This window comes from Oncorhynchus tshawytscha, linkage group LG33 (genome assembly GCF_018296145.1).
Source record: "Oncorhynchus tshawytscha isolate Ot180627B linkage group LG33, Otsh_v2.0, whole genome shotgun sequence".
Classification (NCBI taxonomy): domain Eukaryota; kingdom Metazoa; phylum Chordata; class Actinopteri; order Salmoniformes; family Salmonidae; genus Oncorhynchus; species Oncorhynchus tshawytscha.
Genome location: NC_056461.1, coordinates 6,110,641 through 6,254,819, shown reverse-complemented (window position 1 = coordinate 6,254,819; position 144,179 = coordinate 6,110,641). Strand labels below are relative to the sequence as shown.

The window sequence follows — 144,179 nt, the reverse complement described above, 5'->3', positions numbered from 1 at the left end:
TCTTATTTAGAATGACGGCCTACCTCGGCCAAACCCTAACCCGGCGGCGCTGGGCCAATTGTGCGCCACTTATGATCATAAGAAATGATAACGGATACATTTCGTGCAAAAGAAAGTTAAGATAAATGCCCAAAAAGTCACAAATATACAAAAGTTAGGTCGGAGCTCACAAGACGGCAGCCATACGGTAGCGTTTCCAAACGCTAATGCCCTGAAGGCAAAGAATGAATAACACAGTCACATTCAAGTGTGATCCCTATTGAAATGTCCAGTTTCTTGACTATTGGCCATTGTTATGGATTCCCTTTTGATGCCTTGTAGCTGACAGGCAGAATCCAAGCTTACCCAAAGCACGGAGACAACATGGGGTTTTCCTCTGAGGAATCTTTTAGCTTTGGGCTCTGAACAAGACAAAGGATGGGTATTGTCCCCTTGAAAGTGTTGGACCGCTCCATCCACGTGGTTATATCCCACTAATTCCCCCAAGACAGGAAACTGTCAGCATGATCATAAGAAGAATGTGTCAACATGGTTGTCTTGTGGTACGCTTTCAAGACTATTTGTTTTTAAATCGATGCACGGGACCATAATCCATCAATTGGGTGTCGATGACATTCATGTCCACTTGAATCTTACTATGACTTTATCTTTAATCTTTGTGGTATTCTCTGCCACAATGCAGTTCCCCACATTTAATAGCATCAGCAGTGTCTTTGTGGGTGACCTCACTGTATCCACATCTGCTTGTAAGAAGACGCATCTGGAATGAATGGTACAACACTGATATGGTACATTGCGGAACAGTGGTACAATGACTAAATTTGAATGAACTTAAAACAAAACATACTGTATTGATCCATGGAGGCCGGAACATGCATTCATCAGCTATTTTATTGTATATTCTGCATTGACTAACATCTGATCTACACATGAACCCATGCTGTGATGTCGGGTTTAAAGAAAATTACGATTCGGATTTATCCATTAACAATGCGAATTTAAAACTCCATTCAGCTTTTGAAGTATGGAAATGGTGAAGTTATTTGTAATGATAGTATTTTCTGATATATACTACCGGTCAAAAGTTTTAAAACACCTACTCATTCAAGGTTATTTTGTGTTTAAAAAAAACTGTTTTCTACATTGTAGAATAATAATGAAGACATGGAAACTATGAAATAACACATATGGAATCATATAGTAACCAAAAAAGTGTTAAACAAATAAAAATATATTTTATATTTGTGATCGTCACCCTTTGCATTGATGACAGCTGTGCACGCTGTTGGCATTCTCTCATCCAGCTCCACCTGGAATGCTTTTCCAACAGTCTTGAATGAGTTCCCACATATACTGAGCACTTTTAGATGGAGGTCTGAATTATGGTGGTTTACAGCAGTGCTTCCCAAACAGTGGGTCGGGACCAGGTCTTGCCATATTATTTTGGCCAGGAGACTTTAAAACCAATATAAATTCTGTCCTGAAACTTTGATTGTTTGTTTTGTAACAACCAATTCAAGAAGCTTCAGGGTGGGTTGCGGCACCATACAGTTTGGTTGTAACCACAAGTCTATGCAGCTCTCTAGTGTTCTCTGTTGTATAGGCAGGCCTCTCTGTATTCCATCCCAGGTTGCTCCAGGCCTGCTTAGTTAATACCATCCATCTGACATTTCCCTACACTGAGAGATGGCCGGCCTTCAGAGAAGGCTCCACAACATGGCTGTGGTTAGCAGCTACTCAGCACTTTTACGCTCGCAGCTGCAGAAACACTACTCGGAGACCTGGACATATGGATGGAAAATGTGTGGGAGTGAAAGATGGGACCTTCTCACTGAAGTGAGGTCTTTTACAAGGAGTTCCCAATCTTGCAGAGTACTGTACCACAGCAGCTAGGAGAAACTGTGGAGGTCTGCTGGAACGTTATGAAACACTGTCAGAAGTCTAATTGCACAAGACTCATGCATACTGTATGTGGAGAATTATGGTACACAGAGTTAGGCCTATCCTCGTGCCCCAAGTCGAGGACATTTGTCTAACTTCTTAAATTTAAGATCACAATGGAAGGAAGAGGAATATTATTACTGCACCACGAACCCCCAGAGAAGCATATGTTAGAACATACTGTAGAGGTTGTGAAAGGGCTAAACTCTGTGAAACAGGTCTTTTCATGTTATGGTAACAGGGTTATTTAGGTAGCATGAAAGATTGATTTGGGTGAATTTAATGGCGTTTAAGATGTAATACAATCGGGGAGAGGGTAAACATACTGTACACAAAGCGTGGGTAAAGGTTTTGCGCTTGTGTCGTTGGGAAAGGCCACTGGTAAATCATTTTATTCCAAACAATATTGTGTTAGCTGATTTGTATATGGCAAAGCTCCCTTGAATGCAAAATATGTAAATAGGACATATATCAAGTTAAGATAAACACAGAGTGCAGATGTATTTCTAGCTGTCAAAAGATGGCGAGGGAACATTGTTTCCGTAGACAGCAGGATAGACTTATAGTAGACTCCTGGGAATCATCATCATCTCGTCTGGGTCTATGATGTTCAACACAAGAAGGTGTGCATGATTGTACAGCACAGCGAACAATAAAAAGAGGAGATGAACACTTGAACACTTAATATACTTCACTTATACTTAAAAGTCTTTGTTCACCAGGGTGCTTAATTAGCAAATTCAGAGAGAAGTACATGTGGTAAACATTAAGTGGTAGGAAACAGCACAGCTTGTGTGCTAGTAGGGGACCGAGGGAGGCATCACTCAACACAATCTATCACCTTCAAGATGTCCAACACCCGCAATTGCATGCAAAAAAAATCCTAGAAAAAGGAAGCATTCTATGGCCAGATTTCTTTCTCTTGTTAATGGTGTCCCACACACAAATGTGATGCACTGTAACCATGACTACAGCCAACTACTTCTGCTCATACCTTAAAAAGCACATTGTCACAGCGACGCCACGCCACATGTCACTGCAGCAGACAATCCAATTATATCAGTTTGTCACACATGACAACTGAGACAGTTCTTTACTTTGCCCCAAGTAAGTCTCTGCCCTCTGGCCATGTCTTAACACACTATCATATAACTAGGGTTATAGAACTCGTCCATGTATTTCTGCACATCGGTCAAATTAAATCCAACTTATAACAGTTTCCTCACAGAACATTGCTTCTCAAACAACAAAGATAATTTAGATAAGCAGTGAATACAGCTAAAATTGTTACATTTCTTCAGTTATACCCTCTCTGATTATGGCAATAAAATACGGTTGCAGAGTTTTATAGTATTGGGTTGGTACTTGTGATGAGATGTCACCAAGCCAATGGATGGCGCTGCTGTTGTGGCACTCTCTGTATCAATGAGCCAACTTAGGCATTACCTACTATGCACTTAAGGGAGCTGTATGCATGCTAACCAATGATGCTGAAGTAAATACATTCTTATGAACATTACCTTGCTCTGTATTGAATAATCATTCCATAAAACATGTCAGAAGTCAGAACCAAATAGGTATGTCCTTGAATCAAAAGAATACACAGAGAAGAGCACTCTCTAGGAACAGACTTGCCCACTAGCTAGCCAGCTACGACGAAAGCAAAAAATATGACTTACCTGCTAATTCCCGTACCGGAGCCTACCCACTGGGCTAAAACTGTTTGAATGCAATGACTTTCAATGAAAGTGAAAAAACGGATTGGATTTGCAAAAAGTCATCAACGTAAGGGAATTTCATATCTTTTTCGTCCAACTTTTTAACCTAAATCCAATGACATGGTGACATTTTTGGTTGATTTCATGTGGAATTCACATTTGGTTGACAACTCAACCAAATGCATATGTCACGAACCGGCTCGAAGTCCGTAACAAAAGGGAGACAACGTGGAGATAAGGAATAACAAAAATATATGTATTAACTGAATTAGCCTAAATACAATTAACAATGGTGTGTGTAGTCAGTAATTAGTAGTATAAGTGAGTGGTTGCATGCATAGATGTGATAATGAGGTGTGTTGAAAGGTGCCAAAGCAAGCAAGCAAACAAACAAACAAACAAAATCTAACAGTGTGTCTGCATGGAGAGAGCCTCCTCAATGAATGGGGAAGAGCCCAGGTGTGTCCTGAGCCCAGGTGTGTCCCATTTCGCTGACAACCCTCCCGGCTCATTCCACCGACATCCTATTAAGCAAAACAAGAGTAAAGAGAGAGAATTCGGCAGACAGAGTGGGAGGGTCGTCACACATATCAAAACTAGATGTTGATCTGATGTCTGTGCCCAGAGGGTATGGACATGAAAGGTGACACATACAGTAACAACTGGAAAACAATTTAAGCACAAGGAGAAAACTATGAGATCAGTACCGGTCTCGACAACAAGGAGGCAGTAGTCCGCTTAGCAACTCTGCTAACAGTGATTGGAAAGGAATGCCACCTGTTAATGAGCATGCTCAGAGAACCGAACCTCACTCTGAAATAAGCCATAGACATGTTGTTCAAGTGAACAACCACAAATGCAAATCAAGAAAATTGGTGGAGGTGAACCAGAGACTGTACATTTTAACTACCGTGAGCAACTTTCAGAATCAAAAAGCCAAACATATGGTTGTAAACAGACAGAGTTTACAGGGGATACTAATACAAATAGAATGCCAAAAAAACCTACCCCATCATTTCTGTGGTTCAGTACATGCCAAAGCCAAATTCACAGTATCACCTATAAAACATGTGGCAAACAAAACCATTTTGCCAGAGTTTGTAAACAAGCACAGCACAAACCTCAACTCAATCTAGTCAAGGAAGACAATGAGTCAGATAACTAAACCACAGAGGCAATGTGGTATTTGAGTAGGATCCCCATTAGCTGTTGCAAAAGCAGCAGCTACTCTTCCTGGGATCCACACAAAACATGAAACATAATACAAAATGGCATAATACAGAACATCAATAGACGAGAACAGCTCAAGGACAGAACTACATACATTTTTTGTAAAGGCATTTGTAGCCTACATATCAATGCATACACACAAACTATCTAGGTCAAATAGGGGAGAGGTGTTGTGCCATGAGATTGCTTTATCTGTTTTTTTAAATCAAGTTTGCTGTTTATTTGAGCAATATGAGATGGAAGAAAGTTCCATGCAATAAGGGCTGTATATAATACTGTACGCTTTCTTGAATTTGTTTTGGATTTGGGGACTGTGAAAAGACCCCTGGTGGCATGTCTGGTGGGATAAGTGTGTGTGTCAGAGCTGTGTGTAAGTTGACTATGCAAACAATTTGGAATTTCCTTGCAGCACTGGACCACGCCTGGATAATAATCAAGATTAGACAAAACTAGAGCCTGCAGAACTTGCTTTTTGGGGTGGCAAACCTCTCCCCATCTTTACAATGTTTTGATCATGACAGTTTACAATCTAAGGTAACGCCAAGTAATTTAGTCTTGTCAACTTGGTCAACAGCCACACCATTCATTACCAGATTCAGCTGAGGTCTAGCAGTTAAGGAATGATTTGTACCAAATACAATGCTCTTAGTTTTAGAGATGTTCAAGACCAGTTTATTACTGGCCACCCATTCCAAAACAGACTGCAACTCTTTGTTAAGGTTTCAATGACTGCATTAGTAGTGGTTGCTGATGCTTATATGGTTGAATCATCAGCATACATGGACACACATACTTTATTTAATGCCAGTGGCAGGTCATTGGTAAAAATAGAAAAGAGTAGAGGGCCGAGAGAGTTTCCCTGCGGTACACCACACTTTACATGTTTGACATTAGAGAGGCTTCCATTTAAGAAAACCCTTTGAGTTCTATTAGATAGATAGCTCTGAATTCAGATTATGGCAGAGGTTGAAAAGCCATAGCACATACGTTTTTCAACAACAGGTTATGGTCAATAATATCAAAGGATGCACTGAAATTTAAAAGGGCAGCTCCCACAATCTTTCAACCAATCATCAGTAATTTGTGTCAGTGCAGTACATGTTGAGTGCCCTTCTCCATAAGCATGCTGAAAGTCAGTTGTTAATATGTTTACAGAGAAATAGCATTGTATTTGGTCAAACACAATTTTTTCCAACAGTTTGCTTAGAGCTGGCAGCAAGCTTATAGGTATGCTGTTAGAACCAGTAAAGACCGCTTTACCACTCTTGGGTAGCAGAATTACTTTAGCTTCCCTCCAGGCCTGAGGACAAAGACTTTTCTCTAGGCTCAGATTTAAAAATATGACAGATAGGAGTGGCTATTGAGTCAGCTACCATCCTCTGTAGCTTTCCATCTAAGTTGTCCAGGACAGGTTTGTCGTTGTTGATCGATAACAATTATTTTTCCACCTCTCCCACACTAACTTTACAAAATTCAACTTGCAATGCTTTCCTTTCATACTTTTTTAAATGCATGAATACAATTGCTCACTGTTCGTTGTTGGCATTTCCTGCCTAAGTTTGCCCACTTTGCCAATTAAATAATAATTAAAATAATTGGCAACATCAAATGGTTTTGTGATGTATAAGCCATCTGATTCGATGAAAGATGGAGTTGAATTTGACTTTCTGCCCATAATTCATTTAAAGTACTCCAAAGTTTTTTCCCATCATTCTTTGTATTATTGATCTTGGCTTCATAGTAACGTTTCTTCTTGTTGTTGTTGAATTTAGTCACATAATTTCTCAATCTGCAGTAAGTCAGCCAATCAGATGTGCAGTAAGTCAGCCAATCAGATCGTAACGTTTCTTCTTCTTTTTGTTGAGTTTAGTCACATCATTTCTCAATCTGCTGTAAATCAGCCAATCAGATGTGCTGTAAGTCAGCCAATCAGATGTGGAGCCGGAGTTATTAGCCACTCCTTTTGCCCCATCTCTTTCAACCATGCAGTTTTTCAATTCCTCATCAATCCATTGTGCCTTAACAGTTCTAACAGTCAGTTTCTTAACAGGTGCATGTTTATCAATAATTGGAAGAAGCAATTTCATAAATTCATCAAGTGCAGCGTCTGGATGATCCTCGTTAATCACATCAGACCAACAAATATTTTTTAACAACATCCACATAAGAGTCACAACAAAATATTTTGCATGATCTCTATACACTATTTTAGGCCCAGCTGTTGGAACTTTGGCTTTCCTGGATATAGCCACTATATTGTGATCACTGCATCCATTGGGTACGGATACAGCTTAGAACAAAGTTCTACAGCATTAGTAAAAATAGGGGTTGATATATGTGGATGTCCTTGTTCCTGTAGTGTTTGTAAACACCCTGGTAGGTTGATTAATAATCTGAACCAGATTACTGGCACTGGTTACAGTAGGAAGCTTCATCTTGAGTGGGCAGCTTGATGAAAACCAGTCAATACCCCAAGAAGGTAGACCTCTCTGTTTACATCACATACACTATCAAGCATTTCACACATATCATTTTATGTGGCGCATCTCAAATGTTAATTCTATGGAAGACAAGTAAAACGAATGGTTCATTAACCTTAAGCAAGCTCCACACAGTGATGAGCCATTGACATATCGCCCCTGCCATACAACTAAATGTCAACTAGACAGGATCAACAGTGTCATAAGCTATGGAGACCTACAGTGTGTCATGTAAGACGACAATCCAGCTCTCCTATGGATCAAAGCTATACTCAAGCTATATGATGGCAAATTGATAAAGCCAACAGGAGAATGCAATCTCAAAGCAGATCATGATGGAAAAAAATGTAATCTCAAGTTTTAGGTCATGGAGACATCCCATATTCCTCTGTTGTCAGTTGACACGTGTAAGAGACCCAGCCTACTACACGTAAACTACAGCCACAGCTATCTCCAAGTACAGTGACAGGTTAGACAGGCTTGGCTACCTTCCTGGAGAGCTACACCTAGAAGTAGACACCGCAGCCCGGCCTGTGCAGTAGCCACCAAGACTGACACCTATTCCACTGAAGAAAAGGATCACAAAGGCCATACATTCGATGGACAACGCAGACATCATCACAAAAGTCCCAGAGCCAACCCTGTGGATCAGCAACATGGTCGTCATTGAGTATGCATGGACCCCAGCGCACTCAACAAAGACTTACTGAGATCGCACTTCCAGATTCCCACCTTAGAAGAGATTCTACCAGAGATATCCAACTGAAAGGGATTCTCTGTACTCAACGCTAAAGATAGATATTGGCAAGTCAAACTTGATGAAGCGAGTAGCTATCTAACTTTCAGCACACCTGTGGGCAAGTATAGATGGCTGTGAATGCCATTTGGAATCAAGCAAGCAGCTGAAGAATACCAGCACAGACAGTGTGAAGCACTAAAGGTACAAATTGGAGTGAGTGTGATCGCAGATGACATTCTATGTGGCGACACAAACAAAGAGGCGATGGCAGATCATGACAAAAACCTTACAGCCCTCCTGCAGAGTGCAAGAGATATCAAACCTGAAGCTGAACAAAAAGAAACTCAGGATAAAGCTATCTAGCGTGACGTACATGGGTCCTCTTCTCACCACACGAACCAAAGACGATAACAGCCGTTCAGAAAGTGGGGACACCGACCGACATCAAGTCACTACAGCGGATGTTGGGGTTTGTGAACTATCTTGCAAGACTCATGCCCCGCCTATCTGATGTGTGCGAGCCAATAACAAGGCTGACAGACAAAGACATTGAATGTATTTGTATGGACATGGCTACCACAGCATAAAGCAGAAGTTGAGACTATAAAACAGTTAGTCACAGAACAACCAGTGCTCAAATATTACGACCTGAATGATGAACTCACACTGCAATGTGACGCCAGTGAGGCAGATCTGGACACAGCCCTTCTACAGAAAGGACAACCTGTGGCATTTGCCTCCAAAACATTGACTCAGACAGAACAGGGGGCCACACTTTATTTGGATGGTTCGGATTTTTCATCTGTAGATGCTTTACAGATGGTCATACTATCAACAAACTATCTGTTGATAAGCAACTGCTTGCCAAGGTTAGGGTTAGGTTTAGAATAAGGGTTTAGTATCAGGGTTAAGGTTATGGTTAGTAGATAGTTGACATTTTTAGGATAGTCTGTAGAGCATCTACAGAAGGAATATCCAATTAAAGTGTTCCCGAACAGAGATATGCACAAATCACCATTGTTTTTGCATATGACAAGTTTGACCAGTATCTGCACAGCAACCACAAACCGCTCGAGACAATATTCAAGAAATCCTTACTCACAACACCCAAGCGACTGCAGAGAATGTTGCTAAGGCTACAAAGATACCAACTCCATCTGCAATACAAACAAGGCAAATAACTAAATGTAGCTGACTTCCTGTCCAGAACTGCACAATCAACCGCAGAGCACAAACAAATGCAAACACCAGCCACAGTGTATGCAAACACAGGCCTGGCCACAACTGTCCTGGAACAGGTGGATCCCACCAGTGATGTCAACATCTCAACAAAGCACACAAAAGCACACAACCCAGGACATTTCAGATGTTCATTTTTTATTCATTTGTAAAAATGTCTAAAAACAATTTTACTTTGTGTAAGCCAGTAACCCAAAATCTCAATTTAATCAAATTCAGGCTGTATGTCAACGAATTTGAATAAAGGCTGTAAGTCAACAAAGTGTGGAAAAAGTCAAGGGGTATGAATACTTGCAGTGCATTCAGAAAGTATTCAGGCCCCTTGATTTTTTCCACATTTTGTTACGTTACAGCCTGATTCTAAAATGTATGAAATACATTTCTTTCCTCATTGAAATACCCCAAAGCGAAAACAGGTTTTTAGAATTTGTTCTAAATAAATAAACACCTTATTTACATAAGTATTCACACCCTTTGCTACGAGACTTGAAATTGAGCTCAGGTGCATCCTGTTTCCATTGATCATCCTTGAGATGTTTCTACAACTTGATTGAAGTCCACCTGTGATAAATTACATTTATCTGTATAAGGTCCCACAGTTGACAGTGCATGTCAGAAGAAAAACCAAGCCTTGTTGTTGAAGGAATTGTCCATAGAAATAAAGTGCTGCAGCATTGAAGGTCCCCAAGAACACAGTGGCCTCTATCATTCTTAAATGGAAGAAGTTTGGAACCACCAAGCTACTTCCTAGAGCTGGCCAAACTGAGCAATCGGGAGAGAAGGGCCTTGGTCAGGGAGGTGACCAAGAATCTGATGGTCACTCTGACAGAGCTCCAGAGTTCCTCTGTGGAGATGGGAAAACATTCCAGAAGGACACGCATATCTGCAGCACTCCAACAATAAGGTCTTTATGGTAAAATGGCTAGATGGAAGCCAAAGGCACGACAGTAAAAGGCACGACAGCCTGCTTGGAGTTTGCTAAAAGGCCCCTAAAGGACTTTCAGACAATGAGAAGCTAGATTTTTTGGTTTGATGAAATCAAGATTGAACTCATTGACCTGAATGTCAACCATCACGTCTGGAGGAAACCTGGCACCATCCCTATGGTGAAGCATGGTGGTGGAAGCATCATGATGTTTGGATGTTTTTCAGCAGAAGGGACTGGGAGACTAGTCAGGATTGAAGGAAAGATGAAGGGAGCAATGTGCAGAGAGATCCTTGATAAAAACCATCTCCAACGCGCTCAGGACCTCAGACTGGGGCGAAGGTTCACCTTCCAACAGGACAACAACCCTAAGCTCACAGCCAAGACAACACAGGAGTGGCTTCAGAACAAGTCTCTGAATGTCCTTGAGTGGCTCAGCCTGAGCCCGGACTTGAACCCGATTGAAAGACCTAAAAATAGCTATGCAGCAACACTCCCCATTCAACCTGATCTGGGAGAAACTCCCCAAATACAGGTGTGCCAAGCTTGTAGTGTCATACCCAGGAAGGCATTCAGGCTATAATAGTAGGCCATAATCGCTGTCAAAGGTACAAAGTACTAAGTAAAGGGTCTGAATAATTATGTAAATGTGATATTTCAGTATTTATTTTTAATACAATTGCTAATATCCCTGTTTTGCATTGTCATTATGGGGTATATTGTGTATAATGATGAGGAGAAAACCCAATTTAATCAATTTTAGAACAAGGATGTGACGTAACAAAATGTAGAAAAAGAAAAGGGGTCTGAATACTTTCTGAATGCACGTACATACCTGAAACACCTTTGACAGCGATTACAGCTGTGAGTCTTCTTGGTTTAATCTCAAAGAACTTTGCACACCTGGATTGTACAGTATTTTACCATTTTTCTTTTCAAAATTCTTCAAGCTCTGTCAAAGTATTGTGGGTCATGGCTCGATAGCAATTTTCAAGTCTTGCCATACATTTTCAAGCAGATTTAAGTCAAAACTGTAACTTGGCCAATAAGGAACATTCACTGTATGTCCAGTGCAGATTTGGCCTTGTGTTGTAGGTTATTGTACTGCTGAAAGGTGAATTCCTCTCCCAGTGTCTAGTGTAAAGCAGACTGAATCATGTTTTCGCTAGGATTTTGCGTGTGCTTAGCTTCAATCCCATTGATTTTATCCTGAAAAACAACCCAGTCTTTGCTGATGACAAGCATACCCATAACATGATGCAGCCACCACCAAGCTTAAAAATAAGGAAGCAGTTACTCAGTGATGTGTTCTGTTGTATTTGCCCCAAACAGAAGGCTTAAGTGTATTCCTTCGCCACGTGTTTTTTTTGTTGCAGTATATTGTTGCATACAGGACGGATGTTTTGGAATATTAGTATTCTTTATATTTGTATATTTATTTTCACTCTGTCATTTAGGTCATTGTTGTGGAGTAACTACAATGTTGTTGATCTGTCCTCAGTTTTCTCCTATCACAGCTGTTAAAACGCCGTAGAGTCTATTGACGGTGCCCAGACCACAGGTGCGTCAATCTAAGTAATATAATAAAACCATCCTGCAAACCAACATGACCACCATTTTTTCTATATATTATTTTGATACCTGAAGGGGTCCTAAAATTCCAAATCAAATAGCTTAAAACAATTATATATGTCAGCTTTTAAACTGTAGCTATTTTAAAATCACAAATGGCCTCAAGGTCACATCCCTGAGCAGTTTCCATCCTGTCCTGCAGCTCAGTTCAGAAGCTGTGTCTTTGTTGTGTCTTGATGGTTTAATCCACAGCATAATTATTAACTTTACTTAAAGAGATAATCAATGTCAGATTGTTTTTATTGTTACCCATCTACCAATCACTGCCATTCTTTATGGGGCTTTTCGAAAAGTTCCCTGGTCTTTGTAGTTGATTCTGTGCTTGAAATTCAATACATGGCTGAGAGACCTTACAGATGTTGTATGTATGGGGGAGAAGGGCTAGTCATTAAAACTTCTTGTAACTAGGGGGCAGTATTTTCATTTTTGGAAAAATAACGTTCCCAGAGTTAATGGGCTATTTTGTCAGGACAAGATGCTAGAATATGCATATAATTGACAGCTTAGGATAGAAAACACTCTAAAGTTTCCAAAACTGTAAAAAATATTGTCTGTGAGTATAACAGAACTGATATTGCAGTTTCGTGACCAAGTTGCCTACTGCTAGCTGGACATAATGCTATGCTAGGCTATCGATAAACTTACACAAATGCTTGTCTTGCTTTGGCTGTAAAGCATATTTTCAAAATCTGAGATGACAGGGTGATTAACAAAAGGCTAAGCTGGGTTTCAACATATTTCACTTGTGATTTCATGAATAGGAATATTTTCTAGTAATATTTATGTCCGTTGCGTTATGCTAATTAGTGTCAGATGATGACAACGATCCCGGACACGGGATGGGGAGTTACAACAGGTTTTAAAAAATCATGTCAATTCCTATCATTTCACACAGAGAGTCCATGTAACTTATTATGTGATTTGTTAAGCCACATTTTACTCCTAAACAAATTTAGGCTTGCCCAAAGAAAGGGGTGAATTCTTATGCAACAGCTATATTTTAGTTATTTAATTTGTATTCATTTGTAAACATTTGGGGAGTTATATTCATTTTGACATTATGGAGAATTTTGTGTAGATCAATGACAAAAAAAATCCCAATTAAATCCATTTCAATCCAACTTTGTAAAACAACAAAATGTTTTTAAAAATCCAAGGGGTTAAATACTTATGATACTCACTGTATATCATGAGTTAGAAGATTATGCGTATATTATTAAAAGTTATTATTTAAGAGCATTGAAGATAAATCACAATCAGTAAAAAATCCCCTTTTTTCATTTTTTGCACATGCCCCTTGAAAGGTCTGTGCACAGCCCTGGTGTTATGTTACTGGTGACCAATGACAGAGACGTCGAGAGATGACGTCCAAACCTTCTATTTGGGACTGTGGGAAGATGTTGAAAATGTACAGTAATTACTATGGAAAAATCGAAGTGTTTATTTACAGGAAAGACCAGGCCATCCAAAGTACAGAGGAACAGATGTGAGGTGGCGTTCAGACAATTTCATTGCCAAACTGATGTGGTTTTTAAGGAAAGACTTGGTAGAGAGTTTGCTTTGTAATATTCATAGAACTAATGAAGAGTAGTCTTGGAAGGAGCTGTGATCAAGCAGATCTCACTTTAGGAATACAATGACCTTAGTTGACATACAGTTCAGTTGGAGTCATTAAAACTCGTTTTTCAACCACTCCACAAATTTCTTGTTAACAAACTATAGTTTTGGCAAGTTGGTTAGGACATCTACTCTGAGCATGACACAAGTCATTTTTCCAACAATTGTTTACAGACAGATTATTTCACTTGTTTCACTGTATCACAATTCCAGTGGGTCAGACGTTGAAATACACTAAGTTGACTGTGCCTTTAAACAGCCATACTACCGCTCAGGAAGAAGATGCGTTCTGTCTCCTAGAAATGAATGTACTTTGGTGCGAAAAGTGAGAATCAATCCCAGAATAATAACGAAGGACCTTGTGAAGATGCTGGAGGAAACAGGTGCAAAAGTATATATATCCACTGTAAAACGAGTCCTATATCGACATAACCTGAAAGACCTCTGCAAGGAAGAAGCCACTGCTCCAAAACAGCCATAAAAAGCCAAGACTACGATTTGCAACTGCACATGGGGACAAAGATCGTACTTTCTGGAGAAATGTCCTCTGGTCTGATGAAACAAAAATAGAACTGTTTGGCCATAATGACCATTGTTATGTTTGGAGGAAAAAGGGGAGGCTTGCAAGCTGAAGAACACCATCCCAACCGTGAAGCACGGGGGTGGCAGCATCGTGTTGTGGGGGTGCTTTGTTGCAGGAGGAACTGGTGCACTTCACAAAATAGATGGCATCATGAGGGAGTAAAATTATGTGGATATATTGAAGCAACATCTCAAGACATCAGTCAGGAAGTTAAAGCTTAGTCGGAAATGGGTCTTTCAAATGGACAATGACTCCAAGCATACTTCCAAAGTTGTGGCAAAATGGCTTAAGGACAACAAATTCAAGGTATTGGAGTGGCCATCACAAAGCACTGACCTCAGTCCTATAAAAAATGTGTGGGCAGACCTGAAAAAGCATGTGCGACCAAGGAGGCCTACAAACCTGACTCAGTTATGCCAGCTCTATCAGGAGGAATGGGCCAAAATTCACCCAACTTATTGTGGGAAGCTTGTGGAAGGCTACATGAAATGTTTGACCCAAGTTAAACAATTTAAATTCAATGCTACCAAATACTAATTGAGTGTATGTAAACATCTGACCCACAGGGAATGTGATGAAAGAAATAAAAGCTGAAATAAGTCATTCTCTCTACTATTATTCTGACATTTCACATTCTTAAAAGAATGTAGTGATCCTAACTGACCTAACAGGGAATTTTTACGAGGATTCAATGTCAGGAATTGTGATAAACTGAGTTTAAATGCATTTGGCATGGTGTATGTAAACTTCCGACCTCAACTGTAAAATGTATCATCATGCCAAGCTCAGAGGAACTTTTGTGCCCATTTCAAACTCATTGTTTTTGTTTTGGATGGTGGTTAGACAGCATGCCAGTCTTGGGTACCAGAGGACATTGGTGGAAATGGGAAGTAAACATGCTGGCACGTTTACAGGTCTGGGTGTGACCTGGGAGGGAGGGAGACTGGTGGCTTCAGACCCATATTTGTTCATGTTTATGCAGGTTCTGTCACCACTGCTCTGCTCAGCATCTGCAGATGAGTCAGTGTGTTTGACTGTTGTAGTTGAATCCTCATAATGCAAGAATGCCTCGTCTCTCCTTTTGTGTATCTTTCGCTCTCACTCAATTCAGCTTTCGCTCTCTATCATTGTCGTTCTCTCTCCTTTACGTTAACTTTCTATTTCCCTTACACCCACTTCCTCCATATTTATACATACATCATACACACATGGGCTCCCGAGTGGCACAGCGGTCTAAGGCACTGCATCTCAGTGCATGTGGTGTCACTACATTCCCTGGTTTGAATCCCGGCTGTATCACATCTGGTGCACAATTGGCCCAGCATCGTCCGGGTTTGGCTGGAGTAGGTAGGCAGTCATTGTAAATAAAAATGTATTCTTAACTGCCTTGCCTAGTTAAATTAAAAATATATAATTTAAGGAGTTCTTGGTTTCATCAGACCAGAGAACCTTGTTTCTGAGAGTCTTTAGGTGCCTTTTGGAAAACTCTAAGCGGGCTGTGATGTGCCTTTTACAGAGGGTGAGTTCCGTCTGGCCACTCTACCATAAAGGCATGATTGGTGGAGCACTGCAGATATGGTTGTCCTTCTGGAAGGTTCTCCCATCTCCACAGAGGAACTCTGGAGCTCTGTCGGAGGGACCATCAGGGCCTAGATTCACAAAACACTACGCAAAAACATAAGAAGCTGCTTAAGAAAAAGAATAAGTGCAATTCCTCAACAATATCTTAAGATGTAATATTTTTCTTACGAACTCCTCAAATATGTTCTTACGTATGTTTGTTGCTAGGCAACCAATTTAGCTAGCTATCTAGCTGGCAATTGGCAATCATGTTAGCAAATTTCCAACTGAGATTACTGTTCTAAAAGATGTTCTTGGGTTTAAAAAAGTCAATACTGAAATGTTCAGATGAAGTTTGTGTGTGAATTAAACATGTTCAATTGCTTTCATGAGCTTTTTTCTCTCACTGCCCTGAGTGTAATTAAGAAGGTTTTGTGAATCTTGGCCCAGGTTCTTGGTCACCTCCCTGACCAAGGCCCTTCTCCCCTGATTGCCAGCTCTTGGAGCAATCTTGGTGGTTCCAAACTTATTTTATTTAAGAATGATGGAGGCCACTGTGTTCTTGGGGAACTTCAATGCTGCAGAAATGTTTTGGTACCATTCCTCAGATCTGTGCCTTGACACAATCCTGTCTCGGAGCTCTATGGACAATTCCTTCAACCTCATGGCTTGGTTTTTGCTCTGACATGCACTGTTAACTGTGGGACTTTTTATAGACTGGTGCCTTTCCAAATCATGCCCAATCAATTGAATTTACCACACGTGGATTCCAATCAAGTTGTAGAAACATCTCAAGGATGATCAATTGACACAGGATGCACCTGAGCTCAATTTTGAGACTCATAGCAAAGTGTCTGAGTACTTATGTATATAAGGAATTTATGTTTTTCTTTTAATACATTTGCTAAAATTTCTAAAAAGCTGTTTTCACTTCCTCATTACAGGGTATTGTGTGTAGATTGATGCGGGAAAACATGTATTTTATCCATTTTAGAATAAGACTGTAACGTAAAAAATATGTGGAAAAAGTCAAGGGGTCTGAATACTTTCCGAATGCACTTTATAGTGTATTACCCCTTCCAGGAAGGCACTTTTGTTAGTTTTTCACACGTTGAAGCTCCCCTTGCTCGTTCTTTTTCCCTCTGCTCTTTCCTGCTACAGTTTTATGACCCACAGTAAATTTTGATAATGAGATTTATGTGTTGTGTTCTCGATATGATGTCATAACAGGTTTCTGGGAATGTGTGTCATATTTCTTTGTCTTTAAAATGAAAGTGACACACTGAGGATTTTGGACCTCACCCAATTGTAATCTCAACATTTCAACAATTTGTCTTAGTTATGACGTTCTAAATCAAGATTTTAAAGAACTTTCTAAAATCCATCATGTCACACATCCAATACAGATACCAAGTTTGAGATTTGTCTCTTTCTCTACATGTTCCTTATATTGTTGTATGACTTGCTTCTTGGCAAGGTGATTTCTCTCTGACTCCCTGTGTCACATTGTTCATGAATAACTGGTTATTTTTTGGTCATTTACAGTTAGTCCCCCTTCTGGACAGAGTCATTGGCCAAGAGTCTGGCAAAGCTCTGTGTTTCAAGAGTCAACTGTTTTCACAGATAATCTATGTTGGTTCTGTTAATAAATCCTTCTTGATGCACTGTTTTACCACAAGTCGTACAGGTGTTCAGTATCTCCTCATTCGACCAATGACAGGAGTGAAACACCCTGTACGACCAATGCTGCTTGATAATGACAACTTGGTCCTGAGGTTGTGTCAGATGCCTTTTGTTTCCACTGTTCTAATTGCAGTGTGTTGGTGATGAAAGACTGGAGCTGGAACTCCATTGGCCAAAGTATTAGTTTTCGCACTCTATACTTAAAACGTCTGGTCTCTGTCAACGTAGCCTTCTGACCATGTCCTCGAAGTCAATGAGAGATGTATCTGAGCGAATGCTACTTCAATTGCATGTGTTTCTGCTGAACATTAAGTGGCTAGAGCAATTTATCTGCCTGCTACTGTAGACAAACATTTGTATTTGTTTATGAGAGTTGAAACTATATATTTCCAAATGAGTAGTGCTGTTGTTATGGTGTAAATCCATGTAACAACACTAAGACGTTAAAATCCCTTAATAGTTAGTTTTACAGCCTGATCTTTTTCACCTGTCTTTGTGATTGTCTCCACCCCCTCTATGTGTCGCCCATCTTCCCGATTTTCCCATGTGTATTTTACCTGTGTTCTCTGTTTTTCTGTTGCCAGTATGTTTTCCTTCGTCAAGCATGCCAGCGGATTCCCTCTGTTCCTGTCTCTCGATTGTTCCTGTCTTCTAGTTTTCCCGGTTTTGACCTTTTCTGCCTGCCTTGACCCTGAGCCTGACTGCTGTGCTGCACCTTTGCACAACCTACAGTTGAAGTCGGAAGTTTACATACACCTTAGCCAAATACATTTAAACTCAGTTTTTCACAATTCCTGACATTTAATCCCAGTAAAAATTCCCTGTTGGCCCATTCCTCCTGGCAGAGCTGGTGTAACTGAGTCAGGTTTGTAGGCCTCCTTGATCGCACACACTTTTTCAGTTCTGCCCACAACTTTTCGATAGGACTGAGGTCAGGGCTTTGTGATGGCCACTCCAATACCTTGACTTTGTTGTCCTTAAGCCATTTTGCCACAACTTTGGAAGTATGAACATGATGCTGCCACCCCCGTGCTTCACGGTTGGGATGGTGTTCTTCAGCTTGCAAGCCACCCCCTTTTTCCTCCAAACATAACGATGGTCATTATGGCCAAACAGTTCTATTTTTGTTTCATCAGACCAGAGGACATTTCTCCAGAAAGTGCAATCTTTGTCCCCATGTGCAGTTAGAAACCGTAGTTTGGCTGTTTTAGAGCAGTGGCTTCTTCCTTGCTGATCCGCCTTTCAGGTTATGTCGATATAGGACTCGTTTTACTGTGGATATATATACTTTTGTACCTGTTTCCTCCAGCATCTTCACAAGGTCCTTTGCTGTTGTTCTGGGATTGATTTGCACTTTTCGCACAAAAGTACATTCATCTCTAGGAGACAGAACGCGTCTCCTTCCTGAGCGGTATGACGGCTGCGTGGTCCCATGGTGTTTATACTTGCGTACTATTGTTTGTACAGATGAGCGTGGTACCTTCAGGTTTTTGGAAATTGCTCCCATATGTAAACTTCTCACCCACTGGAATTGTGATACAGTGAATTATAAGTGAAATAATCTGTCTGCAAAAAATAGTTGGAAAAATTACTTGTGACATGCACAAAGTAGTAGTCCTAACTGATTGGCCAAAACTATAGTTTGTTACAAGAAATTTGTGGAGTGGTTGAAAAACAAGTTTTAATGACTCCAACCTAAGTGTATGTAAACTTCTGACAGCAACTGTATCTGGATTACTGACCTCTGCCTACCCTGAGCCTGCCTGCCGTCCACTTATCTGTCTGTTTTTTGCCTGACCCTTTTGGATTATTAAACTGTTGTTAATTCTACGTTGATTGCATCTGGGTCCTAGCCTAAATGTGATAGTACAAACTGGCCATGACTGACCCAATAGACCCGGGCCAGCTGAGCAACGCCATCTACTCCCAGGAAGCCACCATCGGTATGCACGAGGAATTGCTTCGTGGCCTTATAACGTTGGCTGAACCCCATGCCTGGGCGTTGGACATTTTGCTGGAGCAGTTCTGCGGGTTGTCTGTGAGGCAGCCTACTACGGTGGTAACCCCCCAGGCCCCACAGTAACTCAGCAGTTAGCAGCGCCACCTCACCGGTCCCTCCACCTTCTCGGGAACCCAGCTTACCTCCCCCGGAACGCTTCAATGGAGAGCTGAGCACCTGTCAGGCTTTTCTATCTCAGTGTGCCCTCGTCTTCGAGCTTCAGTAATCCTCCTTCCCTACTCAGATCGCTCCAAGATAGCCTACATCATCACGCGGACGGTGGGCTACTGTTGTATGGGAATAACAGCTGAAGAGAATGATGCCCCATTCTCTGGGAGAGAAGCTGCCCGGAAGCTAATCCAGCTTCGGCAGGACTCCCACAGCGTGGCAGATGATGCAGTGGATTTCCGCACGTTGGCAGCGAGAAGTGCTGTTCAATACGTTCCTGAATGGCGTCTCGGATGAGAACAAGGACGAGGTTGCTGCTCGGGAGTTACCTACGGATCTCGATGCCCTCATCGCGTTGATGGGCGGTTACGGGAACGACGGAGGGAGAGCAAGTTCGATTTCACTCGCACGTCCAGGGATTCCACCTTTGCCTCCAAGTCATCCCGGAAGTCCCTGATGGGCCCGTTGGCGAGAGAACCCAAGATTTCCTGACCATCCCCTTAAAGTCGCCGAAGATAGCCGAGTCACCACCTCCCGAGCCTATGCAACTAGGCAGAGCTGGGCTGTCGCCAGCGGAACGGCAATACAGGGTCAACACGAAGAGTTGTCTGTATTGCGGGACTCTTGGTCATTTTGTGTCCTTTAAAAAAATCAGGCTAACCGGTAGGAGTGAGTACTCTGGTGGGCCACATGGAAAACATTTTTGCTTCACTTGCTTGCACCTCTTTTATCTAAATCTCTCCGAGTCCTCATTGACTCTGGGGCCGATGAGAGCTTTTTGGACGCTACCCTGGCTTCCGAGCTGAACATCTCCACTCAACCCCTCTCCATTCCTATGGATGTTACAGTGCTGGACGGTCACTCATAATACCACTCCCATCAACTTACGTGTGTCACGGAATCACAGCGAGACTATTACATTTCTGCTCATCAAGTCTCCTCAAATTCCCATGGTTTTGGGATTATCCTGGCTCCAGCGACATAATCCCCTCATCAACTGGTCCACGGGTGCCATCATGGGCTGGAGTTTGTTCTGCCACGCCCATTGTCTGAAGTCAGCGCAACCTGCCCCGAGACGTCTTCCTGGGGGCTCAGAAGGTGCACCGGACCTCTCCGCCATCCCTGCGAAGTACCAGGACCTCTGGAAGGTGTTCAGCAAGGCCAATGCCACTTCGCTTCACCACACCGACCCTATGACTGCGGGATTAACCTTTGTCTTTGTCTCTTTGTCTTCTTCCAAGCTGGATCTATGGAACGTCACCCACATGGTGCGGGGGACGAGTGGAAGACCGCCTTCAACATGGCCAGCGGCCACTATGGTCATAGCTTTTGGCCTCACCAACGCCCCTGCTGTGTTCCAGGATCTGGAAAATGATGTTCTCTGCGACATGTTGAACCGGTTCGTCTTCGTCTACATTGATGACATTGTCTACATTGATGACATCCTCATCTTCTCCTGCTCCCCCCAAGAACACATGTGCCACGTCCAGCAGGTTCTTCAATGCCTTCTGGAGAATCAGCTGTTTGTGAAGGAGAAGTGCGAGTTCCATTGCTCCACCATCCCCTTTCTGGGTTACATCATCTCTGCTGGGAGTGTCAAGAGTTTTGAAGACGGTGCCGAAGATCATGGCTGACGTTTTACATTCTCCCAACCAATTGTGCTATTTTGGTAGTTTTTTAGCCTTTTGTGGAACTTATTTTTGACTTATTGTGTACATAATGCTGCTACTACCGTCTCTTATGACAGAAAATATCTTCTGGACATGAGAACACCGATTACTCACTGTGGACTGAAATAATATTTTTCCTTTAATGAGTCTGATGAGAAGGATATCCTGCTTTCACTGGAACAGGCCCAGAGCCACGCCTTCTGCGTGAAGAAAAGACGCAGGAAAAGGGGACACTGATGGGCAGCCTTCTGAGAATCCATAGGCGAGCGAGTAAACTCCCACTTCCATGTGTTCTTCTTGCTAACGTGCAATCATTGGGGGGAAAAATGGATGACCTACGATTAAGATTATCCTACCAACGGGACATCAACAATTGTAACATCTTATGTTTCACGAGACGTGGCTGAACGATGATACAGACAATATAGAGCTAGCGGGATTTTCCATGCACCGGCAGAACAGAGATGCTACCTCTGGTAAGACGAGGGGTGTCAATAACAGCTGGTGTGGAATGTCTAATATAAAGAAGTCTCGAGGTATTGCTTGCCTGAGGTAGAGTACCTTATGATAAGCTGTAGACCACACTATCTACCAAGAGAGTTCTCATCTATATTATTCGTTGCCGTCTATTTATCAACACAGAATGAAGCTGGCACTAAGACCGCTCTCAACTAACTATATAAGGCAATAAGCAAAGAAGAGAATGCTAACCCAGAAGTGGTGCTCCTCGTGGCCGGGGACATTAATGCAGGCAGACTTAAATCCATTTTACCACATTTTTACCAGCATGTCACATGTGCAACCAGAGAAAAAATCCTAGACCACACACAGAGATGAAAATACAAAGCTCTTCCCCGCCCTCCATTTGGCAAATCTGACCATAATTATATCCTCCTGATTCCTGCTTACAAGCACAAATTAAAGCGGGAAATACCAGTGACTCGCTCAATAAGGAAGTGGTCAGATAACGCAGATGGTACACTACAGGCCTTTTTTGCTAGCACAGACTGGAATATGTTCCAGAATTCATCCAATGGCATTGAGGAGTACACCACCTCAGTCATCGGCTTCATCAATAAGTGCATCGACGACGTCGTCCTCACAGTGACAGTACGTACATATTCCAACCAGAAGCCATGGATTACAGGAAACATCCGCATTGAGCTAAAGGGTAGAGCTGCCGCTTTCAAGGAGCAGGAGACTAATCCGGACGCTTAGCATCAATACAGGACTAAGATTGAATCCTACTACACCAGCTGTGACACTCGTTGGATGTGGCAGGGCTTGAAAACTATTACGGATTACAAAGGGAAACCCAGACGCGAGCTGCCCAGTGACGTGAGCCTACCAGACAAGCTAAATGCCTTCAAGGCTCGCTTCAAGGAAAGCAACACTGAGGCATTCATGAGAGCACCAGCTGTTCTGGATGACTGTGTGATAACGCTCTCGGTAGCTGATGTGAACAAAACCTTTAAACAGGTCAACATTCACAAAGCCGCTGGGCCAGACGGATTACCAGGACATGAACTCAAAGCATGCTCTGTCAAGTGTCTTCATTGACATTTTCAACCACTCCCTGACCGAGTCTGTAATATAGAGGTCGACCGAATATGATTTTTCAACGCCGATACCGATACCGATACCGATTATTGGAGGACCAAAAAAAGCCGATACCGATTAATCGTACGATTTGTATTTATTTATTTGTAATGATAACTATTACAACAATACTGAATGAACACTTATTTTAACTTAATATAATACATCAATAAAAATCTATTTAGCCTCAAATAAATAATGAAACATGTTCAATTTGGTTTAAATAGTGCAAAAACAAAGTGTTAGAGAAGTAAAAGTGCAATATGTGCCATGTAAAAAAGCTAACTTTGAGTTTCTTGCTCAGAACATGAGAACAAATGAAAGTTGGTGGTTCCTTTTAACATGAGACTTCAATATTCCAAGGTAAGAGGTTTTAGGTTGTAGTTAATATAGTAGGACAATTTATCTCTATACCATTTGTATTTCATATACCTTTGACTATTGGATGTTCTTATAGGCACTATAGTATTGCCAGTGTAACAGTATAGCTTCCGTCTCTCTCCTCACCCCTACCTGAGCACGAACCAGGAACACATCGACAACAGCCACACTCGAAGCAGCGTTACCCATCGCTCCACAAAAGCCGCGGCCCTTGCAGAGCAAGGGGAATAACTACTCCAAGTCTCAGAGCGAGTGACGTTTGAAACGCAATTAGCGCGCACCCCGCTAACTCGCTAGCCATTTCACATCGGTTACACCAGCCATTAGGCTGATAGGCTTGAAGTCATAAACAGCGCTGTGCTTGCGAAGAGCTGCTTGCAAAACGCACGAAAGTGCTGTTTGAATGAATACTTATGAGCCTGCTGCTGTCTACCATCGCTCAGTCAGACTGCTCTGTCAAATTATAGACTTAATTATAACATAACACACAGAAATACGAGCCTTTGGTCATTAATATGGTCGAATCCGGAAACTATCATTTCAAAAACAAAACGTTTATTATTTCAGTGAAATACGGAACCGTTTGGTATTTTATCTAACGGCATGCAATGAACGCAAGAGAAGTGACACAATTTCACCTGGTTAATATTGCCTGCTAACCAGGATTTATTTTAGCTAAATATAAAGGTTTAAAAACATATACTTCTGTGTATTGATTTTAAGAAAGGCATTGGTGTTTATGGTTAGGTACAGTCGTCCAACGATTGTGCTTTTTTCGCAAATGCGCTTTTGTTAAATCATCCCCCAGCGTTGCATCGAAAATATGCAAAGCAGGACACGCTAGATAAACGAGTAATATCATCAACCATGTGTAGTTATAACTAGTGATTATGATTGATTGATTGTTTTTTTATAAGATAAGTTTAATGCTAGCAACTTACCTTGGATTCTACTGCTTCACGTAACAGGCAGCCTCCACAACGAGAGGCAGGTGGTAATAGCGTTGGACTAGTTAAATGTAAGGTTGCAGGATTGTATCCACCGAGCTGACAAGGTGAAAATCTGTCGTTCTGCTCCTGAACAAGGCAGTTAACCCACCGTTCCTAGGCCGTCATTGAAAATAAGAATGCATTCTTAACTGACTTGCCTAGTTAAATAAAGGTATTAAAAAAAATTATAATAATAAATCCCCAAAAAATCGGCAAAATCGGCGTCCAAAAATACCGATATCCGATTGTTATGAAAACTTGAAATCGGCCATTCCGATTAATCGGTCGACCTCTACTGTAATACCTACATGTTTCAAGCAGACCACCATGGTCCCTGTGCCCAAGGAAGCGAAGGTAACCTGCCTAAAGGATTACCGCCCTGTAGCACTCACGTCGGTAGCCATGAACTGCTTCGAAAGGCTGATCATGGCTCACATCAACAGCATCCTCCCGGACATCCTAGACCCACTCCAATTCGCATACCGCCCCAACAGATCCACAGATGACGCAATCTCAATCGCACTCCACACTGCCCTTTCTCACCTGGACGAAAGGAACACCTATGTGAGAATGCTGTTCATTGACTACAACTCAGCGTTCAACACCATAGTGCCCACAAAGCTCATCACTAATTTAAGGACTCTGGGACCAAACACCTCCCTCTGCAACGGGACTGGACTTTCTGACGGGCCGCCCCCAGGTGGTAAGAGTAGGCAATAACACGTCTGCCACGCTGATCCTTAACACTGGGGTGTGTACTTAGTCCCCTCCTGTATTCCCTGTTCACCCACGACGGCGTAGCCAAAACACGACTCCAACACCATCATTAAGTTTGCTGACGACACAACAGTGGTAGGCCTGATCACCGACAACGATGAGACGGGCTATAAAGAGGAGGTCAGAGACCAGGTCAACATCCTCTCCCTCAATGTGAGCAAGATAAAGGAGCTGATGGTGGACTACAGGAAAAGGCGAGCCGAACAGGCCCCCATTAACATCGATGGGGCTGTAGTGGAACGGGTCGAGCGTTTCAAGTTCCTTGGTGTCCACATCACCAACGAACAATCATGGTCCAAACATACCAAGACTGTCGTGAAGAGGGCACGACAACACCTTTTCCCCCTCAGGAGACTGAAAAGATTTGGCATGGGTCCCCAGATCCTCAAAAGGTTCTACAGCTGCAGCATCGAGAGCATCCTGACGGGTTGCATCACCGTCTAGTATGGCAAATGCTCGGCATCTGACCATAAGGCACTACAGAGGGTAGTGCGAATGGCCCAGTACATCACTGGGGCTAGGCTTTCTGCCATCCAGGACCTATACAATAGGCGGTGTCAGAGGGAAGCCCTTAAAATTGTCAGACACTCCAGTCACCCAAGTTAACTCTGCTACTGCATGGAAAGCGGTACCAGAATGCCTAGTCTAGGACCAAAAGTCTCCTCTACATCTTCAACACCCAAGCCATAAGACTGCTGAACCATTAATAAAATCGCCACCGGAAAATGTACATTGATCCCCCTCCCTTTTGTACACTGCTGCTACTCACTGTTTATTATCTATACATAGTCACTTCACCCCTACCTACATGTACAAATGACCTCAACTAACCTGTACCCCTGCACACTGACTCAGTACCGGTGCCCCCTGTATATAGCCTCGTTATTTTTTATTCTTATTGTGTTACTTTTTATTTTTACTTTTTATTTTAGTCTACTTGGTAAATACATTTTCTTAACTCTTCTTGAACTGCACTGTTGGTTAAGGGCTTGTAAGTAAGCATTTCACGGTAAAGTCTACACTTGTTGTATTCGGCGCATGTGACAAATAAAGTTTGATTTAATTTGAAGATGGACCCTGGGAAGGTGAGAGAGGTGGTGGATTTGCCTCAGCCTACATCCAGGGTGCAGCTGCAATGTTTTCTGGGGTTTGCCAACTTTTATTTTCTCTTTATCTGGTGTTACAGCACCCTGGCTTCCCCTGGTCTGCATTCACCTCTACCAAGGTTCCGTTCACATGGTCCTCTGCCGCTGACCGGGCATTCCGGGCCAAGGTTCCGTTCACATGGTCCTCTGCCGCTGACCGGGCGTTCCGGGACCTCAAACACCGTTTCACCACTGCTCCCATCTTGGTTCTTCCTGACCTTTCCCGTCAGTTTGTGGTGGATTCCGATGCTTCGGATGTCAGAGTGGGGGCTGTCCTGTCCCAACGTTCTGACCTGGACCTTAATCTGCATCCCTGCGCCTTCTTCTCCCATCGCCTCAATGCTACGGAGAGGAACTATGATGTGGGGAATCGAGAGCTTCTCACGGTGAAGATGGCATTGGAGGAATGGAGGCAATGGCTGGTAGGGGTGGAACATCCATTCATTGTATGGGCCGACCACAAAAACCTGGAGTATCTCCGCACTGCCAACCGCCTCAACTCCAGGCAAGTGAGATGGGTCCTGCTGTTTACCCGGTTCAACTTTTCTCTGCAACGGTCCCATCCGAACCCTGGGGGGGCCCCAGATAACCAGATGTTTGTGCCTGACGCTGTCCACTCCACGTTCTGGAGAGGGCATATTCCTCCAGGCTTGCCTGCCACCCAGGCTCCCGTCAGACCCTAGCCTTTGGCCTAGTATGGTTCCGGATGTCGCCACGTTTGTTGACGCCTGCACGTTCTGTGCTCAGAACAAGACTCATCGGGAATCTCCGGCTGGTCTTCTTCAACCACTGCCTGTCCCTCACCGTCCCTGGTCCCACATATCCCTGGAATTCATCACGGGTCTCCCCCCCATCTGAGGGCAACACTGCCACCCTGACTGTGGTCGACCGGTTTTCCAGAGAGACACCTACAGATGTCAAGCTGATTCGTTGTTGAGAAAAAGCCTAAATGCAATGAAAATCAGAATTTGTGGAATTTTAAATTTTGGATACTTTAAAAATTAAGGCCAGACACCACACCCTAACAGGGTATCTATCCCCCTTAATCATATCATAATGACCTTTTACCAGTTGAACATTGACACAAATATCAAACACTTTCGTATTACAATTTCTGAAATATCATAGGTGATATCATTAACTATACGCAGATTTGCAAATCACACAAAAAAAATTAAGTGCAAACCAGACAGGATGGCATATCACTGCAGAATGCTGTGGTAGCCATGCTGATTAAGTATGCCTTGAATTCTAAAATAAATCACAGACAGTGTCACCAGTAAAGCACCCCCACACCATCACACCTCCTCTTCCATGCTCCAACATGGGAACCACACATGCGGAGATCCTCCGTACACCTACATTACTATGCGTCTCACAAAGACACGGCGGCTGGAACCAAAAATCTCCAATTTGGACTCATCAGGCCAAAGGACAGATTTCCACCTGTCCAATGTCCATTGCTCGTGTTTCTTGGCCCAAGCAAATCTCTTCTTATTATTTGTATACTTTAGAAGTGGTTTCTTTGCAGAAATTTGACCATGAAGGCCTGATTCACGCTGTCTCCTCTGAACAGTTGATGTGTTTGTTACTTGAATTTCTGAGGCTGGTAGCTCTAATGAACTTACTCTCTGCAGCAGAGTTAACTCTAGGTCTTCCTTTCCTGTGGTGGTCCTCATGAGAGCCAGTTTCATCATAACGCTTGATGGTTTTTGTGACTGCACTTGAAGAAACTTTCAAAGTTCTTGAAATGTTCTGGATTGGCTGACCTTTATGACAAAGTAATGTAGGGCTGTCATTTCTCTTTGCTTATTTGAGCAGTTCTTGCCATAATGTGGACTTGGTATTTTACCAAATAGGGCTATCTTCTGTATACCACCCCTACCGTGTCACAACACAACTGATGGCTTTAACACATTAAGAATGAAAGAAAGTCCACAAACTTTTAACAAGACACACCTGTTAATTGAAATGTATTCCAGGTGACTACCTCATGAAGCTGGTTGAGAGAATGCTAATAATGTACAAAGCTGTCATCAAGGCAAAGGGTGGCTATTTTGAAGAATCTCAAATCTATTTCGATTTGTTTAACACTTTTTTGGTTACTATATAATTCCATATGTGTTATTTCACAATGAAGAAAATAGTTTAAAAAAAAAAAAAAACCTGGAATGAGTAGTTGTGTCCAAACTTTTGAAAGGTACTGTATATATAATTGTACAGTATAATAATTTGTTTTAGTAATGATTGTTTAATGCAAACAATACCAGCAGTTTATGTTTTAAAAATAATAAATATAGTGGCAATCTCTTTTGAAACAATCAAACTGAATGTTAGTAGTTTTCTATCACGCCTCAATGGAATTAGGGGAAAAAAAACAACCTTTTTGTTTTAACCCAGCACTCACGCATCTGATTCAACTAATCAAGCGGTGATGAGCTTAATCAAGTCAGTTAGTGCTGGGCTAAAACAAAAATGTGTGGGAACAAATGTGTGCACACCGATGAATGCCAAACCTTGGATAGCAACCAACATTCAATGACATCAGTTATTGTATTGGTATGAGGGTTTGTTTCATGGTCACCTTGAAAATACATACAACAAGGGTCTTGACTGTTGTGATGTCAATGGAGCCTTCACCTCTGTTCAGTAAAAGAGGCCACGGCGTAACCCCCTAACCTCATCACCAAATAAACTTCCCATGTCCACAGGGACCGTCCCCCTCTCTAGGTCTCTCCAACAGACTGTATCCCCATTGTGCTGAGGCAGCCAAGGGGGACATAATTTATGTGACACTGTTTGTTTATTACATGTAAATATTTATTATGGCCCAATGTCAAACTCTTTTGCAATACTATACTGAAGTTTACAGTAATTCCAGACAAATCCTGAACATACACAAAATAAAAGCACATCCAGAGCCCAATGTCCACGTGTTTTTCTTTATTTGGAATCGAGCAAAACTACTATAAGATTACATATGTCAGCGTCCTCTGCGGTCTTGGGTTAAAGCTTCTGTTTCCAATGTTGTGTTTGCGTTTGTGATACACGCATCTAATGCTTCCACTTACAGAAAAGAGGGTAGTTGGGTGCAGAGACAAGTAATGCGTCTAATTGAAGTTTGTTTGAGTTTACGTAGTGACAGTGCATTAATAGAAGCTCCATTAAATACTGAGGAAAAGGTCATCCCCAAAGAGTTGAGAGTCTTGTATCTATGAGGGAGAAGGTTGAGTAAAATGCAGTGACAGATCTCCACTTACGGCGACTTACTGAACCCTGTGAGGAGCGACAGCAGCTAATTGTGCAAATAAATAGGCTGCGTTTACACCGTCCGCCCAATTTTGATTTCCTTTTTTACCAATCACATCAGATCTTTTCACATCAGGGCCCGTATCCACAAAGAGTCTCAGAGTAGGAGTGTGGTCTAGGAATTTTCTATATAATCTTATTAATTATGATCAAAAAGGCAATAATTAGTGAAAATAATATCTGAATTAGGCTGCCCATGTAAATGCAGCCATAGTGGTGCATTTGGGATCTTTTAAGTGGTACTTAAATCACAAGCCGTCAATTCATGTCTAGTTGACCAGGTTTTCTTTGCAATGCTTCATTTTTAAATGAAACTCTATATACAAGTTCACTGAGACCTTGTGCTTTGAATGGAGGACTGCATGTGGCATCATTTCAATGACTATATAGATCTCTCTGTCCATACCGCTCAACCAGACATGGTTGTGGAAAATGGGTTAATGCCATGGGCACCCAGCTGTGAATGACTCGGTTTTATTTGATGAGGAACCGGACAGAGGTTTGTATCTAGAGTGGATGGAAACGTCTGTCTGAGTCTATGGAAACAATGTCAACCTGTCTTCATATATGAACGTCTTATCCAAATAAAGATGTCAAGTTTATGACAATGGCTATTCGAGACCTATGACAGTCAGTCAGTTCTCATTAGCAGGTTGACGTGCCAGGTCTTTTTTTCATGATATGTCACAATCAATTGCTACAGCGTTTACGTTCAAAAGGGTGCCATTGATTAGATAACCATCACAATGCTTTTGGATAATACAATTATCAGAGGGAAAAAATAAATCCTCAGGGATGTGTTCTGCTACCGACTTTGTTATGTTAATTACGGAGAATAAATGTACAATATAATGCGAAATGTGGAATTTGGCTCCCTTTTGGAGATCATCATTGGGGCATTCGCTGTTTCCCTTAGCTTGGCTTACACGCAGAAGTCCTCTGTTAACAAGCGTGTCAATTTGAGACAGCTTTTTTTTTACCATATCAAAAACGTGAAGCTTTACTGTACAAGAGCAGCACACTGCCATAATAATTATTATACAGTATATACCTATAGGAGTGGATTATGATGAGATGTGTCCACCCAATGCACAAGTAAAAGTTATCACATTTCATTCTCCTTTTGCCTAATGCCTCCCTCCTAAATATACTGTAGAAATAAATAAACTACAGTATAAATGAACTACAGTGACCCCCCTAAGACTTAGCCTACAGTTACAATACTATATACTGTCCTAATGGCATGTGACCTATCCAGCATTTACATGTCAACTAACTGTGTCCATCGGATGTGGACTTATACAGTATATGGGGGTTGGCTGGGTTGCATTTTACAGCCCAAATCACCGACACCAAACACCAGTCATATTCCCATAAACTCAGCTTTTACCCCATTCCCCAATGCTTCGACACAACAGCTAGAAATGTGTCTGTTTCCTGCCTTCTTCAGTCACACAGCATCTGTTAAATTAATGAAAGTCTAACTCTGTCAGACAGAAAACACCTCAGTCAGGACCAGAGATGACGAGGGAAGAAAATCACCTATAATTTTATCCTGATTTTGTCCTGATAGATTTTAGTTGTTTTACAAGGGGCAGCTACACACCAAGGAGGGAGAAGATGAGCAGTGGGCGTATCAGAGGGAGAACCAACCTTGGCTGCCACCTGGTGTGTCTGTCGGTCGGTCGGTTTGTCTGTCTGTCTGTTTTTGTGTTTGAGGAATTGCCTGGCGACCTGTGGTCAGTGGGAATGGACACTAGTTGCCACGGTGCCATTGAAAGCCTTGCTTTGTCACAGGTCAAGAGGCAGTTGGTGTGTCATGGGTAGGATTTTCAACATAATGATTGGAGGACAATCATGCATTCATAGATGTGTTGCTTTGTGTCTTAGATATTAATCAGACACGTAAGTGAGAGCTGATTCTTTTAATAACCCCTTTGTGTTTGTTACCAGATTGAATTTTGACTAACTTTGCCTATACAGTGGTACTGCTCTACGTCTTTACTGTGACCCCTCAAAATAATGACTTCCTCCCTCCTTCCCTCATTCCCCTGTCTTGCTCCGTCTAATTTTCTCTTCCACACAGTCACTCTCTCCCTCTTTTTCACTCTTTGTATGGCGTTGCCAGTAGGAACAACGGCATCCCACTTCAAGGCAGCAGTCCAGCTACATCCAACAGTAAGAAAGAGGGAGGGAGGGAGGGAGGGAGGGAGGGAGGGAGGGAGGGAGGGAGGGAGGGAGGGAGGGAGGGAGGGAGGGAGGGAGGGAGGGAGGGAGGGAGGGAGGGAAAGTGTCTGCTATTTAAGGGCTGTAGTTGAGGAATGGGGGTTTGAACAGAAGGCTCCTCTCTCAGTTTAAAAGGCATTTTCTCCTCCTCTCCTCTTTCTTTCCCACTCTCTCTCTCTTTAGCTCTGACTCGGTGCTCAGACTTGGTGACAAGAGCAGTAGGCTGAGCTGTCAGGGCAGAAGAAACAGTGAGAAAATTGATTTTTTTTGGAATAGAAGTGTCATCTGGTTAGAAAACAAGGAGAGAGGTGGCGGAACTGCCTTCAAGGTGGACATCCTTTCATCCCCCTTTGCTGAAAGTGTTGGGTTCCAATGAGGCAATTCGTGTGAGCTGCCAAAGGCTGTGGTGTAGTAGCTCTGAACTGTCTGGTCTGCTAAAGGTAAGAATGAGAGATTGATTGATTTATCTGCATGAAACTGATCTTGGATCTTTGAATGAGTTGCTGCTATTATTTGGATAGTTTGTGACTAATGATTACTGTGTCCTTATTTTGAAATTGCAAATGAGATCTTTTCTATCTTCTTGACAGTTGTGGTTATTGATGACGTGCTCAAACCATGTGAGACTTAAATGTAATGTGTTTAATTGTTCCTGGAGATTAGATTACATTATTTGTTGATTTTTTGGGGGGTTATTAAGGTCAAACCCTTCATATCATACTCAATTAAATAGTCTAATTCATTTTGACGTCTTTAAAGGTAATTGAATAACGTCAAAAAGTACAAGTGTGTGGTGTGAAATGGAAATGTTTAATTTTTTTTGCATATCCTACTCCCCCGAGACACTTTCAGAGAGGGGGGTCATGGCCAGGGATTAGCAGTGGTGTAAAATACCTAAGTAAAAATACTTGAAAGTACTACTTAAGTTTACTATTTATATTTTTGACTAGTTTTACTTTTACTTCACAACATTCCTTTTACTTCACAACATTCCTAAAGAAATTCATGTACTTTTTACTCCATAAATTTTCCATGGTACCCAAAAGTACTCGTTACATTTTAAATGCGTAGCAGGACAGGAAAATGGTCTAATTCACAAGCTTATTAAGATAACATCCCTGGTCATCGCTACTGCCTCTGATCTGCCTCTAAATAACGGAAAAATAAAAAATATAAATAAAAAAATCTGTCGGACTCACTAAACACATGCTTTGTTTGTAAACGATCACTGAGTGTTGGAACATGCCCCTGGCTATCCGTAAATTTAAAAAACAAGAAAATGGTGCCGTCTGGTTTGCTCTTAAGAATCTGACCCTTTTTTTCCATTTTCGCCTAAAATAACATACCCAAATCTAACTGCCTGTAGCTCAGGACCTGAAGCAAGGATATGCATATTCTTGATACCATTTAAAAGAAATACTTAGAAGTTTGTGGAAATGTGAAATTAATGTAGGAGAATATAACACATTAGATAATACAAAGAAAAAAACATGTGTTTTTTGACCATCATCTTTGAAATGCAAGAGAAAGGTCATAATGTATTATTCCAGCCCAGGCGTAATTTTGATTTTGGCCACTAGATGGCAGCAGTGTACTTGCAAAGTTTTAGACTGATCCAATGAACCATTGCATATCTGTTCAAAATGTTGTGTCAAGACTGCCCAAATGTGCCTAATTTATTTATTAATATAAGGAATTTGAAATTATTTATATGTTGATACTTAAGTATATTCCATCAATTACATTTACATTTGGTACTTAACTATATTTAAAACCAAATACTTTTGACTTTTGACTCAAGTAGGATTTTACTGGGTGACTTTTACTTTTACTTGAGTCATTTTCTATTAAGGTAATTTAACTTTTTCTCAAGTATGACAGTTGGGTACTTATTCCAGCACTGGCGATTAGCCATTATTAATGGCAACCCTGCAGCAATTAGGGTTAGGTGCCTTGCTCAAGGGCAGATTGACAGATTTTTTACTTAGTTGCTTCTGGGATTCAAACTACCAACCTTTAGGCCACTGGTCCAATGCTCCAATTGATAGGCTACCTGCACGTTGTGTATGAAATATGAATAAACAGATGTGGAATAATGAGTTTATCATACAACATTTACTAATTCATTCTATGAAGCCAATGTACTTTGGCAATAAATGGGCAAGAAGCAGAATGAACTCAATAAGTATTCAGTCCTGTGATAATATTTATCCAAATACTGCAGCTTCATTGTTTTCCTTCTGCCGGGCTCTGTTCTTTATTTAGCGAAAGACGGCTCTCATTGCTCGCTAAAGGGCACCGATTATGGTTTATAGGGAATGATATTAACATTCTTTATGCATGCTGCAACTTCTGGGTTTACCAGTTTTTAACCAAGGCTGGGTCTGTGTGATAGAGATGGAGGATTGGAAGACAGACAGAATGAGGAGAGCATTAGCCTCGTTGACTGACTGATGAGTGATAGAACATGCACACCTTTGATCACCTGGGGATTCATTTAGCAACCGTGCAACATTTCTCACTAAATTCTGGCGTAAGTGGAGATTCTAAGATTTGAGTGTACAACATATTAATGGGATTGATCAAACAGTTGCACACAACATTTAGTATACACATGTTTTCATTGATAAATCAAAGCCCTACTATATTTGTGCGCTCGTGAACATGCATTTACAACCCCGCCTGGAAAGCGCCCTCCATTCACCTTTTGTGGTAACAAAAACGTCCTTATTTGCTGTATGATTTGGAGATGTTGGAACAGGGCCGTGACAGTTTTTAAACAAAAGCGATCACAATTTTAGAGGTGTGGGCAGAATGTTTTCATCTTTGCAGTGAATTTTTCAAACAGGAAATGCATGAACCCGCCTGTAAAGAGTCCCAAACACTGGCCACTCACTCTGCAAGATTGATTGTCTCCTTGAACTATTTAAAAGTAGATGAAAGGCTACAGCAGTCCACACCTCAATGCCCCCCACTTCTCCTTCACCCAAATCCAAAAAGCTGATGTCCTGAAAGAGCTGCAGAATCTGGATCCCTCCAAATCAGCTGAGCTAGACAATCTGGACCAACTCTTCCTAAAATTATCCGCCGCCATTGTCGCAACTCTTATTAATAGTCTGTTCAACCTCTCTTTTGTATCGTCTGAGATTCCCAAAGATTGGAAAGCGGCGCGGTCATCCCCCTCTTCAAAGGGGGAGACACTCTAGACCCAAACTGTTACAGACCTACATCCACCCTGCCCTGCCTTTCTAAAGTCTTCGAAAGTCAAGTCAACAAACAGATCACCGACCATCTCAAATCCCACCATACCTTCTCCGCTATGCAATCAGGTTTCCGAGCTGGTCACAGGTGCACCTCAGCCACGCTCAAGGTCCTAAACGATATCATAACCACCATCAATAAAAAACAATACTGTGCAGCCGTCGACCTGGCCAAGGCTTTCGACTCTGTCAATCACCGCCTTCTTATCGGCAGACTCAACAGCCTTGGTTTCTCAAATGACTGCCTCGCCTGGTTCACCAACTACTCCTCACATAGAGTTCAGTGTGTCAAATCGGAGGGCCTGTTGTCCGGACCTCTGGCAGTCTCTATGGGGGTGCCACAGGGTTCAATTCTCGGGCCGACTCTTTTCTCTGTATATATCAATGATGTCGCTCTTGCTGCGGGTGATACTTTGATCCACCTCTACGCAGACGACTCCATTCTGTATACATCTGGCCCTTCTTTGGACACTGTGTTAACAAACCTCTAAATGAGTTGCAATGCCATGCAACACTCCTTCCGTGGCCTCCAACTGCTCTTAAATGCTAGTAAAACTAAATGCATGCTCTTCCAATGATTGCAGCCCGCACCCGCCCAACTAGCATCCCTATTCTGGACGGTTCTGACTTAGAATATGTGGACAACTATAAATACCTAGGTGTCTGGCAAGACTGTAAACTCTCCTTCCAGACTCATATTAAGCATCTCCAATCCAAAATTAAATCTAGAATCGGCTTCCTATTTCACAACAAAGCCTCCTTCCCTTATGCTGTCAAACATACCCTTGTAAAACTGACTATCCTGCGGATCCTCGACCTTGGCGAAGTCATTTATTAAATAGCCTCCAACACTCTACTCAGCAAATTGGGCGCAGTCTATCACAGTGCATTCCGTTTTGTCACCAAAGCCCTATCTACTACCCACCATTGCAACCTGTATGCTCTCGTTGGCTGGTCCTCGCTACATATTCGTCGCCAAACCCACTGACTCCAGGTCATCTATAAGTCTTTGCTAGGTAAAGCTCCGCCTTATCTCAGCTCACTGGTCACCATAGCAACACCCACCCGTAGCACGCACTCCAGCAGGCATATTTCACTGGTCATCCCCAAAGCCATCACCTTCTTTGGCCGCCTTTCCTTCCAGTTCCCTGCTGCCAATGGCTGGAACAAATTGCAAAAATCACTGAATCTGGATATTTATCTCCATCACTAACTTCAAGCATCGGCTGTCAGAGCATCTTACCGATCGCTGCAGCTGTACACAGCCCATCTGTAAATAGCCCATCCAACCAACTATCTGCCTCATCCCCATATTTGTTTTTTTGCTTTTTCTGCTCTTTTGCACACCAGTATTTCTACTTGCACATCCTCATCTGCACATCTATCACTCCAGTGTTAATTGCTAAATTGTAATTACTTCGCCACTATGGCCTATTTATTGCCTTACCTCCTTACTTCATTTGTGCACACTGTATACAGATGTTCTATTATGTTATTGACTGTACGTTTGTTTATTCCATGTGTAACTCTGTGTTGTTGTTTACTCCATGTGTAACTCTGTGTTGTTGTTTACTCCATGTGTAACTCTGTGTTGTTGTTTACTCCATGTGTAACTCTGTGTTGTTGTTTACTCCATGTGTAACTCTGTTGTTGTTTACTCCATGTGTAACTGTGTTGTTGTTTACTCCATGTGTAACTCTGTGTTGTTGTTTACTCCATGTGTAACTCTGTGTTGTTGTTTACTCCATGTGTAACTCTGTGTTGTTGTTTACTCCATGTGTAACTCTGTGTTGTTGTTTACTCCATGTGTAACTCTGTGTTGTTGTTTACTCCATGTGTAACTCTGTGTTGTTGTTTACTCCATGTGTAACTCTGTGTTGTTGTTTTTGTCGCACTGCTTTGTCGCACTGCTTCCTGGTCGCAGTTGTAAATGAGAACTTGTTCTCAACTGGCCTACGTGGTTAAATAAAGGTGAAATAAAAAATATAAAAAATAAGATCTGAGAATAAATATGGTATGATGTCGCGCTCCTATCGCACAGCAATTCTGTAGCCTACCCATACTGTCACATGTTTTAAATAGGCTACCAGTCTGTTTACTTTTGAGCATGCTTGTCTATTGAATGAGCGATGGATAAATGGTAGCCTAATAGTTGTTGAGTAGCGCGAATAAACCAGTAATGTCAGAAAAGGAGAGACATAGCTAAAGGCCTGAATAATACAAGTTAAAGAAACATATTAGGCTACATGCTGCTATGGGAACTCCTTACCAATGGCAAATGCATCGGTTTTATCATTAGGCCTATGTTTGAATGTTTTTCTTAGCCTACCATTATTATAATTCCCATGCATTAAAAAAAACATAAATTTCCCCAAAATAACAATACAATTGAAGACAATCTTTGCTGTCTTGTGAATAATTGTCCATCCGTGGGCGACGCAATGATGGTCTAATTTTATATTCGTTTTCCTTTAAGGAGATTACGCAGCATGAGCAGCAGCCTTTGATGCTCTCTTTTCCAGTGTGAGTTGTGAGATAAAAACAGGCACACCGCTTGTCCATTTATTTCCAAATCCATTTGCTCCGCTTAATTGAAATCCCTCCATGCTGTGTGAGTGGTTGATTTTCATGAACTACAGCTCCTCTCAGGTTTACACTCTGTGGTCCTGATGGACACATTAAGGCTGTGTGTACATAATAACTGTTCTCAGCAGTGTTCTAAATAATCTACTAATCACTCCACTAGTTATTAACAAAAAACTTTAAATAATAGCCCAGGCGTTTATTTACTAAATCACTGAACACAACAGGCGCTTATTAAAGACAGGCTTCTATTTGAGGTAGGCGTCTATTTTCTTGGCTTAATGCACACAGCTTTTGCTCATTTGCATAGTTAATTGTCTAATTCCAGCATTCACTTCCAGCATTTTAATCCATTTCTTCATTTCCTGCACTAATTTGTCATCGTTTACACACTTTGTCACATTTATTTTGTCTTAGTATGCTTCTATTTAAAAATAATAATAATCCTTGACAGAATAATTATTATTTTTGACTGTGCATTTTTGGCAGTTCTTACTTTAGCCATTAGAGCAATCATACTCTTTCTGGGGGTCTGTACTTCTGAAGTTGACTGTTTATGTGCTTGACAGTTAGCTAGCAGTTCTCCTCTGTTAGCAGCCAATAGCTAGCAGTTTCTTGATGAAAACAGATGATTGCCATCTTTTTTTTGTCAATACTGAATTATTTAATGTAATAAATCAAACATTATATCTTGTAAACAATGCATGGTAATTAATGGTAATCTCATAAACAATTCCTTTAGACTTTAGACTTTAGACATTTATTTGAAATAGGCATTTATTTGCTTAAATGTGTGCCATCACCTGGCTATTAAAGGGGACAGACTGCGTTTAATTTACGTGTTTAATTTAAGTTTTACAGTAGTCAAATAACATAGCTGTTTAGTACATTTCAAAATCCTTGCTGTCAACCTATAACAGAGAGAATGGGGAAATTCCTCTGTTGGGCGAGATGGGTGATGGGGATGGACAGACCTCTGCAAGGGAGACAGCTGGTTTAGTGACCGGCCCCTTGCCTCAGGGTCCGTCCTGCCTTTGGAGAAGGTATTACCCTCTCAGTTTGAACTCCACTCAGTACAGAAGAGAGAATAGATACAGTATAACTTGACACCTCAAATATGCAGTTTTTGTCTCTGGTTACCATTACTGATCAGCTAGCAGTGTAAATCTGTAACATGAGCTAAACATTTTTGGTGAGCGGTGCTTTAGATTTTTTATACATATGCAGTCATGTCTAGCCTGCTGTATGCTCTCTTTCAAACTATTGTTCAACATGTAGTTTCAGGCGAACACAATTCAGGTGAAAATCGGTATTTTGAATTCATCTGATCCTTCTCTACTGTTTATCTGCCTTAGATTTACCAGAGAACGAAACCAAAACCTTTGATTTACCAGAGACCTTTGATTCACCAGTGACGTGCGGTGATGTTGGTGGCTGAATTGCAAAGTCAGATTTACACACAAATAAACCTTGATGAAACCCAAGTTCACCATAGAACAGATAGCTCCAACAACCAGAATGACACACACACAATAATATTATGTGAAATATTCTTACACACACACACACACACATAATAAATAACGTTCTAAGGAAATGTCCATATCAACAATCAAAAGGTGTCTCATTCAAACTATTAGCTTGATAAATGAAATGCATCAAAGGGCTGTTGTCTATTCTCATGTTCATTCAACAGTAGCCTAACCCGCAAATTGCAAAGGAAAATGTATTTAGGTAAATGAAGTCCATTCGTCTGTCCTTCAGGGTGAACCTCTTGCTGACAGCAATGTAGAAGTCATAGCAGAACCATGTCCGTTATTTGATTCTGCATGGACACGGCAGGCCCACGGTCGTGTGAGAGACGCATTCCCAAGGCCTCCTTTGGTTTCATTTTCACAAAAAGTCATACAAACAGTAGCTGGTAGCAGAGTTCTCCCATGCAAAATACAGGCAGCTCCATCCATTAGGGCATTCAGCCGGTCGGAGAGCAGAATCCTCCCGCACGAGTACACCCTCATGCAGTCACACACTTAGAGAATCGTTGTTGTTAGTCGCAGCCATCTTATAGAAGCCAAGGCTTGGGCCCACATTGAGTGGCGGGAGAAGCCCCATTACCGTTACGTAAATAAAGCAAAAGTAAATGTCCAAGATGTGCAAAAGTCCTGGTAAAAAGTACTAATTGGTAAAGACGTTTAAGTACTCACTGTTCGCCTGCCCGACAGCTAGCAGTGAGGGAGATGGTGGTTGCCTGTCATGAATAAAGTTGAATCTTGTAGATTCGCTGCCTCTGTCTGGTCTTAACTGTCATTATAGTTGACGTTCCAATCTTCGAACCCTCCAAACAGCGTTTTACAAAATTCCAACTTGGAAAATTGTTTGAGATGCAGTATAGTGTCCATTTGTCTGGTTGTTTTGAGTTCAAGGGATGCAAGTGCAAAATTATGAAAATATGAAATCGACACAATGCAACAAATGAATCTACTTCAAGACACGCAAAGCAGCCTGTGCTGACTCTGTCCATTAACAATGACTGGAGTCAGCAACAGACTCATGCGTCAAAGATAAGAATGGAGGGAAATGAAGGCATTAATTCCCTGGTGCCTGTCCTGAGGTTTTGATGCTGTTTCAGCACATTTTGGGATTTTGAGCATAAAAACCACCAGAATCATTGAGAATTTTTTTATTTTTTTATTATACAGAGTACCATTCAAGGGTTTTTCTTTATTTTTACTATTTTCTTCATTGTAGAATAATAGTGAAGACATCAAAACTATGAAATAACACATATGAAATCTGTTTAGAAGCCTCTTGGACCTAGACTCAGATCCTCAAAAGGTTCTACAGCTGCACCATCGAGAGCATCCTGACTGGTTTGGCAACTGCTCAGCCTCCGACCGCAAGGCACTACAGAGGGCAGTGCGAACGGCCCAGTACAAGCTTCCTGCCATCCAGGACCTCTGTACCAGGCAGTGTCAGAGGAAGGCCATAAAAATGGTCAAAGACTCCAGCCACCCTAGTCATAGACTGTTCTCTCTGCTACCACACTGCAAGCAGTACTGGAGTGCCAAGTCTACATCCAAGAGGCTTCTAAACAGCTTCTACCCCCAAGGCATAAGACTCCTGAACATCGAATCAAATGGCTACCCAGACTTTTTGCATTGCCCCCCCCCCTCTTTTACACCACTGCTATTCTCTGTTAAAGTCACTTTAATAACTCAACCTACATATTACCTCGACTAACCGGTGCCCCCACACACAGACTCTGTACCAGTAGGTCCTGTATATAGTCTCACAATTGTTATTTTACTGCTGCTCTAAGAATTAATTAAGTAATAATTACTTGTTCCTTTTATTTCTTATTCTTATTTTATAAACTGCATTGTTGGTTAGGGGCTTGTAAGTAAGCATTTCACTCTAAGGTCTACACCTGTTGTATTCAGCACATGTGCATGTGACCTTACCTTTATTTAACTAGGCAAGTCAGTTAAGAACAAATTCTTATTTTTCAATGACGGCCTAGGAACAGTGGGCTAACTGCCTGTTCAGGGGCAGAACGACAGATTTGTACCTTGTCAGCTCAAGGATTTGAACTTGCAACCTTCCAGTTACTAGTCCAACGCTCTAACCACTAGGCTACCCTGCCACCCTGATTTGATTTGAATCATTTAGTAACCAAGAAAGTGTTAAACAAATCAAACTATATTTTATATTTGAGATTCTTCAAAGTAGCCACCCTTTGCCTTGATGACGGCTTTGCACACTCTTCTCTCAACCAGCTTCACCTGGAATGCTTTTCCATCAGTGTTGAAGGAGTTTCCACATATGCCAAGCCCTTTTGGCTGATTTTCCTTCACTCATCCCAAACCATCTCAATTGGGTTGTGGTCGGGTGACTGTGGAGGCCAGGTCACCTGATGCAGCACTCCATCAGTCTCCTTCTCAGTCAAATAGCCCTTACACAGCCTGGAGGTGTGTTGGGTCATTGACCTGTTGAAAAATAAGTGATAGTCCCACTAAACGCAAACCAGATGGGATGGTGTATCACTGCAGAATGCTGTGGTAGCCATGCTGGTTAAGTGTGCCTTGAATTCTAAATAAATCAGTGATTTATTTAGAATTGACCAGAAAAGCACCCCCACACATTACAGCACCCCCACACATTACACCTCCTCCATGCGTCTTATTGGAGTCCTTTAGTAGTGGTTTCTTTGCAGCAATTTGACCATGAAGGTCTGATTCACGTGGTCTTCTCTGAACAGTTGATGTTGAGATGTGTCTGTTACTTGAAATCTGTGAAGCATTTATTTGGGCTGTAGTCTGAGGTGCAGTTAACGCTAATGAACTTATCCTCTGCAGCAGAGGTAGCTCTTTCAGAGGCTGGTAACGCTAATGAACAACACTTCCTTTCCTGTGGCGGTCTTCATGAGAGCCAATTTCATCATGGCACTTGATGGTTTTTGCGATTGCATTTGAAGAAATGTTAAAAGTTCTGGAAATTTTCCAGATTGACTGACCTTTATGTCTTAATGTAATGATGGACTGTTCTTGCCATAATATGAACTTGGTCTTTTACCAAATAGGGCTATCTTCTGTATACCAGCCCTACCTTGTCACAAAACAACAAGAAGGAAAGAAATTCCACAAATTAACTTTTAAGAAGGCACACCTGTTAAATGAAACGCATTCCAGGTGACTTAAAACTCGTTTTTCAACCACTCCACAAGTGTCTTATTAACAAACTATAGTTTTGAAAGGCGGTTAGGACATCTACTTTGTGCATGACACAAGTCATTTTTCCAACAATTGTTTACAGACAGATTATTTCACTTATAATTCACTGTTTCACAAATCCAGTGGGTCAGAAGTTTACATCCACTAAGTTGACTGTGCCTTTTTAAACACTTCTTAGGGACAGCCCCCTTTTTTTCAAATGTCCTCTGGTCTGATGAAACAAAAATTGAACTGTTTGGCCATAATGACCATCGTTATGTTTGGAGGAAAAAGGGGGATGCTTACAAGCCGAAGAACACCATCCCATCCATGAAGCACGGGGGTGGCAGCATCATGTTGTGGGGGTGCTTTGCTGCAGGAAGGACTGGTGCACTTCACAAAATAGATGGCATCATGAGGGGGGGAAATTATGTGCATATATTGAAACAACATCTCAAGACATCAGTCAGGAAGTTAAAGCTTGGTTGCAAATGGGTCTTCCAAATGGACACTAACCCCAAGCATACTTCCAAAGTTGTGGCAAAATGGTTTACAGACAACAAAGTCAAGGTATTGGAGTGGCCATCACAAAGCCCTGACCTCAGTCCTATAAAAAATGTGTGGGCAGAACTGAAAAAGTGTGTGCGAGCAAGGAGGCCTACAAACATGACTCAGTTACTCCATCTCAGTCAGGAGGACTGCAAAGTACCCCCACAACATGATGCTGCCACCCCTGTGCTTCACGGTTGGGATGGTGTGCTTACAAGCCTCCCCCTTTTTCTATTTTTTTTTTTCACTTTTAATTTTTCAATTTTCACTATTTTTGTTTCATCAGACCAGAGGACATTTCTCCAAAAAGTATGATCTTTGTCCCCATGTGCAGTTGCAAATCGTAATCTTGGCTTTTTATGGTGGTTTTGGAGCAGTGGCTTCTTCCTTTCTGAGCGGCCTTTCAGGTTATGTCGGTCCTTTGCTGATGTTCTGGGATTGATTTGTACTTTTCACACCAAAGTACATTCATCTCTAGGAGACAGAACGCGTCTCCTTCCTGAGCGGTATGACGGCTGTGTCGTCCCATGTTTATACTTGCGTACTATTGTTTGTACAGATGAACTTGGTACCTTCAGGCATTTGGAAATTGCTCCCAAGGATGAACCAGACTAGTGGAGGTCTACAATTTTTTTTTCTGAAATCTTGGCTGATTTCTTTTTATTTTCCCATGATGTCAAGCAAAGAGGCACCGAGTTTGAAGGTATGCCTTGAAATACATCCACAGGTACACCTCCAATTTAATCAAATGATGTCAATTAGCCTATAAGAAGCTTCTAAAGCCATGACATAATTTTCTGGAATTTTCCAAGCTGTTTAAAGGCACAGTCAACTTAGAGTATGTAAACTTCTGACCCACTGGAATTGTGATATAGTGAATTAGAAGTTCAATAATCTGTCTGTAAACAATTGTTGGAAAAATTACTTGTGTCATGCACAAAGTAGATGTCTTAACCGACTTCACAAAACTATAGTTTGTTAACAAGAGATTTGTGGAGTGGTTGTAAAACGAGTTTTCATGACTCGTGACCTAAGTGTATGTAAACTTCTGACTTCAACTGTATGTTTATGACCTGAACATGTGTGTATTGTAATTTTTCCCTTTCAATGTTAATTGATCATTGTGTTATGTATTCTTCCCATTGGTCAGAGGCATGATGGGTAGACTATTTAAACATTGCTTTCCCAATTTTTGGGAGACAGAGATAAGGTTTGTATGTTGCCGGTTTAAAAGCGATTACCGAAGGTGTTTCTTTTGATTGTTCTAGTTGATTAAGTTTGTCCTTATGTTCATCACGCTGTTTGTCTTTTTTTAAATATATATATATATTATCACCAGCTATTATCTCCAGCCTCACCCTGGACAAGAAAATCAGCTCTGCATTATTGCCTCTTCACAGACCAATCCACCGCTAGGGCGGTCCCCCTTACAGCCACAAATGAAAACATATCACTGATTCGCACATCGATTTATGTTTCAGCTTTGTCTCAACGAAGAGTTCAGCATTCGACTAGACACGTGCAAAATGAACGTGCAGTTGTAAGCCTAGGTCGAGCAGACTTGAGTAAGCGGCAGGTGCACAATCAATATATCCACCTTGGTAATATGGATGTATCCTGAGCTGGAATGTAAAGCTAACTGAAGCTAGCTAATTTCAGAAAATCATGTGTCCATCTAGCTATATTCATAGTATACCCCCTCTGGACCTGCAGAGAAAGTTCCTCTTACGCTTAAAGGCTGCCCCAGTCTGGCCATTTGGCTCATCCATCAATGCCTTGGGCTTGGGCTAGACAAAACAGATGTCCTGAATCTAGCGCCAAGATTCCTCGTCCCCGTTTTCCATGTGGGAAAGTTCCCTGACCATGCCAGGACGGGGGAAGAGTAATAAAGCTAAAGTAATTCTGGAATATAGTTGAAAGAAACACAGATTTTTTTTCTCATTTCTTTTTTCTCAACAAATGTCTCCCAAAGTCCCATTGTGAAACGAGATGTCCTTGATCAACCCCATTCTGAAGTGAATTATGCGTCCTTTATCACGGCTAGGTGTCCCATGTCCAAATGATAAAACTCTTATATTATAGTTTGTTCAAGTTTTTTTTAGTGGCTGTGAATATCAGTAACATTTCTGACCAACTCTTGAAGTTGACTTCAAGCCTTCCACTGAGATTCTTTCCTAGAAGGTCGAAATGGAATCCATTACATTTTTCCATTACATTTTTCCATTACATTTTTATATCTGCAAACACTTTCAAACCCAAAACACACATGCGCACACATACCGACATACACTCACACATGACATACATGACATACACTCACACTCACACACACACACACACACACACACACACACAAACACACACACACACACACACACACACACACACACACACACACACACACACACACACACACACACACACACACACACATACCGACATACACTCACACATGACATACATGACATACACTCACACTCACACACGACTCACACACACACACACACACACACACACACACACACACACACACACACACACACACACACACACACACACACAACACACACACACACACTGATGCACACACACTTTAATATTTACTGCTTTGAACATCCTCCCATCCTCCCATAATCTCCAAGAGATTAGGACCAAGGACAAGGAAAACCTCTCCGCTGCTCTCAAACACACCGAAACCCCACTAATGAATCAAATCCTATAATATGAAACCCATGGTTTAATTCTGATGAGACATGCTGTCAGAAACCAAATAGAAAATATATCTTTGGTTGATTAAAAACCAGCTACTACTTCTTTTATCCTATGACTAGAGACGTGCTGACTCACTCTTCTCCGTAAAGTCTATTGGAGAAACGTCAGAAACAGGTTGCAAGCCTATTTCTCCCAAGCCCTTTACGACCCAAACCCTGACCCACCTTTATCTAGCCTCCCACCAGATGTGAGACAGAAAATGAAACCCAAGCTGGATTTCATACCTGTGCTTCAAAAGCAAAGGGGAGGCAGACTGAGGACGTCAATGGGAGGGACAGGATGAGGGAGAGAGAAAGAGAGATGTTAGATGTTATGGATCCTCCAGTCCTTTGGGAGTTGCAGAAGGCACGATGGTAAAATTGAGGTCATCCCTCATGAACGAGGGAGGAAAAGAAGGAGAGAAATGTCCCCCAGGGAGTAAATGAGTACCTGATGGAAAGCAAGCAGCTAATGGGGACTTCCCCATTTCATTATTACTACCCTTTCCACCATTATCACCCTCACCAGGGAAGAGGTCATCCAACACAGGCTCCTAACCCTTTCTAGAAAAGCAACCAAGATAGGTAACACTCCAGCTGTCAGTTGCTAAGCTCTGAGATTTCTGGGTATTTAGGACGTACAAACTAGGAAACTATATATATATATATATATATATATATATGTGGGCCACTCAACATCCACCAAGGCTATTCATCACAAGTCTCAGATGAAAGAATATCCCTGTCTCCAGGGAATAATAGGGGCCATTGTAATCACACGCCCATAATAGATAAACTGCATGTTGGAGTTGGGAACTGACCAACACAGACTCCATATTGAAGCAGAGGTCATTGGTTTCACAATCTCTGGGTAAACTAAAGGAGTGAAGGATTTACCTAAAAATGTGGTAAATGAGACGAGCAAACTATGGGGTCAATTTGTGATGTGTGTATACTGACCGTTATTCTAAAATAGTATACAGGACATCCACTACTAACAGCACCCAAAATACAATGAGTCCTCCAATGAGTTGGAGTGCGGAGAAATGGCCACTGTAGCTCATGACATTGCAAGACAGTGAGATGAAAGAACTGGAGATGCAGGTAAGGTAGGAATGGAAAAGGAGATATGGAATAGCCATTACACGTGGACTGCTGACTGGACCATGGGCCTGCTATAACTTTATTTCCACTGAAACCAGAGAGTAGCAAAAGAGATGCTCTGGAATGGTCTTTCTCAAAAGAGATGCTCTGGAATGGTCTTTCTCAAAAGAGATGCTCTGGAATGGTCTTTCTCAAAAGAGATGCTCTGGAATGGTCTTTCTCAAAAGAGATGCTCTGGAATGGTCTTTCTCAAAAGAGATGCTCTGGAATGGTCTTTCTCAAAAGAGATGCTCTGGAATGGTCTTTCTCAAAAGAGATGCTCTGGAATGGTCTTTCTCAAAAGAGATGCTCTGGAATGGTCTTTCTCAAAAGAGATGCTCTGGAATGGTCTTTCTCCACAGAGCTGTAAGAGGGAGTGTATAGTAAGCTTACATTGGTTGGCCACTCTGTGTGAACCTTCGTTCCCTTGCCATTTGATTACTGTGCTGTGTATCACTGATGGGATATGCAGTTGCAATGGATGTTTTCTCTTCAATTCTTTTCAAACCTGTAGGGATTTGATAGCCACTATACTATTGATTGATTAGTCAGGCCCCTTCTGCTTCATCTGAGGGCTTTTTATAGTACATAAAAAATTAACCTGTCTTAGATCAGGAATGCTGTGAAAGCATGTGGGCTGTAACTTAACCTGTTGTTGCCAAGTACGGTTTATAATGTTAAAGTGGAAATCAGTGGGCGAGAGTGTAACTCTCCATGTCACCTGCAGAATTTGCAGTCTATTGTGAATTAGGAGATAGGGCTGGGCATTATTAATCCTACCGGATCTGTGGTTTCACATACATTCAATGGATCAACCAGAGTCTTGCTACATTTGTGTCTCCTCTCACACCCACCCATCAAACCATTGGAAACCCCAAACTCAGAGTCATCCCTGACTTCTTTCCCACGTTGTGTTCCAATCAGTCTCCCACAAATTACAGGGCTCTTGCATGAAGTCATCAGAGTGATCTGAATTGGCCAGTGGAAATGTTGAGTTTTGGCTGAATCCTAACATGGGATATGTGTACAAGTAACAAACTGTTGCTTATAGCTCCCAATGCACCACTCATTCACTCATACCCATCACGGCAGCTGGTGGATAGGCCAGCAACAAAGGATCTCCACTTCTGGCAGTCTTTGGCTATCTTCCCAATGCATGATTAATGCAAATTCGGTTACACATGCATTTCTCAAGTTATGTGTGGGTTGTGTGTGGGTATGCATTGTTCATGAGTTATCGATTTAATGCATGAAACAGCTGGTTAGGCTTCAACATGTAATGTACAGTGTGGAGGGAAATGTTTCATCCAAACCTGTTATCGACACTCTAGAATTATCTTGGTGTCAGAGGAACAGGAGTAACGCAGGGAGCATCTTTGAGTGCCGTGTCAGACAAAAACGTCAGTTATGTCCTGTCTTGTCTGATGTCAAATAATGACGAGTGAGAAAGTTACAGACTCACAAATATCATACCCCCCCAAAAAATGTTAACCTCCACTGTTATTGTAATGGTGAGAGGTTAGCATGTCTTGGGGTATGATATTTGTCTGTAACTTTCTCACTCATAATTCTTCATGATTCATTAAGGGTTATTCATAATCACGGTAACATCCACATTAATGCAGAAGTGTTTAGAAACATATTCTATTATTTGTTATTCTCCAGCTAAAGTGAATCCAAAATGTCACAATACATGATTTACTATTCATTTCTATTGGCAAAAAAATCATCTGAAACACAAAACAAATAGCAAATCCTTCCAACAAGTTTGTCACAAGTTTGATGTAGTCATTGCGTGCTATGAATATTGGACTAAATACTTCACTTTTTACTACTTTAATAAACATATACAGTGCATTCATAATGTATTCAGACCCCTTGACCTTTTACACATTTTTTTGCATTATAGACTTATTCTAAAATATATTAACTTGTTTTTTTCTCCCTCATCAATCTACACACAAAACCCAATAATGACAAAGAAAAAAATAGTTTTTTGAAATGTTTGCAAATGTATCAAAAATGTCAAACAGAAATATCACATTTACATCAGTATTCAGATCCTTTACTCAGTACTTTGCTGAAGCACCTTTAGCAGAGATTACAGCCCTGAGTCTTCTTGGGTATGACACTACAAACTTTGTACACCTGTATTTGGGAGTTTCTCCCATTCTTCTCTGCAGATCCTCTCAAGCTGTCAGGTTGGATAGGGAGAGTTGCTGCACAACTGTTTTCAAAACTAACGGGTTCAAGTACTGGCTCTGGCTGGGCCACTCAAGGACATTCAGAGACTTGTCCTGAAGCCACTCCTGCATTGTCTTGGCTGTGTGCTTCCAGTTGGAAGGTGAACCTTTGCCTCAGTTTGAGGTCCTGAGTGGTCTGGAGCAAGTTTTCATCAAGGATCTCTCTGTACTTTGCTCCGCTCATCTTTGCCTCAATCCTGACTAGTCTCACAGTCCCCGCCGCTAAAAAACACCTGCACATCATCCTGCTGCCACCACCATGCTTCACCGTAGGGACGGTGCCAGGTTTCATCCCGACGTGACGCTTGGCATTCAGGTCAAAGTGTTCAATCTTGGTTTCATCAGACCAGAATATCTTGTTCCTCATGGTCTGAGACTCTTTCGGTGCCTTTTGGCAAACTCCAAGCGAGCTGTCATGTGCCTTTTACTGAGGAGTGGCTTCCATCTGGCCAATCTACCATAAAGGCCTGATTGGTGGAGTGCTGCAGAGATGGTTGTCCTTCAGAGTAATTCTGGAACTCTGTCAGCGTGACCATCGGGTTCTTGGTCACCTCCCTGACCAAGGCCCTTTTCCCCAGATTGTTCAGTTTGGCCCGGCGGCCAGCTCTAGGAAGAGTCTTGGTGGATCAAAACTTCTTCCATTTAAGAATGATGGAGGCCACTGTGTTCTTGGGGAACTTCAATGCTGCAGACATTTTTTTTGTACCCTTCCCCAGATTTGTGCCTCAACACAATCCTGTCTCGGAGCTCTATGGACAATTCCTTCAACCTCCTGGCTTGGTTTTTGCTCTGACATACACTGTCAACTGTGGGATCTCATATAGACAGGTGTGTGCCTTTACAAATCATGTCCAATCAATTGAATGTACCACAGGTGGACTTCAATCAAGTGCGAACGGTGCACCCGATATGAATAAAAATACCCTGTACTTTAACCTCGTAGTCATTGTATAATTCCAAATCCAAAGTACTTCAGTACAGAGCCAAAACTACGGAAAACGTGTCACTGTTCCAATAATTTTGGAGCTCACTGTATATTTAGCTATTTGCTGTGAAAATACCTGCTACATATTCATTTTTGATGGGTACAGAGGTGCAACACAAAACTAGAAACGGTCAGGGTCTTTGGCTCAGCAGGTCGGGGAAGTTATTTTAGGGCTCAGGTAGGGTGATGTCATTCTTTGAGGCCATACTAGTAATAACATTATATATATCTGCATATGTTAAACATATAATCTTTTCTTGAACTGTTTTGTGGGAAAAAGCAGGTTCTAAAAAGCAGGTTCTAATCTCTGTGGGGCAGTGTGGCCATAACGGACTGCACACAAAATATATTGCACAGGAACACACGTAGCAGGGGTTCAGAGTGCCAAAAACATAGGCCAAGTGTATATATATATTGAAGTATATATATAATTGTTGATGCAAGGAAATGGTGCTTTGTAGGACACTCTTTCAAGGGCTAATGGCTACATGGAGCTCAGTTTGTGCTGTGATGTCAATTACCAGAGTGCTATGGGTAGGTTAATCACAATGGTTTAACATCCAGCTGACACTCCATTTTTCATAAAGTCTCCAAAGACAAAAGCAACCTTCAGTATGTTGGGGTTTAGGTACAAATTCACTGACTTTCAATTGCTTACTGTGGCTCACAGTGTGTGGTCACATTTCTGGGCGGGAAAATATACTGAGGGTTAGGCGTTAGTCTGAACGCTTGAAGTTATAAAGTTTTGTTGACTATGTTTGCTGACCCATTTTGCCATCTTGTAATTCACAGGTTATTGTCTGCCTTTGCAAATTTTACAGGCATGGACGTCTCCCCAGAGTGACTGTGTGAAAATGTACTTTCCACCATAATTTGCAAATAAATTCATAAAAAATCCTACAATGTGATTTTCAGGAATTTTTTTTCTCAATTTGTCTGTCATAGTTGAAGTGTACCTATGATGAAAATTACAGGCCACTCTCATCTTTTTAAGTGGGAGAACTTGCACAATTGGTGGCTGACTAAATACTTTTTTGCCCCACTGTATCAACGTGCATTACTGGGGCTGTCTTTTTGCCCCACTGTATCAACGTGCATTACTGGGGCTGTCTTTTTGCCCCACTGTATCAACGTGCATTACTGGGGCTGTCTTTTTGCCCCACTGTATCAACGTGCATTACTGGGGCTGTCTTTTTGCCCCACTGTATCAACGTGCATTACTGGGGCTGTCTTTTTGCCCCACTGTATCAACGTGCATTACTGGGGCTGTCTTTGACTCAATGTCTTTTTTTCTTTCTTCCAGGGCCCCTACACTTATTCAGATTTGGCCAGACTTCCAAGCTTTGTCCGAGGAGTCCAGTTGAGAAAGACAAAAATGGGAACTAAAAGCATTTTAGGGTGTGTCTTCCTGACTCTCCTTCTCAACCTCTGCCAAGCTGGGCTGGTGAGAAAATTACTTAGGGATAAACGGGCGACCTTGACAACCCCTGGCGGAAACAATGTGACCCTGACCAGCGCTGAGCAACCAGTGGTCTTCAACCACGTCTACAACATCAATGTCCCTTCCGGCTCACTATGCTCAGTGGACCTGGATGCCCTAGGAAGCACCAGCCTCGAGCCCCAGGACGCAGGTCCGCCTTCAAGCCTCCGCACCACCGAACATACCCTGGATGGCCAGAACCAGATAGTTTTCACTCACCGCATTAACATTCCTCAGCAGGAGTGTGCATGCACTGATGGGCTCCCGGATCTGAAGGACCTCCTGAGCAGATTGGAGATGCTGGAGGGAGAGGTGTCCACGCTGAGAGACCAATGCGCTAGTGGAGACGCTGGCGGCTGCAGCGTTCAGCCAGTCACAGGTACTGTATACATGTCAACCTAACCACACCCAGCTTCTGATTGGCTCATTCATCCCCTCTCCTAGTATAGCATACTTAGTATGAATGTCAGCTATAGAGAATGATAGAAGACTCAAAACTAAGGACAACTACGGAATCTGTCCCATTATGGCATCTGTGAGCACAAGAGCAGTGCCATTGATGCCATCTCCATTTTGAAGTAGTACATGTTCTTCTTCTACTACTTCTATGAGTTGGTAAACAAACTGAAAGGGTGCATACTGCCACCTGGAGTAGGTTTAAACAGTTATAAAGCCAGTGTTATTGATTTACTGCTACCTGCAGTTATGGAATGTTTGCTCACAAGTATAATTAATTGGCTGATCCCTCCTGATGACCTGGATGGAATTATGTGGTCCTTCCTTAACCCATAGGAAGTCCCACCCAGTTGACTACTTCAAAATGGTGAATGTCTTGAATGGCACAGCCCATGCTACAATGGATTTTTTGGCACTAGAGTCATCTGTCGTTCTCTACACATCACCTCTCCTTCCTTCAGAGGCACATCTATTTTACTCAACCTCTAGGAAGCATCAATGGAATTGAATGTGGGATTGGGTTTAACAGTACTTTCTCTTTTACACCACATGGAAAGGGAATGAACATAGAGGCACAGACATATTCTGTACGGATTAGTACTGTAGGGTGTTATTCAGAACATAAGTGGGTGTCCTGACTATGATTACAGTCCTGTCTTGATTACAATATTTTAAAATGAAATGTCTTAGTGAAAAGGAGGAAGACAGGGATTATGATTCAGAGGGTTATAATCTCTAAACTCTGCTCTTTTAGGTGAGGTGGGGACCAAGCCTTATTGCAATGGCCATGGCAACTACAGTGCTGACACCTGTGGTTGCATTTGCGAGCCTGGCTGGAAGGGACCCAACTGCACCAAGTCTGAATGCCCCAACAACTGCCAGGACCAAGGTCGCTGTGTGGATGGGAAGTGCGTCTGCTTTGAGGGCTTTGGCAGGGATGACTGTTCACTCAAGGTTTGCAAAGTGGACTGTGGTGGGAACGGACAATGTATTGGTGGGGTCTGTGTCTGTGCCAAGGGTTACACTGGAGAGGACTGTTCTCAGACAGACTGCCTGAACAACTGTCTAAGCCGTGGAAAGTGTGTGGACGGGGAGTGTGTGTGTGAAGAGCCCTGGACGGGCTACGACTGCTCCGAACTCATCTGCCCCAACGACTGCTACGACCGCGGCCGCTGCGTCAATGGAACCTGCTACTGCGAAGAAGGATTCACCGGGGAGGACTGTGGGGAGAAAACCTGCCCAAGTGACTGCCTGGGAAATGGTTTCTGTGTGGACGGCCAGTGTGTCTGCAGCGCTGGCTACACTGGAGAGGACTGCTCCAAGCTCACCTGCCCCAGTGACTGCAACGATAGAGGTGTCTGCTTCAACGGCATGTGTATCTGTAATGCTGGCTACCAAGGAGAGGATTGTAGCCAGCTGGCTTGTCCCAACAACTGCCACAACAGGGGACAGTGTGTCAACAGACAATGCGTCTGCAATGTAGGCTACCAGGGAGAGGACTGCTCTGAGCTCTCCTGCCCCAACAACTGCCAGGACCAAGGTCGCTGTGTCGATGGGAAGTGCGTCTGCTTTGAGGGCTTTGGCAGGGATGACTGTTCACTCAAGGTTTGCAAAGTGGACTGTGGTGGGAACGGACAATGTATTGGTGGGGTCTGTGTCTGTGCCAAGGGTTACACTGGAGAGGACTGTTCTCAGACAGACTGCCTGAACAACTGCCTAAGCCGTGGAAAGTGTGTGGACGGGGAGTGTGTGTGTGAAGAGCCCTGGACGGGCTATGACTGCTCCGAACTCATCTGCCCCAACGACTGCTACGACCGCGGCCGCTGCATCAATGGAACCTGCTACTGCGAAGAAGGATTCACCGGGGAGGACTGTGGGGAGAAAACCTGCCCAAGTGACTGCCTGGGAAATGGTTTCTGTGTGGACGGCCAGTGTGTCTGCAGCGCTGGCTACACTGGAGAGGACTGCTCCAAGCTCACCTGCCCCAGTGACTGCAACGATAGAGGTGTCTGCTTCAACGGCATGTGTATCTGTAATGCTGGCTACCAAGGAGAGGATTGTAGCCAGCTGGCTTGTCCCAACAACTGCCATAACAGGGGACAGTGTGTCAACGGGCAGTGCGTCTGCAATGTAGGCTACCAGGGAGAGGACTGCTCTGAGCTCTCCTGCCCCAACAACTGTCTCAACCGGGGCCGCTGTGTCAACGGACAGTGTGTGTGCGATGAAGGGTTCGGTGGTGAGGACTGCAGCATCAAGATCTGCCCCTCAGACTGCTATGGCAGTGGAGATTGTGTGGATGGCCGGTGTGTCTGCTATGCTGGCTTCACCGGTGAGGACTGCAGCGAGCTGAGCTGCCCCAACAACTGCCTGAACCGGGGACGCTGCGTTGACGGGCAGTGCGTCTGCGACGAGGGCTTCACAGGGGAAGACTGCACTGAGAAGCACTGTCCCAATGACTGCCTGGACAGGGGATACTGCGTGGATGGCAAATGTGTCTGCCTGGAGGGCTATGCGGGTGTCGACTGCTCTGAACTCACCTGCCCTGATAATTGCAACAACAGGGGGCACTGTGTTAATGGGAAGTGCATGTGTGAGGAGCGATACATGGGAGACAACTGTGGAGAGCTGAGCTGCCTCAACAACTGCCAGGACATGGGCCGCTGTGTGAATGGACAATGTCTCTGTGATGAGGGATACATCGGAGAAGACTGCTCAGAAGGTAAGAACGGTTTCTATCAACTGAGAAAAATAAACTATGTATGGATAATTGAGTTCAGTTCATTTCACTAATTGTTCTGTTTGATATTCCCAGTGCTTGCTGAATGACACATTAAATCCAAAACTTAATCAAATCTCAAAATAATGAGAAACTATTTTCATTATTTTGAAAGAGATTGAGAAAAGGATTAAAAGGTCCATTATGATTTCCTCTGATTCCAAAAGCTGTGCATTTCAGTCTCTATCTCTGTCTTAAAGATCTTTGGCAGTCCAGACCACTGCCAGATGTAAGTCTGGGGAATGCATTTTCTTTGTGTAGAGGACTGTTAGTGGATGAGGGCATGGGAAACCAAGTGTCTGAGACAATAGAAAGGTCAGACTATTTCCTGTCTCTCTCTTTTTCTTTCTTTCTCGCTCTCTCTAGTTTCACCTCCAAAGGACCTGACTGTAACAGAGGTCACCACCGAGACAGTGGATCTGACCTGGAACAATGAGATGCTGGTGACAGAGTATCTGATTGCATATGTGCCCACTAGTCCTGGGGGTCTGTACCAGGAGTTCAGAGTGCCCGGAGACAAGACTGCTGCCACAGTCAGCGAGCTGGAGCCCGGCATCGAGTACCTGATCAACGTCTACGCCATCCTCAGCAACAAGAAGAGCATCCCAATCAGTGCCAGGGTGGCCACAAGTAGGTCATACCTTCTTAATGGAGCTCAGATCTGAAGACTTCGCTGAGCAGCCTGCGTTCATGGGAATGCGGTCCTCTTTAGACTGTCAGGAAAAGACCATTTGCACATATTAAACATAATCAAAATGCTATCCGGTACAGTGGAGAAACTTTCACAGCACAATGTTAACACAAGGCTTTCCTTTTAGAATAGGTGATAAAATAAATAAAATAAAAACTACATTTCATTGATGCTTCACAACGTTTAAAACCCCACACTGTCTCGACATACAATATTTTGGGATCAGGCATAATATATTCCTTTGTCTCACTGTCAGATCTACCGGAGCCAGACGGCTTGAAGTTCAAATCGGTGAGGGACACCTCAGTAGAAGTGTTGTGGGATCAGCTGGACATTCCCTTTGATGCCTGGGAGCTCTATGTCCGTAACACGGTCAGTCTGTCCTTCTCTCTCTGGCAATTTATCCATCTCTATGCAAGCGATCCCTGCTAGGTCTTGCCTAGGATTTTCCAAACCTCAGGGACAAGACAACAGATATGCACAAGCTGCTCTTTTAGTGAGATCTTGGCATGCTTGGCTAGTTATCGTGTCCAGCAAAGTAGCAATAGCTATCAGGGTCGAGGTCAGTTCAGTTTTCAATTCAGCAAACTCAGAATAACAAAGTCAAAAAATGTAACACACACAACAAACCACAAATTGCCATCACACCACCAAACTTTACACATTACACAATGATGTTGATGTGAACCGGTACATGGAAAATAACAAATCACAAATCTGTTTAGCTGCAATATGGCAAAGGTCTGTGCAACCATAAAGCCCTTCTTATTGTCCATGAGTACATTTTTACGAATGGCTGTGTAACCTCATTTTAACACTCCTCGTGGAGGTCTCGGGACGCCAGGACATTCTCAGTGGTGTTTATTCCTTTCCCTGTCCTTAACCCATCCTCCTGTGCACTTTGGCTTTATTGCCCCATACATCAAATGGAAGGACCTGTAATCGATGGTCAGCACTTAATCACTATCACCATGGGCCAAATGGGCTTTGTTTGCAGCATTCTTATGTGAAGCAATCAAAGACTTACTAAATAGTGTAATAATTGGTCATGTTTAAGTCAACATTAACTGTGTGAAAGATTTATTTCCTTGATCCGAAGGAAAAATTGATGTGGCTTACCTCAGACTGTTGAGTATGTAAGTAGGCTATGTATGATTCCAGAAGTAGTGTTGCTTTAAAACCGTCTTTGACCTTTGACCTTTCAGAAAGAGGAGAATGGGAAGATCCTGACAACCCTTCCATCCTCCCAGACTATGTATGAGCAGTCAGGGCTTGGTCCCGGTCAGGAGTACGAGGTCTCAGTGGGCGTCATCAAGAACAATACCAGAGGACCTCAGTCTACTAAAATCATTACCACCAGTAAGCTTACACCACATTTTAATGTGTGTGATGTGCTTTTTCCCAGCCCGGTGTAGATCTGCATGTCCCAGCTGAGAACTTAACACGTCTGACATTGTCATGCCTTACATGAATGAATCTGGACCAGGCTACTCCCATTCACCCTGGCGACTACACATATCCCATGGGTTAGATAAGGAAAATCCTTCCACCTCACAAAACACACAAGCAGACAAAGGAACAACTGAATAGATTCATTTAACTTTCCGTCATAATATTAGGTCTATATGGAAAAAGTGGCTAAACTCCCATTGTCGTTTTACACAGTTAAATGCTGAATTTCAGGCCAACCAACATTTTGCAATAGAGTCTTTGTATTTTTCAAGGAGCCCTGCCATAAACTCTTAATGGGGGGGTTACCGTAGCAGTTCCTGCACACTGTTACTCCATACATTACGGTCAAATTCTCCTCTTAACTTATGGAAAATGTATTTCTTTCTAGCATGAACTACCAACTTGTGCATGGAAAATTAATTTCATTTACAATTCTTCAATGATGGATGGACCCTGTAAATATCTTCTCCTTTTGACTCCTGCATAACGTATTTTGCAGGATTAAGATCAGCACCGTTTTCAGGAATAATGAATAATAGAGTTGGTGATTTAGGCTATATGAACCTATATGGCCTATGTCACACACTGATGTCACCACAGCACAGAATTTCGCAATTTCTACTGTGAAAATAAGTACAGGAACTTACCAAAGGTCCGATCAGAACACAGAACAGTGACATCACAACCAAACAGTCAGAGGAACCAAACTTAATGATATTTGTTATGCCATAATTATAACATGTTGTGACGGTCTTTAAATGTATTTAAAATATGTGTCCTTGTGTCTTTTGCCCTAAGTGATCACTTAAAAATGAATGGGATCATTGTCCATAACAAAGAGAACATAACAGCCTATACACAGATCGGTCATCCTCCTTGTGTCTCTTCCCCAGGGATTGATGGCCCCAGACAGGTAGAGGTGCGTGATGTGACAGACTGCTCAGGCTTGGTCACCTGGTTCCAGCCCGTGGCCCAGGTGGACGGTGTCACCGTGTCCTACGGCCCCAGCTCCCACCCCACAGAGAGGACCAGCGTGGACCTGTCCACCTCAGACAAACAGTACAGCATCGACAGACTCAGCCCAGACACTGAGTACCAGGTGTCCCTGATCTCCAGGAGGGGAGACTACACCAGTGAGCCAGTCTCTGAGATATTCACCACAGGTAGGGGCATGATTATATCCAATCCTGATAAGTGCACTCCTGATAAGTGTAAACTGTGTTTGATTAAACAACATTTTTACAGTCCCAATTCCACTTCCAAGTCCCTTTTTTAAAGTGTTCCTGATAACAGCATGCTCTGGTTTAGTGCACGCTTGGATTTGTCAGGGGTTGACTGTAAACAGTCCCTTATATACTCCTTTCTTCTTCTTGAATTGTTACAGACCTGGACGCCCCCAAAGACCTGAAGCCCTTGGGCCAGACAGACGACAGTGTCACACTGGAGTGGATAAACAGCCGGGCAGATGTTGACAGCTACAGGGTGAAGTACAGCCCCATCTCTGGGGGTTCCCATGGCGAGGAGGTGTTCTCCCGTGGGTCAGGAGACAGCACTCAGGCCACCATCACTGGTGAGGGTTAAGCATGACCAAATCCTAACATGCAATTATGTCAGTAGACTGTTTAAGGGTTTTCGCACGTTAGGATTTGCTATGACAATCACAACACTGTTATTCTTAATGTCAATCAAATCAGGTACTGAAATCCATCTATGTTCTTCTCGATTACTGGACTGAAACTAATCATGTAGTCAAATCCATCTTTGTTCTCCCCAATTATAGGAATGAAACCAGGTACAGAATACGGGATTGGTGTGACTGCCGTGAAGAACGAGAGGGAGAGCCACCCTGCCACTACAAACGCAGCCACTGGTGAGAGCATACGTCAACACATTCTCATTGGATACTGTTCAACAGCTGTCCAAGGACCCACCACCACAGTGGCCACACACACTCTGCAGCTGTAGATTCAACTTTCAATGCAAACACATCATGATCAAATCAAATCCAATTATATTACTCACATGCGTCGAATGCAACAGGTGTATGATTACTTACGAGCCCCTAACCAACAATGTAGTTTACAAAATATGAATAAGAATAAGAAATAAAAGTAACAAGTAGTTAAAGAGCAGCACTAAAATAACAATAGAGAGACTATACACAGGGTGTACCGGTACAGAGTCAATGTGCGGGGGCACCGGTTAGTTGAGGTAATTGAGGTAATATGTACATGTAGGTAGAGTTAAAGTGACTCTGCATAGATAATAACAGAGAGTAGCAGTGGTGTAAAAGAGGGGGGTGCAATGCAAATAGTCTGGGTAGACATTTCATTAGATGTTCAGGAGTCTTATGGCTTGGGGGTAGAAGCTGTTTAGAAGCCTCTTGGACCTAGACTCGGTGCTCCAGAACCGCTTGCCGTGCTGTAGAAGAGAGAACCGTCTATAAATAGGGTGGCTGGAGTCTTTGACAATTCTTGGGCCTTCCTCTGACACCACCTGGTATAGAGGTCCTGGATGGCAGGAAGGTTGGCCCCAGTGATGTACTGGGCTGTATGCACGACTCTCTGTAGTGCCTTGCGGTCGAAGGCCGAGCAGTTGCCATACCAGGCAGTGATGCAACCAGTCAGGATGCTCTCGATGGTGCAGCTGTAGAACCATTTTGAGGATCTGAAAACCCATGCCAAATCTTTTCTGTCTCCTGAGGGGGAATAAGATTTGTCATGCCCTCTTCACAACTGTCTTGGTGTGCTTGGAACATGTTAGTTTGTTGGTGATGTGGACACCAAGGAACTTGAAGCTCCCAACCTGCTCCACTACAGCCCCGTCGATGAGACTTGGGGTGTGTTCGGTCCTCCTTTTCCTGTAGACCACAATCATCTCCTTTGTCTTGATCATGTTGAGGTAGCGGTTGTTGTCCTGGCACCATATGGCCAGGTCTCTGACATCCCTATAGGCTGTCTCGTCATTGTCGGTGATCAGGACAACCACTGTTGTGTCACTGGCAAACTTAATGATGGTGTTGGAGTCATGCCTGGCCGTGCAGTCATGAGTGAGTACAGGAGGGGACTGAGCATGCACCCCTGAGCATGCACATCCAGTTGCAGAGGGAGGTGTTTAGTCAGGTTGGTCAGGATGTAGGTGGTGAAAGTTTGGCAACAATTTGAGGCAATATGAGGCAAACATTGGTGATTTTGAAGGTTCTGATATTTCCACGTGGTTTGGCAAAGAAACTTGTAAAAATAAAGTTAAAACCTCAGGAATACATGGAGCAGATATGATAGAAGAGAATGAAATATGAAAGAACTGTGCTATCCACGTTGGAAACACTGACACTTTGTTCTGCCTTTCACTATCCTATACGTTTTACTAAAGGCTTGATCATTGCTGATTGATAACTTCACCACTTTCCCCCACAGATCTCGATGGGCCCAAGGACTTGGAAGTGAGCGTGTCCACAGAGACAAGCATGACCCTGGTGTGGAGGAGACCCAGAGCCAAGATCACCATCTACAGACTGGTGTACATTTCCAGGGACGGTCGAAGGGAGGAGGTGGAGGTCCCTGGAACTGCCACCACCTATGTCCTGACCAACCTGACCCCCGGTATGCTGTACACCATTACCCTGGTCGCTGAGAGGGGCTCAAAGAAGAGCACACCCGTAACCCTGTCCGCATCTACAGGTGAGGGTTCAAACAAGATCTCTACAACTGACTCCATCCTCATATTGCAAGGCATAAATATGTGTGGGTGATCCGTAAAGAAAATAGTTTTAGTTCTGTTCCAGGCATGGATACAACCATAGTATCAGGTGGCAAACATTCAACATACTGAGTGCTAAATGTAAGGATCCTTTTTCACCCGCTAACAGTTTTGAATTGCATTTTATAATCCTAAGAGAAACATAAAGAAAGATGTCTGCTCTTCTGGCTTGGGATGCAATAGCTTCACCAATCCAAACATATGTCAGAACACAAGCTCTTTCTCAGATACATACCAATATTTGACAGAAGAATGCAATAAGCTTCACAGCAATCCAAACATATGTCAGAACACAAGCTCTTTCTCAGATACATACCAATATTTGACAGAAGAATGTGGAATTACTGAGGGCAACGGTCCGGAAGATGTAGGCTATAACTTATTTTAATTGGAGGGTAGAAATGGACAGCACTGCCGTCAACAGTAACAGTGCAGTAAGACACTGAGGTTAACAGTGCAGTGAGACACTGAGGTTAACAGTGCAGTGAGACACTGAGGTTAACAGTGCAGTGAGACACTGAGGTCAACAGTGCAGTGAGACACTGAGGTCAACAGTGCAGTGAGACACTGAGGTTAACAGTGCAGTGAGACACTGAGGTCAACAGTGCAGTGAGACACTGAGGTTAACAGTACAGTAAGACACTGAGGTCAACAGTGCAGTGAGACACTGAGGTTAACAGTACAGTAAGACACAACCGCTAAAAGCTCCCTTATCTGAATTTGTGCATTTTTGTTTCTGTTGGGGCATCTTTAACATTTTAGTTCGCCCACCCGGTCCCTGAGTTTACCACTCTCATATGTTCGGAGGACAATATCATTAGCTTTGTGTCTGTTAGACGCCACAAACCCAGACTGACAGATCTCAGGGATGGGGTTGAGCTCGAGCTGGATGATCTGGCCGTCTCAGTTGTAACGTCCAAAGGATTTGATTTCTGGTGGGAACCAAAGGCACATGTTGTCTATGATAGTTGTATTGTAGAATATAGAGACACTCTGAGGTTTATGGGTATTAAAAGAGGTCCATCTCTGAGGAGATGCCACCGGTTCTAGAATTCGAGGCCTGAGGGAATCCATATGGAGGAAGCAAAGATCCTTGACACTTGAAGCAGTCACAGTTACAGGTATACTGTGTGCTTTTCTTTTGGTCTGCATGCCTTCAGTATGATAGATATCCTTTTGTTGTTAAAAGATCTCTCATTTTAAGTCTACCTTGGATAACAAAGTTAGGATTTGAACGAAAGATTTGCGAAGTTCAAAATCAAGCCTTTTATGTTTTGCATGATGGTATTGCAATTTTAAACTGCAATGGAGCAGACAGTACGCATGGCAATTCTTTACAAAATGGCCATTTGGCTTCATTCCATCTAGTCACTTCTTGCATGCTGAGGATGGCATTCCTTAAACAGAGAGTGTTGCTTTCAAACTATGAAGAGGAATCCATGCCATTTCTATTCCATAGAAATTCAGATGAAGGGTATCACTAAAATTGGTAATAGCAAATATAGCAATGCATACCGTGACTGTAAATGCTGTAATTTGCAGGGCAACATTTTTTAACTTAATGTCAGCAACAATAATATGTATGGGTTGTTTAAAAACACCTTGTGAAAATAGAAAAGTTGACACCTTAGCTGAAGAGACATTAAGAAAACCCGTCTTCCCCGGAATGGCTATTTCAATGGTCCACTGTTTCCCTGCAGATCAGCATGTCATTCACAAAAGTTGAGTAGACTACATTTGCACACCAATTTACTCCTTCATTAGCAATTCTAAAAGCAACCACTTGCTCTCTGTAGGTATATGCCAAGTTCTGGAAAATCCATCCACTTCATTGTCATTGCTTGCGCCCCCATTCACATTACATTTTCATCCACAGATGTTCATGGTATTACTTGCGAAGAATAATGTTATAGTGCACTTTGCATCTTGAACCAACTGTACAGGACCTGCAGCAACAAGACTCTCAAATTGAACCCTATGGTGTTTGACCAGGGTCCTGTTGCAATATCGACATTAGCATACCACATAGTGCTCACTGTATGTATAGATATTGGAATGCAGACATAGCCGTAGGATAACCTTGGCAGTGCATGGCTTCTTCGTCTGTTTGAAGTGTACTGGGTACTGTCACTACGGTGGACTACTCGGAACCTTCAAAAATTAATGGCCCTCGTTAATGGGGCCATTAATGCATTAGCTGCTCAGTGTAACCGACATCTTTGATGCATGTGGATGTTTATGGTCCCTGACAACAAAGGAACCTGCACAGTGCCATAGAGAGAACATGGTGATGAACGCAGAATTATCACTTCCAAACCTCAATAGGAGAAAGTTAGACAAAAGGTAATGAACCTTTTGTTACTGTAATCAATCATTGTGTTTGTGTGGCTATTTATGTTTCAGCTTTTACTCCACCAGTTATTTCTTCTATCCAGATCTTCTTCACACAGGTTAACCACTCTTTTTGTTTTTCTTCTGCCCCTCTAGAGGTCACAGGTTACACTTTTAATCATTTTGGATGTACTTTGATTTAGCACCCAAGTCTACCTCAACCTGATGTAGTCGCTCTGAATGTCAAAAGTGCTCAGGCGACACAGCCTCCTGACACAGGAGCTGTTCCTCCAACAGTCCTCCCCCTGGCTCCTCTGATCACAGAGGGGCCTCCATCTCCATCTCTGTTCTCCACAGGGGACCTCCTCTCTGGGGCTGAACCTGAACCAGAGGGCTCCAGCTCCAGCCTGGAGATTCTAGGGGACCGCCTGGTCAACCCCAGATGAAGCCATTGATAGCTTTTTGGTGGAGGTGAATGCTCTGTCAGGGATGGCACAATTTCATGTGACCAAGGTACCAGGAAGTGCCAAGATGGAAGGCTTGTCCCCTGGGACACGATATTAGGTTTCATTGTATGGGAAGTTGGAGGGGGAGCAGTCTCTACCTCGTCATGCTTATGTCAATACAGGTACACATAGCAGTGATTCTTTGCTATAGACATCCATAGCCATCGGTCATCTCTCGCTCTCTCCATCCCATCCCATCCGTATTCATTTCATACATCCTCTGGTTCATCCACCTGCCTTTGTATTCATGTGTTCCATGTCATCAAAACTGACTAAGAATGTTCTGCTGAAACACATCACAGTTTAATCCCTGCAATACATTGTATAGTTGATGTGAAATGTCAATATAACATACTGTATATGGGATATACAATATAATATGATGTGAAAAATCTATTTAGGATATATTTCACATATATTTAATTGACTCTCCCATGATCTGTTTGTCTGCTAGAGGAGCTGAGGCCTGTGGTGGCCAACCTCACAGTCTCTGACGTGACATGGGACAGCTTCAATGTGTCCTGGACTCCCGAGGACGGGGAGTTTGGGAGCTTTGTCATTGAGGTGACAAACTTACAGGAAGGTTTAGAGAGCGAGAACCTCACCCTGTCTGGTGATGCCTTCAGCCTGGGCATTTCTGACCTGAGTCCTAACACCTCGTATAGGATTGGCCTGTACGGGCTCCACAAGGGCTCCTTCCAGGAGCCAGTGTATACCGAAGTCACTACAGGTACCTGCGAATGGAGGTGTCCCCCAGAGTTCTGTCCTTATCGCTCTTTCTTTCTTACTTCTTTATCTTTCTTCCCTGTGCCTTTTGACCAGTTTTTATCTATTCCAGTTGGGATCTGTGGTGAGCCACACACACACACACACACACACACACACACACACACACACACACACACACACACACACACACACACACACACACACACACACACACACACACACCTCTGCCTGTTTCCTTTCACACTTAAGCATTCACAGCACTGTACCTAGCAAGCAAGCGAGATCACTGACATAACCCCCTTCAATTTAGCTTTTTATCACCAATGACAATTCTCCATTCTACCAACACCATGCCATGTGCCCTTCTTACCCTCTGGCCACTGTGTCAGTCTTGTCACCACAGGGCAGGGTGCTGGGCATCACCCACACAAACCCTTTAACCAAAACAGGCAAGCTGCCCGCAAGTTACCAACCTGACCCTGTCTCTCCTTGCCCCATCCTCACATTTCATGCATGAAGCCCACCCCTCTTCCCATTAGATGTATTGTGGTGAGTTTTGATGTGCTGCAATAAATGCAAAAGAAAAACAACCAACATCCCACCCCTCCACCTTAAACAGTGTCCATTCATCCTTATACCATCAACATCCCACCCCTCCACCTTAAACAGCGTCCATTCATCCTTATACCATCAACATCCCACCCCTCCACCTTAAACAGCGTCCATTCATCCTTATACCATCAACATCCCACCCCTCCACCTTAAACAGCGTCCATTCATCCTTATACCATCAACATCCCACCCCTCCACCTTAAACACCGTCCATTCATCCTTATACCATCAACATCCCACACCTCCACCTTAAACAGCGTCCATTCATCCTTATACCATCAACATCCCACCCCTCCACCTTAAACAGCGTTCATTCATCCTTATACCATCAACATCCCACCCCTCCACCTTAAACAGCGTCCACTCATCCTTATACCATCAACATCCCACCCCTCCACCTTAAACAGCGTCCATTCATCCTTATACCATCAACATCCCACACCTCCACCTTAAACAGCGTCCATTCATCCTTATACCATCAACATCCCATCCCTCCACCTTAAACAGCGTCCATTCATCCTTATACCATCAACATCCCCAATCTTCATAGACTGAGTCATTAACCTTGATAGCTCATTTGCCTGCTGGAGTCTTGCCTTAACTGAGTGGACAGAGCGGCTGAGTAACCTGGGACATTTTGGTCACTCAGTTAAGGCATGACTCCAACAGGCAAATTAGCTATCAAGGTTAATGCTACCTTTAGACAGGTTACCTTCGTATTCTTGGTAACACAGGGACTTTGGTGGTCTGGTTGAAACATGAAGGTATTACAGACGGGGTCAGGGAGGGGTTGACAATATCAGTGTCACTTGCCAGTTGGTCAGCACATGCTCTGAGTACGTGTCCTGGTAATCAGTCTGGCCCTGCAGCCTTGTGAATGTTAACCTGTTTATAGGTCTTACTCACATCGGCTATGGAGAGCGTGATCATACAATCGTCCAGAACGGCTGGTGCTCTCATGCATGGTTCAGTGTTGCTTGCCTCAAAGAGAGCATAAAAGGCATTAAGCTCGTCTGGTAGGCTTATGTCACTGGGCACCTCACGGCTAGGTTTCCCTTAATACTCTGTGATAGTTTGCAAGCCCTGCCACATCTGACAAGCATGAGAGCCAGTATAGTAGGATTCAATCTTTGTCCTGTCATGATGCTTTGTGTTTGATGGTTTGTCGGAGGGCGTATCAGGATTTCATATAAGCATCTTGATTAGTGTCCCAATCCTTGAAAGTGGCAGCTCTAGCCTTTTGCTCATTGCGGATGTTGATTGCAATCCATGGCATCTGGTTGTGATATGTATGTACGGTCACTATGGGGACGTCATCGTTGATGCACTTATTAATGAAGCCGGTGATTGATGTGGTAAACTCCTCAATGCCATCGAATGAATCCCGGATCATATTCAAGTCTATGCTAGTGAAACAGTCCTGTGGTTTAGCATCCACTTCATTGGACCACTTCTGTATTGAGCACTTGTACCTCCTGCTTACGTTTGTGCTTGTAAGCAGGAATCAGGAGTCTAGAGTTACGGTCAGAATCGACAAATGGGAGGGTGAGGGAGAGTTTTGTATGTGTTTCTATGTGTGGAGTAAAGGTGATCTAGAGTTTTTTCACCTCTAGTTCCACAGGTGACATGCTGTTATAAATGAGGTATGACAGATTTGAGTTTTCCTGCATTAAAATCACCGGCATCTAGGAGTGCTGCTTCTGGATGAGCATTTTCTTATTTGCTTATGGCCCTATACAGCTCATTGAGTGCAATCTTAGTGCCAGCATAGGTTTGTGGTGGTAAATAGACAACTATTAAAAATATAGATGAAAACTATTTTGGTAAATAGAATGGTCTACAGCTAATCAAGAGGTATTCTAACTCGGGCGAGCAGAACCTCGAGACTTCCTTAATATTATAGATTGTGCATCAGCTGTTGTGAATAAAGAGCTGCCGTTCTGTTCTGCCGATTAAACAAAGGTGGAAACATTGTGTACACATAAAGTTAAGATCATTGCAAAAAAATATATAAATAGCATAATTGGTCAGGAGGTGTAAAACCAACAACAAAAAAATTATCCAAATCCTGTCATGGTGAGCTAGTGGGCTTGCCGGCTTTTGTTCCAGTCCAGCACTAAGGACAGGTGAATAGTTAATTATTTGAAACTGATGTGTTAGTGATGTACTGGAACAAAACTCGACATTACACACCCAGCAGCTGTCCAGCGCTGAAGTTGGAAACCCTTGCCTTGGTCACATTTTTACACTGAATTCAACGGTACAGTTTTGTCAACCATAATCGTCAAGTCTAGCAAATCCGAAGCACACTTTTACTGTCATTGATTCCCTGTCCTGTCCTCTTTCTCTCTCCGACTCTTTGTCTATCTGTCACTCTCCCTGTTTGTGTCAGTGTCTTCCTCTGTGTCTTGTCTGTGCACTGAACAAAACCTAGGCTACAAATATATTTCAAATCAAATCAAATCCAATTTTATTTGTCACATATACATGGTTAGCAGAAGTTAATGCGAGTGTAGCGAAATGCTAGAATACAAGCTTGTACTGACCTGGCTCAAATTGGGATAATGATGATGCACTTATATGCCACACGTCATTGTTATTCACGTGACACATTATGTTCACACTACAATACATGATCGTCATTCTTCACCACATCCCCCAAAAGCTTGCCTGTTGTATTGTCAAAATCAAAATGTTCATGTAATACATTTTTCAATATATTCAAAGGCTATAGAGAATGTCCGGTGGGAGGCGAGTGCCATGTGAAATTGCACTTATTATTCTCATATCTTTGATATGCAAAATAATCTACAATCTGTTTTCCTCACCTTAAATTGAGTATGTTATAGCCAACGGCGTGACATTATAGGCATATTGTATTGCACATTTAATCTTATTTGGAAATCCAATAACTGTTTCTCCCTTTAGTGAGCGAACAAGCGGTTGGCAATCTGTATGTATCTTACTTACCATCCGAGACTTTCTCCATCTTCTGGACTGGCACTGAGGGAGAGTTTGCCGGTTATGTCACGGATATGATTGATTCTAACTGGTTGAGGAAGCCAGATGAATATAGCATTTCCCAGAATGCAATGTCCCATGTCATCACCGGGCTAAGGCCCAGTACTGACTAAGTCGGAAGTTTACATACACCTTAGCCAAATACATTTAAACTCAGTTTATCACAATTCCTGACATTTAATCCTAATAAAAATTCCCTGTCTTAGGTCAGTTAGGATCACCACTTCATTTTAAGAATGTGAAATGTCAGAATAATAGTAGAGAGAATGATTTATTTCAGCTTTTATTTCTTTCATCACAGTCCCAGTGGGTCAGAAGTTGACATACACTCAATTAGTATTTGGTAGCATTGCCTTTACATTGTTTAACTTGGGTGAAACGTTTCGGGTAGCCTTCCACAAGGTTCCCACAATAAGTTGGGTGAATGTTGGCCCATTCCTCCTGACAAAACGGGTGTAACTGAGTCAGTTTTGTAGGCCTCCTTGCTCACACATGCATTTTTAGTTCATACAATTATACATTTATTTAAGTTTGCATCGGGCCGCTTCTGGGGGGATTCTGGTAAGATGCCGGCAAAGTCGGCTGAATTCCGGTAGATGGAAATGGCCCGATGTAGTCGGGCCGATCCTGGGCAGTCATACATTTTGATTCCGGGTGGAGTCCGATACCCGATTCCGGGCCGAATCAGTCAGTTCCCCCCAGAAGAGGGCCGCTTCTGGGCCAATTCCCCATTGCTAGCTAGGATGCGATAAACCAGTGGGGGGAAAGAATCTTCATTAATGTTTAACACACACAGGACAGACAAATCACTACATTGCCCTTTGCTTAGAAGTTGTTTTTTTCCATTTTAATTGAAAACAATCATAGTACGGTACTTTTTTGTTACCCAGAAATAATTTGATATGAGATTTTTTTTTAAATGGCTGCATTGGACCTTTAAAACTTATTTTGAAACACTGACAAGGCAGAAAAGTGTGCCCCAGTAGCAAAATAATTGATGATGACCTCTCCAGGGACAAGTTTAAGAGGGACTAATAAGAGGGACTGATGATGACCTCTCCAGGGACAAGTTTAAGAGGGACAAGATTTGGATACAGTGTTCCAGTGAACATTACAGAAAGGTCTGTCTGGACACAATATTCTTGGATGAGAATCTTCACTTTAGTGTTTCACCACCCCCTTGTCTGCATGACATTTTACAGTTTTTATTGTGAATGTATCACTCATTTCTAAACATGATATCAATCTATTACGCTATGTGCATGACTAAATTCTGCTTATTGAATTTGGGTAACCTTTGCAATCATTGCACACATCAACTACCATATGTATTCTAACCACGTCTTATCCTTCCCCTACCCGACCATAACCACCCCTCCCCCAAAACAACTCTCACTCCCTTTAGCATCATTACCCAAAGTCGAAAACGTTACTATTTTAGAGATCACCTCATTCGGCTTCCTTGTGTCCTGGGAGCCGCCTCATCCCCGACAAAATAAAGGGGCTCCCTCTACTGTTGGCTTCAGCCACTTTCAAATAGTGCTGTCAGACATGCTGGCTACTGGAGGCCCAGGAGTTCACTGTCCCTGGCAAGCAGAGCTTCCTGAACATCTGGGGCCTGATCACTGGCATAGCCTATGAGGTCAGGCTTACTGGGGTGTCCAGTTCTGGGCTGGTCTCCCGACCACTGACCACAGTGGCAGTGACTGGTACCACCCACAGAGGCGGCATGGCCGTTGAAAATTAGAGGTTATGAGCCCCCTTCCAATTTGATAAGTAAGGAAACCAGTACAGTATGTCATTTTGTCATTTGAGTGCCCTATCCCTCTAGGATTTGGCCCTGTTTCTCCATCACAGTGAGGTGTCATTGGGACAGCTTGTGGGATCGGTCACCATTCAGTTGAAGTGGAAACACAGGTGGACTTTACTTAGCCTACTGTTTGGATTCTGATGACAATTCAGTCATTAGACTTTATTGATCTATTCAATGGGGTGATTGATTCCCAACTTGAACTTTTACTGTAGGCACAAAAACGAGTAGCCTTTACTCTGTAATCTTCTGAGAAAGGATAAGAAATTGATGCCATAAATTCCTTGCTTTGGTGGAGAACCCTCAACCCAACTCACTACCTCCAACATTTCTCATCCTTTTCCAGAGTGATCTGATTACTCTTAATCTCTTCTTCATCCTCTTCCTTCTCCTCGAGGTCTTGCTTGTGTTTTCAGTTTGAAGCTTAATTGTTACAGCGAAGCAGTGCGTGGTGCTCTGCTTTTTCCTCTCTCCAAAATATGAAAACGTGTTTTTATATTTGAAACTATGTTTTTCCTCAGATTCATCATAATGTGACGCTAAACTTTACGGTGTAAAGGATGTTGTTTTCAGTGGACACATCACTGTCACATCACTAAGAATTGTTTTACACAATCAAGCAATATCTAAGTTTCACCTGTAAATATTAGACTGATACGGCATTAACAAAACCAGTCTTTGTTTCCAGTTGAAAACGTCAGAGGATGGTAAGGAGTTAGCTCGTAACGACCTTAGGTAGGTTTTGTTAGGTACTCTTTGGCGTAGTCATGCCTTATGGTCCAGTCTGGAGCGTGAAGTCAGGAGTTCTGCTTGTTGGCTTCTGCATAGAAACCTAGTGGTGCCAAAAGCCCTGGTCTGCCCTAGTGAATTATGATCGCCAAAACAGACTCATACATTTTTTTAAGAGGCCATTTTGGGCTCTAAAAATGTGTTTACTATGATCAAGTTCGATCCCCATGGTGAATTATTTAAAAGTTTGATACAAATTGAGATATTTAATTAAATAATGATCCATTCTGAGCACCACATTTGTCGTCACACAGGACAATGTGCTGACACAAGACCAATCACGGGCCGGCAGGCTAAGAGGAGGCTCCGTGTTGACTCTCTCAGGCAGGATGAAAACGACTACATTGACCATGATCCTTTTGTTAGTTACGGCCACTTTCATCATCAAATCAAATCAAATCAAATTTTATTTGTCACATACACATGGTTAGCAGATGTTAATGCGAGTGTAGCGAAATGCTTGTGCTTGTAGTTCCGACAATGCAGTAATAACCAACAAGTAATCTAACTAACAATTCCAAAACTACTGTCTTATACACACAAGTGTAGGGGGATAAAGAATATGTACATAAAGATATATGAATGAGTGATGGTACAGAGCGGCATAGGCAAGATACAGTAGATGGTATCGAGTACAGTATATACATATGAGATGAGTATGTAAACCAAGTGGCATAGTTAAAGTGGCTAGTGATACATGTAATTACATAAGGATGCAGTCGATGATATAGAGTACAGTATATACGTATACATATGAGATGAATAATGTAGGGTATGTAAACATTATATTAGGTAGCATTGTTTAAAGTGGCTAGTGATATATTTTACATAATTTCCCATCAATTCCAATTATTAATTCTTAGCAATTGTTTTGGAGCCATTCAGCCCCATTCAGCAATATGGCGCACTTCAAATTGAAATACTTCCGGCTTCATGAGCCATTGAGAGTTTTCCATAGGAATACGTGGATGACTGCAGTGCTATCACTATCTCCTGGATTTAATGTCTATGGGCATAGCAGAGAATTTTTGACCAAACTTAGCGATACTTCCTTAAATACCTCAATTTTCAAAACGTCCACGTCTAGTAGAAGGGAGTTTGTTTGAATTAAGAAAATTAAATAATATATATTTTTATATATATACTATTTATTAAACAGTAACATGCAAAACACACAAAAAAACTGAACAGCCAGAGGGATTACACAAAGAAATAACAAAAAAATGCATACGTTTTAAATAATTCTAAACCGTTTTAAAAATCTGAAAAAAAGTGTTTTTTTCTTCAGAAATGTTGATAAAATAAAGAGATTTACGGCATACTGGTGTTCGATTGTGGAATCATTGTAGTAAAATAAAATGTCAAACTTAGATATTTTAATGGTTGTATCCATTGCGTTGCCAAGATCAGTCCAGAACACCTCACAATTTAAACAAAATAAATGTTCAATAGATTCAGTTTCTAGTTCACAAAAACTGAATTAACTGGAAACATCAGGTATATATTTAGAAATCAAGCTATTACACGGATAGAATCTATGGATAATCTTCAAGGAGATCTCCTTTACCTTATTCGTCACTATAAATTTGAGTGGAGTGAGCCAAGCATGGCGCCAGTCCACATTAAATGATGAAGCCCAACAAAATATAGCAGAAGGAATAGAATTCCTGTAGAAAATATCCCTTAATAAAACGATTGTTGAATTTCTTATCTAGTATACCTATGCCGTTCACCTGGATTTTGCTTACAATAGCAGATGTTCCAGAATAGCCTTAGCCAAATACATTAAGACTCAGTTTTTCACAATTCCTGACATTGAATCCTAGTAAAAAATCCCTGTCTTAGGTCAATTAGGATCACCACTTTATTTTAAGAATGTGAAAATAATAGAGAGAATGATTTATTTCAGCTTTTATTTTCTTTCATCACAGTCCCAGTGGGTCAGAAGTTAACATACACTCAATTAAAATTTGGTAGCATTGCCTTTAAATTGTTTAACTTGGGTCAAATATTTTGTGTAGCCTTCCACAAGGTTCCCACAATAAGTTGGGTGAATTTTGGCCCATTTTTCCTGACAGAGCTGGTGTAACTGAGTCATGTTTGTAGGCCTCCTTGCTCGCACACGCTTTTTCAGTTCTGCCAACAAATTTTCTACAGGATTGAGGTCAGGGCTTTGTGATGATCACTCCAATACCTTGACTTTGTTGTCCTTAAGCCATATTGCCACAACTTTGGAAGTATGCTTGGGGTCATTGTCCATTTGGAAGACCAATTTGCGACCAAACTTTAACTTCCTGACTGATGTCTTGAGATGTTGTTTCCACAGAATTTTACTCCCTCATGATTCCATCTATTTTTCTAAAAAGTATGACCTTTGTCTCCATGTGCAGTTTCAAATCGTAGTCTGGCCTTTTTATGGCGGTTTTGGAGCAGTGGCTTCTTCCTTGCTGAGCGGCCTTTCAGGTTATGTCGATATAGGACTCATTTTACTCGTTTTACTGTGGAAATAGATACTTTGGGACCTGTTTCCTCCAGCATCTTCACAAGGTCCTTTTGCTGTTGTTCTGGGATTGATTTGTACTTTTCACACCAAAGTACATTCATCTCTAGGAGACAGAACACGTCTCCTTCCTGAGTGGTATGACGGCTGCGTAGTCCCATGGTGTTTATACTTGCGTTTATACTTGCGTACTATTGTTTGTACAGATGAACGTCTGTAAACAATTGTTGGAAAAAGGACTTGTGTCATGCACAAAGTAGATGTCCTAACCGACTTGCCAAAAATATAGTTTGTTAACAAGACATTTGTGGAGTGGTTGAAAAACAACTTTTAATGACTCCAACCTAAGCGAATGTAACTTCCGACTTCAACTGTATCTACTGTTTTCGCCTTTTTCAAGCCATAGTTTTCTGGACCTTATAAAGGCTCCTCCTTTTCCTCATAAAATGTATCTAGTTGATACTGTAAACCATTCAATTTAGCTTTCTCATTAAGATCAAGATGCTCAATTTCTGTGATATCAGCAATGTACTTAGAAAGCTCAGATACCTAATCTCCTCCTTAAAGCCATTTCCCATAAGCAATACAGGCTGAACGGATTCTAGATTTCAGCAGTTCTCAGTATTTCCCATTTCTGCATTAGAGGTAGATAAATTCCAGTAAAAGCTAAATTGATTCTTGAATTTAAAAAATGTAATCATCATGAACTAACAATAGGTTATTACATTTCCAATAACCACCAGAGTATTTATTTTCATCATTAATACATATTCTTACAGTCTTACAGTTCTTACAGTCAGCCATATGACTCTATGATCAGTCAGGACTGCAGGCACTATTTTTACCTCTACAGTGTTGGACTCAAGGCTAGAGGTTATCACCCACAAGTCAATTCTTGATTGTACTGAACGATCTCTATTACTCCATGTGTACTGTTTCTCTCCAGGGGTTTTAACTCTCCGTAAATCAATTATGTCCAGGCTTTGGCAGAAATTCACCAATTTGTTCACACCAATGTTAGGCCTATGGGGCAATCTGTCAGTCTCATTATAATTAACCATATTCAAATCCCCACCAACTATAATCTGACTGGATGGATAGTTTCTCAGAAGGCTTTTAATAATTTCCTCAATTGCCTCTATATAAGTAAGTCATTTGGAAGACTAGAACAGTATCCATATACATTACACAACACAAATAATCTGTCAAGATCTACGCTGCAGTCCTTACAAAAAAAAAATACAAAAAAAACCTGTTCCACTTCAGCAGGTTTTGTATCCCCCTGGCATTGATTGACATAAACTTCAAGTCCATATATACAAAATAGAAAGCGAAACCCTATGCAATCTCTACTCTACCCTCACCTATAAAAAGGTGCTTCATAAATGTATTAACGGAAGTCTTACCTTGAAAACAATTCAAAACTAGAATACTCAGTTTGTTGTTGGGGAAGGGGCTACCTTGTTAGCCTACTGACGGATCAAATCACTCAGGTCAAATTTATTTTCCTGTCGATGAAAAAGTGTCAGATTCCCCTATAGTGTCCACCCTTTCTTGATTTCGGGCCTGTCGGACGAGAGGCCACAACTTTTCCCTTGCTGCCTTGTCTACTGCAGTCAGATCCTCACCGAATTTCAGAAAGGTGCTTTCCTTTGCTTTCTTCCAAACTGCATCTCTTGCTGTGCGGAAATCGAACTGGATGAGGATCGAGCAGCTGTCGAGGGAATCTTGCTTCTTCCCAATACAGTTAGCGACATTCACAGCCATGTACATATATCCTTCGGGAAAGTCCGGGGTCACACGGTTACAAATGTCACTTACTTTGCGCTTTACATTCTAACCCTGGTCCTCGGGGACACCGTAAAGCCATAGCACCCACCTTCTCCGGTATCGCTCTGCTTCCAACAAGTGCTCTTGCATGTCAGCCATGGTCTTCTCCTGTGCAGTACACATTTAAGATCTTTGATATTCTCTTATGCATGAGCCAGAGAGGTCTCGAGGTCACCGATTTTTGTATGTGTTTTTGGGTATGATTTTCTCCAAACCATCGGCTCTTTCATTTATCTTTGCAGTGACCGCTTCGATTATGTTGACCTGGAGTTTGCACAAAGACATTTATTTTTCCTTTTTTTCTGTGTATTTTTGGGTGCAAAGGCTATTGAGTGGAATTTCTGAATCAACTGAACTTCCAGATTCCTCAATTTCTTCTCCTGACAAGTCAGGTGGCGGTTTCTCTCTGGTTTATGAGTGGTCAGCTAGTAACTGCATTCTCCTCCCTTTGCTCTTTCGCACGTTATTTTCTTCCACCAAATTTCAGATCAAATTAGCAGTCTACTGAGCGTTGTTCTCTGTTGTGTTTCCGAGAAACCGAGTTTTGTTACATTTAAGTAAGTTTGAGAGGGATAAAAGTTAAGGTTACTCTGAGCAAGACAAATTATTGTCTGCACTCGACGCCATCTTCTTCTCCCCCCAAGAAAATTAAATAAATGTTTTGCTCCATGAGGTAATCCAACAATGTGTACATCGTCATCTTGTCTATCTTCAAAACCGGTGTTGCTCTTCTCTCAATTTTCTAAATTCAATCGAACCCCATGCAATTAGACACAGACGTTTGGAAGACATTGGTTGTATTCCAAGTCAGGAATTGAGGAAGTATCGACAAGTTAAGGTTGGTCGAAAATTATCTGTGCTATGCTAAACAGTACCTATCTAATAATGCCTATTCACCAGCTTAAACAGAGTAACGTTCTGACTAGGCAATATTTTTTATAGCTAGTTAGGCCTTTGGACCAGGCAAACACAGACAAATCAACATGCCATTTTCAGCATGAAATGTCAGTTGACCTATCCAGTCATTTGTTTCTTTACCTTTGAATGCACTGAATGTAGAACGGCATAATGTGGCATTATGGACGCATGCGGGTGTGGATGGATTGTTTAGCCAACATCCTTGGCTTGATGCAACAATAATGGAGAATAGTGGGCCTGTAAGTGGATGTCAACTTGCTAACTGACTTCAATAAATGTCTCCACAACCATGAGCGTGTCTATGTCTATATCAAAGGAATGCAAAGCACCGTGACTGTGACCGCATGCTAACGATTTGAAAGCATGGCAGAGTGGCGGCAAGTTTATGAGAATGTAACCAACAACTGGTATGTGTACTCACCTTTTCCGTCTGATCGCCGAAAGAATGCCTTCCTCAATTTTGCTTTCTAGTAATTGGATGTATGTTTCTCGACAAATTGAAGTGTTTTGCGTTTCCAACCAGAGGCTGAGCCAGAAGTGGAGCACATGTTTGTCTCGGACATCACATCAGACAGTTTACACCAGGCCTGGATTGCGGATGAAGAAATGTTTGATAGACTTGTGATCAAAATTAGGGACTCCACAAAGTTTGAGCATCCACAAGAATGAAATGTCCTCGGTGATGAGCGAATCAAAGATTTAAATTTAACAGGACTCACCGGAGGCACCGAGTGTAAAATCGAGCTGTATGGTGGGTGCTACATTGGAATGGAGCTCCAAATTACCGGTGTTGCTCAAACAGATATTTTAATAGAGGATCTATTGTGCCAAAGCACAATGTGGTCTATATCTCACACAACTTTTAACTGTCTGGTTTCTCTGGAAACGGGCGTCTACAAGAAACAATAGGCTACTGTTCTTTGTTTGACTGGGTTTTCTGATAATGTATTTTGTTTTGACTGGTTTTCTTTTTTCAAGAGCCTTCAGGGAAATGCCTTAATTACCACTGATCATTCTTTGATGTGCTAATAATCCTAGGCCTGCTGAGCATACTTCAGGGTTTAAGGGGCGTAACCATTGGTTTTTTCATGTTTCTTTTTCCCCATTTGATATTATTTTCAGGAATATGGAGACACCATCTTGCATTTGATCTGTGGTGCTTCTTATACTTGAAATGCAGATCAAATTCCATGTGTTTTGATGCCCATTGTAGATTCATTTTCATTGCCTATACATTTTACTGATTAAACTGATTAAAGAGTTAAAGACACAAACATATTCGCTTAAATGGACTCCCCTTGATAGCCTGTAATAGGGATGTATGATATGCACCACTGCTGATATGTAGATTGTGGGTTGCAGCACATGTTTCAAACCCACTCTGGCTGGGGCGATCATGGTGGGCCTTTGTACGTTTTCAGGAACTGTGTTTTCTCACTGGAATGTCATGTCTTTCTGGAGTTTGAGCAAAGTCTTTGAGTACATTTGTGTGCTTTTCTGATTTCTCATTGCGCATATTGACATACCATAGGCAATAGGACTATTGCATCAAATAAACTGACCTCAGTACAATCGATTCCTGATCAAAAGCCAAACTCAAACAGATAAATCTAACTTTTGTTGTTTTTGTGCTTGCCTTTTTAACCCTGAACCCATCGCTGTGCCAGGCCTGGGCGCTCCAAGGGGCATCCGCTTCTCTGAGGTGACCGAGTCCTCGGCCATAGTCCACTGGACCGTGCCTCGTGCCAGAGTGGACAGCTACCGCATCGTTTATGTGCCCCTCCAAGGAGGTGAGTGAACAGGCTTCAATAGTGACAGTGAAGTCTACCCATTCTAATAAGGATATTGGACTGCATTGATATAGTATTTTGGCCTCAAAAGAGCTTAATGTTGGATGGGTTAGGAGGAATTGTCTCTCTAGTTTTCTCTCTAATTGGACAAAGCACTCCCTCTAGTGGACCATAGGCTTCTTCACACAATCACAGTAGTCTCTCCAACTGCTACCAAGGGAGAGAAAGGAAACTATTTACTTGAAGTGGATTTAACAGTACAATTGAACAAAAATTAAATCTGTTTATGAAAATTGATTGACTCTTGAGTAGAAGAATGTAATGTGACAAAAATGCTATATTTTCTCTCATCAACAGGTAGCCCAATGACAGTGCTTGCGGATGGGACTGAGACCCAGGCCTTGCTGCCTGACATGTTGCCAGGGGTGACCTACCAGGTGACCATATTCTCCACGAAGGGCCTGGAGGAGAGTGACCCAGGGACAGACACCATCACCACAGGTGTGTGTGTGACTTCTGTTGAGCCTACATTTATATCAATCTGAATGGACCTTTTACTAAATACATGAAATTACATATACATTTACATTAAAGCCACAGTGCTATGATGAGAATAGAGGAGAAATGTCTGGGTCATACATAGACATTATGAGCCTTTCATAATTCATTAGCTTTCATACATTCTTACTCAGTAGCAGATATTGTACTTCTCTACTTGTGCCAACCAGTCAATTATTCCATGAAAAAGTATCACATCATTGTATAGGGGCAGTCGTAGTGCCATTGCGGTAAACCATATTACCGACACACAGGCAGTCATGAGTCATGAATGCAGTAAAATTCCACGTGACCATTGAGTCACGATAATCTCCTTTATGCACTCTGGACATGCTTTTGTAGTGAGTATCCAATTTGCTAACGACCATCAGGTTCATATCACCTGGCACTCAGGATTCTATTGTCCCTCTAACCACTCTGACGTCAATGCAAATGCTTTGAAAATCATATCAAACACATATCATCAACACAGTAGGCCTACAGTGCTTTTAAAACTCACCACGCCGTGATGATAAATTTGAAGAAAGAAGTTCAACAGCAGGTTGAAACGGTGTAAAACATGGTTGTTGTGGATGTTGTTCCAAAGCCTAACACAATGTAATGTACAGCACTTTCATTCAAAAACACACACATATGCATATTATAGCTTATGCACATACATAGGCTTATGAGCCCTAAAAAAATACTGTATTAAAATGATGATTGTGCCGTTATACAATACATAGCCTACTGCATATTATGTATGGCAGAAAAACATAAAACTAAACTGATTTAAGATGTCTTTGGCACATAATTGGTCTAGACTATACTCCAGAATCAAACACATGTGAGTAATTGCCTTTGAGTGCGGACTGTGTTATTATGCATACTGGATGGACTGGTTACCTTGTGCTACGCTCCAAAATCTATATCCATGAGTCTGGGAGAGAACGTATAGCCCTAGGCGATGCGGTTGGTTCATTGATTGCGCAGGGTGATTTACAGTTAGCCTACAATTAGTGCATTTGTATTTGATAATGAATAGCCTAGTAATAGGGCATTTAAAAATATGTATTTTCATTATTCATTAAGTGACACATTACCGTTAGCTATAGGCCTACAGAATAGCTCACCTTCATGCGTTTCCATCTCCTCCTCTCTCGCCTGTATTACTTTCTCGCGCGCAGGCGGGCTGTCAACAGTTTCGTGAAATATGTTTCTTTGCGAAAACATCTTACTATCGATGTTCCCGAACAGATTTAATTTGGTTTCCCAAATTAAGCACTGGGTGGCAGCAGGATTTATAAACATACTGTATCTTGTCAGCTAAATGAACTCGCCTACAGCCTATGTCATGGAGTATAGACCGATACTGTAACATAGGCCTATAGTAAGCCAAGTCATATTATTTTCTTCTGAAATACATTTTCACAATCACAATGTTTCTTTAGAGCTGACTAAAAATAAATAATGGATTTATTGTGATGATGTAGCCCACATTCAATTGATTTATTATATATTTTTTAAATGTAGATGTTCCAAAGGCACTCATCAGCCGCTTGTATGGGTGGAGGCCTCTAGATGCTAAACATATTTATGTTAATTGACGGTAAATTAGTGTGAGACTGGCAGTCGTTTGCATGACAAGAAGCTGCTGACTAAATTTCATGGCCGCCACAGCCCCAGGCAGTCACAAGACACAGTATTGTCAGTACACATTTGTTTGCTGAAGCTGTTGTGGCTGCTGGCCCTTGTCTGTAACAAGCCTGTGTGTTTTCCTCCTCCGCAGCTCTGGACAGACCTCAGGGTCTTTCTGCTGTCAACGTCACTGACAGGACCGCCCTGCTGCTATGGCAACCCACTCGGGCCACTGTGGATGGCTACGTCATCACCTACAGTGCAGATTCAGGTGTGTGTTTCGCAAGAGTCCCAAGGCACAGATTGCCAGGAGCTGACCTGTATTTGTGTACATGATGTATCTATCAAAGGTATCCCTCATCATTAGCCAAATAGACACAGCACAACAGGAGTGTTGGTAGTGGTAACCAGGTGGTAACACTGTTCTCTGTCCTCTGCTTTCTGCAGGGTCCCCAGTGATGGAGCATGTTTCTGGGAACACAGTGGAGTTTGAGATGGGCTCTCTGGTCCCTGCCACCCATTACACAGTTGGGGTATACGCCATGAGGGAGGCACTGAAGAGTGGCACCACCACCACCGAATTCACCACAGGTAATGCTCCAATTGGATGCTTTATACAGGAGCATTGGGTCTGATTTTCAATCAAAAATCTAACTCTGTGTGTAGTATTTTATTGTTCACACACTTGACTCTGTGCAGTATTGTATTGTCCATAAATTCAATAATAAAGTCATAATAAAATCCACACAAAAATTATTATTTTGCATTTTGCAACACGATGATGTGACTGGTGACATTTTGCCTCTTGATATCTCCCAATATCTTGAAAAGTTGACTGCTCACATGCAAAACATTTTGCTGCTGTATCAACAGTGGACTAATGAAAAACATACCAAAAGATAGTTTTGAGTGGATGTTCCCTTTTACATGTGTTACGTATCACGTGCTGTATAGGATCCTTCCTCCTCGCTTTTTTGTCTGTAGATGTGGATTCTCCTCGCGACCTGGCAGCCAGTAATGTCCAGACAGACAGTGCCACTCTCACTTGGAAGCCCCCGCGGGCCGACATCACCGGATACGTCCTCACCTTCACCTCATCTGACAGCACAGTCCGGGTACGTAGGTCTTTATATGAGTCAGCACACTCTGGCTTCAATTCAATCAATCGCCCGTGGCTATTTTACAGGTACATTTTCCAAAGTGCTTTACATGATGAATAAAGATGGGTTTGATTTGAATTGAATACAGGAAGTGGTCCTGAGCCCTACAGCCACATCATACAGCATGACTCAGCTGAGTGGCACTACCGACTACAACGTCAGGCTACAGGCCATCGCTGGAGCCCAGCGGAGCCGCCACGTCACCACCGTCTTCACCACCAGTAAGTAGACTGCTACACACCATTTTCTTCTCCTCACAGCTTTGCACTGCATAGGAAATAGGATATAATTTAAATAACTGCCCAGTGTACTATTTTTGACAAGTGTGTGTGTGTACGCGTGCCTGCCTGCACGTACGTGTGTAGTCGGAGTGTTGTACAGATACCCCAAGGACTGCTCACAGGCTCTGCTGAATGGAGACACCACCTCTGGCATCTACACCATCTACCTGGGAGGAGAAGAGAGCCAGCCCATCCAGGTCTACTGTGACATGACCACCGATGGAGGTGGATGGATGGTGAGGAACACACACACACACACACACACACACACACACACACACACACACACACACACACACACACACACACACACACACACACACACACACACACACACACACACACACACACACACACACACACACACACACACACACACACACACAGGTCTAAACACCAGGTGTGATTGGATTTACCTTTACATGTTTGTGAAAGCCAAAGACACCAGGGCTTGTATGACAGGACCTGTGAACTCTCTTTGCAGGTGTTCCTGAGGCGCCAGAGTGGAAAGCTGGAGTTCTTCAGGAACTGGAAGAATTACACTGGTGGCTTTGGGGACATTAATGCTGAATTCTGGTTTGGTGAGTCCACATCTCTCCACCCCTCCTTGTGTTTCTCTTTTTATTCAGCGTTTGTGGCCCATGCGGGAATCAAACCACAGTCCTGGTGTTGCATCGCCATGCTCCAACCAATTGAGCCATCAAATCAAATCAAATGTTATTGGTCGCAGATTTAGCAGATGCGGGTAGAGCGAAATGCTTGTGTTCCTAGCTCTAGCAGTGCAGTTATATACAGTGTGGAGAACAAGTATTTGATACACTGCCGATTTTGCAGGTTTTCCTACTTACAAAGCATGTAGAGGTCTGTAAATTTTATATTTGATATAAATGCAAATTAATTACTTAAAAATCATACAATGTGATTTTCTGGATTTTGTTTTAGATTCCGTCTCTCACAGTTGAGGTGTACCTATGATTTTTTTAAATTACAGACCTCTACATGCTTTGTAAGTAGGAAAACCTGCAAAATTGGCAGTGTATCAAATACTTGTTCTACCCACTGTATAAGAATTCACAACAATACACACAGATATAAAACCCTCTGGAGAGCCCTGCGGTTGCGGGCGGTGCCGTTGCCGTACCAGGCGGTGATACAGCCCGACAGGATGCTCTCAATGGTGCATCTGTAAACGTTAGTGAGGGTCTTAGGGGACTAGCCAATTTCTTCAGCCTCCTGAGTTTGAAGAGGCTCTGTTGTGACTTCTTCACCACACTGTCTGCATCTGTGGACCATTTCAGATCGTCAATGATGTGTACAACAAGGAACTTGAAGCTTTTCACCTTCTCCACTGTGGATCCGTCAATGTGGATGGGGTTGTGCTCCCTTGTCGTTGTCGTTATTTTTCTAGCACCACTCCGCCAGGGCCCTCACCTCCTCCCTGTAGGCTGTCTTGTCATTGATGGTAATCAGGCCTATTACTGTTGTGTCGTCTGCAAACTTGATGATTGAGTTGGAGGCATGCGTGGCCATGAAGTCATGGGTGAACAAAGAGTACAGGAAGGGGCTGAGCACGCACCCTTGTGGGGCCCCTGTGATGAGGATCAGCGTAGTGGAGATGTTGTTTCCTACCTTCACTACCTGGGGGCGGCCAGTCAAGAAGTCCAGGACCCAGTTGCACAAGGTGGGGTTCAGACCTAGGGCCCCAACCCAGGAACCACGGAATGGTACTGTGATGTCATTTCTTGTTGTTCCAGGTCTGGCCAACCTCCACAAGTTGACAACAGCAGGCCAGTATGAGTTGCGTGTGGACCTGAGGGACAAAGGGGAGTCGGCCTATGCTCAGTATGACAAATTCACGATCGCAGAACCCCGTAGCCGCTACAAGATCCACATAGGAGGGTACAGCGGCACAGCAGGTAAGGACAATGATGACAATAGCTTTATTTACTAGTGTTCCTGAATAGAACATCAAATATAATCTGGATTTTGTTCAACTCCATTTAAATATCCCAATACACTTTACAGTAAACTGTATAACTCTGATTGACCTATTCACATTTGTTCACACCAGTCACTGTGTGCCACTTATTTCCTAGGTGACTCTATGACTTATCACCAGGGCCGACCCTTCTCCACGTATGACAATGACAATGACATCGCTGTCACCAACTGTGCCCTGTCCTATAAGGGTGCCTTCTGGTACAAGAACTGCCATCGTGTCAACCTTATGGGGAGATATGGTGACGATAGTCACAGCAAGGTACGGAAGCCATCTTTCTGCTTAACAAAATCAACGTGTGTGTGCGTGTGTGCGTGTGTGCATGTGTGCGGGAGTATTATATTCTGGTCAGAGTGTGAAACAAGATTATTGCAGGCTTGTAGTTATACTGCGGTGTGTAAAAAAATGATCATCTTTTCAGGGTATCAACTGGTTCCATTGGAAGGGACACGAGCATTCAATCCAGTTCGCCGAAATGAAGATTAGACCAGTCAACTTCAGAAACTTTGAAAGTCGAAGGAAAAGATCATAGACTTTATACTGCCCTCCTCCCCCCTAGCTCTCTCCAAGCCTCCCCCCACCCTCCCAGGAGCATCACCCCTTGACCCTCTTTTGACCCTCAATCTTCAGTTCACCAAGTCACACATCAAGCAAGGACAATCATGTTACTGAATGTGTTTTTATCCAACTAGCTGTCAATATTGGGATGGATACGTTATACCAGAAACGTCACAATCTGACTTTTGTGTGTTTGATTTATTTTATTGTTTGTGTTCATTGGAAAATTTACAAGCAAAACATGGCTCCTTATAGGTCCAAAGATATTTGAATATACCAATTAGCAATAGGGCAGATTGATTATGAAATGTGAAACAATGAAAGGGGATTTCAGTTACTCTTTTTGTGGAAAGAGTAAAAAGAGTCCTATTCCAATTTTGACACTCGCTCTTACATTCTAATCTCCCACACTTTCACGTTCTTTCTCTGGCAATTGATTGAAAAACTGTCTGAGCTTTCAGAACCCATTGTACATTACTGTGGACAACACAGTTGAACTAGCAAAATTTCAGAGAAACGTGACAATAATAATGTGGCTTGATCCCTCAGGAGGGAGAAAATAAAGCTATATAGGTTAGCAAAGTTCCCCTCTATTCATACAGTAAATCCTTCAACAGACTTGAGGGAAAGACTGACTAAATTAGGCATAATTTGTTTCATGTTGAGTGATTGATATTTAGAATGACATTTTCTATTATTTCCAACCGATTTGAATTATGTCCACATATTCAACAAAGTGGGACAACTGTTCTTGAGAAGATCATGGTAGGGGCTTCAACCAGGGATATAATTGAATACCAGTTTAAATGATGCTTTGATTTTGTTTTCAACTGAATGAAAAACAGATGTCTATATGTAACCCTCTCGATACAATAAAAGATACTTTGTTAAAAGGTGTCAGCCCTTTTTTTGGCTGCCCATATTACATTGACCAGTACCCGTTATATACAGTACCAGTTTTCCATTAACAGCAGATGGCAGTGTTAAGTCTTCATGTGTACTACCGTCGTCATAAGAAAAGTACTCATCAGTGTACATCGTCACACAGATTGAGAGTATATTAACTAATAGGTCTACAATTTGAAATACAAATGTATTCAACAAACAATAGCACACCTCAACTAACTTGGCTTCTTCTGTAAAAGTGGCTCTTTAATGTTGTCTTTTTGTAATGTAGGGTAAACAATAAATCAAAAATAATCAGGAAATCAAAAGGATTCATTGTTTAGGAGAATAAATAAATAAAAAATTTGGACTGCAAAAAAATCAAAGAACCACAGAAGATATCCATGCTAAGGATTTATCACTGTCATCTCATGTTTAGGTTTAATTTATTTGCGCCAAAGAAAACAAGTGATAAACAACAATACAGATGAAAGCAACTAAATAAAAAACGGTGTGCAGGTGTGGATGGAATACCAAGGGCTTATATGAAAACCACACCACAAAAAAAACAATACGATACATAAGTACAAATATATAAAAGGTTTGTTAAAACAGAGAACAAAACCCACTAATATTAAATGTACAAATTAACCAATCAGCAATCACCCCAAAAATGTTAAACGTGTGTGTGCATGTGTGCATGCGTGGATGTGAGTGTGGTTTGGTTCATCAAGGCTTGAAGTTATCCAGGCTGTATCAAATCCGGCTGAGCATCATCCGGGTTTGGCCGGGGTAGGCCGTCATTGTAAATAAAAATGTGTTCTTAACTGACTTGCCGAGTTAAATAAAGGTTAAATAATAAAATACAAAAAATACAAAAGTTATTGAGGGATGATGAGATTTTGCAATTTGAAGATAAGAATTCCAGAATATGGTACCTCTGTATCTGATAGAGAATTGACTATGTGAGGTGCAGCAGAGGGGAGGGTGAAGGTTATCACAGTGTCTTGTGTTATATAGATGCATTTCAGAATTAACCTGGAAGAATCCATGGAAGGGTTTAGGTAGACTGCCTGGGAGGTATGAATATTTGTAGATGAAAATGAATAATTGGCATACAATGATGTCATAACCTGACAAGATATTGAGTTTCTCAAACAAAGGTGCAGATGGAACCAGGTAATTAGAGGAGGTGGTTAGTCTTGCAGATGTATTTTGTATGATGTAATTTGTGTATGTAGAAGGCATATGTACTGGCCCAGACAATATTACAATATTAAATTAGATTTTGGCAAATTAAGCTATAGTAAAGAGTTAGGAAGCAAGCGTGATGAACCAAACCACTATTCTTTCTGATGATAGCAACAGACTGGCAGATCAAACAAGGAATTTGACACAAAAAAAAAATATTAAAAAATTGAACAAATCCACTATACTTTTTTTTGGTCAGTTCTCATACAGCGTGAGTCATAACTTCTGTACCACACCATGTCCTACTTGCTGATCAGGCCTCAATCAGCTCCATGGTCTTTCTTCTGCTGTTGCTTGATCCTTGTCATTGTGTTTGCATTGTAATCTGGGTGAAGCTGGGCCCTGACCTGATTCCTGTCATCCCAATCTAGGTCATGAGAAATGTGAGTCCACTCAGACCAGCCAGCTAGATAGATATAAAGATATAATCCTGCATCAAAGATCCACCATCATATTTTACAGTCAGTATGAGGTACTTTTCTGCATTGGCTTTGCGTGGCTATAAACCTCTATTTTCATGTAATCTGACCATAGCACCGCCTGTGTGAGTTTGATAAACGGCATTGGCACTTGGATTGGAAGTTCATGATGCCATTGACCTTAACAAGGGCCCCAGAACCAGTGGAAGCAAAATAGCCCCACACACAACAGTGGTGGGTTTTGCGTCGAAAAGAGGAATCATATGCAGAAAAGAACCCCATACAAGATCTTTGATGTTGTGACGCTATTTTGCTTGGTCAACGGCATCAATAACTTTATCCAGTACTAGGCCATTTTTGTTGCCTCTGCCAGGCGCCAGAAACTTGGCCGCAAGTGGATCTCCCAGCAATACAATAACCCCAAGCAAACATCAAAATCCACAAAGAAATGGTTAATTGACCACTAAATCAACATCTCAGTCTCCGGACTTGAACCTCATTGGAAATCTGTGGTTTGACTTGAAGAGGGCAGTCCAGAAACGCAGACGAAGGATAACAGCTAGGCTACCTGCCACACTGTACTAACAACATGGTATTTGCAGTATGTAATTGCAGTCTTTAAATTTGATAGTAATGTCCATTATATTGTACACATGATAATTATACTAAAAATGGCTACTCAAATGACACCCTATTCCCCATATAGTGCACTACGTATGACATGGCTCTGGTCAAACACAGTGAACTATATGAGAAATAGGGTGTAATTTCAGATTTACCCTGTATTCCCTGAAACAAAGCGCATTTGTTTGGCAACGTCTCACCTCCAAAGGGTTATCCTTAGGTCATTCACAGAGGCAGGCCTCACTCTGAAAGGCTCTAGGCCCCTCAGGACACTATAAAACACAATATATACAACGGATGTGATATAACATTAGATAAATGATTCTAGGAACCGTCGTGGCGCCGCTGCGTATTGTGCCTGTCAATGTTAACTCAGAGTTATGTCCTTATTTGCTCAAAGAGTCTATTACACAAGCTGTTCCTACGGATGTAATGTAATTCATAACCTAAGCAACCTAACAGTGGTGCTTTTTCAGAAAGCCCAGTTTCAACGCCTGGTACTTTGTTCTGCTTTCACATGTCACGTGAGTCAAATAATAATGTACATATTTTCCATTCTTCATCAAAAGCAAATTAGTGATGACATTATCATTGGTGGTAAACGACTCTGTATGCAGTTCCAGCACAGCAAATACTTCAATTGTTTCAGCATATGTTGCAGAACAGTGATTCAAATCTATTTTCAGAATATTGACCAAAAAAAACATTGACTCCATCAGTGACGTAGTTGACAAGCCACTGACAGAGTTGACAACAGATACTCGAAACAGACATATTTTTACCTCTAAATATAAGAGTTCAATACAAACATTTGTAAAATATGGGAAATTATTCATTTGATAATCCCCAATAAAACCATAACCATTCTACCAGATCAATTCAGCACTCTGATGTTCGACAAAATCTGACAGAGTTGATGTTTTACGGAGTTGACAAAAAAATGTCTTCTTCATTCAAGTGGTATATAATAGTTTCTTTCCTCAGTTGCTTTATGACGCTAAAACCTAAATGAATGTAACATAGAATAGGAATTTTGGTCCAACTATCTTAATGTATCAGGCAGATGGAGTTGACAGTTTATATGGTTATGACCATGGTGATTCCAATATCGTTTGTTTAAATCTATCAAAGTAGAGAACTCTGTTGTGCTACATGTACTGAGGACATGAATAAGGGGTCCTTATGGTATAGCTGACCCTGCTCAGTCCTGATTCATTTAGGATTTTAGACAAATCTGACAGAGTTGACCAAATCTCCAGACACATCTTTTAGGAATCACAGTTTTGAGAGAAATATGCTTTAAAGTCACAGAGAGCTATTACAAGAAACTACATTAGAACATTTTTCAGTTAATATCCATTATTTTTGGAGAGCTTGGAATGGGGATCATTTGCTCCGGACAAAGGCATTTCCAGGCATAGAGCCGACATGGAAATGAATAATATTGAAAATATTTTGAAAATTCCAAAAGAAAATATTTTCCCTTCTAAAATTCCCCTAAATGTACATTTTAAGCTCAAATAATGCAAAAAAATACATTGTTTTCATCTATAAAAGCTCGTGGGCCCCCCATGCCTTGCCGGAGGTTGTGCTATGCCAGTATGTAAGCCTATTTCGCTTTCATCGTTTATCCTATTGAATCAAATGGGCAATGAAGAAGTAGTTCCACATTTCCACATTGTACTAGTCCACATTGTGCAAAGGTTAGCTTATGTCTGGAGGGAACCTGTTTACATTGGCCATCCCATGTGTCCTCAGTGGAACTCATTGGATTGTCATTAATCACGTTTTCCAAGGAAATCTTTTCCCAACAGTTTGTTGTATGTCTGTGTTATATTTGAATTGGCTGTGCTCTCACAGTCCAGAGTCCCTGACACTGTGGCCCAACACATCTGACACAGGGCTGTCACTGTACTTCCACACTTTCCACACTACTGTAAGACATTTTTTTTATAGAAAAAAATCTAAATAAGACAGGGAATACTCCATTTCATCCTTCATATAGGCTTAAAAATGTGTGTTTGTATAAACCAAATATTTCATTTAGAACACTGTCGTGCCCCTTCAAGAAAGTGTTAGACAGGCTAGGTTGGAATTGAAGCCAAAGCTAAATCTCCCAATCTTAACAACTACATCCATCATGTTTGAAATTATATATAACATAGATGACAGGTTTGAGCATGAAGACAGCCTGAGCCTGGGGATCCAGTTGGAAATGATTGCATTCAAGGAACTCACTATTTGCCATCTAGGAACACTATTTGGCTTCTTGGAACTCACTTGTTCAATTCACATGTCTCTGCCAAGAATCATCAGCCCATCCTTTTTGTTGATGGATGGAGCCCATGTTCAACCCAAAGACATCCTGGTCCAACCAGAAACAGACACCAGATGAAAGGGGGGAGTATTTGAAGATAAAGAGGTCTCTAGGAGCTTTATAGTCAAGGTTATCTGTGATGGTTTGAGTGTTTTACAAGGGCAGAGTGCAGTAATAATGCAATCCATAGGCTGGCATAGGTGAAAGATGATCTGACAACATGCTAGGATATTACATTTTACATTAAAAATACACACTCTCATTAACGTTTCATGATCAGTATCTATCTTTCATCGAGGCTTTTCCATTCCCATACTTAAGAATCGATAACAGAGAACATGAGACAATTTGTCCACGATACACAAAGGGCCATGAGGAATATTTTACAGGATTATTTTGTAGGGGCAGCAGGTAGCCTAGTGGTTAGAGAGTCAGTAACTGAAGGGTTGCTAGATCGAATCCCCGAGCTGACTAGGTCAAAATCGTTCTGCCCCTGAACAAGGCACTTAACCCACTGTTCCTATGCAGTCATTGTAAATAAGAATTTGTTCTTAACTGACTTGCCTAGTTATAAAAATTGCAAACGTATTACCCCTGATCACCTCTGTTGACATATTGGAGATTTAAAATGGATATTTATAACGAATGTGTGCTCGTAATTATGGGTACGAAAATAAGAGTAGACCTTGCATGATCAGTGTGGCTGAGAGTATCAGTAAACCACACACACACAAACGTGGAGGTTATTGCCTATCAAAAGGGTGATATATATATATATATATATATATATATATATATATATATATATAGAGACAGAGACAGACAGAGAGACAGAGAGACAGAGAGAGAGAGAGAGAGAGAGAGAGAGATTTTTTGTTTTTCAGACTCTTGCTGCATGCTGATTGAATTACTATTCATCCTTTTGTTCTGGTTGAATTGGTATACTTATTCCTTTTGTTAGGTTGTACAACAGCACTAGTGAAATTAATATTCCTGCTTGTACTACAGGATGTATGATAATAAAATACCTTAATTTTACATCCAATATTCTATGGTGATGGAAAAAATTTGATGTGCTGAAAAAGGAGCACATAAAGTCAAACATTTTGCAAAGGAAATTGTAATGGAGTTGCTGTACATGAAGAAACCAGTCTATTGAGGGTTACACACAGCAGGGCCATAACCTAAATGCCATTATACCCTAAAGTACCCTGACTCAACTCATTGACTCTATAAATCATTTTCCAATATTTAATCTAAGGTGATGACATAGCTGACCTAGTACATTATATAAAGTGCTGTACTTGAATTGTATATGTTGGATTGTGGCCTAAGAAGGTTACAACTGTATTAGAAGAGCATGGCATGCAGTTACTGTAGGCCTAAATGACAATCTACTGATGAGAATCTAGTCCATGGGAGGGTCATACATACAGTACATTCGGAAAGTATTCAGACCCCTTAACTTTTTACACATTTTGTTATGTTACAGCCTTATTCTAAAATGGATTCAAGAGTTTTTTCCCCTCATCAATCTACACACAGTATCCCATAACGACAAAGAAAAAACAGAAATAATACATTTACATAAGTATTCAGACCAATTACTCAGTACTTTGTTGAAGCACCTTTGGCAGTGTTTATAGCCTCGAGTCTTCTTGGGCATGATGTTACAAGCTTGGCACACCTGTATTGGGGAGTTTCTCTCATTCTTCTCTACAGATTCGCAGATCCTCTCAAGCTCTGTCAGGTTGGATGGGGAGTGTTGCTGCACAGCTATTTTCAGGTCTCTCCAGAGATATTCAATCGGGTTCAAGTCCTCTGGTTGGGCCACTCAAGGACATTCAGAGACTTGTCCCAAAGCCACACCTGCATTGTCATGGCTGTGTGCTTAGGGTTGTTGTCCTGTTGGAAGGTGAACCTTTGCCCCAGTCTGGAGCAGGTTTTCATCAGGTATCTCTCTGTACTTTGCTCCGTTCATCTTTCCCTCAATCCTGACTAGTCTCCCAGTCCCTGCCACTGAAAAACATATCCACAGCATGATGCTGCCACCACCACATAGGGATGGTGGCAGGTTTCCTCCAGACGTGACACTTGGCATTCAGGCCAAAGAGTTCAGTCTTGGTTTCATCAGATCAGAGAATCTTGTTTCTCATGGTCTGAGAGTTCTTTAGGTGCCTTTTGGCAAACTCCAAATGGGCTGTCAAATCAAATCAAATGATATTGGTCACATACACGTGTTTAGCAGATGTTACTGCGGGTGTAGCGAAATGCTTGTGCTTCTAGCTCCGACAGGGCAGTAATATCTAACAAGTAATATTTAACAATTACACAATATATACCCAATATACACAAATCTAGTAAAGGAATAGAATTAAGAAAATACAAATATATGGACGAGCAATGTCAGAGCGACATAGAATAAGATACAGTAGAATAGTATAGAATACAGTATAGACATATGAGATGGGTAATGCAAGATATGTAAACATTATTAAAGTGACTAGTGTTCCATGCATTAAAGCGGCCAGTGATTTCAAGTCTATGTAAATAGTCAGCAGCCTCTATGTGCTAGTGATGGCTGTTTAACAGTCTGATGGCCTTGAGATAGAAGCTGTTTTTCAGTCTCTCGGTCCCTGCTTTGATCCACCTGTACTGACCTCGCCTTCTGGATGACAGTGAGGTGAACATGCCATTGCTCGGGTGGTTGTTGTCCTTGATGATATTTTTGGCCTTCCTGTGACATGTGTCCTGGAGGGCAGGTAGTCCCCTGGAGGCCCAGTACCCCGGAGACCCATCTGCTAGCTTTCTGAATCGCCTAGCTACTCACTGGACTCTATGGTCACTCGGCTACACATGCCTCTCCCTAATGTCAATATGCCTTGTCTATTGTTGTTTTGGTTAGTGATTACGGTTTTATTTCACTGTAGAGCCTCCAGCCCTGCTCAATATGCCTTTTGTTCCACTCCCCACACATGCGGTGACCTCACCTGTCTTAAATGGTGCCTCTAGAGACAAAACCTCTCTCATCGTCACTCAATGCCTAGGTTTATCTCCTACCATACCCTTGTCTATACACTATGCCTTCAATCTATTCTTCCGCGCCCGGAAATCTGCTCTTTTGACTCTGTTCCGAACACATTAGACGACCAGTTCTTATAGCCTTTAGCTGTACCCTTATCCTGCTCCTCCTCTGTTCCTCTGGTGATGTAGAGGTTAACCCAGGCCCTGTAGCCCCCAGCACCACTCCCATTCCCCAGGCACTCTCATTTATTGACTTCTGTAATCGAAAAAGCATTGGTTTTACACATGTTAACATTAGAAGCCTCCTCCCTAAGTTTGTTATATTCACTGCTTTAGCACACTCCGCCACCCCGGATGTCCTAGCCGTGTCTGAATCCTGGCTTCGGAAGGCCACCAAAAATCCTGAAATTTCCATCCCTAACTATAACATTTTCCGACAAGATAGAACTGCCAAAAGGGGTGGAGTTGCAATCTACTGCAGAGATAGCACGGAAAGTTCTGTCATACTATCCAGGTCTGTGCCCAAACAATTCGAGCTTCTACTTTAAAAAATACACTTTTCCAGAAACAAGTCTCTCAACATTGCCGCTTTTATAGACCCCCTTCAGCCCCCAACTGTGGTCTGGACACCATATGTGAATTGATTGCCCCCCATCTATCTTCAGAGTTCGTACTGTTAGGTGACCTAAATTGGTACATGCTTAACTCTTAGGGATCCCTTCACCCCCATTCCCGCTCGAATCCCGGTAATGGGATTGACTTCACAACATCCATTGAAATTGCAGTGTGCCAAATTCAAAAACAGAAATATTCCAATAAAAAATCACAAAACATACATTTGTAATACAGCAAAATAAAGCTTAACTTCTTGTTAATCCAGACGCAGTGTCAGATTTCAAAAAGGCTTTATGGCGAAAGCAGACCATGCGATTATCTGAGGACAGCACCCCACAAACAAACACATGAAAATCATATTTCAACCAGCCAGGTGCGAGACACAAGTCAGAAATAACAATATAATTTATAGCTTACTGTTACGGAGTCTAGTTGATAGGTAATCGACTAGCCGGACTGTTCCCCGGACTCCAGTTGTAGGGATTTGTACAATGCACAAACAAGGCTATTGAACCTGACATTGGTGTCTGTCTTTATTCCTTTATCCAACATATCATACTGAAACATGGTATCAGAAGTGGCTCGGAAAACACACGTTTGTTATTTTTGTAGCTAAGTACAGTATAGGCGCAGTTACGTTCCATATGCGAACACACGCGGTTTCCTACTCACAACACTGATCAACTCGTTGTTAGCTGGCTAGCTAGCATCACTATCTACTTCGATGACTGAAGGCAAAGAAATCTCATATTCCATTGCTATGGCAGCGAACATTCCGCCACCAAACCCCATGGTTCTCACAGGGGACTGGAATACTAATTGGGACAACTTCAGGGATGAATTCGAGGACTATGCGCTGGCGACCGGTCTACATGAGAAACCCAACGAGGTACAAGCTGCAACTCTGAGGAGTATAATGGGCAGCGAATGCAGGCATATCTACCGGCACAATCTCACCCTCACAGCACGACAACAGTGTGATGCAAAGGCTATATTGGATGCATTGGAGAATTACTTCAAACCCGTCAGAAACGTAATTTACGAGCGGTTCGTTTTCGGAAGCTGCAAACAGGAAGAGGGTGAGTCAGTACACAACTTTGTAACCCGTTAGAGAGAGAAATCCACCACTTGTGAATACGAAGGATTGAAAGATGAATTGATTCGTGACAAAATAGTGCTGGGAATTGCAAATGAGGATACACGCCGGCGTCTACTGAGAGAGAGAGACTTAACATTAGTAACTGCCATCGAAATGTGCCGCACTGCTGAAGTCACTGACATGAGAATGAGAGCAATGGAAATCGAAACCCCACGCTCCGACGTTGATAATGTTCACGCTGTTGCTAGGCAGACATTCAGACTAAACCAATCGAGGCAGAGCAATTCACCACGAATGGTGAACACAGAGAGCCCCGTAGCATGCAAATACTGTGGGAATACACACACACGTGGCAAAGAGCACTGCCCTGCCTACGGAAAACCATGCAGAGCTTGTGGAACTAATAATCATTTTGCAAAAGTGTGTCTCAAAAGCAAAAGAAGGGTGAGTGAGGGCAAGATTCACTGTGTTGATGATGTCACTCAATGTTCAGAGCTGAACAGTGAAAGTGACATTTACATGCATGAATCCATTGGGGCTGTACACTCAAGAGGGAAGAAATGGTTTGTGACACTACGATTACACAACAAGCAACAACAATGTCAACTGGATTCTGGTGCTACATGCAACGTAATGAGCTCCAAAGACAAAATCAATCTGGCATCTGACACACATCTATTGCCCAGCGATACTAGACTAAAGCTGTACTCAGGAGAGCTAATGTTCTCTATGGGCACCTTTGAGACGGAATGTGTTATTCGGGGACGCAAACACAAGCTGGAGTTTGAGATTGTAAAAACCAGTCAACATCCTCTCCTCTCAGGCTCTACATGCGAACGACTGGGACTGATGCAGTTCACTGTACCAAATGACCTGCACATTGTGGATCATGTCCAGCATGGACCCCTGTTCAAAGAACAACTACTCAGCAGATATGACAATGTATTCAACATGCCCGTTGAATCTGTGCCTGGGGAGGTACACTTTGAAGTGGATGAGAGCATCACTCCAGTCCAGTGTGCTCCTCACAATGTGCCCATTGCAATGAAATTGGCTGTGAAGGCCCAGCTGGACAAGTATGAGGCTGATGGCCACATGACATCTGTGACTGAACCAACTGACTGGATCAGCAATATGGTCAAAGTGAAAAAACCAGAGAAGCTGAGGGTCTGCATCGACCCAAAGCATCTGAACCAAGCACTGAAACGATCCCACTACATCATGCCGACACTAGAGGATGTCCTCTATAAGCTTCCCAAGGCCAGGATTCTCATCTTGGTGGATGCCCGAGATGCAACCTGGATGAAGAAAGCAGCCTCATGACTACCTTCTGGACCCCCTGGGGTCGGAAACGCTGGCTCAAGCTCCCGTTTGGTGTCTCAGTGGCGCCTGAGATATACCAACGTAAGCAGCACGAGTTACTGGCTGGGCTCAAGGGCATTGAACCCATCACCGATGATGTCCTGATCGTAGGCTGTGGTGACACAGACGAAGAAGCAGAACGCGACCACGATGTGAAGCTCCTGGCACTAATAGAGCGCTGCCGATCAGTTAAGCTTCGCCTTGGCCTGAAGAAGCTGCAGTTCAAGGTGAAAGACGTCCACTTCCATGGCCACCATCTCTCGGCAAAAGGCCTGAAGCCGGAACCAGACAAGGTCAGAGCGATCCTCGACATGCCAAACCCGTCTGATGCAAAAGGAGTACAGCGTCTCATCGGCTTAGCAAACTATCTAGCAAAGTTCATGCCACATCTATCAGCAGTCTGTAAGCCTCTGCGCCGGTTGCTGGACAAAGACACACCATGGCACTGGCTACCCAAGCACGAGGCCGCAGTGCAGGAGATGAAATCTCTGGCTTCATCCATGCCAGTGTTGCGCTACTACGACGTCATGAAGCCTGTCACAATCCAGAGCGACTCCAGCCAAAGGGGACTTGGATGCCGCCTTATGCAGGAAGGCCAGCCCTGTTGCGTTTGCCTCGAGAGCGCTCACCCCCACTGAACAAAACTATGCACAAATTGAGAAAGAGTGCCTCAGCATCGTCTTCTCCTGCCAGCGATTCCATCACTACTTATATGGGCGAGACCTGGTCACCGCTGAAACTGACCACAAACCACTCATTGCCATATTCAGTAAACCTCTCCTCAACGCGCCCAAGAGGCTTCAAAGCATGCTCCTGACTCTGCAAAACTACAGCCTGAAGGTCATTTACAAGCCAGGACCAGAGATGTACATCAGCGACACACTGAGCAGGGCAACAACACAATGTACAGGCAGAGGCACTGTCTATCAGCGGCAGGCCATCTGTTTGCTAAAGCAGGAACAACAAGATGTTCAACAGATCAATCAGGCAGACTACTTAAACGTCACAGATCACCGCCTAGCCCAGATAAGGCAACACACTGACAAGGACGAACACCTACAGTCACTGAAGTCCATGGCTCTCACTGGTTGGCCATACCTGAAAGAGGAGATACCTTTCACAGTGAGAGAATACTGGACCTTTCGAGATGAGATCAGCGTGCAAAATGGCATCTTGTTCAGAGGTCAGAAGGTCATTATTCCCAAATCACTACGTCCAGAGATGCTTACCCGCACACACTCCAGTCACGTTGGAGGTGACGCATGCTACCGCCAGGCTCGTGAAACATTATACTGGCCAAACATGCAAGCAGAAATGAAAGACTTTGTCAGCAACTGTACCACATGCAACGAGTACGCTCATGAACAGCAAAAGGAAACCATGATGTCACACGAACTGCCCACAAGGGCCTGGCAAATCGTCAGCAATAATTTCATTAAGCATTTTTCTATGGCTGGCCATGCTTTCCACCTGGCTACCCCTACCCCGGCCAGCACCCCCTGCAGCAACATGCCCAAGTCACCATCTACTCCCCACTTCTCCTTCATCCAAATCCAGACAACTGTGGGTCTGAAAGAGCTGCAAAATCTGGATTAGACCATCTGGGCTAGATAATATGGACCCTCTCTTTCTGAAATGACCTGCAAAAATGGTTGCAACCCCTATTACTAGCTTATTCAATCTCTCTTTCGTATCATCTGAGAACCCCAAAGATTGGAAAGCTGCCGCGGTCATCCCCCTCTTCAAAGGGGGAGACACTCTAGACCCAAACCCTTATAGACCTACAACCATCCAGTCCTGCCTTTCTAAAATCTTCAAACGCCAAGTTTAGAAACAGATCACCGACCATTTTGAATCCCGCCGTACCTTCTCCACTATGCAATCTGGTTTCAGAGCTGATCATGGGTGCACCTCAGCCACACTCAAGGTCCTAAATGATATCATAACTGACATTGATAAAAGACAGTACTGTGCAGCTGTCTTCATCGACCTGGCTAAGGCTTTCGACTCTGTTAATCACCACATTCTTATCGGCAGACGCAATAGCCTTGGCTTCTCAAATGACTGCCTCGCCTGGTTCACCAACTACTTCTCAGACAGGGTTCAGTGTGTCACATCAGAGGGCCTGTTGTCTGGACCTCTGGCAGTCTCTATGGGGGTGCCACAGGGTTCAATTCTCGGGGCTCTTTTCTCTGTATACATCAATGATGTCGATCAATGATGCTGCTGGTGATTATCTGATCCACCTCTACGCAGACGACACCATTCTGTATCTGGCCCTTCTTTGGACACTGAGCTAACAAACCTTCAAATGAGCTTCAATACCTTACAACACTCCTTCCGTGGCCTCCAACTGCTCTTAAATGCTAGTAAAACTAAGTGCATGCTCCTCAACCGATTGCTGCCCGCACCCTCATGCCCGACTTGCATCAATACTCTGGATGTTTCTGACTTAGTACATGTGGACAGCTACAAATACCTAGGGGTCTGGTTAGACTGTAAACTCTCCTTCCAGACTTACATGAAACATCTCCAATCCAAAATTAAATCTAGAATTGGCTTCCTATTTCTCAACAAAGCCTCCTTCACTCATGTCGCCAAACATACCATCGTAAAACTGACTATCCTACCGATCCTTGACTTTGACGATGCCATTTACAAAATAGCCTCGAACACTCTACTCAGCAAACTGGATGTAGTCTATCACAGTGCCATCCGTTTTGTCACCAATGTCCCATATACTACACACCACTGCGACCTGTATGCTCTCGTTGGCTGGCCCTCACTACATATTCGTCGCCAAACCCCTGGCTCCAGGCCATCTATAAGTCTATGCTAGGTAAAGCACCACCTTATTTTAGATCACTGGTCACGATAGCAACACCCACCCGTAGCACGCACTCCAGCAGGTACATTTCACTGGTCATCCCCAAAGCCAATTCTTCCTTTGGCCGCCTTTCCTTACAGTTCTCTGCTGCCAATGACTGGAACGAATTGCAAAAATCCCTGAAGCTGGAGTCTAAAATCTCCCTCTCTAACTTTAAGCATCAGCTGTCAGAGCAGCTTACCGATCACTGTACCTGTACACAGCCAATCTGTAAATAGCACACCCAACTACCTCATCCCAATATTGTTACTTATCCTATTGTCTTTTGCACCCCAGTATCTCTACTTGCACATCATCATCTGCACTTCTATCACTGCAGTGTTAATGCTAAATTGTAATTATTTCGTCTCTATGGCCTATTTGTTGCCTTATCTCCCTACTCTTCTACATTTGCACACAATGTACATACAGTGGGGAGAACAAGTATTTGATACACTGCCGATTTTGTAGGTTTTCCTACTTACAAAGCATGTAGAGGTCTGTCATTTTTATCATAGGTAAACTTCAACTGCGAGAGACGGAATCTAAAACAAAAATACAGATGTATGATTTTTAAGTAATTATTTTGCATTTTATTGCATGACATAAGTATTTGATACATCAGAAAAGCAGAACATAATATTTGGTACAGAAACCTTTGTTTGCAATTACAGAGATCATACGTTTCCTGTAGTTCCTGACCAGGTTTGCACAGACTGCAGCAGGGATTTTGGCCCACTCCTCCATACAGACCTTCTCCAGATCTTTCAGGTTTCGGGGCTGTCGCTGGGCAATATGGACTTTCAGCTCCCTCCAAAGATTTTCAATTGGGTTCAGGTCTGGAGACTGGCTAGGCCACTCCAGGATCTTGAGATGCTTCTTACAGAGCCACTCCTTAGTTGCCCTGGCTGTGTGTTTTGGGTCGTTGTCATGCTGGAAGACCCAGCCATGACCCATCTTCAATGCTCTTACTGAGGGAAGGAGGTTGTTGGCTAAGATCTCGCGATACATGGCCCCATCCATCCTCCCCTCAATACGGTGAAGTCGTCCTGTCCCCTTTGCAGAAAAGCATCCCCAAAGAATGATGTTTCCACCTCTATGCTTCACGGTTGGGATGGTGTTCTTGGGGTTGTACTCATCCTTCTTCTTCCTCCAAACATGGCGAGTGGAGTTTAGACCAAAAAGCTCTATTTTTGTCTCATCAGACCACATGACCTTCTCCTATTCCTCCTCTGGATCATCCAGATGGTCATTGGCAAACTTCAGACGGGCCTGGACATGCGCTGGCTTGAGCAAGGGGACCTGCGTGCGCTGCAGGATTTTAATCCATGATGGCGTAGTGTGTTACTAATGGTTTTCTTTGAGACTGTGGTCCCAGCTCTCTTCAGGTCATTGACCAGGTCCTGCCGTGTAGTTCTGGGCGGATCCCTAACCTTCCTCATGATCATTGATGCTCCACAAGGTGAGATCTTGCATGGAGCCCCAGACCGAGGGTGATTGACAATCATCTTGAACTGCTTCCATTTTCTAATAATTGTGCCAACATTTGTTGCCTTCTCACCAAGCTGCTTGCCTATTGTCCTGTAGCCCATCCCAGCCTTGTGCAGGTCTACAATTTTATCCCTGATGTCCTTACACAGCTCTCTGGTCTTGGCCATTGTGGAGAGGTTGGAGTCTGTTTGATTGAGTGTGTGGACAGGTGTCTTTTATACAGGTAACGAGTTCAAACAGGTGCAGTTAATACAGGTAATGAGTGGAGAACAGGAGGGCTTCTTAAAGAAAAACTAACAGGTCTGTGAGAGCCGGAATTCTTACTGGTTGGTAGGTGATCAAATACTTATGTCATGCAATAAAATGCTAATTAATTACTTACAAATCATACAATGTGATTTTCTAGATTTTTGTTTTAGATTCCGTCTCTCACAGTTGAAGTGTACCTATCATAAAAATGACAGACCTCTACATGCTTTGTAAGTAGGAAAACCTGCAAAATCGGCAGTGTTTCAAATACTTGTTCTCCCCACTGCACATTTTATATTGTGTTATTGACTGTATGTTTGTTTATGTGTAACTCTGTGTTGTTGTTTTTGTCGCACTGCTTTGCTTTATCTTGGCCAGGTCGCAGTTGTAAATGAGAACTTGTTCTTAACTGGCCTACCTGGTTAAATAAAGGTGAATTAAAAATGTTTTAAAAAAAAAGTTTGCCCACGGTGATGCGTTGGGCAGACTGCACCACCCTCGGGAGAGCCCTGCGGTCACGGCAGTGCAGTTGCCGTACCACGCGGTGAAACAGCACGACAGGATGCTCTCAATTGTGCATCTGTAAAAGTTTGTGAGGGTTTTAGGTGACAAGCCAAATTTCTCCAGCCTCCTGAGGTTGAAGAGGTGCTGTTGCGCCTTCTTCACCACACTGTCTGTGTGGATGTACCATTTCAGTTAGCCGGTTAGGTGCTCCCTCTGCTGTTTCCTGAAGTCCATCTCCTTTGTTTTGTTGACATTGAGTGAGAGGTTATTTTCCCGGAACCACACTCCCAGAGCCCTCACCTCTTCCCTGTAGGCTGTCTCATCATTGTTGGTAATCAACCCTACTACTGCAAACTTGATGATTGAGTTGGAGGCGTGCTTGGTCACGCAGTCATGGGTGAACAGGGAGTACAGCAGAGAACTGAGCATGCACTCTTGTAGGACCCCAGTGTTGAGGATCAGCAAAGTGGAGGTGTTGTTTCCTACCTTCATCACCTGAGGGCGGCCCGTCAGAAAGTACAGGACCCAGTTGCACAGGGCGGGGTTCAGTCCCAGGGCCTCGAGCTTAATGATGAGCTTGGAGGGTACTATGAGGTTGAATGCTGAACAGCATTCTTACATATGCATTCCTCTTGTCTAGATGGGATAGGGCTGTATGCAGTGTGATGGCGATTGCATTGTCTTTGGGTCTATTGGGGCGGTAAGGAAATTGAAGTGGGTCTAGGGTGATAGGTAAGGTAGAGGTGATATGATCCTTGACTTGTCTCTCAAAGCACTTCAATGTGACAGAAGTGAGTGCTATGATAGTCATTTAGTTCAGTTACCTTTCTTGGGTACAGGAACAATGGTGGCCATCTTGAAGCATGTGGGGACAGCAGACTGGGATAGGGAGAGATTGAATATGTCCGTAAACACACCAGCCAGCTGGTCAGCGTATGGTCTGAGGACGCGGCTAGGGATGCCTTGCGAGGGTTCACACTCTTAAATGTCTTACTCACATGGCCACGGAGAAGGAGACCCCACAGTCCTTGGTAGCGGGCTGCGTTGGTGGCACTGTGTTATCCTCAATGCGGGCAAAGAAGGTATTTAGCTTGTCTGGAAGCAAGAAGTCGGTGTCCGCGACATGTCTTGTTTTCCTTTTGTAGTCCGTGATTGTCTGTAGATCCTTTCACATACGTCTCGTGTCTGAGCCGATGAATTGCAACTTCGCTTTGTCTCTATACTGACATTTTGCCTGTTTGATTGCCTTGCGGAGGCAATAACTACACTGTTTTTATTTTGCCATATTCCCAGAGAGTGCAGTTATTCCCTTCACAGGGCAATACAGGATTGTGTTGAGGCACATGTACCTGGAAGGTTCTCCCATCTCCACAGAGGAACTCTGGAGCTCTGTCAGAGTGACAATATGGTTCTTGGTCACTGCCCTTCTGCCTCAATTGCTCAGTTTGGCCAGGCAGCCAGCTCTTTGAAGAGTCTTGGTGGTTCCAAACTTCTTCCATTTAAGAACGACGGAGTCCACTGTGTTCTTGGGGACCTTCAATGCTGCAAATATCCTTTGGTACCCCTCCCCAGATTTGTGCCTCAACACAATCCTGTCTCGGAGCTCTACAGACAACTCCATCGAACTCATGGCTTGGTTTTTGCTCTGACTTGCACTGTCAACTGTGGGACCTTATATAGACAGGTGTGCGCCCTTCCAATTCATGTCCAATCAATTGAATTTACCACAGGTGGAGTCCAATCACGTTATAGAAACATCTCAAGGATGATCAATGGAAAGACGATGCACCTGAGCTCAATATCGAGACTTATTGCAAAGGGTCTGAATACGTAAATGTGTTTTTTTCAGTTTTTTACATTTACAAACATTTCTTCAATCCTCTTTTTGCTTTGTCATTATGGGTTATTGTGTGTAGATTGATGTTTAACTTTTTTTTAATACATTTGAGAATTAGGCTGTAATATAGCAACAATGTGAAACAAGTCAAAGGGTCTGAATACTTTCAAAATGCACTGTATATTGTAGGGCCACAACCACAAGTTCTTTATACCACACATTGATATCAGGGCTAGTAGCATGTTCAACATGTTGATTGTTTCATCCTTCCAACTAAAAGTTCCAATAGAACACATCACTTTACATTTGAGTATTGGGAGAAATTGATATTTTATCCTAATTTTATTTGATCTGAATTTGATCAAAGTCATGTCGAAAAGTGTAAAGAGACACAAGCAGCCAATTTGAATGTATTATGGATCCCCATTAGTTGTTGCCAAGGCAACAGGTACTCTTCCTGGGGTCCAAACACGTTTTAAAAAACATTTATTTAATTAGGCAAGCCAGTTATGAACAAATGTTTATTTTCAATAACAGCCTAGGAACAGTGGGTTAACTGCCACGTTCAGGGGCAGAATGACAGTTTTTTACGTTGTGAGCTCGGGATGTCGATCTTGCAATCTTTCAGTTACCAGTCCAACGCTCTAACCTCTACTCTACCTGTCGCCCCATTAAGGCACTTATATTATATATAAAACAAAATAAAAAACAGCACATCATATAACATTATTATCTACATATCTACAATACAAAATGTATAATACCACCATACAACAATATTGCAATGTACGTGTGTGTAGAGTGCGTGTACTAGCGCTTGTGTGTGTATGCGTTTGTCTGTACCTTTGTGTGTGTTTCTTCACAGTCCCCATTGTTCAAAATTATGTATTTGTACCAGTTTAAAAAAAATCTGATTCTACTGCTCGCATCAGTTGCCTGATGTGGAATAGAATTGCATGTAGTCATGGCTCTATGTTGTGCTGTGCGCCTCCCATAGTCTGTTGTGGACTTGGGGATGGTGAAGAGACCTCTGGTGGCATGTCTTGTGAGGTGTGCATGCGTGTCTGAGCTGTGTGCTAGTAGTTTAAACAAACAGCTCGGTACATTCAGCTTGTCAACACAAGTATTGATGAAGTCAATCGCTCTTCCACTTTGAGCCATGAGAGATTGACATGCATATCCCTCATATTAGCTCCCCGTCTACTTTTAAGGGCCAGCTGACCTGTTCTGAGCCACTTTGATCTGAAGCCATTCTTGTGATTATTGTGACTTTGCCATTGTAATTGTTTGTAAACTTGTATAGTCAAATTAATCTATGATCGTATGCTATCCATTTGTTGTTTGTATGCTGTTCTTTGTATGACATTTTAATATTTGATTATTAACCAATGATATTAGGCCACTCTTGGCCATGATTACAGACACCTGTGTCTTTTGACACTTTATAAACGAGTCATCCCGCAGTGTTTGCGATCATACCCTGATGAAGACAGCTTGGCTGTCGAAACGTTGGTAATTACATTTTTGCATCTGAGCTCCTAGAGTGTGCGGCTCTCTTTTACTTTGACAGTATTACCTGATGTAAACTTAGGCTACAGTTTGGATGACAGTTACTGTATTGAAAATGCACAAGGCTGCACTTCTATGGCATATATCAAGTTCGACAGTACTATTTACATATTACTGTATGTGGGTTATTGATTGAAAGAGACTGGACAACCCAAGGGGCACAAAGGAAAAAAAATTAAGGAAGAAAAAATTAGGAAGAAACACAGGAAACCACCCCTAAGGCACAACTTTGCCCGCAGCACTGTTCTGCTGTCTCTATACATCCAGACGTTCCTGTCTGTCGGTCCACATATTCTCATCCACATCACATCAGATATTTTCCCTTCCAATGCAACTTGGAAAGAATATTTTGGAATGCCTTATCCATCCTCTGCAGGTGTCTACTGTGATGTCCTCTCATGCTGCATCCATTGCAGCCAGCAGGGTCATCTGTGTGTGTGTGGCTGACGATCGTACATCTTCCACCTCCATGCTGAAAAGAACTCCTCAATTGGGTTAAGGAATGGTGAATAAGGTGGGAGGAATTCCATGAGCATCCTAGGGTGGGTCACAAACCATTGCCTTATGATGTTTGATCGATGGAAACTCACATTATCACACATGACCACATACTTTGGCAAATCCTCTCTAAACAGACCCCTCTCATCATCAGGGATGAGAGCCCTGTAGAGAGTCTCTAAAAGGTTGAGTAGATGCTGGGTGTTGTATGACCCTATAAGGGGGATATGGGTTAGGACACCATGCTCCGAAATAGCAGCACACATGGTGATATTTCCCCGTTGGTCTGGCAAATCCACAGTAAATCCACAGTAGCTCTGTGACCGATGATATTCCGACCCCGCCTTCTTGCATTTGGTCAGGTTGAAGCCAGCCTCATCCACGTATACAAAGTTGTGAGAGGGTTCACTTGATTCCAACTCCATTATACGCTATATCCCAGAACACACAGTTTAATTTGTTTTGGTAAGGTAGAGTGACATAAAATGTACATATATTGCATGTTCCTTCCACAGCAATGGAAATGTGTGCAGTTTATTCTTACTGTACTATGTATCACTATAAAATGTTGCTGTAAAGTAGTTACATAGATGTATGTTTTACCTGTACATACTGGTACCGTAGCTCCTTAACTCTGTCCTCATTCCTTTGGAATGGTACACGGTACAGCTGTTTCATACTCATCTGGTTTCTATGCAGCACCCTGTCGATGGTTGAGATGCTAACCGTATGGAGGTTTTCAAAGACATCGTTGTCTTCTATAATGGTCCTTTGTATTTCCCTGAGTCTCATGGCATTGTTTGCTCGGACCATGGTGCAAATAGCCTCCTCCTGTTGAGGTGTGAAAAGGTGTCCTCTGCCACCGGTTTGAGGTAATCTTGCAGTCCTATGTGGGGAAAGATGCAGTGATGCATCGCACACTTTCACATAGACAAAATCTATGCGAACACACATTTTACTGTAAAACATACAGGTGGGTGCATGTAAGGTGCAGTATGTATCTGTATAGAGTATATTTCTGTATGCTGTGAAATACAAGTGGACTACTGTAATATGAAGCATTGTAGGAAGTATACAGTATACTGCTTATATACAGTAACAGTGTACATTGGTGGACATACCTGTTCTCTCTTCGAAACGTTTGAACTATTGAGGACACGGTTGATCTCCCAATATTCGGCTGCACCCTTCGACCCGCCTCAGCCATTGTAAGGCCATGATTGACAACATGGCTGACACTTGTACATTATCAATTGCAATTTGTTCAAAGGAATAAGAAATTGCTTGAATGATGTGCACAAGTGACTAGATGATTTGGAATTTGTACAAGTAGTATCAAGAATTGCACTTTTGATCTAAGAAATGCACCAAAGCGACTGAGAAAAACTGTCAATCAAAATGATCACTTAAGAACGGCATTTTGTGTTTACTTTGGTTATCTTTGTGTTAATTAAAATGTGTTTGATCTGAAACATTTAAGTGAAAGAAAATAAGAAATCAGGTTTTTATCACAGCACTGTATATCATGTCACGTGCCCTTCAAAGTACTGTTGTACATGATGCACTTAATATAGAGTTAGCCTACCTAAGAGGATTGCAACTGGAGCATGACATGCAGATAGTTAAGTCCACCAATAATGGAAAACTAGTCCATTGGAGGCTCACAACCTCAATCTGTTTCTATACAGAATGTGTCCCACAGTTGGCATCTCGGGCAGTGACCTTTCTGACCTAATTTCCATGTTAGAGCTGATTGATTACAACCTCTCTAATTCAACACCATCGTTATTGTGGGGGCAACAGCAAATCTTCCTTCAATCACATCTAAGCCAAAATGACGCCAATGTCGATTAAACTTCCCAAATCAACTCGTCATCATCCGTTCGGCCGTTACCGAGAACCACATACCAGATTTTTTTAAAGGGTCATTAGCATTAGGAAAAACAAAATGTTCTGCCCCCACCTAGCTCAAGATCTAGGCATCTTGTGTGTGTTCTCTGTGTGTGTGTTCTCTCTCTCTCTCTCTCTCTCTCTCTCTCTCTCTCTCTCTCTCTCTCATAGCTATAGCTGTGACATTACAGGCCTACTGTAAAAGCTGCAACAGCATGGGCTCTAGGAAAGAGAGATACAGGCTAAATATAGATCTGATCAACTGTCATACGACTGTTAGTCACATGTCTGTGCAACTTGTTCAGTTTATGTCTCGGTTGTTGAATCTTGTTATGTTCATACAGATATTTACACATGTTAAGTTCGATGAAAATAAATGCAGTTTTGTTGCTGAGTTTATATTTTGGTTGCTGCTTTCATTTGTCTCTTAATTAAATGCATATATTTGTATAGAAATGTGTTTTATCTTTCTCACCTTTTAATATTTTATTTGTTAAAGCACTTTGGACTGCATATGATGCAAGAAATGGGCTGTATAAATTAAGATTGATTGATTGAAAGTGTGTATAGTATTGAAGGCAATCTGAAAGAAAACAAGCATTGAGATGTTAATTATGTATATAGTATTTGTCTAATTTTGTTGGTACACTTTTGTCAGTGGTGTCTTTTGTAAGTGGCGTATCTAGAGCTTTGTGTCTAGTCTCTTTACACTTTGTGTGTCTAATACATTAATGTATGCCACCTCAGAGGTTGAGATGGTACAGAGACTCAATACGTTATTTTGTTTCTGTGCAAAGTTCATCTTTAGTAAAAGACAACAGTCAGTCAGTTTACACATGGCATGGATAGTGTTGTTAGGACACTTTCCGTTTACTGTTACGTACTAGCATTGGGGGGGAAATATCCAATCCAGCTATCCAACAATTTGTCGATAATCAGTTCATATTCAGGGGGCTTCTAAACACACAGCTAACGATGGGTCAAGGCTTTGCATCTATAAATAAAGAAGATGCCATTTCATATTTCTGATTACACCTTTTACTGGTTTTATACTGAACACTCTTAATCACTGCCTTTTCCCCCAGGGAGAGTAATTGATGGTAATGGTGTGGTTTCAGTGGAGTCTGCTGAGAGGACGGCTCATAATAATAGCTGGAACGGAGTCAATGGAATGGTATCAACCATATAGAAACCACGTCGTTGATGTGTTTGATACTATTCCATTGACTCCATTTCAGCCATTATTATGAGCCGTCTTCCCCTCAGCAGACTCCGCTGGTGTGGTTGGATACGGAGACTGACAGGTCACTCACTATGGTGGAACTAGTTTATTTTAGTAGCCAATTAACTCCCTTCTGACCCTGGTCACATTTCAGTGTGTCTCCATCTTAATGGAGGATAAGAGATTTTCACTTAAAGACGCCAAAAGATATATAGTACAGCACTTAGTGAAGAGAAATACATTTCAAATCGCAGTAACGTACCCTTTAAGAAATAATGATTAGAAAACATACTGAGTGATGGTGATGGTAAAACATGTACGAATGCAGATAGGTGTGTAGGGGTTCAAATGTGAGGTGCCAAGTTGAGGTATAATTTATAAAGGCTATTCTTCACCTTGAGAGACAAGATAACCAACCAAGGCAACACTGGAGAACGTTTCAGTAAAACAGGTCTGTGAGGACTGGTCATTGAAGGGATTATTGATTACTCAGTAGGTAGAGATTGCTGCCTATAAGCACGGTAGAAGGTTGGGATAGACCTCCACAGCATTGTATGCTCTGACATATTGTAACATATATGCAGGGAGTCAGGAAGCAGGTGCAGAAGGTGAGTTTAATAATAAGAAACATGAAGATATCAAAACAGGAGTAGCGTACTGAACGGAAACAAAACCAATACTGCCTGAAGACTGAGGCTACTGAGGGCTAAATAAAGTGGAAGTAAAGTGTGCATAACGATGGGGAGCAGGTGTGCATAATGGTGGTGGCCAGGTGTGCATAATGGTGGTGGCCAGGTGTGCGTAATGTGGGTTGCCAGAACCGGATGATTAGTAGACAGGTGACATGATGGCCTGAGTGGGAGAGTGGGAGTAGGCTTGACACATAAATAACTTACTACAATTTTCCATTGGAACTTGCAGTATGTGAAGGAATGTATCAGCTGCATTGAGGCAGAGCAATAGTTATTGCTGCATGGTCAGTGACAGAGTTCGTATTTACTCCACCAAGCCAAAGCTTTTCTTTTGAAATACTGTACATCCTCAATACGAGGTAAACATCTCCACGGACTATTTTGCTCTTAATAAAGCCAAACCAACCAATCAATGCAAAGGTGACCCCACTCCACAATGCATGACACCAAACATAAAATGCTTCTAGCAAAAGACATGTTACAATATTTAAGGTTGTATTATTGGACACATAAAAATTCCATCATGTTATATTGCTGGTGACTCTCTTTACGCCTCGCTTCAGACTGTTTTCCACATATCATTGAAGTGCCTTTAGGTTGGGAGGTACTGAAACCGGAGGGAATGCTAGAGGCAAGCGCCATGGATATTGGCTAGAAGGTAGTATTTTCAACAACGGTCTCTGTTGGTGATACTGAATGTAGATCATGTCCACTGTCCCAGGTTCCTTAAAGTCACCGTAGCTCTATGCCTCAAGAACCCCATGGAATGCAAAAATAGGTAATAATCAAGTATTGAGCAGGGCTAATAGTGCTGAATTCTAATTTGAAATGTGTATAACTCAAATGTCCACCCAAATCTCCCATTGAGAGGAAGTAGCAAGGAGTTGGTATAATAGGTGAAGAGGTAGCATGCCACTCAACATTGGATAAAATGATGGAAGTCAGCATTAGCCTCATTCTCCCCCAAAACTCATTCCCCTATCGGTGTCTGTCTGTCTGTCTGTCTGTCTGTCTGTCTGTCTGTCTGTCTGTCTGTCTGTCTGTCTGTCTGTCTGTCTGTCTGTCTGTCTGTCTGTCTGTCTGTCTGTCTGTCTGTCTGTCTGTCTGTCTGTCTGTCTGTCTGTCTGTCTGTCTGTCTGTCTGTCTGTCTGTCTGTCTGTCTGTCTGTCTGTCTGTCTGTCTGTCTGTCTGTCTGTCTGTCTGTCTGTCTGTCTGTCTGTCTGTCTGTCTGTCTGTCTGTCTGTCAGTCAGTCAGTCAGTCTGTGTTCAGTTCTGTAAGAGATACTGTACTACTGCAGAGCAAATATAGGACATCTATATTGGACTTTGGGTAGCTCAGATGTTCGTGACAGCTGCTTAGAGATCATTTACCATATACTAATGTTATGGTCGGAGAATGTTGGTATATTGATCATGGATCCTTCTGCTGTTGATGACCTATCGCCCTCCTTCATATTCAAAGTTCCAACATTTCCTTAAAGGTTAGACCTACAGCCTTTGGCAATTTGCAAATGTCTCAGAAATGTAAAAGTTTAGACTTGTACATGCAGAGAAGAACCATTGCCTATAGTCAAAGCCTCAGCCCCAGCCCTGTCCCCATGTCTTGGTTGACTTGGAGGGGAGGATAGCTATCCGGAGCCACTTTCTGATGGAGATTTACGGTGACAGTTGAATACAAAACTGTCAGTTCAAAATGAATCTTGAAGAACCAGCCTTTTTGAGTGGAGGCAGCTACAATTAATCCATAATCCCAATTTAACCCGTGTCTGCACTCAATTCATGAAGCCAGCAGGGGACTAAAGCCAAAAAATCCCACGCCATGCAATCATGAAATTGTACTTTGTTCAATTTCAACACAGTCTTAAATGTGTTGTAGGATGATTTGTTTGTGTCTGGGGTAGGTTACATAAGGATCTATGTCCTTAAGATATCACTCCTAGACATTATGGATCCTTTGTGAATTAGGGTCATTGCAAAAGCCTGTTTGATTCTCCAAATCGGACATGACCAATAAAATCATTTGCGGCCCTTAAAACAGGAATTTTTGTTAAGCAGACGTTACAAAACCGTAGGACAACAGCAAAGCTTCTGTCCTGTTCAATGATCTCGGGTCAGCCCTGTGAAATGCATGCATTACGCCATTACCAAACGTAATTTATGGTGACACACTCCTGTTTCATACAGTACTACAATTCACTCTCACTAATCAGAGCTAATGCCATCTCTGTCATTTCCACAGAGCCTATTTGATTACCAGAGACCAGAGAAAGAGCCCTGCTGTGCTGTATCCATCAGTCACGCGCAATTAGATATTCAGGCCAACTTGTGGACTGTAATCTTTCAGTGAAAGTGAATTAAAAACACCAATGCTGGGTATCTTGAGATCGAGGCTATCACCTGTAGACAAAATTACATTACAGCATTACAGAGGTTTACATTTTTTATCCCTTAGAAAGTATGATATTATTCCCCCATATCGATCTCTAATTAAAACGTGGCATCAATTATCCACGAATAGCTCGTATATCATTATTTTGTTCATCTATGACCCGCAAACCACTTCCTTTTCAGAGAAGTGATATATGGTGGCTTTGACTTTGAAACAATATGTTCTCCAAGCAATTGAAATGAGGTAATCGTCAGAAGGCTTTGATTTCAAAGAAACCTAAAGATTGTTGGATAGATGTTTCTTTTGTCTTAAATTCCATCTGCAATTATTCAAGTGGCTACTGGTCCGACTGCCAATCATCAACCGTCAAAGTTCAGTCAACTCAAATAACCTTAGGTTGTTGCACAGGAGGTTGGGGGCACCTTAATAGTGGAGGACACAGCAAAAACATGGTTCACATGGGTTTGATACCATTCCATTGGCTCCATTCCAACCATTATTATGAGCCGTCCTCCCCTGGGTTGTTGCCCTATAAAATGGTTAGCAGTCAAAAAAGGGTGTGTCCTATCACGGCACCAACCAGACAGACACTATGTAACCTATAGCTTCGAGAAACGCTGCCATGTCAGCACGATAAACACTTAATGGTTAACTCTATAGGAACATTTACAACATGCATTCTATTACAAGCATGTGAGTTGGTTCTGAAGTCATCTTAATTCCCCTTTAATTATATTTTATTATGACAGGTGACAGAGTTGGTTGTTGGCTATCTGGGCATCAGGGTGTGAGCGATGTAAAGTTGAGCAGAGGTTGAGCTGATGTATGCTGTTTTCTACTCTAGCCTGACAGTTTGAGTGAGGGACTGTTGATTTCTTGTTTTCCCTGTCCATGTCAACTGACCAGGAACAATCTATGAGTTAAGGGAAACTCCTGATGCTACTAATGAGCCTTATAGTATCCAGGCAGGCATTCCATCCAGCCAAAGCATTAAGCCGTCTACCGGCCTTTAACCATCTAAGCATGGACTTATCAGCTTCAGTGTCCAACTTTAGCTCAGGTGGTGAGATAAGAAGATGAATCATTGCAGTAATTAAAGCCTGGAGGGACTGTGAGAGTGTTTCAGTAGTGTAAAGTGGCTTCCTTTATCCCCGTCTCCTTTCCTTTATTTGGTGTACTAACGTGATAGGACTGGACAAGTGAAGGCCAATTTCCAGCAGACAAATACATTTTTGTATTTGTATTTTAAATACTTATTTTCTGTGTAGTTGAGAACTTATTTAACAATGTGGCCACGTCAACTACTTCTATTTAAAGTATTTTAAATTGTTTTCAAATAATTTCCAATAAATACTTTTTGGAACTATTTTCAAATTCCCAGAGGTCCAAAGAGATCTTGGTTCAAATGCATAATGAGTTTTTAAATATTAAATCTGTGTATTTTAGCATTTTCAAATACATGCCAAAACATTCCAAGTGTATTTCAAAATACATTCCAATATTCAACTACTTGAATACTACTACTACAAGCTTATGTGAGCTGTTGTTGCCATAATATGGACTTGGTGTTTTACCAAATAGGGTTATCTTCTGTATACCACCACTACTTTGTCACAATACAACTGATTGGCTCAAATGCATTAAGAAGGAAAGACGTTTTAAAAATGTACTTTAAACAAGGCACATCTGTTAATTGAAATGCATTCCAGGTGACTACCTCATAAAGCTGGTTGAGAGAATGCCAAGAGTGTGCAAAGCTGTCATCAAGGCAAAGGGTGGTGTCACGTTCTGACCTTAGTTCCTATATTATGTCTTTGTGTTAGTTTGGTCAGTGCGTGAGTTGGGGTGGGTAGTCTATGTTCTTTTTTCTATGTAGTATTTATGTGTTTGGCCTGGTATGGTTCTCAATCAGAGGCAGGTGTCGTTCGTTGTCTCTGAATGTGAATCATACCTAGGTAGCCTGTTTTCCCCATTTTGGTTGTGGGTGTTTACTTTTCTGTTTCTTGTTTTCTGCACCTTACAGGACTGTTTCATTTATTTCGTTTATTCACGTTGTTGTTTTGTATTTCAGTGTTCAGTTAATAAAATCATGAACACGTACCACGCTACGCTTTGGTCCACACCTTCTTCCACCTATGACAACCGTTACAGAAACACCCACCATCCAAGGACCAAGCAGCGTGGTATCGAGCAGCAGCGTTCTCTGGACTCATGGACATGGGAGGAGATTTTAGACGGTAAGGGACCCTGGGCACAGGCTGGGGAATATCGACGCCCCAAGGAACAACTGGAGGCAGTGAGAGCTGGTGGCGATATGAGGGGGTAGCACGGCAGCACGACAGGCACGAGAGGCAGCCCAAAAACACATTTTGGGGGAAACAAGGGGAGTGTGGCGACCTGAGAGACCTGAGCCCACTCCTCGTGCTTACCGGAAGAAGCGCAGTACTGGTCAGGCGCCGTGTTATGCAGTCAAGCGCACGGTGTCGCCAGTATGCGCTCATAGCCCGGTGGGCTATAGGCCAGCCCCCCGCAAGTGCCAAGCAAGAGTGGGCATCCAGCCAGGGCTTGTTGTGCCAGCCCAGCGTGTTTGGTCTCCGGTACGCCTTTTCGGCCCAGGGTATCCTGCGCCGGCTCTGCGTGCTGTGTCTCCGAGGCGCTGGGAGGGTGAATGTGAGGCGCTGGGAGGGCGAATGTGGGTATTGAGCCTAAGGGAGAGGTGCGAGTGGTATGCACCAGATCTCCAGTGCTCACCCACAGCCCGGTTCAACCTGTGCCTGCACTCTGGATGGTCCGGGCTAAAATGGTGATCCAGCCGGGAGGAGTGGTGCCAAGGCTGCGCACCAGGGCTTCAGTGCTCCCCCACAGCCCGGTCCATTTGGTGCCTCCTCCAAGCACCAGGCCTCCTGTAGGTCTCCCCAGCCCGGTGGGTCCTGTGGCAGCCCCACGCACCAGGCTGTCTCTCCGTCTCCTCCCTCCAGGTCCGCCCGTCTGTCCTGAGCTGCCAGAGCCGCCCGTCTGTCCTGAGCTGCCAGAGTTGCCCGTCTGTCCTGAGCTGCCAGAGCCGCCCGTCTGTCCTGAGCTGCCAGAGCCGCACGTCTGTCCTGAGCTGCCAGAGCCGCACGTCTGTCCTGAGCTGCCAGAGCCACCCGTCAGCCAGGAGCTGCCAGAGCCGCCCGTCAGTCCTGAGCTGCCAGAGCCGCCCGTCAGTCCTGAGCTGCCAGAGCCACCCGTCAGCCAGGAGCTGCCAGAGCCACCCGTCAGCCAGGAGCTGCCAGAGCCGCCCGTCAGTCAGGAGCTGCCAGAGCCGCCGGTCAGTCAGGAGCTGCCAGAGCCGCCCGTCAGTCAGGAGCTGCAAGAGCCGCCCATCCGTCAGGAGCTGCCAGAGCCGTCCTTCACTGCCAGAGCCGTCCTCCGGCGCCGCCGGAGTCTCCGGAATCTATTCGGGACCCGCTGCAAGGGTCCCCAGTCCGAGGTCGGTGGCGAGGGTCGCCGCTCTAAAGGAGCCACTGAAGCGGGCAAAGAAGCGGGCAAAGACTATGGTGGAGTGGGGTCTACGTCCCGCGCCAGAGCCGCCACCGCGGACAGACACCCACCCAGACCCTCCCCTATAGGTTCAGGTTTTGCGTCCGGAGTCCGCACCTTTGGGGGGGGGGTACTATCACGTTCTGACCTTAGTTCCGTTATTATGTCTTTGTGTTAGTTTGGTCAGGGCGTGAGTTGGGGTGGGTAGTCTATGTTCTTTTTTTCTATGTAGTATTTATGTGTTTGGCCTGGTATGGTTCTCAATCAGAGGCAGGTGTCGTTCATTGTCTCTGATTGGTTGTGGGTGTTTAATTTTCTGTTTCTTGTTTTCTTCACCTTACAAGACTGTTTCATTTTTTTCGTTTATTCACGTTCAGTGTTCAGTTAATAAAATCATGAACACGTATCACGCTGTGCTTTGGTCCACACCTTCTTCCACCTATGACAGGTGGCTACTTTGAAGAATCTAAAATCTAAAATAGATTTTGATTTGTTCAACACTTTTTTGGTTACTACATGATTCCATATGTTATTTCATAGTTTTGATGTCTGAACTATTATTCTACAATGTAGAAAATAGTAAAAATAAAGAAAAACCCTTGAATGAGTAGGTGTGTCAAACTTTTGGCTGGTAGGAATGTTTTAGAAAGTTTGCCAGGCAGTGACATCACGGACTCTAATAATCAATTTCCTAGAAGAAGGAGATAGAAGAAGGAGATTAGAGGCTTATCATCACTCTGACTGAGTTAAAGCTTATTCTCACTGAGTTATCAGGACAAATTCACATTAGCGTCAGGAATGTCACAAGCCGAGAGAAGGTTCGGTTGAAGTTCTTGCTTCGCAGCTAAAAGGAGCCACTAGCCATTGCAAAATACTAGCTAACTTTAAACAAGTTACTCATTTATATACCATATACCATATTACACTCTTAATTATTGCAACAAAACCATATTACACACTTGAATAATGCGACAATTCACAAGCATGTACAGACAATTAAAGGGTTTATTTTCTTGTCTGAACACTCATTACATTTTAGCTTCAAGACAAGTTATTGCTAGCTAAAGCTCTCACCATGTCTTCATCAAGTAATGCCTATCAAAAGGGGTTAAATGCGGAAGACACATTTCAGTTGAATGCATTCAGTTGTAAACCTTACTAGGTATCCCCCCCTTATAATGCTGTGAAAAGGACTTAATCAGTTCTTTATAATCCATCATTTATAATCCATCATATCATAATGTCATTAAATCCCACATTAACTATGATAGACTCAATTTCCCGATGCAGGTTTAAAATGTGCTCGTGCTCCAGGCAAGCACAACATTTTTGCTCCAGGGACTGAGACATTTCTCAACATTGAACTGCCCAATAAAACAGCTGGAGAAGGGGATGGAGAAATCCACCCATCACATGGAACCAGTAGTGAGTGCATACATTATTCATACTTTTTTCCCCATAATGGTCCTGCGCGGGAATCAAACCCACAACCTGGGCATAGCAAACACCATGCTCTACCAACTGAGCCACTCTATTACCATTTATACTGTAGGAGTGTTGATTCCATCTAGTTTTGTATATAATGTTGTCAGGACTGCAATTACTCACCACGGACAAGCAGAATCGTTTTTCGTCTGTCACGACTGACGAGCCCGAGGTGAAGGATATAAGGCTCCCTCTGGAACAGACCCTAACCACTGTGATGTGCATGAAGAGGAGGTGGAGAAAGCGAGACCAGAGGGCAGGCTGCCTTCTAAGGAGTAGGAGGCGATTGAATAAACCCCCACTCCCCTCAATTCTGCTCACAAACATGAATTCTTTGGACAAAAAAGTGGACAAGTTATTGGGAAGATTAAACTACCAATGGGACATTAGAAGTCTTATGCTTCACGGAGTCGTGGCTGAACAACGACAATGTCAACATTCAGCTGGCTGGTTATACGATGTATCGGCAGGATAGAACAGCGGCGTCTGGTAAGACAAGGGGCTGCGGACTATGTATTTTTGTAAACAACAACTGGTGCACGATATCTAAGGAAGTCTCGAGCCATTGCTCGCCTGAGGTAGAGTTTCTCATGATAAGCTGCAGACCACATAACCTACCAAGAGAGTTTTCATCTATATTCTTTGTAGCTGTTTTACATTTCACCACAGTCAGAGGCTGCCACCAAGGCAGCATTGAATGAGCTGTATTCCACCGTAAGCAAACAAGAAAACGCTCACCGAGAGGCGTCGCTCCTAGTAGCCAGGAACTTTAATGCAGGGAAACTTAAATCAGCAAATCTGACCATAATTATATCCTCCTGATTCCTGCTTACGTGCAAAAATTAAAGCAGAAAGCACCAGTGACTAGAACAATAAAAAAAGTGGTCAAATGAAGCAGGTGCTAAGCTACAGAACTGTTTTGCTAGCACAGACTGGAATACGTTACGGGATTCCTCCAGTGGCATTGAGGAGTACACCACATCTGTCATTGGCTTCATCAATAAGTGCATTGATGACGTCGTCCCCACAGTGACCATACATACAAACCCCAACCAGAAACCATAGATTACAGGAAGCATCCGCACTGAGCTAAAGGCTAGAGCTGCCGCTTTCAAGGAGTGGAACTCTAACCCGGAAGCTCATAAAAAATCCCACTATGCCCTCCGACAAACCCTCAAACAGGCAAAGCGTCAATACAGGACTAAGATCGAGTCGTACTACACCGGCTCTGACACTCGTCGGATGTGGTAAGGCCTGCAAACCATTACAGACTACAAAGGGAAGCACACACGAGAGCTGCCCAGTGACACGAGCCTACGGGACGAGCTAAACAACTTCTATGCTCGTTTCGAGGCAAATAACATTGAAACATGCTTGAGAGCACCAGCTGTACCGAAAGACTGTGGGATCACGCTCTCCGTAGCTGATGTGAGACAGACCTTTAGACAGGTTAACATTCACAAGGCCGCAGGGCCAGACGGATTACCAGGACGTGTATTCCGAGCATGCACTGACCAACTAGCAAGTGTCTTCACTGACATTTTCAACATCTCCCTGTCTGATACCAACATGTTTTAAGCATAGTGCCTGTGCCCACGAACACTAAGGTGACCTGCCTAAATGACTACCGACCCGTAGCACTCACGTCTGTAGCCATGAATTGCTTTGAAATGCTGGTCATGGCTCACATCAACACCATCATCCCAGAAATCGTAGACCCACTCCAAGTAGCATACTGCCCCAACAGATCCACAGATGATGCAGTCTATATTGCACTCCACACTGCCCTTTCCCACCTGGACAGAAGGAACACCTATGTGAGAATGATATTCATTGACTACAGCACAGCGTTCAACACCATAGTGCCCTCAAAGCTCATCAACAAGCTAAGGACCCTGGGACTAAACACCTCCCTCTGCAACTGTGTCCTGGACTTCCTGACGGGCCACCCCCAGGTGGTAAGGGTAGGTAACAAAACAACTGCCATGCTGATCCTCAACACAGGGGCCCCTCAGGGGTGCATGATCATTTCCCTCGTGTACTCCCTGTTCACTCATGACTGCACAGCCAGTCACAACTCCAACACCATCATTACATTTGCCGATGACACAACAGGCCTGATCACCGACAACAACGAGACAGCCTATAGGAGATCAGAGACCTGGCCGTGTGGTGCCAGGACAACAATCTCGCCCTCAACGTGATCAAGACAAAGGAGATGATTGTGGACTACAGGAAAAAGAGGTCTGAGCACGCCCCCATTCTCATTGGCGGGGCTGCAGTGCAGCAGGTTGAGAGCTTCAAGTTCCTTGGTGTCCACGTCACCAACAAACTAACATGGTCCAAGCACACCATGACAGTCGTGAAGCAGGCACGACAAAACCTATTCCCCCTTTAGGAGACTGAAAAAATGTGCATTGGTCCTCAGATCCTCAAAAGGTTCTACAGCTGCACCATCGAGAGCATCCTGACTGGTTGCATCACTGCCTGGAATGGCAACTGCTCAGCCTCTGACCGCAAGGCATGGCAGAGGGTAGTACGAACGGCCCAGTACATCACATGGGCCAAGCTTCCTGCCATCCATGACCTCTGTACCAGGCGGTGTCAGAGGAAGGCCCTGAAAATTGTCAAAGACTCCAGCCACCCTAGTCATAGACGGTTCTCTCTGCTACCACATGGCAAGCAGTACCGGAGCGCCAAGTCTAGGTCCAAGAGGCTTCTAAACAGCTTCTACCCCCAAGCCATAAGACTCCTGAACATCTAGTTAAATGGCTACCCAGACTATTCACATTGCCCCCCTCTCTCCACACCACTGCCACTCTCTGTTGTCATCTATGCATAGTCACTTTAATTAACTCTACCTACATGTATATACAACCTCAACTAACCGGTGCCACCGCATATTGACTCTGTACCAGCACCCCCCTGTATATATTTTTATTTTTTACTTCTGCTCTTTGATTACTTGTTACTTGTATCGCTTATTCTTATGCATATTTTTTTTAACTGCACTGTTGGTTAGGGGCTCATAAGTAAGCATGTCAGTGTACAACACCTGTTGTATTCAGCACGTGACTAATAAAATTTGATTTTATTTGATTTAGACAATTCTGTTGACAATGCATTGCTCAGAGTGGGGCAAGCGTCAAGCGAGTGTTGTGCGCGACCTCCGGAGGTAACGATCGAGAAATTATAATTTCGCAAGTTTACACAACAGCTATCGTCAAAGTGAAAACGTCCTTAGATAGGAGAGGAGATGATTAAGCCTTTCTGTGATATACAGAGCAATTTAATTATTTGCTTAATTTGTTTGGCAAAATGATTGGATTCATTCTTCCAATCTAAACTACATGTACAGTAGGTGACTTATCTTCAATGCACACAGTTTCATTGATTTGTCCAAAGACTGCAATGAATGAGTGAAATGTGAGTGACAGAAACAGAGCAAAGCGTCAGAGAAAGATGTTGATGTTGTCCTGCCTTGAACCACACGCCAAGCTGACTTTAATTGGATTAAGTATGAAATGTAAGTCAGTTGGCATGTTAGGGTTGCAACAGCTACTTTCTAGGCCAACGGGGAGAGGGACTTTGTTCCGTAATGACTTCCCAGAGATCTGATTCTGAGAGTTGCTCTGCAATCCCACAGATATATCTGGCAAATATTAACAGAATATTGTGTAATACCAAAAGCCCTGTCCATCCTCCCTCTATCAGCGCTTTTGAAGATAAGCAGTCTGAATATTTTCCTTATCCTTTAACTCCCCAACTCAATGCTATTTCCTTTGTGTAAAGTGCAGGTCCCATGTTTCATTAGCTGAAATAAAAGATCCCAGAGATGTTCCATATGCACAAAAAGCTTAATTTTCAAAATGTTGTGCACACATTTGTTTACATCCCTATTATTGAGCATTTCTCCTTTGCCAAGATAATCCATCCACCTCACAGGTGTGGCATATCAAGAAGCTAATTAAAAAGCATGATCATTAGACAGGTTTGTGCCTTTCCAAATCATGTCCAATCAATTGAATTCACCACAGGTGGACTACAATCAAGCTGTAGAAACATCTCATGGATGATCAATGGAAACTGCATGCAGCTTATACTTATGTAAATAACGTATTTCTGTTTAAAAAAAATTATTAATACATTTGCTAAAATAAAATAAAAACTGTTTTCGATTTGTCATTATGGGGTATTGTGTGTAGATTTATGGGGAAAAATAAGGCTGTAACATAACAAGATGTGGAAAAAGTAAAGGGGTCTGAATACTTTCCGAATGCACTATAGGCTACTATATTGGACTCTTATCCAGGTGTTTGAATGTAAAGTGTATGATATATTATATCTGCTGGTAGATCTTCAAGACCAGGGTTGGAGACCCTTGCCCTCAGCTCTAGCCAGCCTTCATACACCTAGTATTGTTACAGGAATTAAATTGCTCTGTTTTAATACCCAATTAAAATTAAACACTCTGTCAATTCATAAGGATTTGTAAGACCCTTATTCTATAATAATGGACAGAGCCCAGTCTTAAAGTCAATCAGCAGAGTTTATTCACGAGAGTACTGAATACGATACAGTTAACCACAGGTTATAAACTGAAAATGACGTCATTAGTTCCAGCACCAACCCGTGCCATCTCCGTTCCAGTACAAAGGCTGTATCTCAAGCCTTCCCACATCCGTCTCCCTACCAATTTAATATAATTTACGAGCCAAGGTCTTCTCGTGTAGATAAGCATTCTAGCCAGTCTGAAGATATCGTTCATTCATTTCTACCAAGGAACAGACAGTCATTGTTCTAACTCTTGACCACATGCACACACATTATATTCAGTGCTGGGATCAAGAAAAAAAACTCATACATATACAGCAACATAATAGTATTCTGATTAGTACATATACAGTAACATAATAGTATTCGGATTAGTACATATACAGTAACATAATAGTATTCTATTATTAGTAATTAGTTAGTAATTAGTATTAGTCAGTCCTGATTGAAATGTATACGTAATTAGTCATCATTGATAAAAAATTCCCTTAACAAGTATAGAACAAACTAATGGTGGCACAACCCTTATCTTTATGAACCGGCCTCACAATCGCAGACCACGTGTATTGCGTTGCGTGGGCAAGCGGTTAGCTGATGTCAATGTGTTGGCAATTTGAATGCACAGAGACACCGTGACGAGATCCTGAAGCCCATTGTCGTGCCATTCATTAGCAGCCACCACCTCATGTTTCAGCAATGTTGCAAGGATCTGTACACAATTCCTGAAGCTTGAAATGTCACAGTTCTTCTATGGCCTGCATACTCAAAGACATGTCACCCGTTGAGCATGTTTGGGATGCTCTGGATCGACGTGTATGACAGTGTTCCAGTTCCCGCCAACATCCAGCAACGTCGCACAGCCTTTGAAAAGTAGTGGGACAACATTCCACCGGCCTCAATCAACATCCTGATCAACTCTACGTGAAGGAGGTGTGTCGTGCTGCATGTGGTAAATGGTGGTCACACCAGATTCTGACTGGTTTTCTGATCTACGCCCCTTACTTTTTTCCTTCATGACCAACAGATACATATCTGTATTCCCACTCGTTAAATCCATAAATTAGGGCCAAATGAATTTATTTCAACTGACTGATTTCCTTATATGAACTGTAACAGAAACAGTTGCATTAAGTTTTTTGTTTAGTATATTAAATCAAATTGAGCAAAAAACAATGTGTTTACACAACTTAGAAATTCACAACCATGAAGTTCAATCAACTGAAGCAACATAACAGTTGTGTTGACAAAAAATATCAGGTTAAGATAACAAAAACATATCAAATTGTCATAAGTTAACTTATGAAATCAAGTTGAATCTGCTAAGAACTACGTGTTAACTCAACCTAGAAATTCACAACCAATAATTCAAATCAACTGAATCAACATACATTAACAACAGTGTTAACTGACAATGTCAAGTTCAGATGACTTCAATTTATTATGGGGGGGCGGAGCTCATTAGAATAATACCCCTCATGCCTTGCAACCTTAATTTTTACATTTCCATTTTCATCCAGAGCGACTTCAGTTATTGCATTCAACGAAGGTAAATACACAAAAACATGTAAAAAGGTTTCTGTAACCATTACTGAGAATGATGTTGCAGTTAATGCGGTCTGGTTGGTTGACATTAATGAGTGCACTGCCAGTTTTGAAACCAGTGAAAAAGCTCACACATTGGCAAGATTAGGATGCAAATTACAGGGGAGCTATGAGACGTTAGCACCCCTAAATGCAACAAAAGTCAAACTTTGGGTGGTCTCTAAAATAATTGAGTGCCGCAGGTACTGCAGGTCTTTGTTCCAAATAGGCACCATACCTGACCAACTGAGCTAATTGATTAGTTCAGTGATTGCCTAAATTCAACACACCTGGTCTTCCCTGAACAAGGCAGTTGTTCCCTGGTAGGCCGTCATTGTAAATACAAATTTGTTCTTAACTGACTTGCCTAGTTAAACAAAGGGTTAAATAAAAAAATACAATTCCACATCAGTTAAATCAAAAACATGAAGTGCGGCACCTCAGGACCAGGGTTGTCTATCCCTAGCATACATTGTCCTTTGTACTTTCTAATTTTCGCTATTTGTTTGCCATGCGTAATAAAATAGCCTTTATTCCAATGCTTTAGATGTATCTGTTGATTTAGCATTATTTGCTTTTGTCAGTCAGCTGTTTAGAGTGCTCATTCTTTTATTTTTCAGGTGTGCACTGGTAATGGTGTTCTCCGTGTCCAGAAGTAGTAGACTTTATATAGCTTTATTATTTTCTAACTATATTTGTTTTCTTTCCTGGATCAACTGACAATATCACTAGACAACTAAATACAGCAAGACACCAATGAGCATCCAATCCATATATGTTAATGACAGTATAGTTGACTCTATCGATTAGAAGCATTCAATTTTGCAATGGCATAGACCTTCTTTATTTTGGATTTGTGTCCCCATGAGAACTGTTTTCAGGTGAAACATAATGAAATGTTACATAGGCATAGTTACACTCACAGTGCATTTACCAAGAGACCTCCAAGAGCCATGATCCATACAGGGTTTAAGTTCAATGTTAGGTTAGGCTACCGGCAGTGCTCTATGCCCAGTGGAGGGTAAACACTAGGCATTTGGCCGAGGGGGCTTTACAAGTAGGACGTCATTGTAAATAACAATTTGTTCTTAACTAACTTGCCTTGTTATAAAAAAATATATAAAGTAGTGTAGCAAGTGGACCATCCCATTTTATCCTGGACAGTTTCAGACCAATTTTAGGGGTCCCAACTTTTCAGGCTACAAAAAAGGTCCATTTGTCAGCAAGACGCATCAATTAATATAGGCCTAATCAATGGCATTAGCTAAATGTCATTTGGAACACTTTTTGGTGTTTTGTCGATATCTATTTCCATTCATAAAATGGTGCGAGTGAAAGCTAACATGCAGTTTGGATGCTGGAATTTTTTTGGAGTGGATGAACATAGCCTACTTTTTGAAGTGATTTATTTGACAATCAGATAAATACTGTATCATGACTGGTTTTGTTCATGCCACATTAAAAGTCAATATATTTTTACAGTTTAAATGACTTCTTTTAATATTAGGCCCAAGAAAAAATGTCATGCACAATTGAGACCCCTCTAATGTCATGATGTAATTCACATTCTGAGCAAGAGACAGATGGGAGCATAATGTTCTGAAATCTCTATCATATATACAGTTGAAGTCGAAGGTTTACGTACACCTTAGCCAACTACATTTATACTCAGTTTTTCACAATTCTTGACATTTAATCGTAGTAACAATTCAATGTCTTAGGTCAGTTAAGATCACCACTTTATTTTAAGTATGTGAAATGTCAGAATAATAGTAGAGAGAATGATTTATTTCAGCTTTTATTTCTTTCATTACATTCCCAGTGGGTCAGAAGTTTACATACAGTCAATAAGTATTTGGTAGCATTGCCTTTAAATTGTTTAACTTGGGTCAAACGTTGTGGGTAGCCTTCCACAAGCTTCCCACAATAAGTTGGGTGAATCTTGTCCCATTCCTCCTGACAGAGCTGGTGTAACTGAGTCAAGTTTGTAGGCCTCCTTGCTCGCACACGCTTTTTCAGTTCTGCCCACAAATTGTCTATAGGATTGAGGTCAGGGCTTTGTGATGGCCAATCCAAAACCTTGACGTTGTTGTCCTTAAGCCATATTGCCACAACTTTGGAAGTATGCTTGGGGTCATTGTCCATTTGGAAGACGCATTTGGAACCAAGCTTTAACTTCCTGACTGATGTCTTCAGATATTGCTTCAATATATCCACATAATTTTACTCTCTCATGATGCCATCTATTTTGTGAAGTGCACCAGTTCCTCCTGCAGCAAAGCACCCCCACAACATGATGCTGTCACCCCCACGCTTCACGGTGGTTGGGATGGTGCTCTTCGGCTTGCAAGCCTTCCCCCCTTTTCCTTCAAACATAACAATGGTCATTATGGCCAAACAGTTTTATTTTTGTTTCATCAGATCAGAGGACATTTCTCCAAAAAGTATGATATTTGTCCCCATGTGCAGTTGCAAACTGTAGTCTGTCTTTTATTAAGTAGTTTTGGAGCAGTGGCTTCTTCCTTGCTGAGTGGCCTTTCAGGATATGTCGATATACAGTGCCTTGCGAAAGTATTCGGCCCCCTTGAACTTTGCGACCTTTTGCCACATTTCAGGCTTCAAACATAAAGATATAAAACTGTATTTTTTTGTGAAGAATCAACAACAAGTGGGACACAATCATGAAGTGGAACGACATTTATTGGATATTTCAAACTTTTTAACAAATCAAAAACTGAAAAATTGGGCGTGCAAAATTATTCAGCCCCCTTAAGTTAATACTTTGTAGTGCCACCTTTTGCTGCGATTACAGCTGCAAGTCGTCGATGTGTCGGCATCGTCAGGACCTCCAACAGCCGAAGCTAAGTAGTAACATTAACATGATGCCTTCTAATTGCAGTCACTGTACTCGCCTTACGGCGAGGATAGCTGTGCTACAAGCCCAGCTTCAGACGCAATCGTTAGGCAAGGGTAATTTCAGTGTAGGAAAGGATGAAACAGCGTCTGTGCCACCAGTAAGTACAGATAGTAGTATAAATCCCCTGGCACAGTCCCCGCAGCCGAACAACTTTCTCACGGTTTCTGGAAGGAAATGCTGTAGGAACGCTCAACCGGTGTCGCTCATTCAGCCGACAGAAACTTTCAACCGGTTTTCCCCATTAAGTAGCGACTCGGAGTCAGAGGCCGAGTCTTCTCTGGTCTCTACTCCTCCCGTTACGGGGTCTGAGACGCCGAATCTTCCCACCATTAGCTCTGACAAATTGAAAACTCTAGTCATCGGCGACTCCATTACCCGCAGTATTAGACTTAAAACGAATCATCCAGCGATCATACACTGTTTACCAGGGGGCAGGGCTACCGATGTTAAGACTAATCTGAAGATGGTGCTGGCTAAAGCTAAAACTGGCGAATGTAGAGAGTATAGAGATATTGTTATCCACGTCGGCACCAACGATGTTAGGATGAAACAGTCAGAGATCACCAAGCGCAACATAGCTTCTGCGTGTAAATCAGCTAGAAAGATGTGTTGGCATCGAGTAATTGTCTCTGGCCCCCTCCCAGTTAGGGGGAGTGATGAGCTCTACAGCAGAGTCTCACAACTCAATCGCTGGTTGAAAACTGTTTTCTGCCCCTCCCAAAAGTTAGAATTTGTAGATAATTGTCCCTCTTTCTGGGACTCACCCACAAACAGGACCAAGCCTGACCTGCTGAGGAGTGACGGACTCCATCCTAGCTGGAGGGGTGCTCTCATCTTATCTACCAACATAGACAGGGCTCTAACTCCTCTAGCTCCACAATGAAATAGGGTGCAGGCCAGGCAGCAGGCTGTTAGCCACTAGCACAGTCAGTGTAGTCAGCTCAGCTATCACCATTGAGACCGTGTCTGTGCCTCGACCTAGGTTGGGCAAAACTAAACATGGCGGTGTTCGCCTTAGCAATCTCACTAGGATAAAGACCACCTCCATTCCTGTCATTATTGAAAGAGATCATGATACCTCACATCTCAAAATAGGGCTACTTAATGTTAGATCCCTTACTTCAAAGGCAATTATAGTCAATGAACTAATCACTGATCATAATCTTGATGTGATTGGCCTGACTGAAACATGGCTTAAGCCTGATGAATTTACTGTGTTAAATGAGGCCTCACCTCCTGGCTACACTAGTGACCATATCCCCAGTGCATCCCGCAAAGGCGGAGGTGTTGCTAACATTTACGATAGCAAATTTCAATTTACAAAAAAAAATGACGTTTTCATCTTTTGAGCTTCTAGTCATGAAATCTATGCAGCCTACTCAATCACTTTTTATAGCTACTGTTTACAGGCCTCCTGGGCCATATACAGCGTTCCTCACTGAGTTCCCTGAATTCCTATTGGCCCTTGTAGTCATAGCAGATAATATTCTAATCTTTGGTGACTTTAATATTCACATGGAAAAGTCCACAGACCCACTCCAAAAGGCTTTCGGAGCCATCATTGACTCAGTGGGTTTTGTCCAACATGTCTCTGGACCCACTCACTGTCACAGTCATACGCTGGACCTAGTTTTGTCCCATGGAATAAATGTTGTGGATCTTAATGTTTTTCCTCATAATCCTGGACTATCAGACCACCATTTTATTACGTTTGCAATTGCAACAAATAATCTGCTCAGACCCCAACCAAGGAACATCAAAAATCATGCTATAAATTCACAGACAACACAAAGATTCCTTGATGTCCTTCCAGATTCCCTCTGTCTACCCAATGACGCCAGAGGACAAAAATCAGTTAACCACCTAACTGAGGAACTCAATTTAACCTTGCGCAATACCCTAGATGCAGTTGCACCCCTAAAAACTAAAAACATTTCTCATAAGAAACTAGCTCCCTGGTACACAGAAAATACCCGAGCTCTGAAGCAAGCTTCCAGAAAATTGGAACGGAAATGGCGCCACACCAAACTGGAAGTCTTCTGACTAGCTTGGAAAGACAGTACCGTGCAGTACCGAAGAGCCCTTACTGCTGCTCGATCACCCTATTTTTCTAACTTAATTGAGGAAAATAAGAACAATTCGAAATTCCTTTTTGATACTGTCGCAAAGCTAACTAAAAAGCAGCATTCCCCAAGAGAGGATGACTTTCCCTTTAGCAGTGATAAATTTGTGAACTTCTTTGAGGAAAAGATTATGATTATTAGAAAGCAAATTACGGACTCCTCTTTAAATCTGCGTATTCCTTCAAAGCTCAGTTATCCTGAGTCTGCACAACTCTCCCAGGACCTAGGATCAAGAGAGACGCTCAAGTGTTTTAGTACTATATCTCTTGACACAATGATGAAAATAATCATGGCCTCTAAACCTTCAAGCTGCATACTGAACCCTATTCCAACTAAACTACTGAAAGAGCTGCTTCCTGTGCTTGGCCCTCCTATGTTGAACATAATAAACGGCTCTCTATCCACCGGATGTGTACCAAACTCACTAAAAGTGGCAGTAATAAAGCCTCTCTTGAAAAAGCCAAACCTTGACCCAGAAAATATAAAAAACTATCGGCCTATATCGAATCTTCCATTCCTCTCAAAAATTTGAGAAAAGGCTGTTGCGCAGCAACTTACTGCCTTCCTGAAGACAAACAATGTATACAAAATGCTTCAGTCTGGTTTTAGACCCCATCATAGCACTGAGACGGCACTTGTGAAGGTGGTAAATTACATTTTAATGGCATCGGACTGAGGCTCTGCATCTGTCATCGTGCTCCAAGACCTTAGTGCTGCTTTTGATACCATCGATCACCACATTCTTTTGGAGAGATTGGAAACCCAAATTGGTCTACACGGACAAGTTCTGGCCTGGTTTAGATCTTATCTGTCGGAAAGATATCAGTTTGTCTCTGTGAATGGTTTGTCCTCTGACAAATCAACTGTAAATTTCGGTGTTCCTCAAGGTCCCGTTTTAGGACCACTATTGTTTTCACTATATATTTTACCTCTTGACGATGTTATTCGAAAACACAATGTTAACTTTCACTGCTATGCGGATGACACACAGCTGTACATTTCAATGAAACATGGTGAAGCCCCAAAATTGCCCTTGCTAGAAGCATGTGTTTCAGACATAAGGAAGTGGATGGCTGCAAACTTTCTACTTTTAAACTCAGACAAAACAGAGATGCTTGTTCTAGGTCCCAATAAACAAAGAGATCTTCTGTTGAATCTGACAATTAATCTTAATGGTTGTACAGTCGTCTCAAATAAAACTGTAAAGGACCTCGGCGTTACTCTGGACCCTGATCTCTCTTTTGAAGAACATATCAAGACCATTTCAAGGACAGCTTTTTCCCATCTACGTAACATTGCAAAAATCAGAAACTTTCTGTCCAAAAATGATGCAGAAAAATTTATCCATGCTTTTGTCACTTCTAGGTTAGACTACTGCAATGCTCTACTTTCCGGCTACCCGGATAAAGCACTAAATAAACTTCAGGTGGTGCTAAATACGGCTGCTAGAATCCTGACTAGAACCAAAAAATGTGATCATATTACTCCAGTGCTAGCCTCTCTACACTGGCTTCCTGTCAAAGCAAGGGTGGATTTCAAGGTTTTACTGCTAATCTACAAAGCATTACATGGGCTTGCTCCTACCTATCTCTCTGATTTGGTCCTGCCGTACATACCTACACATACGCTACGGTCACAAGACGCAGGCCTCCTAATTGTCCCTAGAATTTCTAAGCAAACAGCTGGAGGCAGGGCTTTCTCCTATAGAGCTCCATTTTTATGGAACGGTCTGCCTACCCATGTCAGAGACGCAAACTCTGTCTCAACCTTTAAGTCTTTACTGAAGACTCATCTCTTCAGTGGGTCATATGATTGAGTGTAGTCTGGCCCAGGAGTGGGAAGGTGAACGGAAAGGCTCTGGAGCAACGAACCGCCCTTGCTGTCTCTGCCTGGCCGGTTCCCCTCTTTCCACTGGGATTCTCTTCCTCTAACCCTATTACAGGGGCTGAGTCACTGGCTTACTGGGGCTCTCTCATGCCATCCCTGGAAGGGGTGCATCACCTGAGTGGGTTGATTCACTGATGTGGTCATTCTGTCTGGGTTGGCGCCCCCCCTTGGGTTGTGCCATGGCAGAGATCTTTGTGGGCTATACTCAGGCTTGTCTCAGGATGGTAAGTTGGTGGTTGAAGATATCCCTCTAGTGGTGTGGGGGCTGTGCTTTGGCAAAGTGGGTGGGGTTATATCCTTCCTGTTGGCCCTGTCCGGGGGTGTCCTCGGATGGGGCCACAGTGTCTCCTGACCCCTCCTGTCTCAGCCGCCAGTATTTATGCTGCAGTGGTTTATGTGTCGGGGGGCTAGGGTCAGTTTGTTATATCTAGAGTACTTCTCCTGTCCTATTCTGTGTCCTGTGTGAATCTAAGTGTGCGTTCTCTAATTCTATCCTTCTCTCTTTCTTTCTCTCTCTAGGACCATGCCCCAGGACTACCTGACATGAGGACTCCTTGCTGTCCCCAGTCCACCTGGCCGTGCTGCTGCTCCAGTTTCAACTGTTCTGCCTTATTATTATTCGACCATGCTGGTCATTTATAAACATTTGAACATCTTGGCCATGTTCTGTTATAATCTCCACCCGGCACAGCCAGAAGAGGACTGGCCACCGCACATAGCCTGGTTCCTCTCTAGGTTTCTTCCTAGGTTTTGGCCTTTCTAGGGAGTTTTTCCTAGCCACCGTGCTTCTACACCTGCATTGCTTGCTGTTTGGGGTTTTAGGCTGGGTTTCTGTACAGCACTTTGAGATATCAGCTGATGTACAAAGGGCTATAAAAATACATTTGATTTGATTTTGATTTGGTAAATTGAAACAACCAAAATGTTGTTTTTCTGACTAGCAAACACTTGTCCTCTCCTTTTAGGAATTTGTCAAAACCAATTGCGTTAACTAATTAAGTTAACGCAACACAAAATCCAGATTGGACATTTTACAGCAGCCTGGTAAGAACATTTGTAAGTTGAATCAACAATTTTTTGTGTATCTATTGTTATCTCCAAAGTTTTGGCATCTTCCATAAGAGACATACATTTTCTACATTGTAATGGACATGGTGCAACCTTCAATAGGTAAACTACTGGCTAGCTACAGATTGTACACCAGATATTTTTGGTGTCCAATCCTGGGCATTACAAGAAAGCCTCATACAAATCGCCGCCATAGATTTTTAAACTAAGCTGTTCTTGGCAATACTTTCTTTGTTCTCGACAAGTAGAAGTAGATGACAGCTCATCACACAGTGCGACCAAAACAATGATCTACACACATGCAAAAGGCATATCTCACTCGATACATGGTGGTAGTTTGTATGGGGCTTTCCTGTAACACCCAGTCATGGTCACCAAAAATCTTTGGTAACATCACATTATCTGGAGTACAATCGGTAGCTAACTGCTGGCAGACTCTGGCTACCATACAGCAAAGCCAAGTCAGCCCGTGGTCATCGTTCTCACATGCGAAGTGAAATGATAGCCTTCAATGACTGCTCATGATGCATGTCACAAATGACATGTAGTAAGTGAGTCCATCGGACATGAGAGACCAATAGAAACACAACAGCACAACAAAGTAGATAAACAACTTCCTTCAATTTTCTTTTCAGAATAGACACTTAGACACAAGCAAAGCAGTGAAGCAAGAAATTAGTGGGCAAATCCATTCATCTTGGGTCGACGGGGAAAGCAGGCTTGCAAAATGCAATCATATCATGCAATTATACTATTCATAAAATTGTCATATAAACTGCTCAAAAAAATAAAGGGAATACTAAAATAACACATCCTAGGTCTGAGTGAATGAAATATTCTTATTAATGACTTTTTTCTTTACATAGTTGAATGTGCTGACAACAAAATCACACAAAAATTATCAATGGAAATCAAATTTATCAACCCATGGAGGTCTGGATTTGGAGTGCTGGAGGATGTTGCAGGCAGCAGAACGTTCTCCATGGCGTATCCAGACTCTGTCACGTCTGTCACATGTGCTCAGTGTTTCATCTGTGAAGAGCACAGGGTGCCAGTGGCAAATTTGCCAATCTTGGTATTCTCTGGCAAATGCCAAACGTCCTGCACGGTGTTGGGCTGTAAGCACAACCCCCACCTGTGGACGTCAGGCCCTCATACCACCCTCATGGAGTCTGTTTCTGACCGTTTGAGCAGACACATGCACATTTGTGGCCTGCTGGAGGTAATTTTGCAGGGCTCTGGCAGTGCTCCTCCTGCTCCTCCTTGCACAAAGGCGGAGGTAGCGGTGCTGCTGCTGGGTTGTTGCCCTCCTACGGCCTCCTCCACGTCTCCTGATGTACTGGCCTGTCTCCTGGTAGCGCCTCCATGCTCTGGACACTACGCTGACAGACACAGAAAACCTTGCCACAGCTCGCATTGATGTGCCATCCTGGATGAGCTGCACTACCTGAGCCACTTGTGTGGGTTGTAGACTCATGTGTGGGTTGTAGTCTCATGCTACCACTAGAGTGAAAGCACCGCCAGCATTCAAAAGTGACCAAAACATCAGCCAGGAAGCATAGGAACTGAGAAGTGGTCTGTGGTCACCACCTGCAGAACCACTCCTTTATTGGGGGTGTCTTGCTAATTGCCTATAATTTCCACCTGTTGTCTATTCCATTTGAACAACAGCATGTGAAATTTATTGTCAATCAGTGTTGCTTCCTAAGTGGACAGTTTGATTTCACAGAAGTGTGATTGACTTGGAGTTACATTGTGTTGTTTAAGTGTTCCCTTAATTTTTTTGAGCAGTGTATAAATACAGTACCAGTCAAAAGTTCGGACACACTGACTCATTCCAGGTTTTTGCTTTATTTTATTTTGGACTATTTAATAGTGAAGACAGCAAAACTATGAAATAACACATATCCAATCATGTAGTAACCAAAAAAGTGAAAAAAAAATCGAAATATATTTTATATTTGAGTTTCTTCAAAGTAGCCACCCCTTGCCTTGCACACTCTTGCCATTCTCTCATCTAGCATCATAAGGTAGTCACCTGGAATGCATTTCAATTAACAGGTGTGCCTTGTTAAAAGTTAATTTGTGGATTTTCTTTCCTTCTTAATGCGTTTGAGCCAACAGTTGTGTTATGACAAGGTAGGGGTGGTATACAGAAGATAGCCCTATTTGGTAAACTACCAAGTCCATATTATGGCAACAACAGCTCAAATAAGCAAAGAGAAACATCATTCCATCATTACTTTAAGACATGAAGGTCAGTCAATACGGAACACTTTTGAGTTTCTTTAAGTGCGGTCGCAAAAACAATCATGTTCTATGATGAAACTGGCTCTCATGAGGACTGCCACTGGAAAGGAAGACCCAGAGTTACCTTTGCTGCAGAGGTTATGTTCATTAGAGTTACCAGCCTCAGAAATTGCAGCCCAAATAAATGCTTCACATAGTTCAAGTAACAGACATATCTCAACATCAACTGTTCAGAGGAGACTGTGTGAATCAGTCCTTCATGGTCAAATTGCTGCAAAGAAAACACTACTAAAGGACACCAATGAGAAGAAGAGACTTGCTTGGGCCAAGAAACACGAGCAATGGACATTAGACCGGTGGAAATCGGTCCTTTGGTCTGATGAGTCCAAATTTGAGATTTTTGGTTCCAACCGCCATGTCTTTGTGAGATGCAGAGTAGGCGGACAAACGATCTCTGCGTGTGTGGTTCCCACCGTGAAGCATGGAGGAGGAGGTGTGATGGTGTGGGGGTGCTTTGATGGTGACACTGTCAGTGATTTATTTAGAATTCAAGGCACACTTAACCAGCATGGCTACCACAGCATTCTGCAGGGACCGTTGGGAATCTGTCCTTTGGTCTGATGAGTCCAAATTTGAGAATTTTGGTTCCAACCGCCATGTTTTATTCATTTATTTATTTCACCTTTATTTAACCAGGTAGGCTAGTTGAGGACAAGTTCTCATTTGCAACTGCGACCTGGCCAAGATAAAGCAGTTCACATACAACAACACGGAACACATGGAAAAAACAAACATACAATCAATAATACAATAGAAAAATATATATAAAGCAAATGCAAATGAGGTAGGCTGGCGAAGTAATTACAATATAGCAATTAAACACTGGAGTGGTAGGGTGTGCAGAAGATGAATGTGCAAGTAGAGATACTGGGGTGCAAAGGAGCTTGATAAATAAATAAATACAGTATGGGGATGAGGTAGATTGGATGGGCTATTTACAGATGGGCTATGTACAGGTGCAGTGATCTGTGAGCTGCTCTGACAGCTGGAGCTTAAAGCTAGTGAGGGAGGTAAGAGTCTCCAGCTTCAGAGATTTTTGCAGTTTGTTCCAGTCATTGGCAGCAGAGAACTGGAAGGAGAGATGGCCAAAGGAAGAATCGGCTATGGGGATGACCAGTGAGATATACCTGCTGGAGCGTGTGCTACATGTGGGTGCTGCTATGGTGGCAGAGATAAGGTAGGGCTTTACCTAGCAGAGACTTGTAGATGACCTGGAGACAGTGGGTTTGGCGACGAGTATGAAGCGAGGGCCAGCCAACGAGAGCATACAGGTCGCAGTGGTGGGTAGTATATGGGGCTTTGGTGACAAAACAGATGGCACTGTGACAGACTGCATCCAATTTGCTGAGTAGAGTATTGGAGGCTATTTTGTAAATGACATCGGCAGGATGATCAGTTTTACTAGGGTATGTTTGGCAGCATAAGTGAAGGATGCTTTGTTGCAAAATAGGAAGCAGATTATAGATTTAATTTTGGATTGGACATGTTTAATGTAAGTCTGGAAGGAGAGTTTGCAGTCTAACCAGACACCTAGGTATTTGTAGTTGTCCACATATTCTAAGTCAGAACCGTCCAGAGTATTGATGCTGGACGGGCGGGCAGGGGCAGGCAGCGAACGGTTTAAGAGCATGCATTTAGTTTTACTTGCATTGCAGTTGGAGGCCACGGAAGGAGAGTTGTATGGCATTGAAGCTCATCTGGACGTTAGTTAACACAGTGTCCAAAGAAGGGCCAGAGGTATACAGAATGTTGTCGTCTGTGTAGAGGTGGATCAGAGAATCACCAGCAGCAAGAGCGACATCATTGATGAATACAGAGAAGAGAGTCGGCCCGAGAATTGAACCCTGTGGCACCCCCAGAAAGTCCGGACAACAGGCCCTCTGATTTGACATACTGAACTCTATCGGAGAAGTACTTGGTGAACCAAGCGAGGCAATCATTTGAGAAACCAAGGCTGTTGTGTCTGCCAATAAGAATGTTGTGATAGAGTCGAAAGCCTAAGCCAGGTTGATGAATACGGCTGCACAGTAATGTCTCTTATCGATGGGGGTTATGATATCGTTTAGGACCTTGAGCGTGGCTGAGGTGCACCCATGACCAGAACTGAAACCAGATTGCATAGCGGAGAAGGTGAGATTCTAAATGGTCGGTAATCTGTTTGTTAACTTGGCTTTCAAAGACCTTAGAAAGGCAGGGTAGATTAGATATAGGTCTGTAGCAGTTTGGGTCTAGAGTGTCTCTCCCTTTGAAGAGGGGGATGACTGCGGCAGCTTTCCAAATCATGGGAATCTCAGACGATACGAAAGAGAGGTTGAACAGGCTAGTAATAGGGGTTCAACAGTTTCGGCAGATAATTTTAGAAAGAGAGGGTCCAGATTGTCTAGCCCGGCTGATTTGTAGGGGTCCAGATTTTGCAGCTCTTTCAGAACATCAGATATCTGGATTTGGGTGAAGGAGAAGTGGGAGAGGTTTGGGCGTGTTGCAGTGGGGAGCGCAGGGCTGTTGACCGGGGTAAGGGTAGCCAGGTGAAAACTTTTTAGTTTGTACTACAGGATGCAAGTTTCTGTTTGAAAAAGCTAGCTTTCCTAACTGACTGCGTATATTGGTTCCTAACTTCCCTGAAAAGTTGAATATCAGGGGGGCTATTTGATGCTAATGCAGAACGCCACAGGATGTTTTTGTGCTGGTCAAGGGCAGACAGGTCTGGAATTTTTTTGAATGGAGCATGCTTATTTAAGATGGTGAGGAAGGCACTTTTAAAGAATATCCAGGCATCCTCTACTGACGGGATGAAGTCAATGTCATTCCAGGATACCCCGGCCAGGTCGATTAGAAAGGCCTGTTCGCTGAAGTGTTTTAGGGAGTGTTTAACAGTGATGAGGGGTGGTCGTTTGACCGCAGACCCATTACGGATGCAGGCAATGAGTCAGTGATCGTTGAGATATTGGTTGAAAACAGCAAAGGTGTATTTGGAGGGCAAGTTAGTTAGGATGATATCTAAGAGGGTGCCCCTGTTTACGGATTTGGGATTGTACCTGGTAGGTCTGTTGATAATTTGTGTGAGATTGAGAGCATCAAGCTTAGATTATAGTCTGCCGGGGTGTTGAGCATGTCCCAGTTTAGGTCACCTAGCAGCACGAGGTCAGAAGATAGATGGGGGGAAATCAATTTACATAGGGTGTCCAGGGCACAGCTGGGGGCAGAGGGTGGTCTATAACAAGCGGCAATGGTGAGAGACTTGTTTATGGAAAGGGGAGTTCTTAGAAGTAGAAGCTCAAATTGTTTTGCTGTAGACCTGGATAGTAAGACAGAACTCTGCAGGCTATCCCTGCAATAGATTGCAACACCGCCCCCTTTGGCAGTTCTATCTTGGCGGGAAATGTTATAGTTAGGGATGGAAATTTCAGGGTTTTTGGTGGTTTTCCTAAGCCAGGATTCAGACACGGCTAAGACATCCGGGTTGGCAGAATGTGCTAAATTAGCGAATAAAGCAAACTTAGGGAGTAGGCTTCTAATGTTAACATGCCAAGGCTTTTACGGTTACAGAAGTCAACAAATGAGAGCACCTGGGGAGTAGGAGCGGAGCTAGGCACTGCAGGTCCTGGATTAACCTCTACATCACCAGAGGAACAGAGGAGAAGCAGGATAAGGGTACAGCTAAAGGCTATAAGAACTGGCTGTCTAGCACGTTCGGAACAGAGAGTAAAAGGAGCAGTTTTCTGGGCATGATAGCATAGATTCAAGGCATAACGTACAGACAAAGGTATGGTAGGAAGAGAGTACATTAGAGGTAAACCTAGGCATTGAGTAATGATGAGAGAGATATAGTCTCTAGAGACGTTTCAACCAGGCGATGTCATCGCATATGTAGGAGGTGGAACAACATGGTTGGTTAAGGCATATTGAGCAGGGCTAGAGGCTCTACAGTGAAATAAGACCGTAATCACTAACCAGGACAGTAATGGAGAAGGCATATTGATAATAGGTAGAGGCATGCCGAGCCAAGTGAATCGTATGGGTCCAGTGAGTGGTTGGGCTGGCTGGGGACACGGCGATTCAGATAGTTAGCAGGCCGGGGCTAGCAAGCTAGCAGTTAGAAGCAAATTAGCAGAAGGGCCTTAGAGGGACATCGTGATGGGGAAAGTCTGTTCGCCTCCTCATGCGGTGACGTCGATAGACCAGTCGTGGAATTAGCATGGTTCCAAGTAGCAGAGGGGTCTAAGTCCAATTGGCAAAATGTGTATAGTGGTCCAACAAACTGGCCGATGGATCAGCTAACAGTCCAATATGCTTTAGATAGCTAGCAGGCCGCGGTTAGCAGAATGGGCCTTCAGGGGACATCGCGCCTGAGGGGCCTGTTGGAATCCTTGGGGAGATTATGTCGGTATTCCAATCGTGAAGGATCACCAGGGTTCCGTTCCCCATACCGGCAGTAGAAGGGGTCCGGATATTGTAGCCGAGGAGTGGGCTTCAGGAGTAGCCCAGGAGCCCTCACCGGGAGATTGGCCTAGCATGGGCTAGCTCCAGGCTAATTGGTGCTTGCTCCGGGACAAAAACGTTAGCCAGGAGTAGTCAACCCGGGTTGCGGTTAGCTAGCTGCGATGGTCCAGATGAAAAGTTTCAGAGTTTGTGGTAGGAATCCAGGGATATGGAGAGAAAAATAGGTCCGATGTGCTCTGGTTTGAATCGGGTTATATGAACTGGCGAGAGCTTTCCGAGCTAAAGGTTAGCTGATGACCGCTAGCAGTGGTTAGCTGACTGATAGCTGGTAGCTGTTAGCTAGCTAGCTTCAGTTGAGTTCCGATGTAAGTAGAAATACTTTAGAAAAAAAACAGATGCACACCACATTGGGTGAGGCGGGTTGCAGGAGAGGATTTTGAAGTTGAGGTTTAGGAAAAATATTAAAAAGAATGCGAAGAAAAAGGTAAAAAGATATATACATGGTACGAGACAAGACAAAGACGTCTGACTTCCACGCCATCTTGGATTATGTCTTTGTGAGATGCTGGTGACACTGTCAGTGACTTATTTAAAATTCAAGGCACACTTAACCAGCATGGCTGCCACAGCATTCTGCAGCGATACGACATCCCATCTGGTTTGCGCTTAGTGGGACTATCATTTGTTTTTCAACAGGACAATGACCCAACACACCTCCAGGCTGTGTAAGGGCTATATGACCAAGAAGGAGAGTGATGGAGTGCTGCATCAGATGACCTGTCCTCCACAATCACCCGACCTCAACCCAATTGAGATGGTTGGGGATGAGTTGGACTACAGACTGAAGGAAAAGCAGCCAACAAGTTCTCAGCATACAGTGGGGCAAAAAAGTATTTAGTCAGCCACCAATTGTGCAAGTTCTCCCACTTAAAAAGATGAGAGAGGCCTGTAATTTTCATCATAGGTACACTTCAACTATGACATACAAAACGAGAAAAAAAATGGTAGGATTTTTAATGAATTTATTTGCAAATTATGGTGGAAATCCCAGAAGCCTACCATCAGTAGGCTACTAGTGCATTGTGGTACTTTAAGGCCTTTAGCTAATGGACACTCCCCTTTGACCTCTCACTGGTCTAGCTTTGATGCCACAAAAGCTAATTGGCTCATCTTTGTGCATGGACCTATCTTTGGGTTAGGACTGACATTTGCATTGGTAAGATACCTTAATCAAAATGCTAAAAAAAAATTTTTTTCAGTAATATTAATTAGGTCTATGATGTACTACTTAAACAAGCTGTGATTAAATGCATGCATAATCTAGTCTACCTCTGTCATGTCTTAGATAGTACTTCATTTTACTATGGAAACATTTTGCTCTATTTATAAATGTCTTATTCGTAAGTGTGAAAAAGATGCAGTCCGCTGAGGGGAGAACAAATCGAGAGGTTAAGGTCATGTGCTCTGTGGTTTACATTTTCCGTTTCTGATGCTGACGCAAACAGCAGACAGTGGTTGTCAGAGGATACGCTTGATCAACCTCATCTGTATCTTTCTTCTCGTTGCTACTTCTGCATTCTGCCACTTCAGTTGAGAGGAAGCTCTCGAAGGTGATCTAATTCTAACAAAAAACCTTTCAGCATGTTTCTGAACAGTGCATTCCAGAATTCTCCAACCTGGCTGTTCTAAAATGCAGACTAAGGGCACTGTAATGGGCAGGAGGGTTGTTATTATTTGCAATTCAAGGAACTACAATGGGAAGAATCCAGTCTATATTTCCTCTGGGTCACATTGCTCGAATGATCTCCCCCTCTCTCGGTAGATGATTAAATCAAGTTTGCTGGGATGGCTATAACCTCCAGGGAACCATTTGCCTTTTGAGCTGGAGCAATGGTACATAACCCAGGGCAAGACTCATTGCAGTCAGAGGTGGGATGGCCTGCTGGCACGTCACTTGCAACACTGAAGACCTCTTGTGTTAAAAGAGTGTGGATAAACTTGTTTCACAAAATGGTGGATCGCAGCCAATCCCTACTGGGTTGTGGTTTAAGATTGTGCTATGGATGGAACCATTTGTTTGTTAATATAATGATTCACAAGACCATTTTGGTGGGTCAAGGCATTAATAAGTAAAGGACCACTGTGCTTATTGGGGTGCATGCACAAAATATCTTACAATTAAGATCTGATAGAGGTACACCCATCTAGGACTGGGTCACACCCCCTTTCCCTCTAGAACAGCCTGAATTATTCAGGGCATTCTACAAGGTATTAGAAACGTTCCACAGGGATGTTCGTCCATGCTGACGCGATGGCATCATGCAGATGCTGCAGATTGGACAGCGGTACATTCATGCTGAGAACAGCCAGTTCCATCTCATCCCAAAGATGCTCTATTGGGTTGAGGTCTGGAGGACTGACCAGGCCATTCAAGTAAACTGAACTCACTGTCATGTTCCAGGCAATGTTTTTCCACTCCTCAATTGTCCAGTGTTGATAGTCACGTGACATCGAGACGCTTCTTCTTGTTTTTAGCTGATAGGAGTGGAATCCGGCCGTCTGCTGCAATAGCCAATCCGTAACAAGGATCAACAACGTTCCGAGATGCCGTTCCGTTCACCACTGCAGTTATTTGTCTGTTTGTGGCCCGCCGGTTAGCTTACCCGATTCTTGCCATTCTCCTTCGACCTCTCTCATCAACAAGCTGTTTTCGCACACAGCACTGTCGCTGACTGGACGTTTTTTGTTTGTCGCACCATTCTTGGTAAAACCCTAGACCCTGTCGTGTGTGAAAAGCCCAGGAAGGGGGCCATTTCTGAGATACTGGACTCGATGCGCCTGGCACCGACTCACACTCAAAATCGCTTAGGTCACTTCGATGTCTGCTTTATATAACAAGCCATGGCCACGTGACTCACTGTCTGTAGGAGCGATCCAATTTCGTGAATGGGGTGGTGTACCTAATAAACTGTCCGGTGAGTGTATATGGGGCGGCAGGTAGCCTTGTGGTTAAGAGTGCTGAGATATTAACTGAAATGTTGCTGGTTTGAATCCCTTTGCCTACTCACTAAAAATGATATCTGTGCTCTTGAGCAAGGCACTCAACCCTAATTGCTCCTGTAAGTCACTCTGGATAAGAGTGTCTGCTAAATGACTAAATGTATGTTTAATTTAATACAATTAACATCCTATTTCTGCAAGTAGAAAAGTATTGGTTAAAAGTAGGAACTGAAAAGTCCATTCTAGAATTAAGTGGTGTGTTAAAATAGCAGAAACCACGTACGCCTCTATAAATTCAATTACAGTGTGAATGTTCTCTCGAGGGAACAAAGTGTTCCGTCTTATCACTGATGACATCACAATGCCACACCATTCTATTTGCATAACCTCAAAAAGACACCCAGCTGTACATAGTTCTGCAACTGAAAAGGAGCCTTTTGTCTTTTTTTGTCTGGTATGTGTACATGGATGTCAATGTGGAAGATGAGCTATTTTACTTCAATAATAACACTGAAAAGTTTCACTTTTTTTTTTTTAAACAAATGTTTATTTTCTTTAAACAAAGCCCAATACACGATTGAAGCAAAACTGGTAAATTGCAAACAACGTTTCTATAACAATCACCTCACAGGTGAATGTGTCAACTGAGGGAGAAAAGAAAAGTCGCACCCTCAAAATGGTGCAGATTTTTCCAAAGAAAAGTGTGTAGAACGAGACGACACTGTAAAACAAACAAGACCAGCCTGGGATCAAACTACATTTATACAACAAACTTGAAAAGGTATAAAGGTATACTGTAGTACAATAGTTATTTGTCCCAGAGGTGGCATAGTAGTTTGAATCCAAACTTGCTTCGTTTCAGCTGGTTCAGAAGTTATTGGCCTTGAGTGTACCAATGCGAGCAAAGCAAAAGAGAAACAGTTAACGTCAAATGTGAGAGAAAACGATTCATCTTAATGTGTAAAAATAAATTCCACATGATCATTTTGGTCACACACTGACGCAACACTGTTACACAGTGTGAACACATCTCGTACACATTGCACTGACTAAGTTTGTTTACACTTTTGTCGAAAATTCCACTCCCAGGGGGGCTCACAAAAGGTAACGGGGTCATACATGTAAGAAGGAAAAACATGGTTGTTAACAGAACCCACACCAAAAGGCAGCGCTCCAGTTGTCCTGTTAACAGAACCCACACCAAAAGGCAGCGCTCCAGTTGTCCTGTTAACAGAACCCACACCAAAAGGCAGCCCTCAGTTGTCCTGTTAACAGAACCCACACCAAAAGGCAGCGCTCCAGTTGTCCTGGTAACAGAACCCACACCAAAAGGCAGCGCTCCAGTTGTCCTGTTAACAGAACCCACAAAAAAGGCAGAACAGAACCCACACCAAAAGGCAGCGCTCCAGTTGTCCTGTTAACAGAACCCACACCAAAAGGCAGCGCTCCAGTTGTCCTGTTAACAGAACCCACACCAAAAGGCAGCGCTCCAGTGGTAACAGAACCCACACCAAAAGGCAGCGCTCCAGTTGTCCTGTTAACAGAACCCACACCAAAAGCAGCAGTTGTCCTGTTAACAGAACCCACACCAAAAGGCAGCGCTAACAGAACCCACACCAAAAAAGGCAGCGCTCCAGTTGTCCTGTTAACAGAACCCACACCAAAAGGCAGCGCTCCAGTTGTCCTGGTAACAGAACCCACACCAAAAGGCAGCTCCAGTTGTCCTGTTAACAGAACCCACACCAAAAGGCAGCGCTCCAGTTGTCCTGTTAACAGAACCCACACCAAAAGGCAGCGCTCCAGTTGTCCTGTTAACAGAACCCACACCAAAAGGCAGCGCTCCAGTTGTCCTGTTAACAGAACCCACACCAAAAGGCAGCGCTCCAGTTGTCCTGTTAACAGAACCCACACCAAAAGGCAGCGCTCCAGTTGTCCTGGTAACAGAACCCACACCAAAAGGCAGCGCTCCAGTTGTCCTGGTAACAGAACCCACACCAAAAGGCAGCGCTCCAGTTGTCCTGGTAACAGAACCCACACCAAAAGGCAGCGCTCCAGTTGTCCTGTTTAACACATGCATACCGCCCAGAGAGAAGAAAATACCTTTATCCAACACTTCTTTTCCCCGAATGAAACCTATCTAATGCCTCTCTTTCTCTTCAACCTTTAAGTATACCATGAGATTTGTGGAAATTTACTCCCTGCAAATATATAGGTATAATAGTGGTGCCAGATTGAAACGTCTCACTAGGCATTTATGTCAAAGGGGAGTTAAAAATACAATTCAATAGGTTAATCCTCACACGACACATTTATTTCATGTTTCTAATAGATGATGTAGAGGGTTACATTTGCCAACAATGCCAGCCACTGTAGATTTAAACAAATTACTTTAAGACAAGTAGTCCTACCTTTGAAAGGAAATGTCACCAAACTAAAACAATTTGATTTAATTATTTAATCGACTGGGCTTGGATGATAGTCTAATTCAAAGTTAATCATAATATTTTACAATAAAAAATCCACACATGCTAACGGTGTAGTATAGATTAACACCCTAATTTAGACTCATGGACATTTACATCTTGGAAAAAAGTCAGGAGTCAAAAAATAGTTTTGGGAAATGAGCAGTGGTGACACCAATGTTTACTAAGTGGGTTGGCAGCTAAATGTGGGTACTTTCTCCAAGTAACAGAACCACTTGGTATACAATGTCGTATGAGAATAAGCAATCACGGACTATTTGAAATGAGTTGATCCACCCACGTAAACAACTCCAAAGATTTTCTGATACAGAAAAAAATACAATGTGGACAATGCATAGGGGAAGATAAAATGTCTCCCAATTGATCTTTTTAATAACAATTTCCATCATTTCAAGACACCGATTTGCTCTGATTTCCTTGGGGGAAAGGTTTTATAACAAAATAAATCTATACTGTTGTTTCCATGGAGATGGTTGAAAAGGTGAGTACAACATGCACCATTATGATTGCAGTAATCAACAAATATTCCCATCATTCTAAAATGGCACACTATCCCCTGTATACTATAAGGAATAGGGTGCCACTTGGGATGCTACCTCTGTTTCGACAAAGACCTAAAAACACGTGGCTATGTTAGAAATATTTCTTGTGACTGAAGCAACTGTCAAATACTCAAAAGGCTCTGCCTGAGAACATCAGTTTGAAGCAAACAAAAGCACTAATAAAATACTCATATTTTCCATCTTTATATACGTTGCTGATAAAGTCATTTGTAATAAAGTATATGTTACTATTATTTACTTTCTTAAAAATCTGAAGCAGTTTTTATCGTGGCATTTTGACACAAAATATCCTCTTGAACATTTACATGGGAAATAACCTTTCTCAAGCATTAAAAACAAGCTTATATTATGGGTTTGCAACAGCATAAAAACAACTTTGTAGAAATAAGGGAGATACATAATTGCATAGCAGATTAGGACATAACTGAACAGTAACTGAGCTTTGTTTTTGGTATGGTGCGGTAGGTTTGCTGTGTACTGACGTTCCCCTCTGTATATATACATAATGAAGTAAGTTCATATTCTCACTCATCCACAGTAGAGAACAGTTTAGAGTCTCTGCACTGTAAGTCCGTAGGAGTCTTTTCAAGAAAACGATTATACTTTGTCAAAAGTGCCATTTTGCTACATTTATCAGCTGATCCATGGTCTGTCACTGAACACTTACACACACACACACACACACCCCCAACAGCTTTCAGATACTGTGAGTTTTGGTCACATGGACACACAGACACCCGCAGGGGGATAGACTTGAAAGTAAAAACGCAAGAAGGGGGAAAAGAAAAAATGATGCACTCAAGTTTTATCTGCGTTTTGACATTCCAGCTGGTAAAGCTTTGAAAAGAACAAGCACCATTAGGAAAAGGCCTCCGATGTCCTCCGCTGGGGAGAGAGTTCAGCAGTTTCACCTCGACTCCCACAATACGCACGACAAACCTACATTCAGGCTCTCGACTCTGCTCACAGTCAGTTCACAGTCACTGAAATGTTTTCAGGCTTCGTTTTGCGTTAGTCTCTTTAGTCCTTTCCTCTCTCCTGGGTCAAACGTCTGTTAGTAGGCAAGACACAGGCCTAGTTTTTAATAATAATAATTTTTTTAAATCTTTGAGTCCAAAGTCCGAGCACAATATATAAATATACATTTTTAGGAAAACAAGTCTCTTTCATGTTTTTGCCCAACTGAATGGCCAGGAGGGTCCTCACCGCTTCTGCTGTGCGTAGACGGGGTGCGCTAACGTAACATTCAGAGAGTCATTGTGCTGGACCAGTGACGTGTGCTGATAGTGGAGGACCAGTTCTTTGAGTGAGTTGTACAGGTTGTAAGGTTCGGCGAAGCCAAACCCTGAGGGCGTCTTGTTGATGACACAGTGCTTCACCTCACCTTCCACACTGGAGAGGAGAGAAGGAGAGAAAAGTCAAGTCATATTCTATTAGGTCAGGTTGTACTTTTTCGTTCCCAGCACTAGGGCACACCTGACTCTACGGCTTGACTAATCATCAAGCCCTTGGTCACACGAGGTTCACTCTAGACATGGTTGAGCTGCAGTGTCTACACCTGTTTCTGTAAAGTCTACAGTCTCTGAATTGGTGTTTGCAGTGCCAACGTCAATGTGCTGAACAGTGTAGAAGCAAACAGCTTGACTTCATGTTGAGGTAAACAGAAAGGGTGTAGTGCAGCACAGTCTGATCCTTCAAGGGAACACTGTCAAGCTACAGCGGTACAAACGCCGAGGTAAATTACGTTGCATCAGTAACCAAATGCTGGTAGGGTCAGTTCAGGATCAGGTAGATGCTTACATGACTATAGTATAGGATGAAAGTAGAATGAGTACAAGGTCTTTATACGTACACAACACTGCAGGCGTAGCATCCTGCCTTGCTGCTGTCTCGGACCAGGAATGTTCCGTCTCTCTTCCCCCGGAGGAGTGCCTCAGCCTGCAGCCGGTTGATGTTGCCCAGCTTCCAGGAGCGCTCGTCGTGGTGTG

The 144,179-nt window shown here is 42.7% G+C and overlaps 2 protein-coding genes across 8 annotated transcripts in view; one reads left to right on the top strand and one right to left on the bottom strand.

Moving 5' to 3' along the window:
* Positions 1-31,714: 31,714 nt before the first annotated feature.
* On the top strand, positions 31,715-84,348 carry LOC112230791 (tenascin). Of its 2 annotated transcripts, XM_024397091.2 has the most exons (22): positions 31,715-32,050; positions 51,136-51,691; positions 52,523-54,487; positions 54,911-55,174; positions 55,492-55,607; positions 56,441-56,594; positions 57,581-57,850; positions 58,072-58,257; positions 58,468-58,557; positions 60,104-60,367; positions 63,738-64,013; positions 77,160-77,282; positions 77,640-77,783; positions 79,609-79,728; positions 79,905-80,048; positions 80,442-80,572; positions 80,706-80,838; positions 80,983-81,134; positions 81,383-81,479; positions 82,653-82,814; positions 82,995-83,158; positions 83,319-84,348. In XM_024397091.2, the coding sequence occupies exons 2-22, from the start codon at positions 51,208-51,210 to the stop codon at positions 83,427-83,429; spliced, it is 5,550 nt and encodes a 1,849-aa protein (XP_024252859.2). In that variant the 5' UTR covers positions 31,715-32,050; positions 51,136-51,207; the 3' UTR covers positions 83,430-84,348. The 2 variants fall into 2 exon arrangements, with proteins under 2 accessions (XP_024252859.2, XP_024252858.2); XM_024397090.2 differs by lacking the exon at positions 63,738-64,013 and having other exon boundaries at positions 31,716-32,050.
* A 57,615-nt stretch (positions 84,349-141,963) lies between these two features.
* The window catches only part of LOC112230790 (phosphoinositide-3-kinase, regulatory subunit 1 (alpha)), a 50,531-nt gene continuing 48,315 nt past the window's right edge, over positions 141,964-144,179 (bottom strand). For all 6 annotated transcript variants that reach the window (XM_024397085.2, XM_042311618.1, XM_024397087.2 and 3 more), the window contains 2 exons: positions 144,044-144,179; positions 141,964-143,583 (listed from right to left, as the gene is read on the bottom strand). The exon at positions 144,044-144,179 is cut by the window's right edge and continues 35 nt beyond it. In XM_024397085.2, coding sequence (XP_024252853.2) covers positions 143,394-143,583; positions 144,044-144,179 — 326 coding nt within the window. In that variant the 3' untranslated portion in view covers positions 141,964-143,393. The remainder of the gene's footprint in view (positions 143,584-144,043) is intronic.

Bases quoted from the DNA above. Each gene is read 5' to 3' on its own strand.
- LOC112230791 (XM_024397091.2), top strand. From the start codon at position 51,208: ATGGGAACTAAAAGCATTTTAGGGTGTGTCTTCCTGACTCTCCTTCTC. The intron at 58,258-58,467 runs GTGAGGGTTAAG...CCCCAATTATAG, and splicing joins CACTCAGGCCACCATCACTG to GAATGAAACCAGGTACAGAA. The intron at 82,815-82,994 runs GTAAGGACAATG...CTTATTTCCTAG, and splicing joins AGGGTACAGCGGCACAGCAG to GTGACTCTATGACTTATCAC.